The 142,430-nt window shown below is 39.0% G+C and overlaps 8 protein-coding genes and 1 long non-coding RNA gene across 10 annotated transcripts; 3 read left to right on the forward strand and 6 right to left on the reverse strand.

The window, feature by feature from the left end:
- Positions 1-842: 842 nt before the first annotated feature.
- On the reverse strand, positions 843-21,849 carry pam (peptidylglycine alpha-amidating monooxygenase). Of its 2 annotated transcripts, none has more exons than XM_028025493.1 (25): positions 21,696-21,849; positions 18,733-18,858; positions 18,402-18,519; positions 18,195-18,252; positions 17,404-17,491; positions 16,919-17,010; positions 16,565-16,648; positions 15,559-15,607; positions 15,069-15,136; positions 13,523-13,603; positions 13,368-13,444; positions 12,402-12,505; positions 11,760-11,953; positions 9,121-9,171; positions 8,424-8,553; positions 7,744-7,860; positions 7,548-7,620; positions 6,475-6,685; positions 5,952-6,155; positions 5,664-5,779; positions 4,298-4,394; positions 4,046-4,096; positions 3,725-3,967; positions 2,468-2,527; positions 843-2,350 (listed from the first exon to the last, which is right to left on the reverse strand). In XM_028025493.1, exons 2-25 carry the CDS (start codon positions 18,819-18,821, stop codon positions 2,160-2,162), a joined length of 2,646 nt encoding a protein of 881 aa, XP_027881294.1. In that variant the 5' UTR covers positions 18,822-18,858; positions 21,696-21,849; the 3' UTR covers positions 843-2,159. The 2 variants fall into 2 exon arrangements, with proteins under 2 accessions (XP_027881294.1, XP_027881295.1); XM_028025494.1 differs by lacking the exon at positions 21,696-21,849 and adding an exon at positions 20,819-20,842.
- Positions 21,850-23,124: 1,275 nt separating this feature from the next.
- On the forward strand, positions 23,125-26,674 carry pomk (protein O-mannose kinase). The gene is made up of 3 exons (XM_028026603.1): positions 23,125-23,241; positions 24,458-24,733; positions 25,097-26,674. Exons 2-3 carry the CDS (start codon positions 24,464-24,466, stop codon positions 25,865-25,867), a joined length of 1,041 nt encoding a protein of 346 aa, XP_027882404.1. The 5' UTR covers positions 23,125-23,241; positions 24,458-24,463; the 3' UTR covers positions 25,868-26,674.
- Positions 26,675-27,481: 807 nt separating this feature from the next.
- On the reverse strand, positions 27,482-35,965 carry LOC114149033 (thyrotropin receptor-like). Its single transcript, XM_028024580.1, has 11 exons — positions 35,802-35,965; positions 35,654-35,725; positions 34,558-34,632; positions 34,199-34,273; positions 33,676-33,750; positions 33,497-33,574; positions 32,696-32,764; positions 32,357-32,434; positions 31,133-31,321; positions 28,953-30,003; positions 27,482-28,278 (listed from the first exon to the last, which is right to left on the reverse strand). Exons 1-11 carry the CDS (start codon positions 35,963-35,965, stop codon positions 28,054-28,056), a joined length of 2,151 nt encoding a protein of 716 aa, XP_027880381.1. The 3' UTR covers positions 27,482-28,053.
- Positions 35,966-36,504: 539 nt separating this feature from the next.
- pdzph1 (PDZ and pleckstrin homology domains 1) lies at positions 36,505-46,417 on the reverse strand. The gene is made up of 13 exons (XM_028024579.1): positions 46,255-46,417; positions 45,696-45,782; positions 42,095-44,008; positions 41,850-42,005; positions 40,372-40,533; positions 40,135-40,236; positions 39,698-39,808; positions 39,057-39,235; positions 38,807-38,964; positions 38,602-38,644; positions 38,293-38,479; positions 37,239-37,374; positions 36,505-36,802 (listed from the first exon to the last, which is right to left on the reverse strand). The coding sequence occupies exons 2-13, from the start codon at positions 45,754-45,756 to the stop codon at positions 36,703-36,705; spliced, it is 3,309 nt and encodes a 1,102-aa protein (XP_027880380.1). The 5' UTR covers positions 45,757-45,782; positions 46,255-46,417; the 3' UTR covers positions 36,505-36,702.
- Positions 46,418-47,515: 1,098 nt separating this feature from the next.
- On the forward strand, positions 47,516-55,535 carry reep5 (receptor accessory protein 5). Its single transcript, XM_028025985.1, has 5 exons — positions 47,516-47,706; positions 47,916-48,009; positions 54,057-54,195; positions 54,289-54,457; positions 55,269-55,535. The coding sequence occupies exons 1-5, from the start codon at positions 47,589-47,591 to the stop codon at positions 55,316-55,318; spliced, it is 570 nt and encodes a 189-aa protein (XP_027881786.1). The 5' UTR covers positions 47,516-47,588; the 3' UTR covers positions 55,319-55,535.
- LOC114149885 (uncharacterized) lies at positions 48,958-69,718 on the reverse strand. The gene is made up of 3 exons (XR_003596628.1): positions 69,603-69,718; positions 63,188-63,190; positions 48,958-48,970 (listed from the first exon to the last, which is right to left on the reverse strand). It is a non-coding gene; the product is annotated as an uncharacterized LOC114149885 (long non-coding RNA).
- On the reverse strand, positions 59,057-61,301 carry lage3 (L antigen family member 3). Its single transcript, XM_028025986.1, has 3 exons — positions 61,162-61,301; positions 60,195-60,323; positions 59,057-60,110 (listed from the first exon to the last, which is right to left on the reverse strand). Exons 1-3 carry the CDS (start codon positions 61,200-61,202, stop codon positions 59,996-59,998), a joined length of 285 nt encoding a protein of 94 aa, XP_027881787.1. The 5' UTR covers positions 61,203-61,301; the 3' UTR covers positions 59,057-59,995.
- On the forward strand, positions 62,865-67,121 carry stc1l (stanniocalcin 1, like). Its single transcript, XM_028025984.1, has 5 exons — positions 62,865-63,093; positions 63,921-64,063; positions 64,135-64,242; positions 65,430-65,533; positions 66,460-67,121. The coding sequence occupies exons 1-5, from the start codon at positions 62,976-62,978 to the stop codon at positions 66,755-66,757; spliced, it is 771 nt and encodes a 256-aa protein (XP_027881785.1). The 5' UTR covers positions 62,865-62,975; the 3' UTR covers positions 66,758-67,121.
- Positions 69,719-72,970: 3,252 nt separating the features above from the next.
- Positions 72,971-95,494, reverse strand: LOC114149547 (fibroblast growth factor receptor 1-A-like). The gene is made up of 17 exons (XM_028025527.1): positions 95,254-95,494; positions 87,095-87,224; positions 82,155-82,253; positions 81,877-82,049; positions 81,328-81,445; positions 80,811-81,001; positions 79,244-79,388; positions 78,975-79,165; positions 78,736-78,881; positions 77,936-78,057; positions 77,118-77,228; positions 76,828-77,018; positions 76,249-76,371; positions 76,105-76,175; positions 74,824-74,961; positions 74,628-74,733; positions 72,971-73,656 (listed from the first exon to the last, which is right to left on the reverse strand). Exons 2-17 carry the CDS (start codon positions 87,201-87,203, stop codon positions 73,597-73,599), a joined length of 2,094 nt encoding a protein of 697 aa, XP_027881328.1. The 5' UTR covers positions 87,204-87,224; positions 95,254-95,494; the 3' UTR covers positions 72,971-73,596.
- Between the last annotated feature and the right edge of the window lie 46,936 nt (positions 95,495-142,430).

Consider the following 142,430-nt stretch of genomic DNA (forward strand, 5'->3'; position numbering starts at 1 on the left):
GCAAACAGCTGCATCACCATGCAACCTCAATAGCAAGTTTAAAAGAAGCCTGTCCTTATTATGTATTTTTTATTTATTCATTTGGTCAAATTTGCTCTGTATGATTTCACTCCATCTCTAATACTTTGAACCCCAGCAGGTATTTTCTGTATTTGTGACAGTTGTTTATTTATCCTGTCCCCCAAAACCTACAGACTTCATTTCCTTTCACACTGCTCACCCGTTCAGGTTGATCCTGTTTGGTTGGAATACGCCGACTCTCTATGATGGCATATTGGTGCCATTGTATGTAGAAAAAAGAAATACATCTCTGCCAAAAAGCTCAGGAATTTTGAAATTTATTTTCAGAACATTTCTAGAAAACATTAACGTTTTTTGGCAGAAGTTTCTTTTTTCCCCCGTCCACAATGGCCCTAATACGCCGTTGTACCATTATGTTCGAAAGAAACAAAAACTGACCTAAAATCTCTTTCAGCAGTTATTCCAGTTTTACATTAATACCATGATACACTGCTGTTTTTGTGTTTCTGCTGCGAATAGTTTCAGAGTACAGTAATTCTGTGACATTACACAAAAACAATGAAAAATGGTGCATATGTGAAAGGAAAGCCAAGTTTTCTCCTCTTGCTGCACTTGAATCCTTATTGCTGCCAGTGTTTACATCAATGCTGATGCATGTATACATGTAAATAAGTTCATGTGAAAAATAAAATATGGAGTTTTTTTTGTTTCGTCAGTCTTTGTCACTCCTTTCAGCTATGAGTGCTTGAATATTAGAGGTTATTTCAGGAAATGTAATGAATATGTCAAAGGTCAATTAGACAAAGTAATCCACAACATAGTGATGCTTTGCAGACACTTTATTACACAAATACAATAGTTACTGAAAATAGTACTCTTGTACTTAAACCGGTGTCACAGCTAATACAAGGTAGGCCACATGTGACAGCGTAGCTAAATATCTATGGCATGCGGTTAGGAAAGCAAACTATGAGCAGCGGCAGAAAACATGGAATACAATTTTAGAAATGACCGAAAAACTGATCTACTAACGTAAAACCTGACATTACAGAAGGTGACTTAACAGATCATTAATTTTTTTTACATTTTTTTAAAGATGCGATTTACTAAATTATTCACTTGAATTCTGCTGTAATAAAATATCTGAACAGCGCTTAAATGAAAAATAAATTCTCTTTCCATGCGGAACTGAATGCAGTTCCGGATAAATGTGCTGCTATTTAGTGAACTCTGGAAGTGATTAGAGGAAATTGTCTTGTTTAAATTAGCTGGACAAAGAAAAAAAAAAAACGCAGTGGGTTCAGATTAGCCTTTGACAACAAGCAGAAAGCTGCAGCAGCATGAAGCCTGCTCCCCACATGTTAAATAGTTAGCCATGCCACACTACAAGATCTGGGCTTTATGCCTGGAAGAAAACAAACCAGCAGAAGGCACAGAATTACAAGTGAAATGATAGTCGACCAAATACAATGATGATGCTGAAATGTCATAAAGAACATCAAATGACATCTATAATCCCGACTGCAGCAACAAATGTCAGGATTCCCCTCTGAAATCCTCATTCATCTCATCCCTAAACTGACACTGAAACACTGTAGGTTTAATCTGAGAAAACATTCAGATTGAACATCAGCATTAATAATCTGTGACAGGAGCTGCAGGAGACAAACATGGCTGACAACAGCCCCACCTAGTGGTACTGTAGGCACTACAGTCACAGGGCTGCAGGATTTTATGAAAACAATTAAAAAGTGAGAGCTAAGAAATGAAAAGAAAATAATGCAATTAAAAAAAAGATAAATAATAAAAACCACATGAACATTGTTTTCTACATAATAATGGATTTGCAGATTTTCTTAGACTTTTTAAGGCTAAACCTGATATTAGTGGTTGTTTTTGGGGACTGTGCTGATAGTTTTACCATAAAGGCAATTTGTTTTATATAAAGAAAAAATATAAATATAATCATTTTGTCTCCAAGATTTTGTCAAGATGACAATAAAATGAATTTTATATACAAGAACACATTTAAATATATACATTAAATAGCAATATTGGCAGCTGACAACGGTTACAAAAACAGTGAATTAGCACATGTGAGAAATCTAAGCTGTGTTTGGAGGGGCGGGGGGGGCTGCCTAAGAGGAGGACTGAGGAGGAGGAGGGCGAGGAGGAGGAGCAGAGTACTCCTCTGTGTCCGAGTCGCTGCTGTCCTCCACGTTCCTCTCCTGGTCGCTGCCCTCAGTGCTCAGCTGGTCGAAGCCCTGGCGACTGTAACCTTTATGAGACGCAAAGAATTTCCCCAGGTTCAGAGTTCCCACTGCTTTACCTGACGGGGAGGAACAAGGGGAGTTACCTCCTGCTGGAGTTCAGGATCAATCTATAGGACATGTAACACAGCCACAGTCCAGAAATGCTTTTTTTTGTGTGTGTGTGTGTGTCTTACCTCGAATTTTACCCAAGACTCCTCCCACAGAGCGAGGCTCCATTTTAATCTCATTTCTCTCTGAAAACAGTCAGTAAACAGAAAATGAGTGCAGGCCGCACAGCAGAACTAACTTAGTTATGGTTAGCATAACTTAGAACACCTCGTCTGTCTGGATGTGCAGGCATAGAGGTTTAATGTCCATCAGGAGCTGACCAGAACTGGACAATTTTCCAGCTGTATTGATGTTTTATTAGTGCCCATGAATTAATGGACACTAATAATATCCATTAATTAATTTTTTAATGATCAAAAATACTCAAGAATGTTAATATAAAACTCGGCAACACTTCAATACAAGTAAAACTGTAATCACAATAATCACATCCCATGACTACGTTCACACTGTAGGTTTACATGTTCAATTCAGATTTTTTGATAAAATATGATTTATTTTTTTGAATTGTTCATGTGACTGAAATCAGACTGTGTGCAGTCTGATGGGACGTGTAGTCAGTGTGGTGGGCCTGTGATGTGATGCACTGACAGACTGTTTCATAAGTTCACAATTTCCACAATGATAATCAGCCAAAATTTACTTTTAGGAGTATTTTTACTATCTTGTACTTTTTCTTTTACTTGAGTAAGTTTATTATGAAATATTTCTACTCTTACTTGTAAAAAATGTTTACCCACTGAATGAAGAACAACCATGTTTTAAGCAAAAATTATTAGTTTTTGTTAAAGTTTCAAAAGTTTTAGGTTGAAAAATTGATTTGGAAAAACAAAAAAAAACGTTGCCTGATTTTTTCATTTTCCGTTACTTAAATGAATTATTGCCATTTCGGTAATTAAAATACCAAAATTTTCATTTAACTTTAAATTTTGGTCCATTTGTTGATGTAACTGTTAAATACTAAATGATTGATCATTTGATCAGTCACTCAGGACTTGAGTAGACTTTTTACAAAATACTTTTTTACTCTTACTTGAGTCATTTCTTCTTTTATGTTTACTTGAGTAAAAATATATTGAAGTAGTGCTATTCTTACTTGAGTATAACTTTTGGGTACTCAGCCCCGTTCTGATGGTAAAGCACTCTGGCAGTCTGGTTGGCTGCTTTTTAAAGGTTTACATAAACCAATAAATGATTGACAAAGTGAAGGAAGTGTTTTCAGTCGTAGCCGCACAAACACAAATGTGCAGATATTTGTTAGGTCTTAGAGAGAGTCGGTGCATGAAGTGAGATTAGTCGTCCTGTTTTCTCATCATACATACTGTTTTTCATCCAGCACATGAAGACTCCCAGGAAGACGATGACCAGCAGAAGGACGAGGAGCAGCGAGACAACAACAGCAGGGAGGACACTGCTCTCTTTCTTTGACTTCGGTGCGCTTTTCCTGGGTTCCACTTCTACCAGCGGATGGCTCTTCTCTGCCACGGTTTGCTTCTCCTTGACAGGCGCAGTCTTTGAAATGTTGGGATGTGGCTTCAGCTTGGCTTGGACGAACGCCTCCACTTCTAAACAGAGAGCAGGACGGATGAAGCTGGGATCTGATGGAGCAGTCAGGCATTACAAATGGAACTTAGTCTGCTTACCTTCAAGTTCCTGGACCTCGATTCCAGCTTTCTTCACAGAACGGTGCAACTCTGAAAAGTGGAGGCAGGAAAGTTTCTAATTAAAAACTAATGTATGCAGCTTGTAACCAACAAATCTGTGACTGGATTACTCAGAACAGCCCCACAGACACAATCAAATATTTTGGATAAGCTGAATTTGAACCCAGGTGAACAAGATAAAACACATTTATTGGACCATTTAGCATAGTGTCATAATGAGAATGAACTTACTTTCTGCAGTAAACTTAAAGACTGAATTGCTTCCTGCGTCTCCGACAAAAACACTTCCATCCTTAGTTACGACAATGTCATGAGGCATTTTAAACTCCTGTAGAAAGGAAAACACAAAAGTAACCATGTTATTAACATACTGTACCTTTCAAAAGTATTCACACCTTTTTCACATTTGTCACTTTATTTTCACAAACTTCAATGAATTTTAGTGGGATTTTACGTGATAGGTAACCATACAGTAATGCATGATTGTGAAGGTGAAGGAAAATTATAGATTGTTCTGACTTTTATTTAGAACTAAAAAACTGAGAGATGAACTTATTTTCTAATAATATTTCAACCCAGCCACCAAACGATGAATGTTACAGCGTTTGAACTCCCAAACATCAGTGGAGAAATTGAATTAAAGGTGACCGTATTATGCTTTCTTGAACAGGTCAGGATAGATCTGTGGGTGATACAAAACATGTTCATAACATTTTTTGCACAAAATCATTCTTACACAATGAGATTCCAGTCTGCTCTGCTATGTTTCAGAATGAGTTGTTTTAGGGCCTCTGTTACTTTAAAATCCAAATAAGCTGCTTCTGGCCACGCCCCCCACCTCAACATTTACACCTTAAAATGACATATGCGCAAGTATACAACTATACATCTTTGAAAAGCAGAAGTGGAGCCTCCTACACAACCAACAAACATGCAGCAAGTGGTTTTTGGATGGGAGGTCAAAAACACTTGTCTTTTCCAGCAGCCATTGTACGGCGCATACAGTGGTAAAACCAACTAACCGAAAGTGGTGGAGCTTGACAGGGGTTGCTAGGTAACAGGCCGGGCGCCGTTACCTGCTAGGTGAGGGACAGTACCTGCTGATATGCAATGTTAGATTCAGAAGGTTTTTGAAATGACTCATTTTTCAGACACAGAAAAACATCAACTTGCTGCCAAAAACTGGCTGGGTGTTTTTTTTAAACACTTTGGCTGTTTTTAGAAGCAGTTGAGACCCAAATGAAAGTACAAAACATACAAAATGTGAATTTTGTATGACACATTCCCTTTAAAGAAAGCACCAACTTCCACATCAGCATTTCCTCAAATAGGAAAAGAAAGAAAAACACTCAGAGCTTTTTTTCCTGAGCTTTAAAAAGATAAAATATTTGTAAGTGTTTGTGTTCTGAGATTCAAGATAAATTTCTAAGCGAGTTTCTAGTGTCAATAAGAAATACAACTCATAGAGGAATCCAGAAATGGATTTTAAAAAAGTCACAAATATCTAATAATGAAGTTCCGGCTACCACTTTTGTTTCTTCTCTAGCAAGCATCGGTTTTTAGGGAAAGATCCGTCAGTGAATGCCAGCGTGTTTACCTTCTGGGTGGGGCTGAAGGAATCCAGAATTTGTTTGGTTGAATAATCTAGAACAAACCCTCTGAGTGGAGCTGAGTGGTAGGGCGAGTCTCCGTTCACTGCAAAGATCAGGCCGTCTTCAGGGCGGAGAAGACAGGAAGGAGATTCATTAAAAACAACTAAAATGACACATATTCACAATTTAAAAAAACCTCAACAAAAGATGTTGAAACTAAATCATCTGATGTCTGAAATGAAGAAGGATATGAACAAAACCTAACTTTGGACCAACAGTGCCAGTGTACTCACTTCCAGCAGGGCTGTAGGTGATGGCAAACACTTCTCCTCCAAACTCTTCGTTCTTTATCTCTTTGACAAACTCGCCGGTCTCAGCGATGAAGCACTGGATTCGTCCATTTTCCCTGTCAGCCACACACACTTCCTTCCTTTCAGGAAGGAGAACCAAGCTGTGGGGGATCCGGAACGGCGTGCGCCTCCTTCTGTCTGACGAGCCTTTACCCAGAACGTAGAGATGAGAAGGTGAATTTCTGATCCATCAGTGTTAGTGATGTGTAACCACAGTGAATTATACTGTCATTGTTGCTCTGACTGCACTGAAACTGGGTTCCTGAAGAATAAGTTTGGCTACATTGATTAAATTTGCACTCTGATATTTGCAACTAAAGTGTAAACTGAGGAATACCTTGACGTTTCATGAATTTCCTGAACCAAAAACAATTGGTTTCATTATAATTCTTAGGAATAAAACTAAAACCTCTAGGTTTTAGGGCATTAACACTCCAAGTATCTATGTGTACTTTGCGCTGGCTACCTGCTCCCCACTGAGTTAAGTATGTGCCATCGGCAGCAAACTTCAGGATCCTGGCGTTGCAGTAGCCGTCAGACACAAAGACGTTCCTGGTTTCAGGGTCGACGGCCACGTCCGTCGGCTGGCAGAAGTGCTCGGTGTCGCTACCCGGAGTGAAAGCCTCTCCTAGGACCAGCAGGGTTCTGTCCCTGCCGTCACCGCTCACTTTTAACACCTGAGGAACAGCAACGCACAAAACAGCTGAAGGAGACTTCACTGCCACTGTCAGGGTGGGAATTTATCCTATTGTTTATCAGTTACAGTGATAAATCTCTTATCATGCTAAGAATTTTGACTGATCGCTGCCACAGTAAATTGCCTGGCCTCATACTGTGGGGAACTTACAAAAGCACGCTGAGATGGGCAAAAAGTTGGTCGCATTTTATGGATTTTTTTCTTTTTTTTTGCAGCTTTTCTGTCTGTAGAGTGAAGCTATGACTGAACATCACTTCAATCACAGCCCAAAAACTGAAATACCGCTCTTAACACATTTTTAATGAAGAACAACTGATCACTCCAGACATTAAATGGTGCATTTTTATCACTAAACAGAACTAAGTTACGCTTTCAGTGTTGGCATACATAATCATGTCAAATTTATTCTTCTGATGGCAAAACTATTTTCACACAAAAACAGTACATTTTTTGTTTAGTATTGCCCATTACTATTGCATGCTTTTTTTTTCTAATTCAGGATTATGCCCTACTATGTATCGGTCCAACACATAACAGCCAAATATTGAAGTTTGTTTTTGACAAAATGTGAAAAATGTTGAAGAGGTCTGAACACTTCATTTGTGCCGAACTCTTCAAAAACACAGTTTATCTTTAAAAAATAAAAGATAGCAAAATATCATTTCATTTTGAGAAACAAAAGCAATTTTGAAGGTGTAACTTTTATTTCACACACACACGGACAAGAACATGTCAGTTTTTATCACCACTTGTTTCTAGGTTAGCTTGATGCTACTAGAAACTGTGGGTTTGTGTAAAGGCTACGTCGCTCCAGTGTGGTTAGCGCTCGCGCTCCAGCTCACCTGATGCAAAGCCACATCAGTCACCCAGTAGTTATTTTCCTGGTCTGTCGTTATTCCATGAGGCAAATAAAACCTGCAAGAACAGAAAACGATCTGAAGTTAATAAAAACAGACCCAATTCTGCAGGGCTTCAAATCGTATCCCAGCATTATAACCCTTACATTTATAACCAGGAAACATTTTCTCACACACTCACATGTTCCGGCCTGAAGCTTTCAGGATTCTGCCGTTAGCCGGGTCCACAACCAGGATAGTAGACTGCTGAATGGGCCCCAGGGACCGCTGCTGGTACCGAGCCTGGCTGTTGAAAGAACTAAGCAAACACACAAGAGAGAACATTTACTGTGAGTAACCTTGGAAACTGCAGCTCCGATGAGGAGCTGTGCCTTGAAGGCGGAGCTAGGTCCATCCAGGTGTTTATGGACAGCTAAATGGTTGCCATGGAGATTAAAGGTTTTCTCAAACATGCATGAAAGAATCAAGGCAACACTACAGGTATGTCTTTGATGAGGAATTAACATTATAACATGATGTAAAGACCTAAAACATCTATTTGACATAATACTGCCCCTTTAAGCTGAGCAGAAAGGGCTGGGCGCCTCACATGTTGATGTTAGGATTTCTTAGCTGCAGATGAATACTTTGCTACAAATGATCAAATCTACGCCAAAGTAAAGTTGTTGTTGTATTTGGAGCTCAAATGAAGCAAATGTGCTTCATTTGTAAGAATGTGCAAAAACTGGAGATGAAAAAGCTGCATGTGAGTTCTCCAAATAATTTCTTAGTAGTAGCAGTTTTGATGAAAACAACAGACATTAAAGTGCTTATGCAACATTTGTTAACTACATAACTATGTGAAAAGTGAAAGCAACCCACTCTGCCCCCCAGTGGTGGTCGCCTCTGTGAAAAATGACCAGGTTGGAATCAGAGTCCAGGGCGAGTCCTGACACCTGGCCCAGCTGAAGAGAACTCTGCGGCCATGCTGACACCTGCTCCAAATGAGAATCTGCAACCACACCATGAATACACACACACACACACCCACACACACACACATTTCCATATGAGTTGAAGAATTCTCCACGGTTCTTCCTTATAAATGTTTATTTTCACAAAGCCAATTGGGAAACAATAACCACTTTTTACTAGAACCCAGTCAACCTTTCCAGCTGGCTTGGCACACAGTCACTAGAGTACAGTCAGTCTTTTATTTCACTGTTTAGTGAATCATATCAGATGGGTATATGAACTCATTATTCAGTGCAGTCTGGTTTATTGCCAATTTGTATCTTGCATCAGCAAAAAAATAGAAGAAATCAAAAATCAAAAAATATGCAAATAGAATATTGTTAAATACAACAATGATGATATCAGTAGCAGTTAGCCCACAATTTCACTTTGCTGTTTATATTGTTGAAATTAAGACTATTGTTCAATATTAGATTATATACAGTTACATACTGCTACTTCCACTAATATGTTTTTTTTTTTTACATTTCAGCATCTGCTTTATTACCTATAAGCTGGTCATGTCATGTTCACATAGTTCACATTTGATTCACTTTGAACTCACCCTGATCCAGAACCAGCTCTGCTTTGTTAGCATTCATCGGCTGTTTGTCATCTTGATTGAGAAATACAGAAAAAAAAAAAATCAGATGCAACTTTGGGATGAAAAACAACTAAATGAACCGATAAAGACAATTCTATTCAAAAATACTTTATGTTACACATCTTTGAGACTTATAACAAGACGCCTTTATTAAAACCTTTGTACTTTTTTGGAGTTATTTATATATACAGTATATACTGTATTGTATGTTTTGGACTCAGACTTGACACTTAAGGACAGTTATAAAGTCAATTTACTTTACAGAATTTTATGCACAAAGTTATTTTTGTTTAAATATAACCTATTTGAATTTCACACAGTATGGAATTGGTTTAATGAATGTTCTGTTTACAATGTCTTTTCCTTTTGTTCCATAATTTAAACAGAATCTCTAGATAGTTTGGATAGAAAAATTGGTTTTTGAATTAAAAATCATTACTGAATCTAATCGCTAAACGGTGAAAGTTTTGCATCTCTACTTTGAAGAACCTTGTTACTGAAATGTACGACACAAATAAACTGGACTTCACTTTTCTAAGTCACATAGAGATGAACAGGATGTTGTCCTCACACAGTTGTCACTTGCTGCCCTGTAAGTTACTTCACTTCAGTTACCATGGAGACTGCTGTATCATCAGCGAACAGAAATGGTAAATGGCCTGTACTTGCTTACAGGCCTTAGAGGACCTCTAAGCGCTTCACTCTACATTCAGTCTAGAGAAGCAGAGCTTTGCAGCTGCAGGTTCTTTCTGTCCAAACAAGGTTTCAGGCTCCATCAGAGAAAGCTGTGGAAGACTGTGTTTAGTTTTCTAAAGTATTGATCAACTCAAGAGGGAGAGCTGCTCAATTACTAAGAAAAAAAAAAAGTCCCACATACATTACATAATTTTAATGGATAACGATTAACTGGAAAGCCTATTATCTGGTTTTTAGTTCATGCTGGCTTCACAACAACGCCTGATGGACTCACTTTCATTAAATCACTTTCACACAACATAAAGCATAATGACAGTCTGCAATGAGCCTAGATTTTAGTGAAAGATTAAGTTCTACATCTCTCCTCTCATCTGTCCTCATTCAAGCCATTTTGCCGTCACTCATTTGACACAGAGTAAATCATTTACTTACTGACAGTAAATAAATGAGGAGGATTTTTTACAGAACAATGAGGGAGTAGAAGGAATCATTTAAAAAACGGTCAACTGATTTAGTAATTGATTAATTGTTAACTGTAGTATAAAGACAAAAAAAAAGGTAATTTACTAAAATAATAACATTCAGAGCAGTAATTAAGTCAAAACTGTATGAACGACAAAAACAGTCTGTACCTAAGATAAATGAAGCCTTTGTCTGTAAATATGTTCTACCTAGATCTCCCATTACGCCCCTTCTGCAATCCAAATAATAACTGGTTAATCAAAAAGATAATAAACAGGAAGGACTGAATTTTTTACGTTATTTTATCTGCAGATGCATTATTTTCTACAAATGATCAAGCTTTCACTGAAGGAATGCTGTTTTTCACTTTAGGCAGCCAAAATGTTTGTTTTTGAATTATGTGCCTAATTGCATTTTTAATGCATTAATAATAATGTATAAAAATAGGCTTGAGTGGTTAAATGAAAAAACTCTAGAATTTGCTAAAATTTCTTTCCCCCAATTAATTGATTAATCGTCAGGATAATCGATTACTAAAATAATCAAAAACTGCAGTGCTTATAAAAGAGACTTGATAAAGAAAACATGTGGATAAGTTGACAAGCTAACTGCACAGATGCTGTAAAACTTCTGTGAGTAGTTTCTGTAGAACTGTTGCTTTACCACAAGCTAAAAGCCGTTATCACACGTGGAGAATGATGAAGCAGCAGCATGGATTGGACATGACACTGCAGTACTATCACCTTCAAAAGGCACTGAGCTGAACATGACTCGCTTATCTGGCTGAAGTAACACAAACCACAAGACCAAAACACACAGCTCTCCTCCCTGAAGCCTGAGCAGGACGGTGAAAGAAGCTAAGGCGCTTTAATTGCTTTGGCTGGCAGAGAGTCCAATGAGCACAGAAGATATTTATACAGGATATTTATTGGCAATGGTGCTCACTCAGTCAACAGTTTCTTAAAAAAAAACAACAAAAAAAACTGGCAGCTGATGGAGAGAGGGCCATGGCCCCCTGAATCATCTTCAGGTCACAGAAAGTCATATAAATTCATCTTTAATCACAACGTAAATGTAAAGCACAATAAATAAACAAATTATAAAATTCTAAATAATAATCAAAATTAAATAAATCACGCTTTACTGCCCTGGTCTGGCCATGCCTATAAAAGTTTTTCAATGGTGCCACTGTCACCATGTTTTAACATTTCAGATTAAAATCATTGTTTGAACTAAATGCTGGCAAAACACACTGTTCTTTATAGTGAAGCGTGTCTGCCGGGACATCATTTCTAAATCTGAATTTTATTTTATTTTTCTAGATTATAAAAAATTTCAAAAAACATGTAGAATGCCCCTTTTAACAAGTTTCGGATTTCTTTGACCAAATTCAAAGTTTATGCCAGATTTGAGACAGACGTAGATGAGGTAGATTTATGTACCTGTAGCGTTTCCCATTGGCATCATGGCGTGCATGTGACCTGGACTCACAGCGATGGGAACATTTGCCTCTGCTGGAATATGTCGAAAGAGTTCTTTAGAGCCCGTCTCCATGCAGCTCATGAAGGGAACGGCATGTTTGCTGTCCATGTAGTACATCATATAGAAGTTGCACATTTCATCATTTGAAGTACCACTGCAGAAAAAAAAGGATTACGATAATTAAAGCCACAAGCAGCACTGATTGGTGCTGCTACCTCAAAGCCACTTCAGTCTGCATCAACCAGCAGGTGCTGCAAACCTGATGGTTGGCATGGAAACTTTGACAATGCTTCACAAGGTTATTTGTGGGCACAATCACTAAACTACAAAGGTGGGAGGAGAAATAAGAAGTTCAAATGAAGTTTAATTGAAGAAATATGCATCATTCTATTTCCTAAACCTTTGGAAAAGTTCAATGAAAATTTGAAATATAGTACTTACAGTATATTAATATCATAGTCTTACATTCCACAAACAGATGAATTAGACCAAAATCTCCATCAAAATCATCCAAAGAGAATCGTATAAAGAATTCAAATGTGTGTTTGGATTACGTCTAATCGGTCACTCAGCAATATTTGGCAGTGATCTGTGAAACTCACCCGATGTACGTTTTGGAGATCCGGCCCTCCCCACTAAAAACACATCTGGCAGCCAAGGTGTCACCGTATCGCACAGTCACATCCTTGTTAGCAGGGTAGAAAGCCTGGAATGGAAACATTCATTAATGAGCAAAGAACAGTGTGTGAAAATAAGTTCATCTCTCAGTTTTTTTGTTCTCCTTCCTTCATGAAACTATGATCATAGTTCCATAATAAACACACAGCCATGAACTTTTCACATCATTTAAGATGACACACCAACATCACAGGCTGTGTGTGTTTTCAGGTTGCTTAGCTGGGACTGCAGAATCAAAGCCGAGGACCAGCTCTGTCTCTCAGTCCTCATACAAGCTGACTAAATACATTCAGGACTCTGAATACCAGCAACGTTGCTGTGCACCATCATCACCATGTGACTATCTGCCTCAGGTTGGATCAATGGATAATCAATGGATCAATGGATTCCTCAGATTGGACAGACACTGGACAACCTGAAGACAATACTGCTGTCTTTGTTTTCACCCCAAACTGATTAAGATTGTTTTTTACATTCTACTCTGAGTGGAAGACAGTAGCCATGGTTCCACTAATGTATTTTTATGCACATTTTGAAGTATCACACTAGATGAGACTGATGGAAACATCAAAATCTGAAATATCTTCCTCAATTTTGCAAAAAATGTTTTTATGGTCACTTGAGGTTTTTGGCTTTTCTTAATAAGAGTTAATGTGCATAATGGGAGATGGAAACACATATTACATATGAAATAAGAGTCTGATAAAAACACCTTGACATCTTTTTATGAATGCACCGTTCAAAGTGGGGATTTTTATACGGAAAGAAAATGTGAAAAATTGCAGTCAACTATCTTCCAAACAGACAGCAGTGACTTTTGAGAGAAAAATTAGATATCTCTCTCAGAAAAACAACAGTTGTATACAACTGACGTCTCAGTGGTTATCTACCTGTGGTAGCTGAGGGGACTGTCTCCCAATCAGACTCCATTTCCCATCACGAATCCTGTAACCGCTGACCACTTTGCCTGTGAAAGAAATGATCATGAAGGACTAAGGATGTAACTCCAGGAGACACAGAAGCAGGAAATGACCCGACTCCTCACCGAGGCTGTGTGTGTGGGTCCTGAAGGCAAACGGGTAGATCGGGTAGGAATCATAGTCACAAGCAACATCTGCATTTGTAACTGAAAGAACAAAAAACAACAACAATGAACTGCATTTTCTGTCAATGCATTTTTGCTTTATCTCCTACAGGTGTTAGAACATATGTGGCTCTCTCAATTTTTGTTTGTTATTGTTACAGATCCTATTCTGGATGATGTTATAAAAATTTAACTTGGGGCCAAAATCTGACTGCATAATTAAGTTACTGAAGTATAACTAGTAGCTACTTCGAATAGTAAGGCATAGTGCACAAGTTCCCTTTTTAAAAAATGACTTGCTCAAAGTAAAGTTCATAAAAAAAACCTCATTGTCATAGTTCCCCATGTGGAACGTCTTATCTCATCATCACACACTCACACAGCAACACACTTCATCTTCATGATCAACCTGCTCTCTGCTGCTTCCTTTTTCTGTTTGTCTGCACAAATGTGTCACATCTTACAGACAGCTTTATGCTGACATTTACATCTGTTAGTTGTCTGAAATCAGTAAAACCTTTTACTGTTTACTGTGGAGAAACGGAACCAGATTGTGTTCTGGTTACAGATTGTAGCGATTGGAGACAATTTACTCACTCAAAATATATATATATGTATATGACCAATCCCAGCATCCCTGCCAATAGCTCAGGAGGTTATTAGTTCTGTTTTAAATAACAATCCCTGCTTGTGAACGCTCTACAATCCTGATCTGCTTTAATCAGCTGTGAAAGCAGCTGTGAAAGCAGCTGATTAAAGCTGACAGGTGATTTCAGAATAAACTGCAGGAAAATTAGCGACATTCTATTATTCTGATGTTAATGTGACATTTTCAAATCGTTGAAGCATAATGTCTCCTCTTTCCTGTAGTGGATCTGAAGCCGGTTTACTGGGTTGCGGCTGGAGTTTGTCTCTTTGAATTCTCCTGCTCTTTCTAAACTTTGCTTTCAAGAAATCATCACAACATGGCTCCTCTATTAACCCTTTAACATCATTTTTACCAGCATTTAGAAGGAGCTCCTTTAATGAGCTCAGCTGATGCTCAGTTCCACCAGATGTTTGCTAATTTCTGCTGGCTAGCTCTTGAAAAACATTCTGTTTGTATTCTATTTCTTCAGTGCACCAGTCACAAAGAAGAGGGATTTCATCACTAAACTGCTCACAGCAACGACATTTCATCAGTCGAGAAAATAGTAATACTAACAATACAGTCAGTCTTGGAGAGTTTTTACCAGCATTACGGTACTTGAAATTTATCATGACTACAGTAAATCAAAATTCTTATCTTGACAAGAAATTCATCACAACAAATGACCACTGCTATACTGGAGCTACACAGATTAATAATATTGTCTGAGAATCTATAAGCAGGTAAACCATCATCTAATGTTACAGTGCTCCACATGATTACACTACTTGATAACGTTTATGAGTCAACAGCCAGTCAGAGAATAATACAGAGACTTTGAGGTTTATCAAGTTAAAGCTTCAGAAACAACAAATGTACCTTTTTTTCCTGGAAGGATGACCGTATCCACAGACATTAGCAGGTAGATGCCCGCAATGAAGGGCTGCCTTTAATGGAGAAACAAAGAACAGAGGAAGCTCTTACTTTCTCCATGTTAACTCAGTTATTGAATTGAACAAACAGGCAGTACCAGCCAACAGGCCAGACCTTCCTTGTTTCACACACAGCTTTAGTGGAAGGTGTTTTATGTTTGTTATCCGAGTTACTGCAGGCAGGTACAACCTCTTTAATATGGCAACTTAAGGAATGTTTTCATTTTATCTCTGCTTTCTTATCCCTTCAAAAATGGCCGTCAGTACCTTCACTATCTGCATGTGGCATACTTCCCCCAGCTAAACCAAAATGTTGCAGTATTTTTTCCATCTTTGTCTTTAAGAAAACAAAAATCCTACTTTATTATTTATCTGAATGTATTGAAGAGTCAGTAATCTGGACTGGATGCTACTGCAGTGCCAGTGAGTGGACTTACGGTTTTAAAGTCATTCTTAAAGTTAGTCCAGAGCAATCTCTGTGATGATCTGGAAAAGAGGAGAAAAAAAAACGATTACTAATAATGTTACTAATAATGTTACTAACATCATCCAGTCTCCAAGTCCTACTGATGTAGCCATGGTCTGCTCATGGCCCAGAAAACGTTCTTCTTTTCTGGCTCAGAATGGCACAATGTGGAAGTGACTGTAAATGCTGAATGTCTGATAGAGCTAAGCAACAATCCAACAACTCAATTAGTCTTCAGTGAGCTTATATGAGCTCTGGAGCAAATGATAAAGATATGGATCCAATTTAAAGCTGATAACATTCACTGGAGATTCAACAAAGCTATCAATTTCTAATTTAAGAGTAATGACCAAAAACCTACGACTTATCAGTTACTGAAAAGAGATTCAGTTGCATTAAGTTATTTAACAAATCTCTGTTAGCAAATTTTCTAAATAGCTTTTGCCATCTTTGACTTTTTGGTCACCTTACTTAAATGGTTGGTTAGCAACACCTGCTACTGCTGCAGAGCAGTGAAATGTGGATGCTTTTGCTGGGCTGGAATATTTTCATGCATGTCTGTCTGTAGATGTGTTCAAGGTTGTTCAGTCTGTTTCTCAACAGCTTATCAACCAGGCTTTTCAACATGTGTGGGAGTTTCTTTATCACGAGAAAAAGACTCAAAAGTATTTAGAAAGTAAAGTGTAAAAATATTTAGTCCTTTTTTGATTTGCGAAGAGATACAGGAAGAAAGCCCAACAAAGTATTCTGAATTGAACTGAAGGTGAATCGGGTGTGTAGTACTGATGGATGACTCCAACGGCCCGATTCATTTCACTTGATCGCAAAACGTGATCAAGTGAAATGATGTTCTGAAACCGTTTACAACTGTTTTCCCCGTTTTGTCCTTTGCAGTAACTAATAAATTGCAACAACTTGGATCTTTTCAGAAGTTTGGGGAGTTTGATTGAAAGGTTAAGAAACACGATGGCACTAACCTCTGAAGGCACTGACATCTCCATAATGTATCTGCAGCACAAAGTAGGACATTCCTGAATTTCTTCCGACTTTAAAGCCAACATCTGATGGAAGAAGAGGAATACAAATCAGTGAAAAACAGACAGCCGGAAAACACAAAAACGTCTCTCTTTTCTGTCTGAATGCAGGTGTAAAAGTAGCTAACCAACTATTTACTGAATAAAGAATGAATTCTGAATATTGTTATCGGCAGCTATTTATATTCTAAAACTGTTTTTGTTAACGTTTCTCCTACTAAAGTGGTTTAATACCTGTTAAAAAAAAATACATAACTTGAAACGATGCAAATTGTTTACCTTGAGGGTGTGACTTACCTTTAGGTAATTTTGTTGGAGGAGCGTTTCGAGCCCAGGCATACATAATGGAAGACTCGTCTTCACAAGTTCCCTGTACGCTGCCACAGTCCCTGAACAGAGAAGGGATAAAACCAATGCCATGAAAAGACATGCAACCTTTTTTATAGACTTAAACTAAATCCAACTAAACTTTTTCTTTTTGAGGTCATTTAGGATCAGCAAAATTATTTCTATTTGCTAAATGCCAGAATGATGGGAGGTTTACAAATATTTTCCTGGCATCTCTCCTGTTCCCAACCAGCTACTGTACATGCGCCACCAGGGGGTCAACTGCAATCTCTCATATCATGATGGGACGTTTTAACTGATCAGAAGGCGTAAAAATAATGAGAAAAAAATTATGACGATTATGGATCAAACGTTTGGTGAAACACAGCATTCACAACTGAGCTCCAGCTTGTGAAAATAATTCTCTTCATACTATTTTGACATGCGGTTCTTACCAGTAGCTGCTGGTGGAGACAGGAGTCTGGCAGCCAAAAAGCAGCATGTGGTGAACAGTGTCCATACTGGCATGAGGTAGGAAGTCCACTGAGGGGGGAAACACACTGTGCTTAATGGAAACATTTTCAACAAAATCAACAGAGTTTTACCAATTTTTCAACATTTCCATATGAATTTAACATTAATGTAAGTAACTTTTAGAATTTTGTTTACAATTATTACTCCTGTCACTATTCCTGACAGCATAAGATAGGACAGATAATCTTTAAAAAAAAGAATAAAAAAATATCGAGATCCCCTGCCTCTTCCCTGTTGCCCTACTGCCATCTGTTTCCAGTCAGAGACAACCAATCAGAGCCAGGAGGAGAATCGTAATGCTGTCAATCATGCTTGTACACGCGCTGCCTGCACCCTGTCCTGCACAGCACTCATGAGCTCCAGCTGTTCCAATGGTAGGCAAACAACCTAACATTACAGGAAAACTGCCATTGGTGGCTGATTGACAGCGCTAAGACCCTCCCCTGGCTCTGATTGGTTGTTCCTGACAGGAAGTGGTGTATTTCTGCAGATTGCTGTAAGACCATATTGAGGAGGCAAAGATTACCCGTCTCATTTTGTACTGTCAATTTGAACAAATATGATCAAATCATATTTTTAGAAATGTTGCATACTGAAGCTTTAATTCAAACAGACCATGTTGTTTTCTCATGGTGAATAAAAACATGGCCTTACCAAACATCTGTATATTTACAACAGCTATTTTATTCAGGAAAAGTGAAGACTTGCTCACCAATATATGAATCACGACTAGTTGGCACAGGAAAGGCCATGCACAGGTAAGTGTCCGACTGAAACAACAAGAGGATGAGACTCATCACTTTATTTCAACCAAACACAAATTTTCTGCGCAACATTCATATGAAGGTGAACCAAAAACTTATCATAATTTTCTTAAATTAGCAGTAGATTTAGGATAGTAAAAAATGAAAAGACTCACCTCAGTTGGCAAAACCCCAGGCATTCGAAGATCCACTGTGAAATTCTGAGAGTTAAAGAGCTGCGGCGGCCTGACTCTGGACACACAGTCACTGGGATTTAAGACATCTTCCCAAACCCTTAGGAATGACAACAACATACACTCCATTACTAACATATACACTCCTCCTTTATTTATTTAAAGTAGATCTGTTCTGTTTGTCATTGCTGGGAGTACATTCAGCAGGAAACACAGAATTCAAACCTCAGTCAATATAAACGGCATGTAGATATTTAAGCTAGAATCTTTTAGCGAATAAAAGGTTCTGAGTTGAATTTCAGGAGTTCCTTACCTCTTCGACCCATACAGGGAGGGCTGCAGTTCCACACTGTGACTGTGATGGAGGAACGCTACCACCAAACTGACCACCAGGAGTCCCATCACACCTACAGGTTTCACTCTGCCGTTCACTACCAGGCTGCAAATGGGAAAACAAGCCACTAGAACATAAAGATAACTAAAATACACAATGCTGAGTTCCTGAATCAGAATCAAAATTCTTTTATTTTCATTATACAACAAAGCAGATAGATGGACCCTGATCTTATACTAAAGTTATTTCTTTATGTAATTTTACGGGCCAGAACTTTTTGCCCAAGGGGGAATAATTGGCAAATTTTAACTACTGACAGGCCACAAAATTCATTAAATAAAATGCAAAAATGTGTTTATTGTTATTATTTTGTTTGCTTGTTTTACCTGCTCAACAATAAACAAAACTTCTTTGGAATCTGTATATCATTGGAAATCCAAAACACACTTGCTTCTGATTGCTGCCTTATTAAAAGAAAAAACAGATCATTCTCAAATTTTGGGGGTCATGAATCGTCTCCTATTTTGTTGGCCAAATTTTTGACCATTCTTGATTTGTGGTCAGGGGCCGAACAAAATCCTATCCAGAGCCAAAAATGGCCCACGGACCACACTTTAACCTTTACATTAAATTACTGTAATATTTGACTAAATCCAAGTAAAGCTCCTAAATAAATGACTGTCAAATTTATTGCAACAGCAGCACAGGTTATGGACACGTTCTGGATTCTCAAGTAGTTTAATAACTTGTAATAGATCATTTTCAAGCAGTTCAATAGAACCACTGATAATTGAGCCTTGTCCTCAGGCCACTGACACATTTCTAACCTAAAAAAGATAGAAATTGGTTGTGAGCTTTACTGACAACAATAAGCACTTTACCAAACGGATGTGTCTAATTATGTTCATGAACACATTTCAAATATTTTCTTTGTTACCCACAAATTGGAAAATTATTTTGATACTCCAGTATTTTGTCACCATAGTTACGCTTGCCGCTTGTCCTTAAAGATAGGTTGTAGCTACAGTACGTTCTGTGACACCAGTGAAAACACGCTACATTGTTTCTTCTGAAACACTGAATGTCTGTTCCTTGAAATGCTATAGTTACAAACATGGCCTCTGGCTAAACAACATTTCATCTAACCACCATTTATTGTAACCACTAAAAAGGCAAATAATAATCATTTCATCCCAATACCTGAAACATTTTTTGAACATCAAGTGTTTTTCTGCTGATGCTGGGTTCAAAACTTTTCACAGATTTTAATGAAAATTAAGGGACAAAAATTCAGCTTTGCAAAATTACTGCAACAAACTTCGTTTTCAACCTGCACACATGACCTTGGTGCCATTTGAAAGATTTTTATTGCTCTCTCTGGCATTATGGTGGACGATGCCATCATCGTCCCCTCTCTCACCTGGACACTGTGAGAATCTTGTTTTATCAGCTTCTCCAGTTACTTCAACACCATCTGACCCACAATTCTGAGAGACAAGCAGGAGAAGAAAGGAATGGACCACCAGCTCGCCTTGTGGACCCTGGACTACCTCACACACCGAGGTCAGGGCTGTGTTTCAGACAGTACTGGAGCACCACTGGGAACGGTTCTGGCAACACCACAAACTGCTTTCTACAAACGTTTTCTGATGACTCCACAAGCACAATCCTGCTATAGACTTGGTAGTTTTCTGAGGATACGCAATATTTCTACGAGTGTAATTATGAACACATACATGTCTGTGGGTGCATGTGTATATATGCGCGTATGTACAGTATATGTACGTATATATGCATGTGTGTGTGCCTGCAACTGCGGTTTTGTAAATGTAAATTTGTGTGAGTACATTTTTATACATGCATCCTTTATATACTTATATTGCCATTTTCATATTTATGTTTCTATTTCATCTTGTATGCTTCTACTCTGTACCGTTCGTTCATTTCTGTTACTCTTTTGTTCTGTCATGGCACCTTAAATTCTCCGCTTGTCGGACAAATAAAATAAATAAATTGCTTGTTTCAACATACAACTATTGAAAATGTGGGGAACATTCCTACTTACAGCTACTGCAAAGCTCAGTGATATTCTCCTCCGCGTTGGAGTGTGGAAGCAGCTGTTTGTATCATTGAACTTTAAATTTAGAGGATGCTTTTCAGTGTTAAAACGCATTGAAATGCTCTGCTTTCCTGATGACTCACCGCTGTTGACAGAGCATGGTGGATCCAACTCAGGAAAGAAGGCTGAAGGTCAGCGCTGTGCTAACATGACAACCCTCTGAGAGCAAAAAGGAAACTATGGAAACGAGACTCTTCCCACACACGGAGTACGTGATAAACCGTCAACCACATTAAATCTATACGCAGTGTTGACATGAACATTTATACAACTGTGTAGACTCGCAGGAACGAATGTAGAATCATTTTAAATTCCCACTGATGTGGTAAACAGGACTTCTTAGGCGACAGCTGGTTAAGGCCAAGCAGGGATAAGAAATGTGTTAAATATAGGAGGTTCTTACGATTAGCATGTAGGAACTTAACGTTCTCACTTGGTGGCGTTTTTTCATTTGGTGTGCTAAAATATGTTTGGTCCAAATCTTTTCGAACTAAAAGATAGCTAAAACATTGACGGCGAGCCTGAATCAGACCAAAACATGTCACCATTATGTTTCCCGACTACCGGCGTGTTACACCTGCTCAAAATGGCTAAAATAGAGCTCAGTGTAGCCAATGAGCGCTGGAACGATACACCTCCGCTGTAGAGATGCTCTAACATTGTTAGCTAATGTGGCTAATAGGGTTTAACAGTAATATCTATGAGCTCCATATGCTAAAGATGGTTGTCTGCATTGTAACCGACTTCTATTAAACCGCCACCAAACAAGAGAAAACCATTCGCAAAGATACGGCTAGTATTTTTCATCAAAGGAACACAATACCTGCTGGTGGCCGCAGCACGTCTTTCCAGATGACGATTGTTTTCCCGTTTTTTTTTTTTTAGTTTTTTTTTGTTTTTTTTAATTGATAAGAAGTCACGTCTGCACTTCCCCTTTCAGAGTAAAAGCACCAAATAGCTCATGATTGACCATAATAGTCCATGGGAGGCATAGACAGCATACGTAGACGCCGAAGTGACGTATGACCTTATTGGATCGTTACGTCAGCGCGTCAGACGTTTAGCCGTAAAATCAATCAATCAATCAATCAATCAATCAACAGGAAACTGATGTTCTGCTCATGAGACAAGTAATACTGTAATAGAAAAAAAACTATCATAATACCAATTATGAATGCTTGGTTTTTCTCCTGTGCTATTTAAATATATTTATGTTCTGCATTATAAGCCGATGTTTTCTTTTGACAGCACTGACATGAAAACCTGTAACTAAGATTTTTATGTTTTTCGTTTGTTTGTTTTTTACATTACAAACAACATTTAGTGACTGTTTCTTCCGTCCATCCTCAGTCAGATTGGATAGCCTACCTTTGCTGACCCATTCTAACATAGAATAGAATAGAATAGAATAGAATTTTAATAGAACTGTTTTAATCCCAGAGTGGACAAATTCAGTTGTTACAACAGAACATATTAGGGAGAAGCAGGACAGAAGCGTGAAAATTTGAATCTGATAATAACAACAATAATAATATAAATTATAAAGATAATAATTCAAAAGAATATGATTTGACCTAAACCAGTTCATTGTAGCTATGGTTGTATGTTGAGGATCATTGTCCTACTGTACTTCTCAAGTTCTTTTGCGACGTCCCACAGCATCATGCTGCTTCCATCATGTTTCACAGACAGAGACAGGGGTTTTTATTTGGGCTGCAACATTTTGCATGCAGCCTGAAAAAAAAAAAGAAGTTCCATTTTAGCTGAACAGGGCTTCTCTTTCCAGGTTTGCTGTTTCCCTCACATGAACTCCTGTGGTTTGCTTAAAAACATTGACTTTCTTCTTGCTACTTTTTTAGGAAGCCCAAATTTATTAGGAGCAAGACAAATAGTTGCTTTGCCACAAACCTCTTTAATAAGCTGCAGATCGCTGTTTAATCTTTCTGAAATAAAAACAAAATAATTGGAATTAGTTTTTTATTTGCCATCCTCCCTCATGCATTACTTTGTTTACATATAATTCCAAAAAATACATTGAAGCATGGAATTACATTTTAGTAGTAACTCATTTCAAATGTAACCTCAAGCTGTTTTGCAAGATAAGCAACTCTAGCTTATATCAACTGAGTTGAGAACAGTCCGAAGTACAAAATGTCAGTTTTCATGTCATGTCAAGAGAGACTGAACAATAACAGAAAATGCTGAAGCAAGAACAAAATACTTGATAATTAAAATAAAGAGAGATGAAATAAATTCATCCACCAGATGGCAGTAATACAGCTCTGCAGTCGCAAGCTGCGTCAATAAATCTCGAGGAAGAAGAAGCAGCTGAGGGGGAAAATGAAGACGCTGAACTGTCAGATTAGAAGGTTTGTACGTAAAAACTGATGTTCAGGATCAGCTGGTGAGATTCTGTGATTGAAGCTGGATTTGAAAGAGACTTGGTGGCTGCGCTGATGCCTGATAAACGGAGTGTAGAGAAATAACACACAATATTCTCGGTTTTTAGCACATTAAACATTTGTGCTTCGTTAGACAATCTTTGTCTGTTTATAATAGCATGCTGTGAAAATGAACGGTGTCACAGTGAGAGAGACTGACATGTTTTTAATCCTTTTTGCTCATTGTTAAACTGTAACAAACAGTCATGATCTCACAGGCAGGGTCATGTTTACTGGAGCGTCTTATGGGGATGAGAAGTTTGGTTCAGTCCATTGGTGTCAAACTCCAGTCCTCAAGGGCCAGTGTCCTGCAGTTTATAGATGTGCCACAGGTACAAAACACTGGAAAGAAATTAATGACCTCCTCCTTGTGTAGATCAGTTCTCCAGAGCCTTAATGACCTAATTATTCTGTTCAGGTGTGGAGCAGCAGAGTCACATCTAAAAGTTGCAGGGCACCGGCCCTTGAGGACTGGAGTTTGACACCCTAAACTAGGGTGTCCAAAGTGTGGCCCAGGGGCAACTTAGACTCAAGTAATATTCCAAATTTCTGAGAACCTCAAAACAATAATAATAATAATAATAATAATTTTAAAAAATCATTTTCAAAATGTTCTCATTTGCTGTAAGCCGTAATCATGTAGACAAACAGAAAAAAATGTGGATAGAAATGAGTGAATGTGAGTTCAATGGTTTTGAATAGATATATTGAACTGTTTCCTGTACTGAAGGTTTTTATATTTCTTAAATTTATATTATTGAATAGAAAAGCCTTTGGAAACGTCTCAATTTTATTTCATTGTAATTTAGAGCTTTTAGTGATTTGGACACATTTTTGGGTGGAATTATGAAAACAGAATTTTGAATCTTTTCTAAAAAGTTTATTCTAGATTTCTTCAAATCTGGACAGGATCAAAATTAGTACACAAAGATTTAAATACATACTCATCCAATAATATCTGGTTAAATGTCCTTTAGTAAGTTGCACTGCAAACACAAATGTATCTTTGGGTTCCTTCACCCAGGATATTATGATGCAGATGTTATATAGGGTGAGGATGATAATTATTTGATCACCTGCACATTTTATATTTTTTACCCACTTTGTATGTGCTATAATATTTTGCTTTCTTCTTCACCTGCAGAGTAGCATGGGTCACCACAGGAGCAGCATTAACTCCCTTGCGTTTCCTGTTGTGATTGGATGCCTTGCTGCTTTAATGCTCAGCAGTGCCTTGATATACCTGTACCTGGATGCCGTGTATCAGTCGGAGGAGCAGCTGGTGAAAACACACTCTGGCTGTCTCCCTCAACACTTTAAACTGCCGGTCATGAAGAACTGTAGCCCCTGGCTCCAGTGCTCACAGATTGAAGCAGAAGTACGCAAGATAAAGCTGATTGGCCTGGGAGCTGTGAAGAAGGTGTGTGTACCTTTAAATTAATAGATGGGTTAAAAGATATGAATGTGAGACCAAAACAAACTTAGGTAATTACTAAATACAAAAGCACATACAAAGTGCTATTATACAGCCTATGAAATAAGGTTATGAATTAGCAAATGAGTGATTTTTTTTGTTGTTGTTGCTTTTTTGTTTTTTTGTTGTCATTCTCATTGGTTGCTAATCATTCCCCCAGTTTTTCATTTCATAGCAGTGCAGTTTTGGTGTGTCATCTCATTAATGTTAAAGTGTTCAACTTTTCCTATTAAGCTCATGCATTAACACATTAACATTGGCAACCCTAATTTAAATATAACTGGAATGTTCTATGTTTCCTTTCCTCAGGTCTATCTGGCAGAATGGAGAGGTCATAAGGTGGCTCTGTCTGAGCTGGCTTCTCTGGAATACCGAGAAGATTTTCTCCATGGACTGTCGATGTTACTGGACCTTCAGGGCCCACAGGTGGTGCAGTTGGTGGGATTTTGCCTTGAAGACGACATTATAGTTACCCAGCACCATCCACTCGGCTCGCTGCTAAACCTAGAAGACGTTCTGGCACAGCAGAAGTACCAGCATCTAAACACTTGGCACCTCCGGCTGAGACTGGCCACAGACTACGTCTCCATTCTCCACTACCTCCACAACAGCCCTGCCGGGCGGCGGGTGATGTGTGACTCCAACAGCCTGGAGAAAACCCTTTCACAAATCCTGCTGACGAATGACTTCCACTTGGTGGTGAACGACCTAGACGCTCTGCCCGAAGTAGACGCATCTAAGGGTGCCTTGGTGAAATGCGGCAGCCGAGAGCTCACTGGAGACTTTGTGGCCCCAGAGCAGCTTTGGCCTTTCAGAGACAGTGGACAGCCATTTTCAGACGATCTCATGCCGCCGTACGATGAACAGACAGATATCTGGAAGATTCCAGATTTGACACAGTTCATAATGGGAAGGACTCCGGGTGGAGATTTAGTTCATTTTCACCTTTTTCAGATCCATAAGGAATGCAAAGATGTGGACCCTAAACTCCGGCCTTCTGCTCTTGATGTTTTGAAGGCATACAAATTGGTCTACAGTGCAATTGTACGAGAAACATCTGGACACAGAGATATGCTGTAGGGTTACTCTCTGAGCAACGTTTAGCTGAGTAGACAGAAAAGACAACATAAAATTTGATGGTTACAAAAACTTCAGAACTGTGGTTGAAAGGTGTCTGTTTAGACTAAAGGTGTTTTCACAACTTATAGATTCAGTTTGATTTGGAACCAAAATTACATTTGTCACAGTTGGTGCGGCTCGCATTCTTCCTTTGAAAAACCTGTTCACCTCCTTGCCTGTGTGGGCGCTGCACCAAGAACCACTGAAGAAGATATTGAGCGCAACTACCTTCTTCACAAAATGTAACCAAAAAGGGAGTGGCGTCAGATTTTAGCGGTTGTAGTATTTCTCTTTTGTTGTTCTCATTTTTGTTTACATTTCATGAAGAAGGAAGTTGCACTCATGTCTTTTCTGAGGTTTTCATGTTGTTGCTTCAGTGGTTCTTGGTGCAGCAGACAGGTGAGGGGGGAACAGGTTGCTGGATCATTTGACACAGTGCAGTGAGAAAGAGAACCACAGCAGCTGGAAATGAAACAAATGTTGCAATTTTTGTCCCCAACTGAAATGAGTTTATCGGACTATCGGGTGTGAAAACACTCTAAATTCGGATTGGGCCTGTGAGTTCAAAAAGTTCACTTTTCACTGTATTTTTCTAGCCTGAGTAAAAAGATCTGGTAAAAAGATGTTCATGAATGTTCAGTGTTTGGGGGAAGACGGTTCCAGACAGACCGTCATTATAAAAATACTCAAGTCAGAGGATGGAGGAAACTGATTTGCCATCACATGTAATGTTTGTATGTTTACTAAAATAAACTTTAGTAAAAATGATTTCATCTGGTCAGTCATTTTCAACACTCAGCAAGTCGCTTCCACTAAATGGGACCTTATCTGATGTAGACAGAAGTGAGTTTGCAGAAATAGACATTAGTATGTAATGGAGGAAGTTTCATAATTAGCCCAACTAGAGCTTCCAATAAAACTGCTTTAAGCTAATAGAAAGAGAAAACTCAAACTTTCTTCTTACTTTGAAAACAGAATATAAGCTGTGGGTCTCTACATGTTTAAGCCATTGCTTACTTTATTGCTATTGTCTGAGCCAAAGAACCAAGTGATTTGATCAGCCTCGTCAACTAAGAATTATCATCCTGACTGTATTATTTCAGAACTAAAATTCAGTAATAGTTGTTGATTACTACTTCATTCACTACTTAGTATGCTTCAGAAAAATCTGAATTAACACCAACTGTGTGTTGTCAAATCGAAGATAAAATTAAAAGTATTTTGAGAGCAAAACTGTTGTGGTGAGACTATTGTCTCACTGATAGTTATAATTTCATTTCAAGGTCATTAAAACTGCAGTATGTAACAGTTTTTTCAGAATATTTTTCACTGCCAGGAGTCAGGAGAAAAATAAAAGAAGATACCGTACTTTGGTCCTTATATAACAAACTAAATTGGAAGCCAAAGATTGGAAACTGCTGTCCTGCTTTCTGTGAGCACAAAGGCACTAAACAAAGGTACTGAAGTGTTTTTCTTCAGGTCTAAGCTGCTCGGTGCTGTGTGCTTGTGTTCGGAAGGGGACTGAAAAAGCCCAGATGATGACCTCATTAAGAAATGGTTTTGGATTTTAACTGTAGCAAAAAAAGAAACAAACATATGATCTTGCCTTTAATTATAGCCAGATAACATCAAACACCTGCATATGGATAGTCTGAAGCATCAGCTTAGATTTTACTTGAAGATAACCAAAACGCATACTTTTCTATCTTATTTTCCCTCAAGATGAAATTACATTTGTACTGACTTCTGGAAAAGTACAGCTTGCATAAATACACAAGAAAAAATGAATTAAGAAATAGTGGAGTTATTTCTTTCTCTTACCCATTATCTTAAAGTTCCAAGAATTTAAAAGCCTCTGCAATGGTTTATTAAGAATGATGTATTCACTACTCTGTAAATCATTTAAAGCTGTTGAACTTACATTGGGCAACACTAAAATAGATCAGTTAAAACATGTAAGCATGTTTTAAAATCAAATTTAAGGTTTTCATTTTGCAGCATTGTTATTCTATTCATTTCAAATTGAAGTACATAGCCTCAAGGAGGACAGCATTTTTATTTATTTTTTGCTGTAATTCATAATAACAGACACAAAGAAGGAGATTACCGCATTGTATTTAAATATGTTTCAGAAGTAAACACCTGGTTCATGTTTTGGGATGTTGCTGACTGGCAGTGCGGCCAGGCAAAGTCTCTCTGTAAACTTGTGGAGTGATGCTGAGGAACTGGCTTCTAGAGTGGTACGCCTGCTTTTGGCACAGCCCCATCCGACTGAACAGCATCAGGATGTCTCTGTGAAACGCCTTGGTCAAGATGGCGTAAAAAAACGGGTGTGCACAAGAGTTCAGCGGGTAGAAGACCACAAGCAGCACCTGCGGAGAAAATACAAGTTTGTTATTATTTTAATAAAAAATAAAAACTCTGAATTTAAACTATAGTGGACCCCTAGTATTTATGTGGACTAGGAAACACAAGTGTGCACAAATAGCTGTAGTCCATGAACACTTCTGACTGGAGATCTCCTCTAAAAACGTTCAAATATTGCATATATGAAGTGTGAGTATTTACCTCCTTGGATGTTTTGTCCTTTTTATTGCTTTTACAAATCAATAATGAGTAATAGTGATGTTCTAGCACCAAATATACCTCAACATACATTAACACACACGATAGCACAAAAGCTGGTGTTATGGTGGTTGACACTAGCTTGGTGCAAGCTAGTGTCAACCATTAGCTAATGCTAGCAGAACTCCCAAGCTGCTCTTGAGGGTTCAGCCAATCAGTGCTAACGAAAATAAATGGAGGTTTTGGATTGGGTCCTTTGCAAACGTCAGACAATAGCAGCATTGCTTCTAGGTATTACAGCTTCCCAAGCTGCATTTTCTTTAGAATATTGCAGATATGCTCTATGGAAAAATAATCAGCAGATAGCCAGATTTTCCCTGAATAGCTTGGAGTCACATTCCAGAGAGAAATCAAATAAGTTGACCCACGAATACCAAACAGCCAATAGACAGGGGTCCACTGTCCAGAGAAAAATGCAAACCTTAGAATCTGTGATGGTCATCAGTGGCTGGTGGAACACTGCCGCCAAGCCATAGAAACAAATAGGAGCCAGACACAGGAAGTTGGTAAAGATAAGAACAGCCATCCGCTTGGCCATGCTGGTGTCACATCGGCTGGAATCATGCTGGGGATTGTGCACCATGCAGTAGATGTGCAGGTAACACAGACATACTACTATAAAAGCCATTATGTTTAGAATTAGAACAGAAACTATATAAAACTGGGCAACGACTGTCTCGGTGTCCATGGGCAGACAAATGCTCACTCTCTGGTACGTGTTCACACCAAGCACTGGTAAAAAGGCCACTGTCCCACAAAGTAGCCATCCAATGAGCATCAGCATGGCCGCATGCCGTAGCCTCATCTGTCTGTCCGGCCTCATGGCGTTGAAGATCGCTTGCCAGCGCTGGAAGCTGATTGCAGTCAACGTGTACACAGATAATTCACTGGCAAACAGCGATAAAATCCCTGCCAGCTGACAACCACTTCCTGTTTGCCAGGAAATAGCATAATGGTAGTAGTTAGAATGCGTGTAGTAATCGACTGACGCTATCAGCAGCAAGTACATCCCCATACAGCCGTCGGCAAAAGCCAGGTGACCCAAAAGGAAACGGGTGACAGACAGCTTCTGTTGAGATGTCAACAGGATGAAGAGCACCAGCGAGTTAGCTGAGATGGCTATCAAGCTAACGACCCAGACCAACACCCGCAGGAAGCCCTGGCTCATCACATCCTCACAGGGGTTCAGCGCATCAGGCAGAGGCGTGCATAACGGTACGGTATCTTGGTGAAGATCATCACACAGAGCAAAGTCCAACTCTTCCCCTCGCTCCTCTGAGGATAAATCCACAACAAACAAGCCCTCATCCTTAGCCTGTTCGTCCAGACACCCAATGCCAGGGTTGTTTAGATGGTAAGTTTGGTTCTGGGAGTTGTTTTTCAGATGGTGGGGCAGATCATTTCCCAGAACTGTAAAGGATTCCTGCAACTGTGCGACAGCAGCCCTGGTTAGGTTGCAGAAATGTTCCTCTCTGTTTGGAGAGACAAAACACAAGAATGTTTTAATTGTTGCAAACCAGCCTCAGGTGTCACGATATGGTTCGCGTTCAGTCACATCTTATGAAAATGTCTGTCTGTCGACATTCCTGGATACTTCAGGTCAGTCACTAGCTACGTTTGCATTAACCGTAAAATTACGCAAATTGAAATTACGAAAATAAATTAACTTAACAGAAACAAAGTGATTTTGAAAAAATATGTTTTTAATGAAACATTTTTGCGCTAGGATGCGGTGGCTTTTCTGTCCTAACGAATCACATGAGTCACGTGATAAACAACCGGATGTTACTAATGGTGAAAATGACAAAGAAGACGACAGGAAGTAGTTGGAGGATGATGATTTGTTTTAGGTTTTTTTTTTTTTTTTCGGACAATGTGCAGCTGGCTCCACCAGAGCTCTCACAGCATCACAGTTCATAAAAAGTTGAGTCATTCCAACGATCTGAATCCATAGCTCTTCTGCAAAATGGCTGACTACAATTTCTCCAAAATGCTGCATTCAAAGCCGCTCCCAAGTAAGCAGGGCTAGTCAAGACGCCAACTTCTCCTCTGATTGGCTGGTAGATTAGCACTAGCACTATGGCTGAATTATGAATAATCCCAGCAACTGTTTACATCTTGTCATTGCCATGATTTTTAATGACTTATCATGTGAACAAGATTATTGACATGTGATTTTAATCTCCACTCTTATTTAATAGAAACACTGCAAAGGTTTTTTTTTGACATTTTATCAGAATATAGACACAGATTTGTAATGGAAATGAAGCAATTGTTCCTATAAACTTTTATATTCATTAAAACATGTTACAATCCGAAACTTAGCTAATAGGTCCTCAAAATCAAAAATCATGGTTGGTTGGCCAATTTAATCAACCCTAACGTCTCTTCAACCAATTTTAAACATCACTGTACCTTTTGCTTTTTAAGCAGAAGGTAAAGTCATAAACAAGTCTTGTATCATTATTTATCTATAACAAATAATATTCTAACGTTGCAACTCGTGTCTTCACATGAACTTGTTGCATTGTGAGAACTGGAGTTGATTGGAATGTGAGGAACGTGGGAACCGTTTCCAGCACTTGTTGTTTTCTTACTCACCTTCTCCATCTCTTGAGCATTTTAAGGCCGCAGCAATGGCTTGCGAAGGTCATGTGAGCACTCTGCAAATGAAGAAAAGCACCAAAAGGAGGCAGAGCTTTGAGTGCCCATGTTTTACGAACTTGAAGGATCTCAATGCTGCTCATGCCCATTGAAGGCAGAGAGTGTACTTTGGTTTCTGAAAGGTCTCTGGAACGATAGAAGCAGAGATAAGAGTAAGGAATTCACTCACATTGGCATTTTATATTTAACTTAGACTTAAAACCATGCAATGATTTGATGTCAGAAATTTTATGTGAAAAAGCATTTTCCCCCTTTATCAAACACGTGCTAACATCAAAGATCAATGGAGTAAAATCAAAATGTAATTTTTGAATGATGATCTAACTTATTAATTGAAAATAGGCTATCGGAACCACAAGCACCCTTAATCAATCATGAATTAAAAATAGTTTTATAGTTAATTTGGTTGAACTTTTGTGATTATCCGCATTTTAATGTTTGGTTTCTTTAGCCGCACTCAGGCTTGATTACTGCCTGATTACAAAAACATTGAAACAGAAGTAAAATATTTAAAAAAGGAAATCATCAAGTCCTGATTTAAAGAATGACAATTGCTACAAGGTTGATAACATCTATCAATCTGGAAAAGTCATTTCTAAGACTTTGTGAGTCCAGCCAAGCACAACGAGTGTCATTATCCACAAACAGAGAAAACATGGAACAGTGGTGAACTTTCACTGAGGTCATTTAAAGAGCCCAGAGCGACATCTGAAGCGCTGCAGGCTGTACCTGCTTTAATAAAGCTCAGTGTTTATAATTCAACACAAAAAAGAGAGACTGATGAAAAATCGTATCCATGGGAAAGTTCCAGGATAAAAAATCCTGGTGAACAAAAAAAAGAAAACAAAGATCGACTTCACACCTTACTGACTCAAAAAATGAGGCAGTGAGGTGCCTTACAGTCTGGAGTCAAACTCCATTGAGATTCTGTGACATGACTGTAAACAGGCCAATGATTCTAGAAGAGACAACCAACCAGATGCAGTTTCAAATGAAATCATTTGAAATCTAAATCTGCTTGGAGAATTAATAATTTTGCCCTACACTGTTGTTTAAAAACTTTTGGTACAATTAAATAAAGGGTAAACACACATACTGTAAGTTCTATAAGTACGTTGTGACAACATGAATCAACACACATTGAGTTATTAATAAACTTACAAGTGAGTGGGGCCATGAATCACCCCATAAAATGCATATTCTGCGATATGTTCCAAATCCATATTCCTGTGAAGGTATCTGGAATTACAAAGAGAGAGTTTTTAAAAAGTGATCAATCAATTTTTTGTTTTTTCTTTTTGAAAGAGTTATGCCAACATTTCAGACAACGTGGTTTTAGCAGAAAAAACAGGGAGCTAATTTTTAAACATGTAACATGGGTTCCCAAAAGAAAAACTAAAATGGTGTGCTAATATAACAGTAATGACTTCCATATAGTGTTATTCCTTTGAGTTCTCAATATTTTAATATTTGTTTTATTATTAATTCAAAAGGCCTCACACTTCTTCCAGCTGGCTGCCATTGAACGCGTAGTCCTGGATCTCCGTCAAACCGTTTCCATTAAGCATGCTGCGAGACAAAGAATGCTGTAGATATGGTGTGACACCAAAACATCTCATAACTCTACTTCGATCCAGATAAATGCTCAAAGTCTCAATTACAGGGCCAACTAGCATGATGTAAACTTCACAGACAGCGACTTCCAAGCTGTCCTACTTATGTAAATATGTGCTAAAAAACAGCGCCAGCCGGCAGCAAGCTGCAGCTAACTGGTTAGCATAGCAATCGATGACAGTGCATAAATGGTTTTCCTGTAACAGTCAGTTGTTTCTCCACCATTAGCTCATTGAGCAACAAGTACATGAGGTTGATTGACAGAGCTAAGCCCCTCCTCCTGGCTCTTATTGGCTGTTTTTGGTCAGCAGTGGTGTGTTTCTTCAGACGGCAATAGCAGTTCAGGGAGGATGTGGAGGAGATTAGATTTTTTGACAGATTATTTGTCTCGGATTGCGCTGTCACAACAGGGTGACAGTTTGGAGAAATATGGAGAAAATATACATTTTTAGGAAGATGACATACTGTAGCTTTAATCTGATTCATGTTTTTCACTTACTGAATGGAATCACTGATATAAATAAATTTTTTCTAAAATACCCAAATTAATTGAATGTGACTGTGATGTTTGATGCTTAAAAGGGTTTGCTGTGCTCAAAGTGCCTAATTAGTTCAGGAAAATGACTGGAAATGACTAATTTGCTATTTCTTAATTGCCTTAGCTGACTTCAACTAACTCCAACTTACACTGTCAAAGTGTTCTCAGATACTCCAGTGAAGGAGTTGGCAGGGATCACTCGTAGGAAGACATTTTCCACTATTTCCCTGAATAAACAGACAAAATGACTAAAATTATTCACACCAGGTAAAACACGTTGAGGTTTCTCTTGACTAGCAAAGTTTGCTTACACCTCTAGAATACATACAAAATGAAATCCTCCTGTCTTGACTGAATGTATTGTAAAACAGGAAATGATGTCAGACCCGTGTTGGTGATCCCACTGCAATGAGACACATCCAAGTCAGTAACTGCTGAATGGGAAAGTAATAAAACGTTTACAGTGGATCCTCACCTGTTATAGGTTAATATTTGAAGATTTTTCTGTAGAACATTAACTCTAAATTATTTTTGCCTATTTGTGAGTTTTTTCAGAGGACATATCTAAAATATCTGATAGAAAATGCATCTTGGGAATCTGATTCTAAATCTACTTGACACTCTATTGGCTGGTGTTTACAAAGCAGCCAATCCAGGAGCACCATTAATTTTCCTTGCGACTGATGAGTCTATTAGAGAAGGTGTCAAGTGTTCAAGGATTCTAGTTATTTGCAGGAGGTTGTTGTCCCTAATCTCTTGAATTCCAGGGGAACACTGTAATCATAGGATTTTCATTTACTCTCTTAAAAAACAAATACTCTTAAACGCTAAACATATAAACAAAGACTTACAGATATTTTAAGTTTGGAAGTTCCTTGAATGCCTCTGGATCAATGTATGACAGTGTTTTGATGCTGTGCAGCTCTCTGTGGGACACACAAACACAACCATCATGTGTACACACATCACATGCACACAAGCAGATCTGACACACACTAAGAACAAATGCTGTTTTTGGTCTTTCATGCATTTTTGTCTTGAAAATAATTTTCTAATGTAGCTTATTTAACTGAATCCTTATGTGATACATTGGGGTCCAATGAGAAGTTATTGGTATTCAAATCAATTAACAAATGTTAATTTGTCAAATTAACATTTGTGACAACAAAGGAAGACAACTCAAGCTGTTTAAAGTCGACAGCTCACCTACATGTGCATGATGCTGGACAGATTGTAAAAAGAATGTCTCTCAAGAGATCTTAAGGCATTGTCATCAGAGATGTATCTGTAAAAAAAAAAAAATACAAAAAACAGAACCTTTATTATTCACATAGTATTTTAACTGATTTGAAAAACAAAGCATTTATTTTTGCTTCTTGAGATAATAACTTGAGTGAACCAGAACGGTGTCTTGAGTAAATCCTGGTACAAGACATTATTCATCCAAACGCTCATGCAATGTTACTCTTGTTATTAACAGAAGTGAACTTTTGCTTCAGTAGCTCTTCAAGGTAGATTCATTTTATCCACTCAGTTTTGCTCATATATGGTAAGGTAAGCTTTACTTATATGGCTCCTTCCACAGGATAAAACCACCAAGTGATTAAGAAACACAATCATCACAGAAAAATAAAACACCATATACAGTATATAATACCACCCATTTAATCCTGCTTTAAGATTTTCCAGGGAGGTCCCCTGCTGGCCCCCACTTTCAAAAACCCTGTGTTCAACTGTTCTCTTTCTTTAACGCTTTTGTCTTTACTTTTGTCTCTCCATCTTTGTTTTGGCCAGACTGTCTTCACGCTGACTCACCACTGCAGCACACACAAGTCACCTGATCTTGAAGGCATCAGGCATCCAGAAAACTTATTCTGTCAAACCTTTTTGTTTATGTTTCACAGCAACGTAGGCCCTCAGGGCTCCCAACATGCACTGAAGCAATATATGCAATGAACAGACAAAACGTGCATCCAGTTTAACATTTCTAACTGGCAGAAAAAGATTGTTTAGTTTAAAGAGCATGTATCAAACTCACATATCACTGTTTCACAGACATAAACACAGAATTTTTTACAAGACAAATTTTGTGAGATAAAACACATAACAAACAGTTGTTTTAGTTTAAATGGTTTAGCTAATAAATTGGATCATTTTCAGTTTCCTCAATGACATTAAAAGTTGCCTTGAGTTTCACTATAATTATAATAAACTAGCTTAGAGGAACTAGCTTACAAATAATAATTCGTAAGCTAGTTTTACACATTTCAGAGAAACATTAACGTTGACGAAAATAAAAATCTTACATGTGAGAAATGTTGGGCAAACTAGCAAAAGTATTTTGAGGAATGAAAGCAAGCTTTGTCCTCACGAGCCACCTAAAACACAAGTAAGAAACGCTTTAGTCATCACCACTTGCTGACTGACATTTGAGTCAAAAACCTAATTACTTACACCTCCTGAAAGGACAAATGGAAAACAGGCACAAGTTCAACTCCAGTGCACGACACACGTTTGGTTTTCCAATCGCACTGGCAGCGGGGAGGACAGCCGTCCACAGGGAGAGACAGTCCAACGAGGAGGAGGAGGACAGAAGGAGGCTTCAGGTCGGGCTTCATTGTGAATGTGGCGATGCAGCCAGAAGGCTTCAAACCACTGAACTCAAGAGTCTTTACTAAACACTTCTAGTCAAGACCTTCAAAATAACATTTTCAACTCAGACCCTTCAAAATAAAAACCATCATGTAATTTTAGTTCAACATATTTGTCTCTAGAAACGTTTTACAAATACCGGTAGCACGTTATTTGAAGGGGTGTGCATAAGACTGACAATGACACTGTCATAAAGATGACACAACGCCGGTTATGAACATGAAGGAATCTTCATGAATGTTTATGACTGTTGTCAGTAAATGTCATTCTGCACATAAAGACACGTTTAGTGCAAAGTTGATTCTTTTATTGGACTTTTAATGCAAGTTTTAGTGCATTAACATTCAGCTTTGCAATCAAAATGCCATTATTTACAGAATGACAGTTCATGATAACAGTCATAACTACTTCATGTTTATGACAGTGTCATGTCAGTCTCATGCACACCCATCAAAGAAAGTTTTAGCCAAACACTCCATGAGAAATTAAAGGAAAACAAAAGACGGAGTTGATCAGCTTTTATTTACATTTCTTAAATCTCATTTGACAGCCTGTTGGATTGAGGACAATTTTTAATGGCCTGAACATTTATGAGCAATATTATTTTCATAACAGCAGCACAGTGGGAGCGGTGAAGCCGTCATCATATCGGAAGCTCGTCTCGGCCCTCAGGCTGCTAACATTTACAGAGTCCAGCTGCTCCTCACATTCTGGTTTCTTCTGGTGGGAGGCTCATGTAGTCCTGAAGGACCTGCTGAAATGGCCGCCACTTCTTTATGGAGGCTTTGATGGCTAAAATCCATCTGGTAGAGCACAAACAAAACCGTCATAAAATCACTGAGGTTGCATGTCAGACATTGAAGCTGATCAGCAGGGGTGCAACTGCATTCTTTCTGAGGTGTATGTGAACATGTCATCAGGGCCCCCCGCCCCCTGACATAAACTTGTACAACTCATTTTTAATTAAAGTATCAATAATAATAAATGTACATATATGTGAATAAATTGTTGCCCTCAGGGCAATTAAAAGAGAATGAAACAAAAACAGGGCAGTATTTCATAATTTAATATAATTCATACCTAATTTAATCATTTAATTTAATATTCAGTCTGTTCTACAGAAGAGATCTGGTCCAAACAGCAGCTCTACTGGTTTATCACAGACTGAGTTATTCTGACTGTCAGACATGCGTCCTGCTGTTGAAGCCTGTACAGAGCATCAAAGAGCCAAATCCTCACCGTTTATTTTCAGCTGAATTGTCGGCACAGAAGTAGAACGTCTTGAACTCATCAGACAGAGGTTTCAGTTCAATTGTGGACTTTTTGGATCCATTGGCCTGCTCCCGCACCACGTAGCCCTGAAGGTAAATCCCACCTGAAAGCAGAGACAACATGGTGTTCTGATAAATATATTAGTAAATCATTTCAGAAATGAAAAATGTAATCTCTCTGAGGAAACAAGGACTAACAACCGACTGCTTATATCTTTATCAGATGTTTGGATTTTCGTAGCTAGTCAGATGGCTCAGTCAGTCACACACTGACCAGTTCCTCCAGGTAGTTGTGATGTTGTGATTGCACCTAATAACACAGATTGACTGACCATTCACAAAATTTGCATGGACAGGCAACTTTCAGCAGTCACCTTCCACATCTGGTCACCTGGGTCAGATTATCTCATATCTCTGAAATAACCTTATCTGTGATACGTTTTCCTTCTTTTCTGACCAATCACTGCAACTCAGATGAATTTTGACCAATCCTTTTAACCCCCTTCTAATTGAACTTCCTGTTTTACAAACCTGCATGATGGAATCGTGAGTAACAGTGAAAAGTACCTTTTTTTTTGGCAAAAGCCATTCTGAGATGTTCTGTAGGATTTGCTTCTACTATGTCTACAGTTCATATTAACTTGAATGACCAATATGAAATTCTTATTTTGCACTTTGACCCCTCCTGATTTGATTTGTATTAGAGCTTACAAAAAATTGCAACTTTGACTGAAACCTTTTTGAAAAAGGCGATCAGTCAAAATAACTAATTTTGAGCTGCAATAATCACAAAAAGAAAAGAAAAAACAACACAACATCCTGGAGAGACTGACTGATGCTAATTCATGACGGCCCCAGTCTCTGAAACTTGGTGTAATGCACATTAATACATTCATTCTGCTTAAAGATATAGGAAGCAAATTATAATGTATAATAAAACAATTAAATATATGACAGCATTTAACACCAACACTACATCTGCTGACAAGGCTTCAACAGCTTCACCTGGCACAGATTCCTACCATGTGAGTGGGTGGAGCGGATGCCGCTGTACAAGTAGAGACAGGCGTCTTTCAGAATGCAGTAGTGCTGGACCCACGTGTCTTTACTCCTGTCCAGTTTGTTGAGCAGTCCCAGACAGTCCGGGTTTTTCACAGCCAGCGGCGGCACGTTGGAGTTGTGTCTTGTGACGTCAACCCACACATGGTTCTGAAACAGAAAGAGTTTATGTAAAACATGATATTGTGATAAGTATAAAGGTCAGAGAAATTTGTGATTCAAAAGCTTTAATAATAAAAACAAGGTGGTTTTTTTGACAGACTTTGGTGTACCTGTGTAATGGGATGAACAGCTCTTTCCATAGCTTCACACCATCTAGTCACAAAGGAATCAAGATCAAAACATTATTCAGTAACATATTGATGAAATATGAATGAAACTGAAACATGTTATCAGACTTTAAATTCATGCTGCTTTAAATTAGAGTCTGAAGAACAAACTTTATAAACCTATTTGATTTATTTGGTCCTACGTTACCTTTTCATTTCCTGATTGGAAGTGGCGCAGAGAGAGTACACCCGACTGCCAAACTGAGGGCGACACTTGAAAACAAACGGCTTTCCCAGGGAATCATCCGGCCCCACCTCAGCGCCTTCCAGCTTCACTGAGGATAACGGCTGCCGCTTGCCTTCATCCTGGATTACAAATGGAGTCATGTTCATCAGAGGCATTTTATTTTTCTATAGACGTTAATCTTCAGAGTGAGCATTCCTCTGCCTATACTCACTCGTTTGTTTTTGAAGTAGTACAGACAGCAGTCATGTGTGAGAACAAACCACCTCTTCCTCCAGCCTTTGATTAGACCAGACTGGGTTCGCTTATGGAGGTAACCACGGCATGGTGGTCTGGGTGTGTTAGGACCCCGAGCAATGTCTGATCCAATGGTCAATGTTAGAATATCTGGACCTACAATAAATATTACAACTTTGATCAGTGTCAAGTTTCAGCTTAACAGCTGTGACAAAATAATAGCTTAACTAAGGTCATGCTTTGCTGTGCAGACGCTTTGTCTGCACTGATGAAGATTCACTCCCCTTAATACATAGATAGATATTTAGATCAATATTTATTTTTCGGTCATTTTTGACCTGTTTATACACAAGAAAAAAAAAGAAAAAAGCACATACTGCTGAATAAAAATAAAACATCAGAAAAAGAAAGACAGAAACAGTTAAACAATATTTAATTTCCTGTCAATGGCAAGAACACCAAGTGTAGTCTGAAAAAAGTGTAAGTAGAAGCACAAGCTTATTACACCTTCACTTTGTTACACATAAAGCATCATCAAACTCAAAGGAGCAGAATCTTTTCAGAATGTCTCAAATGATTAACGTTGTTTCTGGTATTTAACCTGACAGAACTTCTTACCTTGTCTGGCTAAATTAGCTGCCTCCGAATGAGGAATGCTGGTAACGTCAATTCCATTAACAGCAAGGACGTAGTCGCCCACTATTAGCCCGGCTTCCTCTGCTGCTCCATCTGAAAGCAAACAGATCACATGTATGATCCTACAAAGAAAAAAATAAACAGAGCCACACAATATCCTGTGGACAAGAAAATTATATTCTGTCAATTGGTAAGTTTTAGTTTAGAAAATGAATGAGCCATTGTAATAACATTGACTTGGTTTAATTATCTCAAAACACAAAACTACATGTTTGTTCACTTTTCTGCAGAAGAAATACACTCAACATTAGCTTACCCAAAATCTGGAAAAGATTCAGTTTACATTTGACTAATCACTTCTCTATGAGTTGTTCTGCTAACTCAAAAAAATTAATCACTTAGAATTACTCATCACTTACTTGTGTCAACTTCAGTTACAACAATGGGTTTGGAAAACTGTATTCGAAAGCCCCAGGGATATTCTCCTGCCCCTTTGCTGATTCGAACAGTCCTCTCTCGAACTGGGGAGAGAATTTAGACAAAACATTCAAACCCGTCCTGCATTCATGATACTCAACGCATTTTGTTTCAACAAAGACCATTGTAAAAACTCCAGAATAAATAAGTTTTCTTATAGAGTTTCAACATCAGCTTACTTGAGACAGCACGCGTTTTGACTGTGAGAGTGGGACCGATGGCGCCTGAGTTTATGTCGTCTCCTTGGTAAATCCACGCTGAAGAGTGGAATGTCTCTGCGTAAAACCCCCTGTCTTCATTGTCTTGAACTGTCACATTTGTAGAAAGCGTATCCTCTGATACTAGAAAAAGACGTATGAAATGTCAGCACTAAATGCGGTAAAGAACTAAAACAGACAATGTGGGCCTGTTGAGTTGTAGTAACAGTGGATTGGCCACCTTACCACTAAGCACAATACAGAGAGACAACCTCTCAGGTTCAGTCAAGATGTGTGTGTTGTTAATTTCATTAAAATAATATCCTGTTGCGGTGCTATAATGGAGCCCATATTTTGGTACCAGAACTAGGTGGATGCAGCACGATGGGCTTGAGCTCAGTTCAAATGTGAATAATTGTTCCAGTGAGTCTCTTTTAACCTTGTGATGAAGTAGCAATCTGTCAAAGCCCAGTTCAGTACGATTTGTTTCAGTTGCACTTAATCTAAATTCTGTGATAGTGATCAGTCCAGTCCACTGTCCTCCACTGGTCTAAGAACAGGCTGCAGGTGTAACTGTTCTGAGACCAAGACCAAGACATCCTTCTCCCCACAATCCCAACATGATCCCAGGTCAGATGGAAAATATGGTTACCTTCAGCACTTTCTGCCCAAAGGTCACCTTCCTTGGGAACATGTACATAAAAACCTCAAGAATGAGGACCGTAGGAAGATCCTGATTAGATGTAAGAACCAGATAAATGGTCAACTTTCAAAGTGGAGGAGAAGCTGCTTTACTCCAGGCTCTTTCTGGATGATGGAGGCCATCTCCCAGTTTCCAACCGCCTACATCCTGGATCTTGTACTTTTCATCATGATCCATTTCTTTTTACCACGGGTGACAATAAAAAATCAATTGTTTGAAGACGTTAAATACTACCGAAGTATGTGTGTTTTTACTAAGGTTGAAAGAGCATGAACAAAATTCCTTCTGGCCAAGACCGAAGAAGCTAGTGAAGTTATTTCAAACAACCTGCAGAAGTTTCGGGAAGACCCTGTAAGTCCCTTCTATTGCAGCATTTGTGTAGTCAGACCACAAGAAAAACATTTTGCTTGGAAGATATGTGAAGAACATGTTGCATGAAATCCCAAACCAGCTCGCACTTATAGAAGAGAGAACAAATGTCTCCATTCTTGTGAAGTAAGTACAGACTTTTGACTTTTTAGCTCAACTCTTTCTTGACCATGACAGACCAAATGACTGCAGACGGGGTCTCAAACTATCTGTCCATCTCCTGTCTCATACTACTGTCACTTGGGAACAAAATTCTTGAATTCCTCCATGTGATTCAAAGACAAAGGCCCACTATGAAAGGAACATGTTACCATTTTCTATTAGAAATGTGCGACTCTTCACATCAGTCTTTGAGACTGAGTTTAATCCAATTATAACTTTTAGTTACCTGATTCCTCTGTGATGTCGCTGGTAATTGAACTTCCACCAGCAGAGCTCCACTGCTTGCTCTCCTTGAAGAGTTTTCTCTTCCTGGCCCAGTGGTCTGTGCCGTCTCTGTCTTTGTGAGATCCAGGGTTCAGATGCTTTCTAGCCTCGGAGTTAGCTGGAAATAGTCATAACGGGTCACGCCAGATCAGTTTTATTCTGGACAGTTTTAGTCGACTGATAAAAAGAGATGAAACTGCAACTTACATCTGTACACAGCGGGTTTCTCTGCCTTGCCGACTTTAACAGGCAGCTCCTTTGTATGGAGCACTACGTCTGTAGATGGTTTTACAACACATAATAAACCGTCTGCTGCTTTGTTGGTGTCTTCTGAATGCCTTTTTTTAGCCACCTCCATATCATTCAGCTCATCAGTAACAAGAAGAAGTGGAAGGCTACTAACTGACTTTTCAGTCGGGTTGGACTCGATTTCCATGGCAACATTGTGTTTTTTTAGGGAATCCATGTCAGTCTCCTCAGATGTTGACCTGGACAGGTTGTTGTGCTGAACAGCATCAACATGTGCCGTCATGACTGAACATTCTGGTAAAGTGGAATCAGAATTGCTTTGCGTGGAACTTCTGTCATCTTTGTCCTTGGCAAATACCGTGGGAATCGTCTGTAGGATTTGCTCCTCTGAACCACTGCAGGATGGAGGGATGACTTGTATAGCAAGGCCTCCTTGAATAATCTCTTCCACATAAAGTTTTGGGCTCATTTCTCTGTCAGACTCCATGCCTGTAAGTTCTCCGGTAGTTTCTGAACTGTCTGAGCAAGTTTTAGAACTTTCTCTGCTTTGTGAAGAAGCAAGTTTTTTTCTCACATATGTAGAAAATATGTCATCCAACTGTTTGTTTTTTTCCAGCCTCTCAGTTTGGAAAGGAAGAGAGCACATGACGAACGAAGAGACTGATTCTTGGTATGGGAGCAGAACATCCTCATGAATCAGTTCTTGATCAAGCGACGTCCCAGGGAACGTCTGCCATCTTTTCCTCATTAACAGACACTCCTTGCGCTCCACGGTGGCGATGCTGTTGTTTCTGATCCAGGACTTTCTCTTCTGGCAGTAGATGAAATCTTTGACAAAGCTGGACCTGTTGGTAGACACAGAGGGCCGAATGGACATCGGCTCGTAGTTATCTGATTCTGACAGCTGATCAAAGGAACGGGTCATATCTTCTCTTTCCTTCTCCAGTGAAGAAAATGGGGATGCTAATTCTGCTGATGCTCCTATACTAAAGGAAGCTAGGTCATTTGTCAGGTCTTCTAAAGTGCTGCTGCATTTAATGTCGTCAAAGACTCGTGGTGTTGAGATGTGGAAGAAACGATCCCTGTTCAAGGCTTCTGGCTTCTTCCCCTGAATATTATCATCTAGCAGTGATGGTGGACCCAATAAATGTTTAGCCAGGTTTTGTTGGATGTAATCACTGCAACAACGACAGTAACTCGGATCTCCACGTACGTTTGATGAGCAGACTGATCTTGACTCACTTTGTTCCTTTGTTTGTTCATTTATGCTGCCAAACGTAAACCTATAATTTATATCCTGGTTGTGACTGGTCACGTGTTTTGGAAGCTGCTCCAAAGGCTGATGGTCAGGGATTTGCATCCTCTCATATTCCTGGTTAATAATGACCTCAGAAGCCTTGTTTTCATTCATAAAAACACAAGTGGTCTTAATGCCATAAGGATTCCCCTGTCGAATTTCTTGGATTTCCACTTTCACGTGTGACCCAGTGCAGCTGACATTAAAGATGTTTGTTACGGGTGTAGATGAGTTGGTTGGATCGTCATTTAAAGACTCATGTGACTGTTGGATTTTCACAGTTTGGGACTTTTCCATGTCATTTTTGGACACTGATGTTACTATCTTCACTCCTTGCTCTTCAAGCTCCGTTGTTTTTGTGTACACACTCCTTTGTTCCTGAAATGCTGCCATGTTAAAGTCTTGTTTACATCTTTTTTGGCTGGGTGGAGTGTGATCATGTTGGTGATCTTCAAATCCGATCAGAACATTTTCTTTTTGAAGAGAGTTTTCTTCATGCTTTCCAGCTAGGTCCTTCTTATCGCTGACAGTTGTACTGCGGCTCTGGTTTTGAAAGAGAAAGGCGGAGGAACTTTCTGAAATAAAAGAAAAGATATGTTTGCTAATTTTATAAATTCTTCTGCTTTCTCCCAGTGCTGGCTAGAAACAACCAATCAGAGCCAGGAGGCGGATCTTAAGGCTGTGAATCACAACATGAAGCACTGCTCTTACCACCTTCATCTCCCCCACTTGCTGTCTAGTACGCTGCAGCTAGCAGATCCTGTAGTGAATTATAAGGCTAAATGGAGGTGGATAAACGGTTTTCCTGTACCAGCAAGTCCTTTTTCTGCTATTAGCATATTTAGTAGCGAGTATATGAGCGTAATTAATAGTGCTAAGCCCCTCCTCCTGGCTCCAATTGGTTATTTTTAGTTGGGAGCGGTGCATTTCTTCAGGCAGCAATAGCAGGAGGAAGTGGAGGAGGAGGAGGTCCATCTGCTCACAGATCTGTCTCATAACATACTGTCACGACACAGTGACTGTTTATATGTAAAAAAAAAACAACATACTCTTTATAAGAGTTACATACTGCAGCTTTAAACACTCAGACTAGATAGCATGAACAGCTTCTCCAGAAGAATGGGACTGACTACCTGCAGGAAATACAGATAATCTGTAGGAAAATTGATTTCAGTTCAAAAATTCTAAATTACTTTATTAATCCCAAAGGGAAATTAGTAACTGATATTAATTTTAAAAAAAAGCTCAAATAATTATTGCAGATGATGATGTGGGCATAAAGGATCTCATGTAGCGGTCTGTATTACAACGAATTTGAACACTGTCTTCTGACTGAAGACAGTGGTTTTCTATGGCAGTATCATGAAGACGACGCTCAGGGCTGTTCATAATTTTCTTGATTTTATTTAACATTCTTCTTGGAATCATCATCTCCAGAGGTTCCAGTTGATGTGTGAAGGGATCGCCCAAAGTAAGCTACTGAAAACCTTTTATAGAGCTCTCACTGATACAATATTGGCTGAATAACCACTGTGTTGGTCAATGATGAAAAATTGTAAGATAATACATTGATAATACAATGTATCTTCAAATACATTGATTAGAACCACAAGTTTGGGGTTGTAACATAAAGACATGCTAGAAAAGTTTAAGGGGTGTGAATACTTTTCCACTGTAGGTTCATGACTTTTAAGTGTAAATGTACTTATTGTCGTATTCTAAAACTCATGAAACTTAAAAAATGTAAAGAGAAAACAGATTTGTGATCACATTGAATCATTTCTACTAGAGAGTTGTTGGCTATGTATCAACATTATGAGGTTAATAGATTAAAACTTCCATTTATGTCAATTTTATGGGTTTTATAACTGGGAATTTGGGAGTTAAAAATGTCCAAATTTGATCAATGTCTCAATATGTTACTATGAAGTTGAACTGAGAATTTCTTTGTTTAGAATTTGTTCAGTTGACATTCATTTAACACAGAAGAACTTTTGTATTTCTACAATGTCAGAAAATCTGTGTCTATAACATCTGGTTCATGATCTTCACATATTTGGAACTACAGGCAATTTACAGCAAAACTCTGAACCTGCTGCTCAACAGGATGTATTGAGAGCCAATAAGAGCTCATGTTACTCCTTTCCAAGATGGAGGAAGTCCAAGTATGAGACTTTTCTGCTCAATTCAAAGCTTGCAGGTGCACAGAAAACGTGAGCGAGTTAAGCACATGATTAATCTGATGGAGCTGCTCCCACTCACGTTTGCTGCTGCTGGAGCTCTTCCTCCTCCTGCTGCTCCGTCTCCTCCCCCTTTTGCTCATTCTTAAATCCAACAGCAACACGTCAGCTGGAAGATGAATCACAGACAGCATCAAGCTTTTGCATTTTCCCTAGGCTGCAAGTATCTAAAATCCAAACACAGGTATTTTGTTGTGATTTGGCACAAAAATAAAACAATAGAAATACAGTTTAGGCATGTTACAAAGGTTCTTGGATGCGCTACAAGTTCTACTATCCTTGTATTCCTCACACAGTATAAAGACATATCCAGAAATGTCTTTCGATTAAAGGTTGAGTCATTACAATTCAATAATAGTTATATCTGAAGGACCTTGAATGTGTATGGAGATAAATAATGTTCTGTCAAATGATTATAACACTACCAGTAAAATGCCAAAAATGTATAGGCAAATGCAAATTTTCCTCAACAGAAGTTAAATCAAAGTGAGTCTAATGCTGGGGAACCAATAGCAGATAGGACACAGTGTTTCTAATGACGGCACTTTTAAATGTACGACATAAAGAAAAGACAGACTTACATGTTGCTGTGAAGTCCTGCGGGAGTGAATTAAATGAGAAGGTAAGAGACGGTTCCAGACAGCGCGGCAGCAGTCTCTCTGTCTGCAGCTCTCAGACTGCTCCACTTCTTATTGTTGCTATTCTCAACATAAAGCAGCTTACTACGTTTAATCTCATCAGTCGTGTGCGTGATGCTGCTGTGGACCTTGTTTATTCAGCCATTTCCACTGGCTACCGGCCACTGAGGACGTGCACTTAATGCTCTCTCTCCTCCTCTCATGTGTATTTACTTTAACCCCTGTTCATGATGGGAGAATGGAGGTAGAGTTTTTGTTAGTTGTTGGGTTTTATGTTTCAGGACAAATCAACAACGGTCTGGTCACCATCTGTCAGATTATATAAATTTAAACTTGAATGTACAAAACCAAAGAACATTTTTAATACTGTTAGTGTTTTTTGTAAAATAGCAATAAAGCAAAAACGGGAACATTATCTCCAAATTATGTGTTCCAATCTCCTCTAAAACCCATTTGATTAACAACATCCAATTGATTCGTGTTTCCAGATGTTTCTGAACAACTCACTGAAGGTCCTACCTCACATTCAGTTGGGTTAGGGTCTGTACTTTGACTGGGCACCTTAACTTTGTTCTTCATCAGTCATTCCGTTACAGTACATATAGCTTGTGTGTTTGGGAACATCGTCCAGTTGCCTGACCCATATTGGCCCAGCTTCAGCTGTCGGACAGATGGCCTCATGTCACACTAGAATATTCTGGTCCTCAGTGCATGTCCTCTATATATATATATATACTGTATATATATATATATATATATATATATATATATATATATATATATATATATATATATATATATATATATATATATTCAATTTGACTTATAATCATAAAGTAATTTATTTTCTGTATGTCCATTGTCTTGCCATTTCCATTTAGAGCCACATAAATCAGCCACAAACCCAAACCAAATACAATAGAAGACCGTTTGGCCCTTCCCATTAGCAACACTTGACCTTAAATAACCCCGTCCCCCTTCAGACAGACTCAGAACACAAAATGAAATACGCCCCCTTGTGGCGATAAACAAAAAAAGATAAACGGCTTCTACAAACACAAGAGGTGCTTGTGAGCTGGCTGAACTAAGTGAAAAGTGAAAACTTTGTAAGGGAAAACTTTTATTTTGAAGGGCCAGGCCGGAGGCAGGTGTGTGATGAAACGCACAGGCCCGTCCCCGTCGCTGCGGCTCGCGCTGTGTTGGGTTACAGGGGTGTGGCGCCACCATCAGCCATCATTTCCTAATTCACCCGCAACACTGAAGGAGGAAGCGCAGCCATGGCGCAGGGTCTCAAGGAGAGATTTGACAAGTTCCTTCATGAGAAGAACCTCATGACAGATGCTCTAGCGAAAGTCGAAGCCAGAACTGGAGTAAACCGGACGTATATCGCTGCCGGTGAGTAATTTTAGGAGGTGCAAGCGTGGAGGAAAAAGACAGAACGGAAACGGGACGTCATCGTGGTTTTGTTACATATTTCATTGTCTTCTCGTGTATTTAGTACAATAGAGTCGTTACAGTCGCGATACCTCTGTCCAATAATGTTAATTTTGCGAGGAAGAGTGTTTGTGGTGTGATGTCTTCTTTCTCCTCTTCCTCCCCGATAGGAGTCGCAGCGGTGGTCGCAGTTTACCTCGTCATTGGTTACGGAGCCTCCCTGCTGTGTAACCTCATCGGCTTTCTGTATCCAGCCTATATATCGTAAGAATTTGATTATCTAACTACCGTTCTGGCCAGCAGCCCCTCCCAGTATAAACACACCCTGTAAACCCTGAATAAATAGTGCCACCATACGTCATCATATTTCCAGCGCGTTTCTAGACTTTTGGCTCCTCTCCTAGCCCGTTATTCTGAGCGTGACTCCACAAAAACAAAACGACGTACAGTATGTACGACGGCTTATTCTGGCCATAGTGGATAGAAAATGACGCAGCAGATTTCCGCCAAAAAATCTGGGAAATTATCTACATGACCGTAGATGGATATCTAGAGCATTTCTGATATTAATCTTGTTTTTGTTGTTGTTTTTCAAGCATATTTTTGACCTTTCAAGCTCAGAAACGTCCTTTTTTCTAGAAACTGTCAGAGATTATTCTAAAAAGTTGTGTTTATTGGTGGAAATTTACTCTTTTTTTACTACTTAAAATCAGGCCGATTTATTGGCCTGATTTTATCACAAATATAACAATATATCACACTACGTCACAATAGTGTGATACACAATAGGCTGTTATAAGAGGAGCAGAGATGGAGGGAAATTTGTGCAAAAAGTTAAATTTCTTAGCATCTCCAATGCTTACCTGACAAAATGTTCAAACTTCAATGTATGTATGCAAGTTTTCTTAAAGCCGCCATACTTTTCAGGAAAAAATGGGGTGTGCAATCTCATGTTGCAAAGTCTCCTAAACATGAAAAGTAGTGATTTCCAAACTTTGAATTTTTCACAGTATTTTATTTTTTTCTATACAACTATAAGCACAAAATATGCAAACACAGAGGTCAAAGTTCTATAGAAAAGAGAGCTGTGAAACAGATGTACATGTGAAACATACAATATATGATATTGTAATATATATTCTAAATGTTGATGGTTTACCTGTAGATTTTTTTTCTGTATTTTCAGCAATGAAAACAGGATATGGGTCGCTCGTTCTGCAGAAACCTGTGTTTTATCTAGCTGAGTTTACTAAACGGGTTCAACAGAGTCGGCCTTTTGTGTAAAAGTCACCAAATGTTTGTGGTCCCCTATAGTATGAGGCTGAATTAAAGGGGCAGTATTATGTAAAATTGACTTTTTTAGATATACATCGTGTGATGATGTTTTTCTCTCATCAAAACCATACCTGGTGTGTTGCCTTGATTCTTTCATGCATGTTTGAGAAATCCTTTAATCTCCATGACAACTGCATCAGTCTCCAACCTTGAGCAGAAAAATCAAGTTTGTGTCATTTTTGTGTTGCGGTCAAAGCTCACACATAATTCCTTTTAGTTTCGCAAATGGTCCCCGGGTCACACTTTGGAGACCCCTGTTTTAAAATATTCCAAACAAAGTGTCTTTTATTTTGAAACAGTGTAAGAACAACAACAAACAAAAGTCTGGAAAAAAAAGCATTGTACCTAAGTATAGTCTTGAAAACACATAAGGAACAAAATATCTAAACAAGTTTCCTTTTGGTTGATATTGCAAAAATTAACTTAAAACTTTTGTTTTGAAAGGCTGTGTAGCTTTTGTGGCTTTAAACAGATTTTTATTCGCTGGACTGAAGGAATATACAAGATTGTGAAGGTCAAATCTTTTTGTATAGAACATTTCAAAGTGCTGTGCATCATAACAAAATCATACAGACATCAATTATGAAACAAGCAATTACATTTTGTCAAATGCCATCATCAAAGTCATCAAGCAAATACATGTCAAATATCTTGATCAGTGTTTCACTTACTACTGATCAAAGGCAACTCTAAACAGGTGGGATTTTAGCCCTGATTTACATGAACAGTGTTTCAGCTGAGAGGTCTGGAAGGTTGATACAACAACCGCAGATCTTTAAACCATTCAGTGATTTATAAACTTAACAGTATTTTAAAGTCTATTCTCTCAGTGGAAGGACTGTAACTGGCTGATGTTCTCTATTTTCCTTGCTTTAGTCAGAACTCCAGCAGCAGCGTTTTGGATCAGGTGCAGCTGGAGGATTGATTTGTTAGAAGACACTGTTGCAGTAATCAATGTGACTAAAGATAAACACATGGATGAGTTTCTCTAGATCTTGCTGAGAGTCCTTCATCCTGGAAATGATGATGATGATAGAAGGCTTCAGGTGATAGAAGGCCGCCTTTGTAACGTATCTTTATGCGACTCTGAAGGTTAAGGTCACTGACCCCTGTACTAGATTGACCTCAACTCTGTTATGAACAGAACAACTATCAAAAGGCTGCAGTTGAGGTGTACCTGACTGAGAGGTGTTATTATTATTAATATTAAAAGTTGTTCCCAATTATTATCTGAGCTCTTTTTATATATAATAATTGCTTCATCTAGTCAAAAAGATTCTAATAAATTCTTCTTATATATTTATGCTCATGAAATCTATTAAATGTAGTCTCAGTTCTGTGATGTGGCAATATTACAAAGATTTATCTTCAGCTTAAGCCAAACACATTTCCAGTGATCTTTGCCTGAAATATCAGGTGAATATGGATGTGTCAGGACTTGTTTCTGAGACATTCAGGTTCAATGTGGCAATGTCGTTTTTTGAGGAAGGGCACGGGTCCTACCGGTCATACGAGTTCCTCAGTCCATGGTAAACTAGAACCAAATCACGCCTGGCATCCTCATCCTATTTTTGTCACTTCAGTTCTGTTCAGGTTTTAGTCATATCCCATGGGGTAATTGGTTTGCATCAAGCATAAGAAATACAAAAGATAGAAAAAAAACATCCACTAAAGACACCGCATTCATTCTGTTAGTACCTCACAACTACACATATTAGGAGAATTACCTCATGCCATTGTGCATAAAAGTACATTGAGCTCTCAAGATAACATGAATATAAAAAATGTATTTCAGAAACCTAATAAGTGGTCTGGGTATTGCAGTCTAAACCAGGGAGAATAAGCTCATAATGGCTCCAGGAATGAAAGAAACCCCACTGAGCCAGGTTCTGATCCTAGGCGTCCTAAAGCGGCGGCCAGATGGAACAAGGTCAAACTCTCTGTAGAGTGTATGTTCAGGATGTTTGAGAATCAGTTTGGTCCAGGTCTGACATGCTTGGAGTTTATATGTTAGAGTTGGACTTGCTTCACTCCAACTACATTGTTTGCCAGATTAGTGAGCCTCATCAACCTCTTTTTGCTTTACGAGGTAAGAAAAGGAAACAACACCACACAATTCCCTGGGAAAATAAAAAGGCCTTATTGATGCTGTCAACTTTCTGTTATGCAAACATGTAAACTGAGAGCAGGCAAGGAGAGCATTCATTCAGTATAGTGACACACTGCCTGGCCAAAAAAAAAGTCGCCACCAAAAAATGGTCACACTCTCTAATATTTTGTTGGACCGCCTTTAGCTTTGATTACAGCCCGCATTCGCTGTGGCATTGTTTCAATAAGCTTCTGCAGTGTCACAAGATTTATTTCCATCCAGTGTTGCATTAATCTTTCACCAAGATCTTGTATTGATGATGGGAGAGTCTGACCACTGCGCAAAGCCTTCTCCAGCACATCCCAAAGATTCTCAATGGGGTTAAGGTCTGGACTCTGTGGTGGCCAGTCCATGTGTGAAAAAGATGTCTCATGCTCCCTGAACCACTCTTTCACAATGTGAGCCCCATGAATCCTGGCATTGTCATCTTGGAATATGCCCGTTCCATTTGGGAAGACAAAATCCATTGATGGAATAACCTGGTCATTCAGTATATTCAGGTAGTCAGCTGACCTCATTCTTTGGGCACACAATGTTGCTGAACCCAGACCTGACCAACTGCAGCAACCCCAGATCATAGAACTGCCCCCACAGGCTTGTACAGTAGGCACTAGGCATGATGGGTGCATCACTTCACCTGCCTCTCTTCTTACCCTGATGCGCCCATCACTCTGGAACAGGGTAAATCTGGACTCATCAGACCACATGACCCTCTTCCATTCCTCCAGAGTCCAATCTTTATGCTCCCTAGCAAACTGAAGCCTTTTTTTCTGGTTAGCCTTACTGATTAGAGGTTTTCTTACGGCTACACAGCTGTTCAATCCCAACCCCTTGAGTTCCCTTCGCATTGTGCGTGTGGAAATGCTTTTGCGTTCACAATTAAACATACTCCTGAGTTCTGCTGTTGTTTTTCTTCGATTTGATTTGACCAAACGTTTAAGTAATCGCCGATCACGATCATTCAGGATTTTTTTCTGACCACATTTCTTCCTGGAAGACGATGGTTCCCCACCATCCTTCCAGTTTTTAATGATGCGTTGGACAGTTCTTAACCCAATTCTAGTAGTTTCTGCAATCTCCTTAGATGTTTTCTCTGCTTGATGCATGCCAATGATTTGACCCTTCTTAAACAGACCAACGTCTTTTCCACGACCACAGGATGTGTCTTTTGCCATGGTTGTTTAAGAAATGAGGAGTTGCTCATTGCATCAGCTGGGGTTAAATAACTTGTTGCCAGCTGAAAGATAATCGCCTATGCAGTACTTATCCAATAGGAGGCTTGTACCTATTTGCTTAGTTAAATCCAGGTGGCGACTTTTTTTTTGGCCAGGCAGTGTACTAACGTAGCCATGGAGGAGATGCAAAGATCCACAGCTATTTGTTAATTTGGTTGTTATGGAAGAGTGTCTAGATTAAATCCATAAGTATTGCTCTTTGAGGTTTACAACGAGCCATGCAGGAGACACTGCAAGCAGGAGGAAGGAGTCCAATGTGTGGCCCAGTTAAAGTGCAGACCAGAGTCCACATGACAGTTTAAGATGAAATTTGGAAAATGATCATCACAGATGTTCTCTATCCAATTTGATGCAGCTTGAGCCATTTCGCAAAGAAGAATTGGGGTAAAAAAAAAAATCCTGAATGTCCAAAACTGATAAAGAAATGCTCTGAAAGACGTGTAGCTGTAATTCCCACAAGAATTTTCCCCATTAAGAGTTGACTCAACTGATGTTTTGTATAAATTTATGCCATATTTTCCAAATTTGTATTTATTAAAAGAAAAATACTAATCACTTTCTAACTGCTTTTATGTACAATTATGCACCATTTTCTCTTGGTCTATCACATAAAATCCTAAGAAAATATATTAAAGATTGAGGTTACATATTGAAAAATGTATAAAAGTTCAGTAGATCTGAATTATTTCTCAAGCCACTGCACCTATTGCATTTATATTCATATTTGTATATGCACATATAGCAATTGCAGACACTGTGCTAAACAAGAGAGACAGGTTTCTTGTAAGTGATTCATAACATGATGCTCCTGGGTAAAGAATCGGTAAGAAAACAGAGTAATATGTTTTGATATGTAATGGAGGTTAACTGACCACAAATGTCACTGTGGTGGAGAGAAACAACTAGAAGAATGTAGTCACAAGTTGTTGGTCAGGCAACAGGCTGTAGCTAATGAACATTTCAAAAGGAGCTCTGACAAATATAATACCAGGAATACTTGATTATTCAACATAATTATGCACATAAGCTTTTTGACAAATGACTATCAGTTAGTAGAATATACACCAAAGGCTCTTTCAGATCATAGTTCTGCAGTAAACATAAAACCATGAACCTCTCTTCAGATGATGCGAGCCGGTCCATCAGACCACTGAGCCTGTGTTCTTTCAGAGGGCGATGTCGAGATTATGGAGCCAAAAAGGCGTGGCTTTACCAGAGCTGGGGTGGGAAATGTTGGGTACTAAATTTCACCAAGGGTTTTTAAAGGATTTTGTAAAAAAAATAATTTATTCTGTTCTACCTTGTTTCATTGTTTCTTTTAAAATGTTGCGGATGAAAAGAATCAAAGTAATAATAATCAAAATGCACCTTGAAAACAAATGTGGCTGTCTTCTTTGGACACCGCTGGTCTTTATTATTCCTGCATAGTTGAAACTGTTTTAATAATGCAGACTTTCAAATCCATTCAGTGCTTGAAATTTTAATTTTATGCATATCTGTTTATTGATCTAAAATCCAATATAAATAAGGAGAATCAAACAGATGAGAGAACATTTTGATCTCAGGAATTGCTTGTTGACGTCTCTTGGCAGGATCAAGGCGATTGAAAGTGCGACGAAAGACGATGACACAAAGTGGCTGACCTACTGGGTGGTCTACGGATTATTCAGTGTGGCAGAGTTCTTTGCTGATATCTTCCTCTCCTGGTTCCCTTTCTACTATATTGGAAAGGTCATTGAATGCCTCCCATTCTTTTGTCTATTTAGTTACCATCAATACGTCCCATCTACTGGTTGATAAGGCAACCTCTGTCTCTGTTTGCAGTGTGTCTTCTTGGTGTGGTGCATGGCTCCCACTCCTTCTAACGGCTCAATCCTGATCTACCAACGGGTCATTCGACCGTTCTTCCTCAAGAATGAGGGCAAGATTGACGACGCAGTGAAAAACATCAAGGACAAGGCGTCAGAGGCAGCTGACAAATTCAAAGACGAGGGTAAGTACGGAATACTGTTGCTGCTTATTAAACCCTAGATAACTCAATTGGCTTTTTACTCGTTTCTTCTGGGGTTTTTTTATCATTCCTCAAGTATTAGTTTTTTTGCATCATATTTTCTTAATTGCAGTATAAAAACACCATCTTCTCTATCACATAATCAAACAGTTAAATCCTGTACTATAGCTGTCTGGCCATAGTAAGATCTGATAAACACAGGGTTTCATGTACCTGGATGCTAATGTCACTGAGTGTTTGGTTGCTTGATGGTCATGAGAACCAGCAGTACTTTCACTTCATTTTCTAAAATATTGATACAGTTCTCTGTTGGTGTCTTAATACCCATTGGACTGTTCTACATTTTGTGACGTTACAACCACACACTGAAATGTATTTGACTGGGATTCTATAGCTGCGTTTCCATTACAAATGTATGGAAATCTTTGTCAATCTGCTAATGTGAAAACAAAACCTAATTTTTCAATTTGAGTGTTTCAATTAAACAAGAAATAACATTAAAATCACACGTGAACAAGTGTATTCACGTGATACGTCATTAAAAAACTGCAACAGATGTAAACAGTTACATGAAATGTATTCAGAATTTAGCCATGTGTTAGCATTTTTACAGATTGTCTCGTTCTGTCACAGCATGGTGACGGTTTTAACACATTATGTAAAAAACCATAATAATAAAACCTACTTCAAGTTGTTACTCTATTATTGTATTGAGCTAAAAATCATTATCAATATGAACTCCCTTGATAAGAACTGTGTTGTTTAAATCATTATATTTCCAATTCCTCCACAGCTAAGAAAGCCACAGCGAACATGATCTTCGAGGAGAAGAAAAACTTCTAAGACTGATGCCTTCGCACACCGCCGGCTCCGGACCCGACTGTGGTACAGAAGCTAAATGTTTTTAGGTCATCACAAGTGTTGGCTTGAGCTACATGCTGGATGTGTCTCATTTAAATCAGTCTTGCATTTATTAAAGTTGTTTCACATATCTATTAGCCTGTATATGTATTCATCGGCGTGTGCTTCATGACCCAAATAAAAGAGACACATTGAAGTTGTTTTCTCATTCTTCAGCTTTTTGGCTGATTTGTTGTGTAAAGCAGCAACAGATGAACAATAAGCAGGCAGGTGTTTGTCTGCAGTGGTTACTGGGCGAGATTCAGGTACACACTGGACAGACCACCAGTCTGTCACAGAGCAACACACACCTAATGAGCAATTTTAGAAAGGTCAAGCTTTTGGTTATGGGAGGAAGTAAAAATACCCAGAGAGAACACATGCATGTACTAGGAGAACACACAGGCTGCAGGGGAACAGTGCTAACATCTGCTCCACTCTGAATCCCCATCACTGTCTGCTTGGTACATTATAGGATCTTAAAGGGCATACTACAGCAAGCTTTAGGCAGGCTGACGTTGCTGAAAAGTGATGTTGCCAAATTAAATACAACTAAAATTCTGGCAAATTTACAAACAACAAAACTACAACAAAATGTTGTAGTTTTGTTGCTGGTGATCAGCATTTACTCTTCTCACAAAAATGAGGACGTTTACTGATGAGTCGTGCAGCGTTTAGCAGTAGTGAATGGAAGTAGCTGAAAGTTTCACTTTCCACCCTATAACCACCACAGGACTGGAGCTGTCCAAGCGCTGAGGTTGAGATGTTTTAAAGAGACGGTGTTATGCAGAATCAGCTCTTTTGTAGCTTTACATCATGTTATAATGCCATTCCTTCTTTACAAACACACCTGGAGTGTTGTCTTGATTCTTTCATGAAAGTTTGAAAAAAAAAAATCTCCATGGCAACCATTCAACTGTGTAAAACACGTAGGTGGATGTAGCTCCTCCTCAGAGCTGTAGTTTTCAAGTTTCCAAGCTTCCTCTTCACAGAGCAGTGCTCACACACTCAGCTCCTTCAGACTAGCCAGCAGCAATTAGCATCTGATAGAACTGTGCATCATCTGAAGTTAACATGGTTACTTGATTGTTCTATAAAACGGCCATATGTGCAGTAGAAACACATAATGCTGCCCCTTTAACGTGATAAAATGTTGCTCATATTTTATTGCAAAGTGGTGACAGTGTAACTCCTCTACACCTACAGACTGTGATGAAATGAGACTTAATGTTTGTACATAAGCCTTGTAATGGTGTTTTCTATCTGGGTTCAGGCAAATGTACGATGAACATTATTAATGTAAACAGTACTCACCCTCCTTTGTTGTTTGATCCTACTGTTGCTTTTATAATTGATCAACAAGATTGGGCTTTTTTTGATAACAAACCAAAGTTCACAAAAAAAACCTCTTAATGTTAAAATAAAAATTGATTTCTATAAAACAATAACAAAGAATAATGAAACACAGAATAAGTGCTTGCGTAAATAACACCCCCTTGTGACCGACCTCATTCAACAGAGGTCTGGCCAGTTAGTGCTAGTTGAAGTTGGACTGTTGCTTTTACCAACATGAGATCTCAAGGGTTTTACTTCAGGATAGCATTTCGATATTGTTAGCAGTTAAGAATGTAGCCATTCTAGTATAAACGTGATTTGGTCTCCTGTAGGAAGAAACCTCCTCTTCACTACTTTTATCCCGGTTGTGTGCCGTCTCACTGAGCTAATGGACTCTCACTGCTGTGAACAAAACCATGTGATCGCTCTCCCTCATGGAGGAGCAGCATTTGTTTTTCCCCCTGAGGGAAGTGATCCTGTCTCATGACCCAGAATGATGGGATAAGAAAAGCAAGCAGCATTAAGCCACCATATCAAAGGCAGACTGGTGGAGCAGCATGCAGGCATGGAGCTGGATAAAACCTCTGTTTACTGTTAGTTTCTGTTTGGAATGTTTACTTCAACTGCATGTTTCTCAGAAGAAAATGACAAAATGTAAGGAATAAATCAAATTATTCCAAACAACACACCTCAAAACCTTACTAACTCTTAGCTAAACATCCAACTAAAAGGTAATTTTCATTATAATAGTCATTATTATTGTTGTTATTATTATTATTTACAATAAAAGCCAACACAAAAACAATAGAAAAAAACAGACAGACAATTATTAATAGCAATGTACAATACAAAATTTTTATTACATGAGTCAAAATCTTTAACTTAAAAGAATTTGGGAGTCAAAATGAAATATCTTTTTAAGAAACTGGAAGATAAAAAAACAAACAACTGTATTTTAGTTTTGAGAAACCAAAAAGTAATAGGTCTATTCCCCAACAACAGACAAGGTTTATTATTTTTATTAAACAAATACAGTAGTTATACTTTTTTTTATTACTGAAAGTGAATGCTGCAAATCCAAAGCTGAAAAGTGGTTTTGCACATTTGCAAACTGTTACTTAAACAACATAATTTGCACCCAGTTCACAAATTCTGCAAAAAGACTAACAAAAAACTCCAAAACAAAATAAAACAAACAACAACAAAAAAGAACAAAAGTGGTTTTAAAAGACAAAAACTATATGTCATACCCAAAGATAATCATAAGAACATGTAAAGTTTTCGGTGCTAATTTTGCACTAATTAAATGTTTTAGGCTCCAGTTGCATCACCTTGGTGTGCTGGCTGGCCCTGGGACGTTCCAAACAGGTGATTTTGAGTCTGGATTTAAAGAAGGAGAGGGAGTCAATGTTACAGAAAATACAATTGGAGATCGGACCAGCTGAAAGTTCTGCTTCCTGTAGTGCTGAGGTGTGAGGAAGATACAGTGACATGGGTGGAGGAGGAAGACCTGAGGGAGTGGGTGGAGGTGGTGATGTAGAGTTTGATACTGTAGATTTTGTGCCTACGAGGAGAATTTCAGTTTATCATCTTTAATCTTTAATTTTTACTTAAGACAGTAAGTAAAATCTGTCTTACTGTTTTAAGACAGATTTAAAACAGGTGAGTCTCAACTGACTCAGTCTCAACTGAGGTGAGACTCAGTTGGGGGTCCCACCAACCGAGATGGTGAGAGATGGGGGTGGGAGAGTATAGCTAGGTTTGCTAGAGAGGCAGAGCTGGGTTTCTTCTGCAAGACAGTGGAAGAGGATGTTAAAGTTAAGGAAAATATTGTCGAGGGAGATGTAAGTGATGAAGAGGAGGAGCCCCAGGACACAGCCCTGGGGAACACCAGAGGTGATGGGAAAGTTGAGATCTGAACGACTTGAATGAGAGATAAAACTGGAACCAGGTTAGTTGGTGCTAATGGAGATTAATAGAGGATAATCTGTTGAGGAAGATGGAGTGAGTAATATGTCCAAAGGCTGAACTTAGAGCGAGGAAGATGAGAATAGAGTAAACCGGAATCAGCTGCAGGGGATCACTGTGATTTTCAGTTGAAGTTATTATGACGAGGACGGAAACCGGACTGGAACCTTTCATACAGACTATTGTATTGTTGCCGCAACGTTTTGTACACAGCGCCATCTGCTGGCCTTCCACCATACCACAAGACAAGACAAAAAGATACTTTTCATCCTCTCTCTCAGATAAGAGAGAGAAAATATTTTTATAGTTTATGCTTTTTACAGTAAAAATTTAAAGAGTCCACAAGAATAAAAAGAAACCAACAGACGGATAAAAATTGGTGTTGAATCAGTTTTTTAATTGACTTCAAGCCACTTGGATCAAACATTATTGCTTTATACTTTTCATCTGTAACATACACCATGACTCAGCGCAGAATTTATTATTTATGATCTGAAGAAGAAAAAGTCCAGTATTAAAACTCACCTCTGAGACAAATCTCCAGGTTTTACTGGACCAGCAGATTTGGGTGTGAGATTTCCCAGCTGATTAATCTGAGGTCTGCTGACCTTCCTTCATTATTCCTAGAATAAACGTGATCTGTTCTAGCTTCCAATGACTAAATGATAGGTTGGTTCAGATGTAACGTTTGAACATTACATTGGTTCTAAAACGGGTACAGAGGGTGAAATAAGAAATAAAACCCTGATAGAATTTTCTCCATCTTGAATATAATTGCTGCATGCTTTTCATGTGATGCTTTGTTCCTCTCTGTGTAACCAGGAGTTATTGAGAAATGTAACTGAATCAAAGTCAGAGTATTAGTTTAATATTAGAGTTATTACACCTCTATTGCAGTTTTATCTGCAGTGAAGTCATTTTTTTTATCAGAGGAGTGTACTCTTTTGGACGAAGCCCTATCTCCCCTCAGAGAGCTGCCATTACAACAACATTCTACGAGTCATTTATAGATTTTATTTAGAATCCACAAAATACAAAATGATTTTTTTTTTTTTAGAAAGTTGACAACATACAGCAACACAGGAAGTCTGACCTTTACAAGAAAATAATTCAAGTGAAAAACAAATATTCTCCTCAGGATCCTGCAGTGCTTTCTTGTTAAAAGACACATGAAAATAAATACTCCCCGAAAGACTGGTGAATGGTCGATCTGGAAGTCAGATCATACAGTTTGTTCTCCTCATATGTAAAAATCCCAACAGCGCCATCTTGTGCTTGTGTTCTATCTATTCGTCCCAGAGCCATGTGTGCTGTGTATCAAAGGTCGACAGGAGGGCCGAACAGTTCCATGGTCTCCACGACGAGCGACAGGTGGTCCAGGAAGGAGTTGACGGACACTCTGAGGATCCGCGCTTCGTCTGCGCTCCACCTCCTGAAACACAGACACAGACGGTCAGAGAGGAGGCGGCAGGCCGACCGGCGGCTGAACACAGACACAAACGCTCCGATCGCTCACACAGACAGCGTGCTGCCAGACACGCTCAGCCGCTTGCTGATGCCACCTCTCCTCGGCTCCCGGTCCGGGGACAGGGACCTCAGGGCCACGGTGGCCTCACGAGACGATGGGAAGGGGATGTCCAGGATGCTGCAGGGCGGTCAAGGAAGACTGGCCGAGTTGTCTATGTTGCTACTTGGTAAAGTTTAGAGCAAGTACTACAGCATGTTTTTGCTCCCAATCCTTGCTTCTACCTTCCACTCAACTTTCCATGAACACGCTTGAATACCACACTCTGTAAGCAACCACCTTCTTTAGCAAGTACCATTTGCCGGTTTTTGGGTCATGTGATTAAGATGTGTCCAATATTTTACTTTTTAGAAATATTTTTTAAGAGAATATTTTTGTTATTCATTTCATATGAAATGAATAACATTTATTATTGTTGTTATTATTGAATAACAACAATAATGTTGTTATTCATTTCATATGAATAACAACATTTTCACATGAATAACAAAATTTATTTTTGTTATTCATTTCACTTTCTGAAATGAATAACAAAAATATTATTTTTTTAGATGTACCTCATCCCAGGTGTGTGTGCCTCGTGCCAACTAAAATGTTGTGAACTAACCAATCAGAAGCCTACAAAGCAAAGACCGTGTCATGTCGGATTCCCCAGACAGTAATCACTGTATATACAGTATATCATATACTTTCTACTCTATTATTGGGATATTTCGAAAATATAAATAACTTCGACAGTCCTAACCGACCGAAACCAGGCACAGTTTAATGTCAGGCAGTGAGAAAAAGCTCCTCCACTCCTAAAAATCTCCAAAGAACCACAAACACCAGAACAGAACTCTTCATTAATAGAACCAGAACCGAACCGAGCTGAAAGCAAGCAGACCTGAAATCTAAATCCTGACATTTCAGTTGAAGCGCACCGCCACTATAGTCCGCATGTGAAATAAAAGGATACAACTCCAGCTTGCCGGTTTCTTGGTTTGTTTCTGTCGCCATTGCTGTTGTTTTGAAGGGACTGAACTGGACGAAGAACAAGAAGAAGAAGAAGAAGCGTTTTCCACGTGAATGGCGGTGTGCTCCTGCCCCCTGTGGCGAGGCGCAGTAGCACAACAGTAAATGCGGGCAGAAAACCAACTTACAGCCGAAATATTTAAGCAGAAAACGCATAAATTTATCCTTTGTGGGATAAAATGTCAGATTTTTAAAAAAAGCAGTTGTATGTGCGTTTTTTCGACATTATAGAATATAGACAAAGATTTGCGGACATTTGTGATGGAGATGCAGCTATTGTTATGCAAGCTGATCACTGACAACTTTACACAAAGTGTCACATTTCAGTACTTCCTATGAAAAGATTAAAAAAACGTATTTACAAAAATGTGAGAAATGCACGTCACGCTTGTGAGATACTCTATGTAGTTAATCATAATTCATCATTCAACAAGGAAGGATTAGTTTTTAAATTGGGATAGCTTTTATCCCTTAATAACTAAATGTATACTTTGAAAACTTGATTTTGTATTTACTCAGATTATCTGTGATGATAAATCAAAGGTAACAAAACAGTGAAAACAACAGAACTTTTCCCAGCACTGAAAATTGGATCTATCTTGATTAAAAACAGAGCCAGTCTGCGGAAACGTAGCAGGCTCTGAACACTCGGGTGTTTTTCCGTGGACCTGGCTGAGGAGATGGGAGCAGAGGGGGTGGATGTGGGTGATGCTTATCAGCGCCCTGTGACCTCCGGGCTTCCTAAGGCTCACAACTTCCTGTGGTCAAAGCAGGCTCCATGTGGAAAAGTCAGCTCCTCCGCCAAGTCTCACACTTCACTGATATCTGACCCTCAGATAAGACACACACTATTTTCCACATCTCACACACAAAAACAACAGTCCATCGGTTCCTGAAGCAGGTTATAGAGGAAGTCAGGGGGTCAAATAGGACCTGAGGGGTCCTGATCCTCACTTCCAAAAAAACAAAACTTTAATAGTCTGAAAAACAGCAATTAAATAGAAATCATTTTACAGTCAGGATTCATAAAGGTGAAAAACGTTCATAAAGATAAAGAACAGCCCTTCTACCATCATTAGATCTCCTTTACTTAACTATTCATCTGATGATGTTTTTAAATATTAAATGATTGACGTTATGATTAGTTCTTCAGTAGCCTTTTTTCTTTTTTTTTTACCAAAGCCTTGTTTCAGGTAAGAATATGTCGAAGTAGTGCAATTCTTATTGGGTACAATTTCTGGCTCTTCCATTCACCTCCTGCTTCCATCCCTCATGAGCGTCACGTCTTCTTGTGACGCACCTCACAGGAAACGCGGGGAACGTGACAGGAATCAGATCCACCAACTGAAGTGAAAAAAAACTGTTTTATGTAAATTAAGCTCCATGGCTCAAGTGAGATTTATCCGTTTTAATGACTTCCCTATCGTGATTTATTTATTTATTTTTTTAATGTAGAGAACATGTTTAAGTATTTTATGAAGCGCAAAGACCGAAGAAAGTTTACCGTAACTCGTGCTGTGTGGTGGAAATATCCAATTAACTGCGGGGGTTAATTCCACACATGAATAAACCACGAGCTGAACGCTGCGTGGAAACGGCGCGCTGTGATTGGTTTCCTCAGAACGGGCTCTGTATAAATACCCGCTGTGGTGTTAGAGGAGTCACGAAGACCGAGCATCTGGAACCAGCTGTGAACCACACACCGCCTCCTCATCCTCATCTTCATCTTCAATTTCATCAGCAGCGTAGAAGAAGAAGATGCTGCGCCGCTCCGCTCCGCTCCTCCTCCTCTGCTCCCTCTGCCTCGCCTCCGGCTTCCAGATGCCGCCGGAGGAGGCCGCTCCCCGCCGGGCACGCTTCTCCTCCAGCAGCCCGAGTGAGTGTCTGCTCTACCCGCTGCCTCTGGCTGTTCTTCCCGTTCTCCTATTGTTCACTCATTGTTTTGACATTTGTTTTAAAATTTATATCACAGCCTGGAGAAGTCCACCTTTTACTTGTAAATAATTTTAAGAGCATTATTTTCTAATTAGGAGGACGTCGTCAGGTATGGGTCTAATAAGATTAAGCTCTGCAGTCAAATAAGATATATCATAAAATATCTTATCTTATGTTATTCTAAGAAATCTACTACATTATCTCTGTAATGCAGTGGAAATAATTTCAAGGTCTTATAAGATATAATATAAATAAAGACAATAGTTGTAACAACCATGATGAGCACCTTCAGAGTTACTTGCATCTTTTGTTTATCCATTACTTATTTTTTAAGCGCTTCAGTGGTACTGAAAAGAGATCACTTTGAGTGTTCTGCTCAGTGTTAACTTCCACACTGAAATACATTGGATGATTATTTTTCAGTGCATCTTTATATAATTAAACAGAAAAACACTGTTTTACATTGTTTAATTTTAAGCTCATATGAAAAAAATTGGCGTTTTGAAAATGTAACCCAAAGAAAAATATTGAATTTCAGTCATAACGTAATGTTTTATAAGAAATGTAGCAGCAGTTAGCAGATGAAAAATGAAGCCTGAAGTTCATCTTTGTCTGGAAATGTTTTTCATTATGTCCACCTTTACTTGATTAGTCTGCTTATTTAGAATATCCACAGTCGCCGTGGAACCACATAGCATTTAAAGTGGAGTGTGTTTGTCATGTGAAACGTTTTCCTGTTAAACGTCTCCTCTGAACGTGTCGCTGCAGCCGATGTGGCCAGATGTTTGAATGGCGCCATGGCTGTGGGCTGTGGATTCTTCTCCTGCCTTGAAAACTCCACCTGCGACACGGACGGGATGCACGAGATCTGCGAGCTGTTCCTTCACGCTGCGGCCACCTTCAACACAGAAGTGAGTCCCTCCACCCGTTCTGCCAGTTCACCCGGCCGGGTCTCAGTCTGACTCCTGTTGCTGTTCTTCAGGGTAAAACTTTCGTGAAGAAGAGTCTGCAGTGCATTTCCCAGGGCATCTCTAGCAAAGTCTTCCAGGCCATCCGCCGCTGTAACGTCTTCCAGACGATGATCGCTGAGGTTCGTAGGCCCAGAAATGTTCATGTAGATGTGAGATTGTCCTCTGAATCATGACTCTGGTTTTTATCATCATAGGTAAATCACTGGCAGTCATACAAAATCTTACCTTTCTTTTCATTATGTTCCTCTATTTTTATTTACTTTGCTGCTTTGCTTGTAAGTTACAGGCTGCTGGCTTTGCCACATTCGCAAGATATGTTGCCTCTTTGCTCAGCATGTTAGATATAAACTGTCACTTTTAATTTGGATGCTGCATCTTAACCTGGTTAATAGTGGATATATCATGTCTTTAAATCCCTCCGTTTCACACGTAAATCATTCATTTATGGTCTACATAAAATAAAACTGCACTGGTGCAGTTTTTAAATGTGATTGAGACATTTAACGCACCGACTCCCCTCCAGGTCACAGATCGTTCCACTCCACCACATTCGGCCATTTTTGTAGTTTGATAGCAGCGATATGATTATCTACCAGCAGAGAAACTTTTTATTCCAAAGTTTATCAAACATGTCAACAACAGAAGACTAGTCCATCCAACATTACATGTTGGAGCCAAAGTCTGACCCAGAGCTGGAGGATGAAGACAGCCAACCTGCAGAACCACGTATTCAGATGAAAGCATCACAGTGGAGTTATTACTATATTGACATCCATATCAACTACCTGCAGTATGGAGTGTAGTTTAACTACAGTGTCCATGCATGTCAGATAATAATAATAATAATAATAATAATAATAATAATAATAATAATAATAATAATAATAAAATTTTTATGCTATGAAGTAAACAAAGCCTCGACATAATTAAGGAGCTACTGTAGCTATGGGAACGTCAAGAAAGTCACTGAATCCATTTAGGTCATTTTTGTTCCCCAAGACAAAAATGGCAAAAACTAAACCAAATAATTATAATCAGAACATACAGTTATAGTACAGTTATAACGTTAAGGAGGCAGCTAAAAGCTAGCACACCGCGCTAACAGAAGCAGAAGGCTCAATGCTGCTATCATTTTGTGCTAGTTAAAGTTTGAGGGATATTGTGGTCAATTATACAAACTCATGAATGGCATTGAAAGTCCTGAAACTATGTTGTGTTGCGACTTCAGTCATGGAATCAGGCCCATTTTTATACTTCTGTACTACAGTGGGGGTTTTTTAATCACTCTGTTCCCACCTCGTCAAAGGTTCAAGAGGAATGTTACACCAGTCTGGACATCTGCACTGTGGCTCGGACAAACCCCGATGCCATCGGAGAGGTGGTGCAGGTTCCCACTCACTTCCCCAACAGGTGAGCTCAGACATCCGTCAGTAAGACATAATGAAGCCACAACTGTAACAATACTGAGCAAAACTTAGTTATCTGATATCTTACCCCAGACTCATGTAAGTCAAACAGATTCCACATGTCAATTTTTTTTATCTTCTTTTGTTGCATGACTGTCAGTTTTATTTACATTACGTAGCATTAAGAGTTACAGGAGTTTACATAAGCAGAGAGTTCTCTGACTATTCCAATGTGTGCCTGGCAACAGAAAAAGACCAACTACAAAACTAAATCACACTAACACACATCTGAGGAGCGCCATTTTGGTTGTAGCCAGTTGGGGTCACTGTTTGCACAGTTTGTCTGAGCATCATACAATATCCATATGAACAACAGACTGCAAACAACAGAACAACTCAGAGAAATATGGCAGGGGGGAATTAAACTGTGAAAAATGTAATACAATGAACATGTTTTCTACTTGACATATTTACAAAATACTTTCTGCTGTGCTTTATGCTTAAGTTTCTGCTAGTTAAGCTCACTAGCAAAAACATTTAAATGTTGTCTTTAAAGCAACATTTAAAGTTGCTTTAAACTTTAAATGTTGCTTTAAAGACAACATTTAAAGGTGCAGTGTAAGGCTTTTATAAAGAAATATATTACTGTAATTATTACTGTATTTGTTGAAACAAGTATGGTGTGAGACAGACACAATATTGACACAATATTCATATTTTCAGTTTATTCAAAAACTTTTGAAAACCAGGCATCGTGTTAGTTCCACTTCACAATTTTGCTCTACTTTATGTCGGTGTGACTAATAAAACGCCTGATACAGTGAAGTTCACATTTGCAACCTGACAAACTGTGGAAGAGTTGAATGGGCATGAAGACTTTTTGCAAACCACCTCGTGACCCTGAGTCTGCATTGTCTGCTGAAACCACAGGTACTACAGCACGCTGCTGCAGACGCTGCAGGCCTGCGACGAGCAGACGGTGTCAGCGGTGAGGACCGGGGTCATGACCCGCCTGGGGCCCGACATGGAGAGCTTCCTGCAGCTCGTCCAGAACAAGCCCTGCACCCCCAGCTCCGACTCCACAGCATTCAGCAACCCGGCCAGCTGGAAGAACATGCCCGTGTTCAACATCCAGCCCGGCTTCAGGGGTCGCGACCCCACCCACCTGTTTGCCAAGAGATCAGCGGACACCCAGGGGAATGAGGGAGGGGCCCAAGCTGACGAGTAGATGGCAAAGATCAGAACAAAAAAGATTGTTGTGTTGTAATTTGGGGGATTTTTTTGATTCTCTTAGGTCATCCACCAGGTAACTGATGTGATCTTGTTACATCATAATACTCTTATTACAATTGATATTTATTGTCCTAAATTAATTTATTAGGCTGCCATGGTGGTATGTTTAAATTAGCCAGAGGATAAGAAGCAGGGTGAGGCGTTCATGCTGGTCATGGAGCTTTTCACTGCCTCGTTTTACTGCTCTACAAATCACTTTACAAGCTGTTTGTTATGTTGAAAAAATGTTTAAATGTCCATCAAAATGTGGGATTCAAGTTGGTTTGTTGGAAAATTAGAAATAAATGCGCTGATATAAATTTGACTGGATTATTTCCACTGAATGTTTTTCATAACATTCACACTGGCAAAAAAAAAGAACCGTATGTTTATAAGAAGTTTATTATTTTTTCTATGTCAGCCATGTTTGGGCTAAAACAGGTTGATAAGAGCACAACGTCCACACATTTACCTGCATTTTCTAATTATACAGAATTCACACTTAAAAACATGTAGCAACTTAGTTTTACCAGAAAATGTGCAGAAATATTTCTGAATCCAGGCAGATTTATGCTCTAACAACATTCTCAGCTATTGTATAAACGCTTTTCTTTTACTATCAAAGAAGCTAAGCTAATATCATGTACTTGCGGACATCTGCCACCAGATGACGTACAAACTGTTTCGCTGTCAGTCATTGCGCGTCCTATTCATTGTTTTCTTCTTTAAAATGAGGTATTAACAGACGTGCTGAGTTGGCAGATCTCAGGATTCTCTGTGATGAAAAAAATCACAGGTTTTAAGGCCCAGGCTGTTGGTAAATATAAATGATCTCTATAACATCTAGAGCACACGTGTCAAACTCAAGGCCCGTGGGCCAAATCCGGCCCGCCGTAGCTTTTTATGTGGCCCTCTAGATTCTAGACTAAACACTGCGTGTGCTTAAATATTATGTTTTCAATCAAATCAATGTAGTTTTTATCTATTTACTGCCAAATTATATCAATTAGTCCCTCCAGTGTTTTGAGAATTATCATGGAAATTCACACAAAATCAACAAATCCCCACTTTTTTGTGCTAATACATAATTTGCAGATTATGTATGCCTCAGTCTTAACTGATGTCAGATTATAGACCATAATCGACACAGCAAGTAATAAAAAGTCGCTTTTATCATTATAAATAAGCGCAAATATTGCAAATATTTCCAAATTAGTACCACAAACACTTTGATCTTTATTACAAAAATCACAAAAAGAATCACGGAATCCTGGAGGGACTGGAAAGATGTTCAATAATATTATTTAATGTTAAGAATAAATTGATATTTTAACAGTTTGTGTATGGGTTTTATCAATACATTCTGGCACAACAGGCCCTTTTAGAGCATTCATGATCTTGATTTGGCCCAAAACGAAAATGAGTTTGACACCGCTGATCTAGAGCAATATTAGCCTCTTGTATTAATAAAGCAAAAGTTAAACAACAGTTTCTATTTTTAGGAAGGACTGATGTACAAACACATATCATTATACCTCTTCTGATTTTACGCTTCTAACATTGTTCAAGTCAACTTCCTCTGTAGAAAATTCTAAAAATATATAATCAGAAATCACTATATATATAAATATACAAACAAATTATATGAAAGACATTTATAGGACAAAGATTAAGCCAAAGTGAAAAAAATTGATTCACTTTGGAATCACTTCGTGTAGAAATGACTCAGCAACTTTTTGCTGTCTGATTTGTTTTTCATTTCTCTGTTAAAATATGTGGAGGTTCTTATTTAAGGACGCCTGTACGTCACAGACTCTGTCAGCCTTTTATTTAAACATTGTAACTGCTTTAAAAGTGTCTCTGCAGCCTGCTGGGAACACCAGAACATGCAAAAGAAATGAAAATATTGTGTAAAAGTGCAATATTTTTAGCCAGTCATTTCAGAAATTGAAAATGTCATTTGATAGAGATTCATTAAAGAGTAAAATATGCCTTTTTTTTTTTTCATTTTAGCGATTATGACTTACAGGTAAAGAAAACCCAAAATTCAGTGTCTCAGAAAGTAAGAATATCACATCAAACACAGAAAAATATATGTAGATGAACATTTATAACATTTCTCACAAGTGAATTTAACCGAATCCATAAAGAAATGCAGCTGCCCTGACAGTGACGTGTGTGAAGAAGAAATATGTGACACCTCTGTCCAGGCAGGTTTGGCGCTCAACTGAAGGTGCAAACTGGCCCCACGCCGGCGCTCACTCAGCCATCGGTTGCCATAGGCAACAACTGACCCATGATGGCTTCTCACCACCATGTTATGGCCCATTACCCCCCGCTCTTCCCTGGGGGGGCGTCCATCTTTCCTTCCATCCCTTGGGCCAGGGCTTGCTGACAGGAAGGTGGGCAGCCGCGTTTCCAGGAATCCCATCAGTGTAACAGCAGGCTGCTCTGTGTGTTCACTGAAGCGATGGGAGCCACCGCATCACTAATGAAGCAGAGTTCAGGCTGCGGGGACGCTGAGCTGTTCCAGTTAAAGTGTAACTCAGCTCAAAAGCTAAAGCTTCCTGATTTCACTGGAATCAAAGCCTGGAGGAGACATCTCCCATTTTACTCTGACTTCCTCAGGGCAGCAGGCCCTTTAAACCTGCAGTATGTAACTTTCATAAAAATATGTTGTTTTTTCCCACATACTGTCACCACGTCCTCACCGTTTAATAAGAGATGAATAATCCGTGAAAAGATCATTGTCCTCCACCTCCTCCCTGAGCTGCTACTGTCATCTGAAGACCAAAAGCCACCAATCAGAGCCAGGATGAGGGTCTTAGTGTTGTCGATCAATCTCATGTACTTGCTACTAAATGTGCTAATGGTGGAGAAACAACTTACTGTTACAGAAAAACCGTCGGTCTCCAAGCTAACTAGCCTGACCTCTGGGAGAAGGCAGAGGAGCTTTATTGTTAGCTTTAGTCCTTGTCTTTATTCAGGGACCACTTGCTCTCTGCCATACATGGAAACTTCATTGCTGTGAAACGTATTTGCCCACTACTGATTTTTTTTTTGTTTGTTTTGGGGGGTTTTGTCACTGACTGTATTTCCATTCACCATAAAATTGCACAAAGTCTGGACCTGCAGTCGGCTGACAATCTATGGCAAGTGCCAATGAAAAACCAAACAACAAAACCTACTCAACTTGCAACGTGATGAAATGTGAAAAAGTTCAAAATTTTTGCAGGGGACAAAACTATGAAACACTGTGATATTTAACAAAAATGAAATATTTGTCTTGCAGAGGTAAAACTAACTAGAAATTCCCATGAATAAATAAGATCTTCCCAGTTAATGCTAAGACACCTTGCTGTTGCTGTACTAGTGTTAAAACACATGGACATTGCACAAACTTCAGTCGTTAATTTTGGTATTTTTACTATTTTACTCTGAATTCCTACATGTCTCAGTTTTATAGTTTGCTGAGGTTCCTGCCACAGCACTTCCTCTGGTAGTAACTCAGCCTTTCATGGCAGTCTGAGAGCTCTGAGGGATGAAATTGATGCCAGGACTGCAGCAAACAGGAAGAAGAGCTCAGCATGAGGCTGCAGCTTAACACACACAGCAGTGGACTGTCAGGCCGGGGGGCTGCAGAGGAAATAAAATGTCACAGACTGGAGCACATGATGGACGATCTCCCACGTTCCTCTTTATGGTAGAAAAGAAAGTGTGGAGCTACAAAAAGGCTACTTAACAATCATCGGGGAGAAGAAGCAGAGCAGTAGAGCAGTTAGATAAAAAAACGGACTGTGTGACAATGGAACTCTGCTTCTTGCAATTTGCCTTCTTGGAGCCAACACACACATTGAGAGAGTTTCTGCTGAGGGTAAAAAGCCCTCAAAGTTTATTCCTGAGAATCACACCCACACTACAAATAGCAGCTTGTACAACAACCATCAGTGTTTCCATCACAAACGTGCCGTCTATATTCTCACAAAAAAAAAAAACACACACACACACACCCACACATAAGCTTGTTTACACAAGTAACCAAAAATCATGGCAGCGACGGATGTAAACAGTTACTTGAAATATCTTCATAATTCAGCCATGGTGTCAGCAACAAGCCCCGGCTCCTTGGGAGCTGCACTTTTTGGAAATTGTAGTCTGCGATTTTACAGAGGAATTATGGATTCAACAAGTTAGAGTGACACATAACTTTTTATGAACTGTGAGTTGCTGTGAGAGCTCTGGTGGAACCAGCTGCACGTTATCTGAATAATTAAGTAATTAAATAAATAAACAAACTATCACTTTCCTGCCATTCCTCATTGTAGTTTTCTCCAGTAGTAACATCCGGCTGTTGATCATGTGACTCCTGTAATGCAAATAAAAATGTTCCCATTGCAGTCTTGCTAAGTACATCTACTTTAATACGGCTAAAAAAAAACCCATCTCCTCCTACCACAAATCTATTATAGATGTGAGTTCTTTTTAAATTGGCGTGTTTTCATTAAGCAAACTGATTTTCGTAATGCCAATTGGAGCAATTCTATGTTTGTTTTCTGCTTGCAGGAGACACCATAATCATGGTCCAAGACTTGAGGACAAAACTTGGCTAAACCGTATTGATAAAAGGAAATTTAAGCCGAAACGTACAAAAATATTCAGATGATATTCAGTCCTTATGAAAGACGGACAAGAGGCAGAGATCTGGTGGAGCGCTTCGAGTCGTGGTGCGAGATCAATCATCTCACCCTCAATGTGAAGAAAACAGGAGATGATTGTAAACTTCAAGAGAAATATAAGGAATATAAATGCTGCGGTGTTCATCTGGACAACAGACTGGACTGGACAACTGTGAAGCATCAACAAGAAGGAACAGAGCAGGCTGTACTGGGGAAACTTTAGGTGCTTCAGTGTTTGCAGCAGTTGGTGTAACAGCATCAAGCCAGGGACGTTAGGTGTATCAACACCAGCTCTGCTTAGTCTACTTTAACCCAACTCCAGTCCGTTTGGCTGGATTCTAGTCACCATCCTGAACTCTTGTGTGGTTCGAATGCGTATGTGAACACCGTGTGATCGGTAGAGGTGGGCAAATTGATACAAAACATCGACAATACCAATACCAAGTCGGTATCGGTATCAGATCGATCCTCGCGTGGTGAGATTAATACTTTAGTTCCGGGTTTCTAATTTGTAATTTACTTTATTTTTAGTACTTTTTATCAACTCGACCTAAAAATAAAAATAAAAAAGTTTTGTTTTGATTTATTCTGTCTCACATCATACTTGTTTCTCTAACAAGAGAAATGGCTCATGATCTTTTATCAAAGACAAAAGAGAAATCCTACAACCACTAAAATCTGACATCACTCCATTGTTGTTTACATTTTGCAAAGGAAGTTGGGGGTCAGAGGCTTCAGAGGTTTTTGTGTTGTTTCCTTCAGTGGTTTTGGTGCAGCGCCACCACAGACTGAGAGAGGAGTAACAGGTTTTCAAAGGTTTTGGTTTGTTTGATACAGGAAAGAGAACCAGAGCAGCTGGAAATGGAACAGATGTTGCACATTTAGTCTCCAGTTGAGCACAGTCTACATAAACCAGGTCAATAGACAAAAATTAAATGAAATTAAAGAAAAAAATGTTTTGGTATTTGAGAGGAAATGACTCCAATGACTCATATTTAGCTTTAGGTTAAAACAAATGTTAGAATAATTATGTTTTGTTATCATTCTTACATAAGTAGTTACAGTTTGTTTTTCATTTAAAGGTTTAGTATTCACACCCCAGAGAGGAGGAATTTGTTAAACCGTGTGAAAGACAAAACTTGCTTTTTCCCTAAACCTTGAAGCTGCAGCTGCTTCTTATCTTAGGATACTCCTTAAACTGCTTGTGTTTAGAATGTAGTTCTTCCTTGTTTCAGAATAGCCATTCTTTGATTTATCACTCTCCCACATTTCACTCTTTACTCCCTTCTTTCTCCTCTTAATAAAAAGACAGGCTCTGCTGCAGGGAGGCAGAATGCATGGTAAACACCTTGGAGAAGTGGTTTCTATGTTTTCTCCTTCTGTAGAAGCTTGGTTGAAAACTCATATATGTTGTCTGTGGTTCTTTCTTTGTATTTAGGTAAACAAAATACCTAACAACAAACAAAAATGAAAACAAGACATGCTTTTCAACATTGGTTTGACATCTTTTTAATATTGTTTTTAATACTGTCCTTTAGTTATTTTACATCCAACTTAAAGCTCATTGTTTAACAGTAGCAGCCCATGGAGAATAAGTGCAATATGCATTATTTTGTTTTTTACAGAAAAACAAACAGAATAAATCAAAAAAGTATGTTTCTGAGAGTATTTTATGTGTGATGAGTTATTCTGCTGAGGAGCAGGAATCCAACTGTACAAATAAAGAATAATAACTACACAGATTTATCAAAACATGTTGCTGTCCACTTTTCTATCCATTCCACTTCATGTCACTGTAACACAACCAGACAGATACTCAACATGAAACAGACTAATGTGTACAATATTCACACGAAGTACATTATTATAGACACACGGGACAAATGTCCTCCTTCAGTGTCTGAGGTACGTCTTCTCCTTCTGTCCAAGCCGGACGCTGCGTTTCCTGTCTGAGGGAGTCCAGTTCAGTCCAGCTGGTCTTTACATCACACAGCAGTGAAACGGTTCGTCTGAGTTCCGTCGGTCACTCTGCCCGGCGGCCTCATCTGAGGCTGGACCGGGCTGCACAGGAAACAGGAAGTAAACGTTCCCAGGACGACGCCGTCGAGGTACGGTGAGCCTAGGCAGAGCCACAGACCGATGTGTACTGGACCAGAGGGACGGCCAGGTCCAGGTACTCCTGCAAGGTTACGGAGAAAGAGTTAGAGCTGGCCTTCAACTTTAATAAGGTGACACATTAAAGCGCATTAGCATCATGCAAGTGGCTGGTTTACAAACGGAAAATGAGCTGCATTACATTCTGCCTTGACTGTCAGATAAACTGACCAATCAGAACAGGCTGCTTTGAAATGGATGAAGTAAAGATGAAGAAACTGAAGGTAAACATTTTAAGTTACTGTCACCACTTTGTACATTAATACCTACAGAAAAACACTTCGCCTCCACCAGGAGGAGAATGGAGAACTGTAATTTATCGACAAAAATCCATCAGTTCACAAAGCTAATAAACAGATTCATAAACACAAAAACACAGTACATAAAAGAAATATAATTTCAGTATGTTTTAGTTAGTTTTATAAATGCACAATATAGTTCCGGTTATTTATAGTTTTCCCCCATTAATTACTGTTTTTATTTATTTTACTTATTGAAAATATTTTTAAAATTTTAGTTTTTGTTATTTTGTTAGCTATGACCAACTTTTCTAATACTAAAAAAACATTTACAGATCTCTGATCTTTGACAAATTATTAGAACATTCCTGTCTTTGGGGCCATTGGTCGACCTGGTGACTGGTATCAAACAGTTCCTGTTGTGTTTGCGAAGAGAAACGACGAGTCACATCCAATCATGATTATCAACCACAAAGTTAAAAGTTCTTTTCCCTTATCAGGTTAAAATATTCTCTAAAACCTTTAGTGCACGTCACAAAACAATTTAGGTGAATTTATGTTCTATTTGAGGCTGCATATGTAATTTTGACTGAGTGTGGATTCAATAAAGAAAAGTTTACACCCAAGTGTTACATTTAGAAATCATTGAAACTAAATGCTGTGTAATGATCCCCATCCTGGAAAAAAGAGCCATTCAAATAAATCCGACTGCAGCTGAATATAAACAACAATTCCTCCAAAGTTGTAAGTTTGTTACCTGGTTGGCCATATTGGAAAGCGTTCGATCCAAGTCTTCTACAAGCTGCTGGAAGGTGGGCCTCCGTGCTGGAACAGCATGCCAGCATTCCCTCATCATCAGATACCTGAAATATTAAAAATCATAAAGACAGCTGTTTTAGGACATCTGCAGATGGAGTTAAGGAGGAGGGAAGTCAATGTGTGTATGCACTCACAGCTCCTGAGTGCATGCGGAGGGTTTTTCCATGCGGTGTCCCTCCTTCAGCAGCTTAAAGAGCTCCTCCACCGGCACGCCGGGGTAGGGGGAGCCTCCCAGGGTAAAAATCTCCCACAGCAGGACGCCAAAGGACCACCTGCAGCGGCAGCACATAGGATCAACGAGTAGAATGTGGAGATTGAACTGCAAACAGAAGTCCAGGTTTAGAAAAGTGTAACCCTGGAGAGAAACTATCTGATGGAAAAATAATGCTGGGCAAACATAGAATAAAATTGCATAATGACTGAATGAAATTTTAGGCATTTATCTTATTCCTTTTTCTTAGTTTCTTTTAAGTACCGTAGTTACTGTGGACAAGTTTTCTTACCACATTATGTCTTGCAGGACGTGTTTAGTGTGAAACAGACTATGGACCAATTCAGTCCTTTCACTCCCGTTCTTCATCGACTCAACAAGAGAATCTGAACGTTGCCTTAAGAGTGGTGGTGGTTTTTATGTCCTCCTCTTGTAATTTAACCAGTGGTGGGAGTCCATTTATTTTTGAAATTGATTTAGTTAATTACAGGGGAAAATTAATTACCGGTAATCGATAAAATAAGCTAAATTTTAAATTCAAAAATCCTTTATTGTGCTAAATTATTGAATAAATAAACAATAACAACAAAGATATTTATTGTTGTTATTCATTCAGTTTTCTAGAGTTTCAGGAAGTTCTGATCATTCATGAAGCCTCTTTGGGAAAGTGGACTGTGGATGCTGACATTAGCATTAGCTGCTACACGTTTAGCATTGAGATGCTGTTTTAGGCTTGAATAGTTTTGCTGATAAGCTAGCTTTTTAGAGCAAAACTTGAACACAACTATAGGCTTTTCCAGTTTCCAATCAGACAAATATTAACCCCCAGTGGCCCAAGAGTCGTGGCTTTGCTTGTCCATCCCTGCTGTTTGCGGATGTCGCTTGTGCAGCAGAATCATGTCGTACCAGAAACACGTATACAAAGCTCTGGATTTTTGGGGGTAATAAAAAACAAAAACAAGCAGTTATTTGTGTTAACTTTTTAATGAGTGACTATCCAAGTAATGAATTAACTTAAGTTCCAACCCCAACTTTCACACAACTGTACCTTTAGAAGTCCAAGCAGTAACCAGCCTTGCAGAGACTTGCATCAGTCTCCTGCTCAATTTTTGAGCTTTAAGAAGCTTGAAAGCACCGATACCTATGACTAACTTCAAAGATGGTATAAAACAAACAAACAAAAAACTAGGAGTAGATAACTCACACATCACTTTGGTGTGTGTATATCCGATCGAACAACGCTTCAGGAGCCATCCATTTCACGGGTAACCGGCCCTGCAGGCACATTAGCATCCGGTCATACTGTTAATAAATCTACAACAAGCTTCCTTAAAACAGTCAGGCTTACATTAGTGGTCTTCTTGTAGTAGTCAATGTGATGGATGTCTCGAGCCAGGCCGAAGTCGGCAATCTTCATCACGTTGTCCTCAGTGACCAGCACATTCCTGGCAGCTAAGTCTCTGTGAATACACTGAAACAAAACAGAACCAGTGAATGAATGCTGAAATCGCAAGTTTTATTTTATTATTTTAAGAAATCATTAAGACAAAGAGGGAAAGAGAAAGTGTGATCCTTCAGAACCCGACTTTATAAGCTAAGCTCACAGGTTTGTTAGCCAACAAAGCTAACAGAGGCACAAAAACCGACAGGAAGTCGGTTCTGTCTGTCTGCTGCATTTTATCCCTTACTTTGTCTGACCAAGTTGGATGTTTTATGTAATGCAATTGTAAAAACTTGTAGGACTCTATCAGTTTTTACTCAACAAAACCAAGTGACGAAACATAACAGCCTACAGATTACAGCAAAAAACCGAACTAGACAAATTCTAAGGTTATTTTATTTGTTTGTTTGTGTTGTGTGATTTTCCAGTAGAGCTTTTTAGTGGTTAGACATGTACAATATCTGACACTGGGGGGTTTTTTCTGACCTTTTTTGAGGCAAGGTAAGACATTCCTCGAGCCACTTGGTAAGCAGCAGACACCAGCTCCCTGATCTCCAGACTGCCCAGACTAGCCTGCCGCAGGCCGCTCCAGTACTCCAGCCCGGCGGGCCGGCGAGCGCGCAGATACTCCCTCAGATTCCCCTGAGACGCGTACTCCACCACCACATACAGAGGGCCTGGTCCAGGGAACGGTGGCACATCCGGGGGAGAACACACTGGTGAATGAGCAGAACTCTCCCCACGCAACCCAGCCGTTTAAAAACTTCAGCACTCACCGCCCTGAGTGCAGGCGCCCAGGAGGTTAATGATGTTTTTGTGTTTCCCTATCATCTTCATCATCTCCATTTCAGAGATCAGGTCAGACAAGTCCTTCTCTGTGGCGTCCGCTGAGCACAACAACGTGTCAATGATTAGAACATCTGCTGCCGCCGGGGGCAAAACAGATCAGCTGTGGTGAAGCACAGCTAAAAGTTACTGCAGGATGTAACTTTTATTGGAAAAAGTTTTTTTTACATATTTGTTAAAATTATAATTATGTTTTAACACTATAATATAAAACAGACAATCTATGGAGAAAAAAAGAATTGAGCTCCTCTGCCTTTTCCCAGTGCTCCCAGTACTAACTGCACCACTCAGTGTAGTGGTGCAGTAACAACCAATCAGAGCCAGGAGGAGGGTCTTGCCGCTGTCAATCACTCTCATGCTAACCCCCAGCCACTTTGCTCTCTGAGGCGTACTCCACCACCACATACAGCTACAGCTGCTTCACCACAGCGTACTCTGTCACAAATGCTAAGGTTAGTTAGCATGAACAACGATGAAGGAAGACAAACTGTTTTCCTTTAACAGTGAGCTCTGATTGGTTGTGTTTGGTCAGGAGTGTTGTATTTCTTCAGATGGCAATAGTAGCTCAGGGAGAAGGTAGAGGAGATCGATCTTTTCACAGATTACCTCTCTCATATTATACTGTCACAACACTGTGACAGTTTTAATAAATATAAAAAAGAACAACAACATACTTTTGTAAAAGTTACATACTGCAGCTTTAATGAACAAAAATATATAAAAAAGAATAGCTTCTGTCATCTCTCACCTTTGAGCATCTTTACAGCCACTTTGGTTAGACGTGTAGGTTTGTTCTTGTCGACCCCGATAGCCTCAGCCAGCACCACCTGACCAAAGCAGCCCTCTCCCAACGGCTTCCCCAGGGTAAGGCTGAAACAAATGCAGATTTGCCAATAGCTTAGCAGAAAGTCATGAAAGCAAGTCCAACCCTCTGTAGACAACGGGTTGGACACCAATAAGACCTGCAGTGTTTCAGTGCATTTAGACTTTTTGCCACAAAGGACCAATGATGAATCTTCTCTAAGGTTGAGGATGATTCTTAAGGGTTACGGTTTTAAGGTCTAGTTCTTAAGGACATTGACTTTATTAATTACATTGTGTTCCATTTCCATAAGTGGCTCTTCAGCCCATGTCAGTATAAGACTGGATAATGTCTAGATAATGTTTCACTTTCAACACTAAACAATCACATTTTCCAATCACAAAACCTCAATATATTTGTTTTTCTTGAACAGACCAACAGAAAGCAAAGAATAACTGTGAGTGGGAGGAGGATATAATAATTTTAAATTTGGTTTTGTAAAATGCCTCAGTTTCGGGTTGGAGCACCTGACCATCAAATTTTCCAAGTCTTTTCAAAGATCCTCAAATGGTGATCTGCAGATTTAGGTCTGGTTCAGACCTAAATCTGCAGATCACCAGCAGATTAACTCCTTCCACCTTTTTGTTTAGTCCCATACATGTGACGTGGTAAACTGCCGGTGCTTTTTGTAAAATGAAACTTTTGTGGGGTTGGACTGCTTTTGGAGACATTGGGTAAAGACATACCGTTCACGTGGCAGCTCCCATCCAGGATCGTATGGAAGTTCGTACTCCGACACTCCAGCAAGGATGGTGGTGGCAGCACTGGAGAGACGCGACTGATGCATCAAACACATTCCTGACTGCTGGGAGGTCGAGGATTCAACTGAAACCTGCAGAGATAGACGGGTCATGTGAGAGTCTTAGTATCAGATCAGGAAGACAATGAAGAGGTGATCTGAACGCTCACTGCCAGCCAGCCTCACCTGTCTCCTCAGAGGAATGCTCTTGGCTAACTTCTGCACTGCCAGCTGGCTGTTAAAGTCCCTTTTCTTCTGGGCGCAGCAGAGCCTACACATGACTGCGGAGACCGTCAGAATGATGATGACGAAAAACCCCAGGCAGTAGATGAAGATCTCCAAGTATGTCTGCGAGGGCACCGGTGAGGGCAGTAACTCTGAGGAGAGAGAAGTCATGGTGACCGGAGAGGAGAGAGTCTGAATTATGGTGTGCATGGGGTTCCATGTAAACATACCATCGACCACAGTGAGCCACGCCGAGTGGTAAGACACTCCGATGGAGTTCTCTGCCAGGCAGGTGTACTCTCCAGCATCATCCAGGGAGACATTCTTCAGAGTCAAAACCTCCATTTCTTTTTCTGTGGTGTTCAAACCTGCAGCCTGACGGCAACATAGATATTAAAACTTCAGATCAGAAACAAACACAGAATGTTGTATGTCTGAAACAGACATACAAACAGCAGTATTCACAGCAGGGGTCTCAAACTCCAGTCCTCGAGGGCCGCAGTCCTGCAGTTTTTAGATGTGCCACAGGTACAAAACACTGGAATGAAATGGCTTCATTACCTCCTCCTTGTGTAGATCAGTTTTCCAGAGTCTTGCTAATGACCTAATTATTCTTTTCAGGTGTGGTGCAGCAGAGGCACATCTAAAAGTTGCAGGACTGCAGCCCTCGAGGACTGGAGTTTGAGAGCCCTGATTCACAGGGTACGCAGGTGGATGTTAACTCTTTAAATTAAAACCTACAGATTACTCAGGAACACAGACACATTTCTCAGAGTTGGTATGGTTAGCTCTACTCTGCTAAAAGAATAGTACAAATCTCAATCTTCAACTTGACTGGTAAATAAATCATCTGTAATTGAAAAAGAGGCTGAAGTGTTTCTCCTCATTATCCCACCACTTCCTACAAACCCAATCTGACTGTCTGCTGACCAGAGAAAGAAAAATGAGACCAGTGCCATGCAGCAGAAACCAGCTCGGCCACCACTACAGTAAATCGTTACAGCCCACTGGCATACAAATCCTTTTCTGCACACTGACTGTAACAACAGTGTTATGCTCAGCTTCCACAGAGCGGTAAGTCATGGGCCGGTGCGGTTCGGAGTTCTATTTTATGGTCCGGAGTATTCAGGAGAGCGGCTCCAGCAGCAGTTGGACTCTCACTGGACAGACGGGGTCAAACCCAAATCCTTCAACTTGCCGTCTAATGCAACAACAAACGTGATGCATTTGTATGCCTCATGTCTGTCGAAAACAAAACCATTTTTCCGTTCCCCAGTCAATAGAATTTGTTGTGTGACATCAGTGGCTCCACCATAACCATACAATTATCTTATAGACCTGTAGCCAGTGCTGCCAAGTCTTCTTATCATCAGCGACTGTGGGCTTGTTTTTTTTTTCCTAAAGTCATTTGCAAATTTAATGAGGTTTCTGGGTTTGTTATTTTTTGAGGGCTGGAATGTTGCAGTCCCTTGAGTAAGCTGGGTGGGGCTGGGGGTGGCATGATGACCCCCACAAGATGCCACCCTAGACAGTTGCCCATGTCACTCGGTGTAGACTCAGTGGAAAACTGAAAGCTCCATCTAACGGCTTGGTTCTCTCTTCACCTCAAGAGACCAATACAGCTTCACCAAATCCACCAAACACTTTCATTGATACACTTAGGGTATCAATGTCTTTGCTAAGCTAAGACATTGATATCCAGCTTTTTCAGTCTGATAAAGCTCAGACTGAAATTTGCTTAATGTCAATTGATGGAAACTAAATTTACAAAAAACACCACCTGTGTGCTTTGCGTACCTTGAGAACCATGACGAATGGGTGTCCGTCTGCTCCCTGTTTGCTGCCATTGACGGTTATGTGTTTGAACCACTGGATGTGAGGCTGCGGGTCACTGAACACTTTGCACACAAACTCCACATTGGTTCCAACAACAGCTGTCTGATTGGCCGGCAGGCCCGCCTGCAGTATGGGCCTGTGAGGAGAACGCTCTGCAGCAGAGACATTTGGACAAACGTCAGAAGAAGGTCAAAAGCTGCACTTAGTAGCACACTTCAAAACGTCCAGTACACTAAAGCATAAAAACTCTATTGGATATAAAAGTAAATATGCTAGGATCAGGAATGTCCTGTGTTGTATTTGCCTAAATCTTTGGAAAGGAAGGCTATTTTCACGCCTAAGGTCTTGGAGGAAGAAAAGTGGAAGATCAGAAGAGATTGGATGAAGGACAAGAGGATATGCAGAAAATTGGTGTGACACAGGAGGGCACTCGGTACAGAAGGGTCATTCTGATGCCCAGAACATCAACATATCTCACCGATTACGTCCAGAAGGAAGGTGTGTTTCAGGCTGCCATGTACATTCTCCACCACACAGGTGTAGTTCCCTCTATCAGAAGGAACCACTGACTCCATTATGAGCATGTGTTCTCTGAACTGTTAAAGAGCATAAGATTTAATATATCTCTTTAAAACCAGATATGCTGTTCCTACTGTAGCTGCGTTTCCATTGACTGTATAATTGCTCAATTTGACAATTTGCAAATAAGTTCGCTTAGGTTTTTTTGAAACATGCCAATTTAAAAAAAAGAGAAAAGATAAGTTTTAGTGTTAGGATGAATTTGTTTTTTGCCCTTATCAAAATTTGCTTTCTTTGCTACATGGAAGCACTTTTTTCACATAACACGAGTCACATGATCAACAACCGGATGTCGGCACTGACTCAAAACACAAAGAAGAAGACAGGAAGTAGTTGGTGGGATGATGGCGCGGCATGTTTTTTAATGACTTACCACGTTAATAAACTTTTATTGACAAAGTTTTGCGCACGTTTGCAATGGAAACGCAGCTGCTGATGTCAGACAGACCTTGAACCCTCCGATTCGCTGGTCTTTCCTGAACTCCTTCCCGTTCTTGTACCAGCGCAGGCTGGGCGGTGGGTTCCCGGTTGCTTGACAGCGGAACTTGACAGTCCTGCTGGCAGGCACAGCATGGAGCTGCTTTTCCATCTTCTCTGGCATCACCCACTGCGGCGCCAGCGCTAATGAGTAAGACACCACAACATAAACACGATAAGATCAGCCATTCACAGCTCAACTGCTTTCAGGCAAAAGTTTGGGAGTCCTAACACCATTGAGGGAATTACGTTGGAGCTTTTCATTGCTGGTTGACATTTCGTTGGACAGTTTATTTTCCTCTGAGGATGACTCTTCATCTTCTTCGTCTTCAGAAGACTTTGCTGCATCTGTTTTAAAAGAGATTTAGAATAGATTTCTTTAATGAAGAAGTAGGAGAAACAGCCATAAAGGTGTTTTAAGAGAAATAAAAGCAGCTTGAGGATCCACCTCTGACCTCAGTGCAAAGAAACTGTCAGTGCTTCTGCTCAGGCTGCTGCAGCAGACATACGGGCGCTATCGCCAAGCACAGTTACACCCCAACCACTTCACAGAGATCCTCCCCATTAATCTGGACCATAACCAACAAGCTTAAAACACACACATCCTTTCAGCCGGGGGAGAGAGGCCATATTATATGTTTAAGATGGTGTCAGTACTCCTTTAAATCACCTTGATGATGTTGCATGTCAGAAGAAAAGGCAAAAACTGAAATTGCAAGAAGTGTGCAAGTTGATTGGTTACCAAGCAGAAAGAATGCAGACTGGAGAACATCCTTACCCAGTTGTGTTTTGATTCATTACAGCAATGTCTTCATCATGTGGACATGGATGATGAATTTCATTGTACATTTTTAATACAAATTAAGCATAATATTATGACGTGCATGGAGTCCCTTACACAACAGACTGTGTATCCTGGCACCTTTCAGTTACCTTTTCAGACATTTGGGTTGCAGTAATGTTGGGTTGAACGCCCCTGTTCTCCTCAAGACACCTCGGCTCCCATCCTACAGCTGGTTGTTCCTTCCTTGGGACATTTCTGAATAACTTCTGATAGATAATTGTAGCAGTAGTAACATTATAATGTATCGTCTGCAGTCATACTGGTCTGAGTAGAAACCGACTTTTCCAATTGAATTCTGACTTCAGAAGGCTTTGCCCTTAATTTTCTTCAAAGGGGGAAGTTTTATGTATTTTTCAGACACATAGTGCCATTTTATTGCACAATCAAGTAACTTTGTTTCCTTCAGTTGTTATGAAAATCTTATTTATATCAAATATGACTTAAAAGAAAATTGACTTTGCAATTTAACACCTTGAAATTATGTCTCTATTTTAAAACTCCTTCTTTTTCTGAAACTCCGCCTACAGGAACATGGCTCCTCTATTAACCCTTTAATGTTTTTACCAGCATCTGAGAAGTATCTCCTATAATGAGCTCAGCAAATGCTCAGTTCCACCAGGTGTTTGCTAATTGCTGCTGGCTAGTCTGAAGGAGCTCTGTGAGGCAGAAGTTTGGAAGCTGCAGCTCCTGAGGAGGAGCTTTGTCCTTGAAGGTGGGGCTAGGTCCGCACAGACATTTGGACAGCTGAATGGTTGCCATGGGACATTCAGGGATTTCATAAACATGCATGAAAGAATCAAAGCAACAGTCCAGGTATGTTTGTGATGAAGGGATACCATTATAACATGATGTAAAACTCCAAAAAGTAGATTTTCCATAATACTGCCCTTATAATAGAAACTCTCTTTCTGAGACCAATGTGGTCAATCTCACATTGGTCTCAGCTACAGTCAGCTGGAGCCCAGATGGTCACCAACACTGACCATAGTCACAAATATGCTGCTGAGGTTCTAACACTGACCACTTTCTAGGCATGACCAGAACTTCTGTTTCCCTCTGAATTCAGAGAAGTGGTGTGATTTCAGAAAGCACGCAGCAGAGCAGAGGGAGCTGGGAAATTGAAAGCAGGCCTTGTTTATAAAAGGGGGTTGGAGCAGAGAGACGAGATCTGATGGATTCTTGACTGAGATGAAAACAAGAGTTTACAATGGTGCTACAGACAGTCAGCTGGAGCCCAGATGGTTGGTGAAACACAACCAAATACACAGGCACGCTAGACATATACATGCATATTCATAAACAAAGGGAGAGAGGAAGGAGCATAAATGGTGCCTGAAAGTGCAGCTTTATGCTAAGCCGGTTGGCACAGTGAACCCAAAAGAGAGAGCGACAGGGTGCATGTGTTCCTGTGTTCCTGTGTCTGGGCGGAATCTACAGACCATAACCAGCACCCACAGAGCCAAACCATGGTTACGCCATAAAAAAAAAGAGAAGAAAAAAAAAAGAAAGAAAAATTCCTTTAACCATTTTCAGACGCCTCTGAGCCAAAATCAGCCAAACCTAGAAAAAGTCACCATCCTGTTAAAGAATTCACTCTTTTGGAAGGTTTTTTAGCCCTTTATATAGGCGCACAAACTGGAATACATACAACCACAGCTGAGATCAGACAGGAAAACAAATGAGAGCAGGAACGAGACGAGAGCCAAACGGTTCGTAAGGAAGCCGAGACCACTTTCAAAAAGAGCTGACTTCAGGACTTCAGTGAGCAGAGGAGCATGGGAAACCAGTTTCAGTGGTGTGAATCCAGAACATGAGGAGATGATTACATTCAATTTGAATTTTATTTTGTCAGACAGCAGAAAGACAATTCAGTTTTCGTCTCAGATTAGTTTAATTGTCCGTCTCTTCCTACATACAGGTTGAATGGTCAAAGAGGTTCAGCAAAGTAGCTAACTAGTTGGTCCCTGAAATGATTATATATACTGGTAAGTTTTTAAAATCTTTTATGTTGTGACACCACTCAGTTCCTTCAGGCAGTTGTGAGGTTCTGATGTCAACTATTAATGCAAATTAACTTATCAATTGCAAATGTTGCGCAAACTTGCAGCTTTCATCAGTCATGACAACTTTTCCGTAAATCTGACCAATCACCTTAACATTTTCAGTATTTCCTTATTTTCTGACCAATCACTGAAACTCAGCAGAATTTTGACCAATCCCCTTCGCCCCCTTCTAATTTAACTTCCTGTTTCACAACATCTCTTGAAAACCTGTGAGATGAAAGCATGAGTGGCGCTAAAGAGCAACATTAATCTTTATAACATTAATCTGAGATGTTCTGAAGGATTGACTTCTACTGTGTCTACAGTTCATGTTAACCTGGATGAGACAATATGGAATTATTCTTTTGAACTTTGACCTCTCCTCAGGACAGGATTTGATTTGTGTAAAGCTGCTATGTCAAGATGGACCCTGAAAATGTTCACTTTAATCACGAACCATGTTAAAATCCTGTGTCTTTTTTGGGAAGGTCATGTGCAGCGATTTCAAGTTTTTGAAAGACGGCGAAAATAAGACTTTAAAGAATTCACCACTTTGGCAAATCAGTAGTTTTAAGGCAACAACAATCACAAAAAACCATCCCAACATCCTGGAGGAACTGAGTAAGCCTAACTGTTGCTCAGCTCAGAGCCTTTATGGAGAACAGCGAAGCCATGCAAAACAACTCAATTGGGACTGAATGGTTCATGGAAAAAAAACAAAAAAAACTCAATGGTTTACTGGTCAAGGTTTGGGACACAGTGAGCTCTGTAATGTGATGCATTTCTGCACCAGTTCCACAGTGAGAGCAGAGCAGCAGGCAGGCCGGTCATGGGAATGCTAAGTAGTAAACACAAAGTGGCCTCAGCAGCAGCCTGCTGTCTGCCAGCGTTTCAGATGCTCTAGTACCGACGTGTGCCTTCAAACAGATTTCCTCTCCTGTTGCTTTTCATGTTGCGCTGAAATGTCTCAGAACTTTAAACACGTCTTAGATCAGACAAAGAAAACCTGAGTGAAGGCAAAATTTGGTTTAAAAATGCTAAATTCTCTTATGAAGGACTGAAGCTATCCCAGCCAGCTTAGCCCTGTGCTTCTAGCTGAATGGTTTTAATTCAGTCACACTGTGCAGAGCAGCATGTCTGAGGCCATGACACAGCATCTATATCAGATTTAATTCCAGACTTCGACTAGGCCGGTCCGTAACCTCCATTTTAGTTTTTGATCCATTCACTGGTTGATTTGGGCTTCAGATGATTGTCACTAGTATCAGCTTGCTTAACTGCTGATGTCCTTTTTTTGAAATGCCGTGTTGGTGTCACACCGTCTATGCATATAACAGGATGCACACCTAAAAAGAGTTCCTCTCTTGTCTCGCCAGTCAACAGAATATTTTCCTAAAATACAATTTTTTGGAGAATATGAAATAAGCATTTTTGTTCTTTTGGGTCTGCAGAAATCTTCAGCCTTGGAACCCTTCTATGACTCATAAATATGAACCTTAGCAGAAGCAGTGAGGCCTGCAGAGCTTTAGATATTCTGGGCTTGTTTGTGTAGAATCATACCTTCAATATGAGACTCCTGTCTGTTTGGGTCCATTTCTGCCACAAACTGTCACACAGTTTGTGGCAGAACTAACAGTTTGTACAAAACTAACTTTTCTGTGTGAAATAAAAGAAATCTGTTTTGGTAAAGCTGCAATACGTAACATTTCTAAAAGTATTTATTTTTTACATATTTGTTCAAACTGTCCCTGTGTGTCCTGGCAGCATGGTATGAGACAGATAATCGGTGAAAAGAATTGAGCTCCTGTGCCTCCTCCCTGTGGCCCTCCGGCTCAGAAACAACCAGAAACAATCATAAGGTCACAGCATAGTGACAGTTGGAACAAATATGTCAAACAAATACATATGTATTTCTGTAAAAGTGACCTACTGCAGCTGTAACAATAGCAAGAAAGAGCTGAATGAGACTGTGACCATGTGCAAACACATGTGGTGCACATGTGGTTTATGCTAGCAGCAATGCATCCAGCATGTTGTCTCATCCATCAAAACATCCCTGCAAAAGTGTTCAACAGCCTGTTAGAAAAATAAGCAGGACCTCCCAGTTACTGTTGTTTACAGAGCAGAACAAAAACCACGAGCCTGGAACTAAGAACCCGACAGAACTCTGGTTTTTATGGCCAACTTTGTTTTTCTCTGAGTTTTACCCTCAATCTTTAACTAAACTCCATCACGTCAAACAGACAGCTGAATTACTTTATCAGCTGTGGTTTCTGTGCGATAAAGCACACAAAGGCTCTGACCTGTGTCCTTGTCTTCTGTGGCTGGTCTGGACTGGACCTGAACCAGCAGCAGCACCAGGACGCACGGAAGCAGGAAGCAGCGCCGGGAACCCATCACATACGACTGCATCAACTTACTGGGACTTTTGTGCTGCAGAGAGAGGAAAGAGATGATGAAATTAGATCACAATGAGATTCAATGTTCCTACTTTCTGCAGATTTTTCCAGTCTTGAGGCACAATGGGGTTTTTCAAAAACTTTAGGAACTCCTTTCGTTTTATGGAACAATGAAAATCTCATTTAGGTTGTGCAACACACAGACTTCTTCTGATTCTTTCAAGAAATGCTCAGATGCTCAAATGTCTCTGAGTCAATTCCCAGTAAACCATTAAAACCACAGGGTCTGCATCCTGTAGCTCAGCTGGTGCTGGTCAAGTATAAACTAATAGTGCATCAGCTGTTCATTTAGAATTTAAGTGCAAATTCTTAATGTCATTATTTATCTGGAGTAACTGTGACCACAGTCAGTGGTTTTTGTCACTATGGAAAAAAAGTTAGTCATTCACCATCAATGCACCACAAATTTGGAACAAACTTCCAGAAAACTGTAAAACAGCTGAAACACCGACTTCCTTTAAATCTAGACTAAAAACCCACCTGTTTAGAATTGTATTTGAAATGTAATCAATTACAAATTTAATGATGGAACTTGACTTAATGTCATGGTCTGATTGTTGATTCTATATTGAAATTGCACAAAAATCCGTGAGGGATGACGGAGTCCCAGAGCGAAATTCCGTGAAAGAGGTGAACGGAGTCTCGTGCTAGAAGGCCATTAAAATGCTGCCTACATCGTTTTAAACTGTGTGATTGTGAGCGTGAGTGAGAATAAAAATAGCAACAGGTATTTTGTTCCATATAACACAGTAGGAGTGTAACAGGTAAACCTTTTATGGATGCAAACTCCACTAAAAACCCACCTGTTTAGGATTGTATTTGAAATGTAATCAATTACAAATTTATTGATGAAACTTGATTTAATGTCATGTTTTGATTGTTGATTCTATGTTGCTTTGTGTTTCTGTGTTTAAAACACACAGAAATACAAAAGAACGAATATACTGGCTGCATCAACACAGGGTAGGATAATATCTCGAATAGCATGAAATGCAATACAGTGAGATGATACAGTACTGAAAGCTCTTTCTACATAGATTTAATGGATCTATACGCACTGGATCATAACATACTTGATCGCATGTGCTTTCAGCACTGGGAACTCGTTAACATTGGATGATTTTAAATCTGGGAGAATATGGTTCACAAAGAATTCAGTCAGATTCACCAGTTCATTGGCTTGTGTTATACCATGCTTCTGTGTCTGGGCTTTGGATGCCAACGATGTGACTAGATAGGTGGCTGCATCTTTGTGTTTCCAGTTCTGTCCAGGGTTCTTGGCATATTCTGACAGCATCGAGTTCACATAGCCAGAGAAGATGTAAAGCACTTTGAAATGCCTTGCTGCTGAAATGTGCTGCTATACAAATAAAATGTGATTGATTGATAAAAGCTGCCCGGTCCCAGTGGGCTAATGGGACACAAACACATCAATAACATCCTTTATACATAAAGGGTCCTCTCTGGAAGAGCTTCTGAAACATACTGAGCTAATTGAAACACACAATCCTCAGTTTGTCTTCATCACCAGACTAAAAGAAATCTGAATAAACATCAAGAACTTTACCAAGCAATTATTTAACAAAATATATCCGTTATAGAAGTCCCAACAGAAAATGTGTTTTGTGAATCTGTGATCCGACATTTTATTAAACCTGTTCCATAATCTCACCATATCTCCAATATATCTGACCTCACACGGTTCCCATCCACATCTCCACATAAGGCCGGTTTAGGAATGTTTCTGGTCATACTTAGGAAATAGCTCAGCACTCTATACTGGACTTTCTCACTATAGAGTTGCTGACAACAAAAGTGGAGCATCTTACAGGATATAGTGAGACAAGACGTCATGTTGCCACGATGTTTTTTAAGGAATCGTTTTTCCTCAGGATGTCATTCTGGCATTAAAGTTGTCAAAATAAATGGTGAAAAATTCTAAAAAAAAAACTAAAAAAAACATCCAGACAGATGTGCTTTATTTTATTATTTTGACAGATGTCCTTTCAGCGTCATGAAACAAATCCCAGGGTTCACACAGATTTTGTTCAGAACTGAAGAAATCCCAGCAGGAAACAGACAGAGAGTGAAGAAAGCTCTGTTTACGCCGTGAACAGAGCTGGTAGAGGCTGCAGAAGGGGGACAGTGAATGACATTCATCATCTTATGAGGCTCATAAACAAAATGAGGACTGTTTGGCCGCCCTCGCCCGAGCGTCTCATTACAGCGTCTGCGCCCGGCGCGCTGCTGCGTGCATGCAGAGCACATGTATGTGGTTGAGGGTGGAGTGTGATGAGCAGAGCAGCGGAGGATGCCAGCTTCATGCAGACATAATTAATACGCTCAACACACACATACACACAGACAGACGCCTGTTTAATTACTGTTGAGTCTTTGTTGTGTCACACAGAAGATTCACAAGTGATCAGGCACCACAGCAGACGCCTTCATTCACATATTCAGTAAATGCAACTTGCTGCCACCAACTGAAAGCCGGAGCTGTTTGGATCAAACTCCATGGTAACTAGAACGCTACTGTTGTTGTTGCCTGTTTTACATCCCTTGTTAGTTAGTTAATGCCAGGAATAAACCCAATCATTTTTCACTTCAGTACAGAACTTGTGTTCACTGTTGCTTTCCACATGATTAAATGAAATCTTAAAAGACATTATACAACCACACTATAAAAAACTGGTAAACGTACTGTAGAAATGCAAAGGAATTTTATGATTTTTTTACAGTTTATTTTTTCTGTGATTTGTCCTTTACACTTTGCATCATGGGAACAAGAACCTTTAGACAACATTAGCAGCTATCGCTAACCAAAACCAGGAGCATCGACCATTTGGAGCTAGATTTAAGAGTTGGATTAACCTTTTGGGCACATTTTTGGTAATGTAAAATAAATGGCAAATTTGTTTCTGAGTAAAATATTTTGAAATATTAGTAGTTAGTTGACTTTGAGAGACTCACGTTAGCAAGTACAGTATAATATAGAAAACATATTTTCTAATTTTATTTTGACAGGACTTCATGGCTCTAGTTTTGGTCTTTACTTCATGGGTCACACGCTCTTTCCACAGGACCCGTTTTTTAGTTTTTAGTTTCAGTTTTACTCAAAAAAATGTTAGAGCTTAACATGTCATTTTAAAATGCTGTGTTTGCTCGTGGTTGTAAAAGTAAGATGCGGTGACCGCAGCATTTGTTTTTCAAACTCCAAACACCATCTGCCGTCGTCTCATGATGAGTTACACTTGCTAGCTAGATTTTATTTGACCACCTTAAGAAGAATATTTGCCACGTAACTCCCAATAATAAGAGGACTGTGTTGTGGCAAAACAAAAACTGTTCAACTGTGACCACAACATTTTGGAAGAGCTGCTGCAAAATAAGTAATTTTATGCCACAACAATCATAAAAAAAACAACATTGAAGCATCCTGGAGGCACTGATCATCTATACCAGCAGAAGAAGATTGAATAAAAGGTCTTGTTAAAAATGCCGGGTCTTGGTAATGTATTAAAATCTAGACGATAATACATCATTTTATTCTTTTTTTGCACCTTTAACATCACCAATAACCTGGACATCCCAGCTTAAAACAAGCTTCAGTGTTTTATAGAAATACTTTAAAAACCCAGTCCAAATAAAAGCCAGCAGATCTAGTGGATATATTCCAAGCTCCACCTTTGACCAAAAAGCCCCGTCCTCCGCTTTCTACAGCATCGGAGGGATTTCAATTTAAAGCAACATGCATATTACCAAGAACTGGATGTCCCTCCAAAACTGACAAAAAGGTACAGGAAGTGTGTAACACGCACACGCCCACACAGCCTACCCCACATCATGCCTGGGATGTGGAGTGAGTTGGCAAGATGGAGACGTTTCCTCAGGATGAAAACATCCAGACCCCATTAAGGTTGACATACTGTTATTTTGAAGTAAAAAGGGAAGTAGTTCCCGCATTATATTGATGTTGTATGTATGACAATCTTGGAGGAAAACGTGTTAGGAGCTGAAATATTCTGAAGACTGTTGATGGTTTCTACATGCTTTCCAGTTCAGATTTCTATATCTTTCAATGGGATTTTCTGCTGGTTTTATTGACATTCAAGTACATAACATTTGCCTTCTTTAGGTTTATTGTTGTTTGTAAGTCAACAACTGAAACACTGATAGAGCTGGCTTGTGGTTTTGGTATTGGACATCTGAACCAACGTGGATTCACTCAAAACTTGGACTGCATTCTGCTGGATTACATAGAGATTATTCAAATCCTAGTTTATACACAGAGATGCATTTATTTCATGAAATGCCTTCATTGCATAAAAATGAATTGGAAATAGGATTTTTAATGCTATTTTCAAACCAATGAAATTCGATTTCAATGCTTTTTTGTAATCTAAATCAAATCCAGTTCATGAACCTTTGGTCCAATTGTTAAAATCTAAAAAAAATTATATATTTGTGAGTAAAAAGAAACTCATTACAATGGATGTGATCTTTGAGTGTATTAATAACTGAAAAGGCCAAAGTGATCTATAAGCTGGACAGAAACTCAAGCTGTGATGAGGCAAACTACAGATAATCATAATATACTTTTAAATCAAAGTGCGTTGTGTTGACTGCAAATCTCCAGCAGAATGAAACCTTTTGCACTGTATAAACACGTCAATTTCCTGCGTGTCAGACCAAGCACAGTGACACAGCTGTCAGAGCTGCTGCCTTGGAGCCAGAAGGTCCTGGGTTGAAATGTGGGCCGGGCCGAGGCCTTTCTGGTGGACCTGATCCAACTCTCCAGACAAGCACATGAAAAGAGTCGGAGCGGAAAGAAGCAATTTGGACTGAAAAGAACTTCCCCGGCTGCACAGCGCAAAAAAAAAAAAAAAACCTGCATGGAAAACCTTCTGAGGATTCAGGAGAATTACACAGGCCTAAAAATCTGACGGAGGTAAACAGACGTCTGACCCCGTCAGTGTCTGTAGGTCCTTGTGTTTTCTCATCTGGGTCCTAAAAGTCTCCATCCTGGTGTAACTCAGTCTGAGCCGGAGCCCTCACCTACACACCAGATTCTGCAGCCGGCTGGCAGCTCCACATAGCTCTCATACTAACATACCAGCTGCTCATGGCTCTCATCCATCCAGGCTGGAAAATATACACACAAGTGCCAAACAGGAAGTGAGGCAGAAGGCTGTAAACCTTCCACAGACTTTGTTTAAACCATCACAGAGAAGAGAGCAAGTCAAGTTTAAAGGGGAAAATGGTCCAGGTTTGTTTTGCTTCAGACCCAAAATTCTTTTAGAGGAAAAGTGACTCACCTGTATCATGCAAACTCCACATATTACAGTTCAGCATGAAAAGTGATGATTTAACATCCTGAAATATGGTGGAAATATGGTTATATTTATCTATGTTTAGGAACACAGCCAGTGTTAATAATCAGCTGCAGTTCTGCAGCAGTAAAGCAGGGCTGTTCAAGCATGTCGCAAACATGGACCAAAAAATAAAATAAAAAAAAACATTTTTAAAAACTAAAATTTACACAAAGTTTTGAGATTTTTTTTTCTGCTCAACAATAAACTAGCATGTAGTATTTTGATTACACAAAGAAAGTAGATTTCTTTTTGTAGGAAAGTAATTTGTAAATCACTGTAGATCCAAAATTCAAAAGGTTTTTACATGTTTTCCTTAAAGAAGAAAAGGCAAAACCTTTATTCATTTATTTTAAGATTTAGTCCACTCTGCAACAAAAACAAGATTTAGGTCAGCTTTGTTTAGAAAGTTTTAATAATGTAATTAAAAGCAGATTTTGGAGCTCTAAAGTCTGCTTCAGTGTAGAAATCAATGAATAGATGTGATCCAATCTACAAAGAAATTAAAGGGAAAGCAGAACGTTTGGCTGTTAAAGGGGAAGTATTATGTAAAATCTGCTTTTTTGAGCTTTACACAATATTATAATGTTATTTCCTCATCTAAGATTTACCTGGACCGTTGCCTTGATACGTTCATGCATATTTAAGAAATCCTTTAATCTCCATGGCAACCATTCAGCTGTGCAAAACATCTGGGTTTACCTAACCCCGCCTTCAAGATGCAGCTCCTCCTTTATAAGTTTCTGAGCTTCTGCCTCACAGAGCAGCCCTCCCCCATTCAGCTCCTTCAGACTAGCCAGCAGCAATCAGCAAACACCCGGTGGAACTGAGCATCTGCTGAGCTCATCATAGGAGCAACGCTGCTAAAAATGTTATTAAAGGGTTAATAGAGGAGCCATGTTTTGACGACTTCCTGAAGGCGGAGTTTCAGAAAGAGCAGGAGATTTTAAAGAGACAGGGGCCCAATTTCAAAACATTAAATTATAAAGTCAATTTTTTAAAGTAATATTTGATTAAAAAATAGCACAATACCTTCAGCAGCAACTGAAGGTATTGTGCACAAGATGCCTGCAAGATACATAATACTGCTGCTTTAAAATACAAATAAAATAAAAATAAAATAAATCAAATAAAAAAGCTGACATTTTTGTAAGAAGATTTTAATTTTTGATCATTGTTTTGTTGTAATTAGAAAAAAAACTTTCCATGTGCATCAACCACCTGCTGGGATTAATTTAAGTCATTCAGGGGCCACACAAAATCAGTCATGGGACCACAAATGGCCCCTGGCCCGCACTTTGGACACCTCTGCTCTAGAGTCAAATATAGCATATCAAAATATTCATGTTAAATAATGAAGAACATGACAGTAGCATTGCCACAATGCTTCACACGTGTCTGTGTTTAGCTAAAGCATTCACCCTGTTTTCATTTTTTTTTTTTTTTTCCTAAAAACATCAGATCATTTTATGGAGACTTAACAGATTGACACAGAGTAGCAGAGCAGGGAAGTGGAAGGAGTTTAATAATAAACAAAAATAAAAACCTAAAGAGTGTGGAAGACATTTGCAGCCATTCCCCCTTTACTCTGATGCTAGAATAAAAATCCAGTGCAACTCATTACCGGGCCAAGACATGGCCGACCAAAAAGAGCATTTCTATACAGAAGCAGCCGTGGTAACCATGGTAACCATGGAGGAGCAGCAGAGATTCACAGCTGTTTCCAGCCAGCTCTCAGACACACATCTGAGCTTCAGCAGAATAAGAGCAACAAGGAAGATATGGTTGGAAAAACGAGCAAGAAGTTCTAAAGCTAAGGAAACGTAGAAGAAATATAATGGAGGCAGCATCATGCTGTGGGTAGGATCTTCTGACTGGAGGTGATGAGACGGATGATACCAGGAAAAAAAAACCTGCTGGAGGAAGCCAAAGAACAGAGACTGGGGCAGATCTGTCACTTCCAGCAGGACAACACAAGTACAGAGCCAGAGCTGCAGTGGAAGAGTTCAGATCAAAGCATAAACAACTGCTAAAATGGCATAATCAAAGTCCAGACCTAAACCCAACTGAGTCTGACAAAACAGCTCTCCATCCAATCTGATTGAGCTGCTCTGAAAAGAGGATCGGCCAACTGTCAGTTTGATGTGTGAAGCTGATGGAGTCATTTGATCTGCAGTGGAGCTGGTTTTTATTGTTATGATCCTGATTTATAAAAATATATTCACATACATGGAAAAGCAAAGCATGCACACTTTCCACTTCAGGACTCTGCAAAACTTTGTTGGTCTGTCAGATAAAATCCAAGAAAGCACACAAAGGGTTCTGTTATGACGAGAGATGATTATTTCAGATGTAATACAGCATATTATAATATGTAACATGTAATATAATATAGCTTCATTACCGCCTCTTCCATTTATACTGCGGGACGTTTACTGAAACCAATCTGTCGGTTTTGAGCTGATAAAGTTATTCCCTGAACATCTGGACACTTTTCTGCTCCAGTGGCTCAGATCCATCCGCTCCACCACGGCCCTCCTGCCCGCCTGCAGCCGGCAGTCAGAACCCACTGAGGTCCAAAGATCTCCGGACTGACAGAGGAAGTGATCCGGTCCGCCGAGACAGACCTACCTGTACGAGACGGTCCAGTTGGCAGGATCCGGAGCCCAACACCGAGTTCGTCCGTCCGTACAACCATGAAGTATCAACTTTCCAGAACTACTGCGGAAGTCTTGCGGCGGTCCGGACGGGCTTTGTGACCTCCAGCTGGCGGTAAATCCCGGCGGGGTGAGTCCGAGCCAGCCGCTCTTCTAACTCTGGAGAAAAACGTGGGAAAGGCGCCACTGGTAGACAGAGTTGTCTCAATAAATAATGGAAGCCAGAAGAAACGCCCACAGTGGGAGTTTCCTCTGGTCAGCGCCCCCGACCCACGCCTCCCAACACGCACACACACGCACACATCTCCATTATTTCTACCGGGGCCTCCCTCCCAGGAGCCCCTCGCTTCGGGTTTCCTGCTGTTGTGGGGACACAGTCTGTGTTTCCACAGAGACTTCAGAGGATTTAGCGACATGTGAGGACAGCGACCCGTCACACACAAACACACGCACGCCTACCTTAGTACTTTAAAGTGTACCCCCCCCCCCCCCCCCCCCCCCCACACACACACATACACACACACACACACAAAATGCTCAGGTACAGAACCGAGACTAAATTACTAAATTATTTCAACATTTGTTCCAATTTCAATGACTTGTTGAAGAACAAAAAGGGGGAAAAAAAACCCAGAAATAATAACCTAGTTGCACAAATGAAGAATTTAAAGCAACATTTCATTTCTATTATTATTATTATTATTATTATTATTATTAATAATAATAATAATAAATCTGCAGTGGCTTACATTGAATTTGATTATTTGTAAAAACAAATCAGCTGTGACATTATGTGATTAAATAAAAAAGACTTTTTGCTATGAAACCAGAGCTAAATCTACAGGGTCACCTGAAGAAAACTGTGCACCAGATCCTCACATTGTCAGATCTGGAGATTTTTTATTTTTTTTTTGCAAGGCAGAGTGAGCAAGACGTTGTGCTGCAGTGCTGAAATAAGCAGGTGGCAAAGACGGTTTAAAGCTGAAATCGAGTCAAATGTGTCAACAAAGTTTTAGTTTAACTAAGGACTAACTTTCTGATGGTTGTGTTGTCTTGCAATCCATCCCAGATTCCTCCTGTCAGATGTTAACGTGCCCTTGAGCAAATGACTTAAACCCAAGGTTATGATGGATCTGTGGATCTGTGTATTAATGTGTCCATGAACGGCTGAATATGGATGTAGTGTCACATGCTTTGACTGGGCTGGAACAGCTCCATTTAAATTTCTAACTTTAAAGTTATGCTTTTAATGATTTATTTAAACCAAAATAAATGAAAAAAAAACTATCCAAAAACTTTCTTATATAGAAATTTAAATGAACTATGTTTTAGCTTTTATGTGAAAAAAACTGTTTTAAGAAATGCTATAAACTATTGCATAAATAGTTTTTGTGAGTAATTGTTTTGGATTGGTAAAAAACAAAAACGCTCATTTAAATTATTTATTCTTCTCATTTGCTCAAAGTTGAAACAAAAAGTCAAAATGTAAAGTGATGCTGTTGTTTGGAGGAGACGAGGTCTTAACCCAGAGAGCAGGTCAAGCCTGGTGGAGGATGCATGATGCTGTGGGTCACCAGTGGTACATTTGAATTGCAGAATGGGAATAGAATAAAATAATTCACACTTCCGCAGCATTAGGTGTTTCCAAACACACATCCAATGTAACACACCCCAATCGAACATGGAGCCAAGTTAAAGCTCCTTACACAGTCTCTGATCATATCAGAACATATTACATAAAAACATTTTTGCTCAGTCTAACCAAACAGCATCCCTTTGTTTCCCCTTTTTCTTTTCTCAGGCAGCTTCCAATCAATTCCATGTGGAGCCGGTGTCCATGGCAACACAAGCCGCAATGTTATCTACAAAATGTTAAATAAAAGAAAGAACACATCTTTTGTCCTTTTGTCCATCACTACCCCAGCCTTTCCGATAGAGGATGCTAGTTAAAGTATTGAAGAAGTGAGTAAAATTTACTCACATGTGTCAAAACTCAATTCCTCTTTGTTAGACTTTTTAACTATTTTGCAGACGGGTAAAAATCATCTTTTGTGTTTGAAAGTTGTTGCCATCAGTTTCATTGAGAAATTGGATTTAATAAAAAAGTGTCTGATCTGTAGTGCTGAGTATTAGCTCCCTCAGAATAACAGAACAAACATGTGTGTTTGTATGCAGGCGTGTGCGTGTGTGTGTGTGTGTTTTGGTTTAGTTGAGAGAGACTGCCACACCTCTTATTCTTGAAAGCAGCAGGAAGGGAAAGGATTTCCTCATCTTTAGATTCCTGCTGTTTTTTTTCTGAGCATGATCTGAGAAGGTTTCCAGAGCGTATTGGATCGTTTCATGAAGTCAGTTTTCACTGTAATCATTTCGGTTGCAAAAAGATATTAGCCTCCACCGAATCCAGAGCACAACATTCAGCTCATTACATGCGTGACTGTGTTCACAGGCTAATTCCTGACTATGCCTAAACTTGCCTTGAACAGGAGCCCTGAACCCAGATGCCTCCTGTGGTTAACATTGTGTGGATCTAAGGGATTCCAGACAGATAAACTCATGTGTTTTCTGGATCTTCTTAGTTTCGGGACGTAATGATACACGAAACTCACAAAACCAGACGAGACTTGATATTGAGTTCACGAGAATGTGACGGAATATTAATATTAATTTAATCATTTGAGGATTAAAGATCAAAGATCAAACTTATCCTGCAAAAAGACCTCTACAGTACATTTTAATATATTTTCTATTAAAACTGAAACAAAAGTATTTTTCAAACTTAGGACAGTGCTTCTACTACAGAACATTTCCATTTCCCAGTTACTAGTGCTAGCATGTGCTGTGATTGTGATGAAGCTCCACTAAGTTTTTGAGTAACATTTTTTGTCACTCTGCTGCCATTTATCGTTCCCACTGGAAACTCAAAACACAAACAATTGATTTAAGAGTTGGGACATCTTCAGTTACAGCTTCATCAGGCATTGCATTCATACGCTCTTCCGCTCGATTCAAATCTTACCTACAGCTCAATCTGGGATTTCTCCCATTCACTTGGATTCCTCCAGTAGAATTTCTACTGAGCCAATCAGCAAACAGAAGAAGTTCTCCGTTTTTTTTTTTTAATCAAAACTCCTACTGGCACAATTATTTTAACATGAATGTAACTCAATTTTTTTACATTTTCCTTTTCTTATAAATTTCTAGGAAGTTTTCTGTTGTTGTAATCAATAACTTTTAGGTTCCTTGGTGTCAGACTTGTCCTCCCAAGAAACCTTAAAAATGTCATAGTTGCTTCTTGATGTACATGGCTGCGGTAGAACCAGCTCCCTCTTTATCATTACTCCACATTAATTATTCCTCAAAAACTGCAGATAAAGACTGAAGACTGAAGACAGACTGAAGATCAGAGGAATCCTGAGATGATCTGCACTGTGGAGCCGCTTAATGAATAACCCCAGCATGTGATCTGTGGATTTCGGACGTGCCTGACTCATTAATAACACACTGTGTGCGGTTTGCAGTATGTTGTTCACACACTGGAACTGAAGAGCTGCAGATTTTAGCATTAATAAGAAGCCTGTGATGATTTGACTGATATATTAACAAAAATGAACTTGTGTGTGATTTGCTAAGCTGATGATGGAGGTTGTTTAAATGATGAGGGAAGCTGGAATTCCCTCATCAGGCTGTAAAATGTGAAAATAATTGTTACTCTGGTTTATAAGAGCTGTAGAGAAAACCTTTATGGAATCATGAATCATTTCATATTCTGGCCAGAGTGAGACATGCACAGGAAGTTTCTGTTTGAGTTTTCTGTATCACTTTCCTGTGATCGCAATCAGCTGTTTAGACTGCAGTCTTTTAGCGCTCCATGCAGCTCACACACAGAACACACACAGAACACACACAGAACACACACAGAACACACACAGAGCACACACAGAGCACACACAGAGAACACACAGAGAACACACAGTCCTTTTTCATTATCAAGGGGCAAAAATCAAATCAGCTTCCATTTTGCAGAACCTGATCTGCATCAGCCTTCAACCAGTCAACAGTCTGTTTTTGCTTAGTTTGTTATGTTTAAATGTTTCAGCAAGTCAAACAAGTTTTAATATCAGCCAGAGATAAATACGAATAACAAAAAGCTGTTTTCAAAGGACAGTTAAATTTTTTAGCGCAAAAAGCTATACATGTTATGATGTGTGGTTTTAAAGTGGACCCAGATTCAAAATCTACACTTTTGCATTTGTGGATGTCTCCAGACTGATCTACTGGAGGCGTTGAGTAGATTAGTCAGAACTCCAGCAGCAGCGTTCTGGATCCGCTGCAGCTGGAGGACTGATTTGTTAGGCAGACCTGTAGAGACACTGTTGCAGAAATGAATGTGACTAAAGATAAACGCCAGGAAGATCCTGCTGAAACATTAGTCCTTTAATCCTGGAAATGTTCTTCAGGTGATACAAGGCCAACTTTGTAACTGTCTTTATGTGACTCTGAAGGTTCAGGTCAGAGTCCATCACTGCTCCCAGATTTCAACCTGATCTGTAATTTCCAGCTGAAATAACTGAACTCTGCAGAATCACAGTGATCTACAAATGGAGAAAATTAACAAATGAGGGGACACTGACAGCTCATAACCAACATAACCAGAACAACATCTAAAGAACTGAAGAGCTCAAGCTCATGATTCAACAATCACAAAGAGAGACTGGATAAAATTGCCTAAAAAGGCCACAAACCCTGCTGACCAGAAAGGACACAACATGACTTCTGTTTGTCAAAGAAACCAAGCAAAAAAACATATTAATCATCCCTCAGGCTGCTTTGCTTCTGATTAATCTGATCGGTTTCATGGATTAGGTAGATTATGCAGCAGGAGACTGACTCAAAATATATGGTCAATTTAAACTGAAATGATGGTTGTCGAGTGGCCTAGTTAAAGTTCAAACTTCAACTTCATTGGAAAAAAAATGTAATTTGCGTTTAAAAACCAAACCATGAAGTGGGATTAAAACAATTCCAGAAAGAAGAGAGATCCAAAATGGCTTCCACATTGATGTAAAAGACTCGTTGACCAGTTGAGTGAACACTTGTTGCCAAAGGGAGCAAAACTAGTTATTAGATTATTAGATGTATTCCCTCAGGTCATCTCATGTTAAAATTAGTTTTTATCTTCTGGGACATTTAGGCAGAACATTAAAGTCAAATCTGTGAGGGGAAAATGGTTCTTTGTGATGCTGCTCAGCTAGGTGAGTCTCCATCTGACTCATCACAGCTCTCTGTCCCTGCAGCATTAATAACACCAGCTCACACACACAGGCTGAACCCAACAGATGTACTCTGAATTCATCTGCAGAATGGAATAATGTGTGTTTGAGTGTGTCAGGCTGTGAACAATGCATGTGAGTGTTTCCCTCCGGCTGAGTGTTAGTGTGCAACAGAGTACAAAGACCATATTGTGAGAGACGTTCCACCAAACAAAGGAAAAGCAGCGTCTTCTGTCAGACATTCATGCGAGTGGGTGAGATGGGCGCAGACCCCGCATCTTTTTCAGCAATTGGATTGCCATCCACCGAAATTACAAAGTCAGTTACAGTAGAAATGAGATTTCACAAACGGAAGAGAAACAGCTCAAGGTAAAATGAAGACCTGGATTTCATACCACACGGCCGTTTTCCAGTTCGGACTCTGCCATTGTCAGCTGCGTTTCCATTACAAATGTGCATAAAACTTTGTCAATGTTAAGCTAATGTCAAAAAAACACAATTTCTCAAGTGCGGTGTTTCCATAAAATTGGAGGCACAATAAAAAAAATCACAGGTGAAAAGTTTGTTCACATGATAAGTCATTAAAAAACATGGAACGCCATCAACCTCCAACTGCTTCCTGTTGTCTTCTTCTTCATGGGTTTGTGGCATGAAGAAACCCACACAGTTGTTGATCATGTGACTCGTGATGTGAAATAAGTGTTTCAGTTGCAGTTTTGAAAAATAAGAACGTTTTATGCAGTAAAAAAAACCCACCTCAACCTAACCCAGAGGGTTTTACAAAATGACCTCGTTTCCATTAAGTGAATTTATTTTGGAAATGTCAAATTGCACGATTGCATGATGAATGCAAACGCAGCTACAGTCGTCGCTGCCCTGGACGTCCCAACAAAAGTAAATGTTATCATATCTTGTCATGTTGCCACCACAAATTTCCATTTATTTTAGCATAATTTCCATCACATTTTATGATGGAAAAACAAAAACAACCTTCAACACATCTAACTAAAGAAACTGTATATCTCTTTTTGACAAGAGGTATAAAGATCCATCCATCTGTTGCTTTCTCCCTTGCACTGAGATTGGGTCTCAGATTTAACAGATCCAAATAAATTAGATCTGTCCAGCCCTTCCTGGACATCCCCCACATATTCCCAGGTAAGGAGTGATGGATGCTCCTTCCCATGGGATGTTTCTGCTCGGAAACCTTGAAAGATTATCTGCTTCCTCCTCCTCCAACCTCCTATCTTCACCTTTCAGGTCGATTCCTTCTTCACAGCAACATTCTCATATCTGCAGATTAAGCCCTGATCCCTTTATGTACTCTTAAAGGGGCAGTATTATGTGAAATCCACTTTTTTGACATTTATGTCATGTTATAATGTTATACCCTCATCACAAGCATGCATGGAGTGTTGCTTTGATTCTTTCATGCATGTTTAAGAAATTCTTTAATCTCTCATGTCAACCGTCCGGGGTTTCCTAAAGGCTTGGCCTCATTGAGTGAAGCCTTTTCCTTGCAGCTCCTCCTCTGAGCTGCAGTCTCCAAACTGCCTCACAGAGCAGCACTTTCCCACAACTCCCCCCCTCAGCTCCTTCAGACTAGCTTACAGGGATTAGCAAGCAAGTGATAGAACTACAATTCTCATCACAGGAACTACGTCTTAGTGAAACACTGGTACAAACGATGTTAAAGGGTTAATAGAGAGATGTTGATGTGATAACTTCCTGAAGGCGGAGTCTCAGAAAGATCAGGAGCATCTTAAAGAGACAGAGGCCCATTTACAATGCATTAAATTACAAAGTCAAATTTCTTTTAAGTCATGTTTGATATTTTACAGCATTTTATGAGAACTGAAAGTAACTATGTTACTTGTTTGTTCTATAAAATGACACTACTACTACTACTACTTCCACTGCATTTATTACGGAAAGAAGCAAAACAAACAGAATACCTAATAGCTCTTATATATATCATTGTCTAATTTTTGAGATTATATGGTGTTACATCCACCAGGCTCGTTTGGTGGGGTAACATTAAAGGAGACCACACAAGGATTTTCTGATTGAATGAAAATTGAATTTATTAAATTATACTAAAGAAATAAAGCCTGAAAAGGGAATTACCTGAAATGAGAAACCAAAATAAATGAATGCAAAACCCATAACCAACAAGAAATAAGCAAATGCAAAACAAACCTAACAAAACTCAACCATATGATACAAACCAGACCAAATGGGGTTCTGAGGAGGGAGAGGGGAAAAGCCTCCTGTGTTGCAGCATGGCAGCTTTTAAAGCAGCAGAGCACCAATCAGGGAAAAACATAACACCTGCCGAAGGCCTGCCTCCAGAACCCTACAAGGAAAAAGGGCAGAGACACACTGCAGCCGTAACAATGGCAATTCAAGAGAATTCTTTGCTTAACTAACTAACATGGTGTGGGTATTTTCTTGGATACCATCACTGAACTGGTCAGTGGTCCATCCGTTACCCAGTCAGGACTTTTTTGATCCCTCTCACACCAGCCAGAGGATGGTTCTGAAAGCTGGTGAGAAAAACCCACATAAGCACCATTCCCAGTCCTGCTCATACTTCTGATCCTGTTCTACCAAACATTTCCACCACTTAATGGACCCACCCGGACCTGGGGGCAGAGCCAAAATCCCAGACTCTGGAGAACCAGAGCATTGCCCGGGAATGCCAAGAGATTTTTAAAAACAGATCTGGTCACAAAACTCTGCTCCAACGAACAGGCAAAGAGTTACTGACGACTAAATGTTTCATGTCCCCACTCAGCTTTAGCTGATGTTACTTTAAAAAGTCTGACTTTGGCTATCATCAACCTACTCTGATTGGTCGAAGGTTGGCCATTTCCATGGGAGCCAAGAAACAAGAAAACCTCAGAGAACCTGAAATATGTCCAAACACTGAACTAAACAATACAGACACTCCTCTGACAATTTCAAAGATATGTGTCAGTGCAAAAAGAAAAAAAACACATTTTTAAAGTTCAGTGTAATTTGCAGGAAGATTTATTGACAAACTGTTACAATGTTATAGATACCTTTGGGTAAATTAGTAAGTATCACTTGCCTTTACCAGTTTTTCAAAATTAATTTTACAGCTTCTCCTGACAGAATCTGTGGGACGAGGCATTCTGTTAAAACCAGCAGCTTGTTCTGCTCTTCACTTTGTCCAGAGAGTCTGGACGAATCAGCTGTTAAGAAACGATTGCTTCTTGGAGGCGTGGGCTCTGTTTAAGTTTTACATTTTACTCAGTTGCTAACGTTCAGACATGACAAATGTCACTCACCAGTTTGACATTACGACGCTTCCCGGAAGTTGCCTTTGCTGTAAACAACCATCTTCCACTGTGAAGAGAGAGGAGCTGATCTGAACGAGGCTGTTAATGTTAATTCATTTTCTTTTTTTTTTTTTTTAAAAAGTGTGGCCTGCATGGACTGAACTTTGTTCACTTCCTCTGCTGCCATCACTAAAACTCCAGGCAGACTATAATTCTAAAACAGAGCAGAAATTCAATGTAATCAGTCACAACATCTTCTGTTCATTGATTGGCCCAGTCGACATCCTACCAGAAAAATCCAAGTCAATGGGAGAAAGCCCAGGCTGAGCACTGAAGGGAGATGAGAACCAAGCAGAATGGTAATGACCTGGCGTGGCATGCTGCTGTTTAAACAGAACTTATTTAATTCACCAGCTACTCTATTCCAATCACTCTAAACCAAATATTTTTGACTCCTACTCTGGAGATAATCTGTCAACATCTTATCTAGGCTTCAAATCAAAAATGTTGGAATAGCAATGTTGCTGCAATGTTGGGGTTCAGCTTCCTGACCCAAAGCAGAATCACACTCTGGAGACGAGTCACAAAAGGTGATGAATTTATTACCATGTTCAACACAGGATGTGGAAAATGCAATAAGGAAACACTTTTCCTTTCAGTTTGTGGCTGTGATCACGTCTGGGGGAGAAGAAAGTTAGTTTCCCATTTTGTCAATGGAAGTTCACTGTCATGGTCTCAGTCATGAGCATGGTCAGTCCCTGCTGGGTCTGACCGTCTGTCTGGGTCCGACCAATACCAGTGATGTCATCAGCACACTTCAGGGAATTAACAGCCAAGACAAGAGGAGTGGGGAGGGAACACAACTCTGAGGGGCACCAGATGCTGCTGCTTCTTGTTTAAGAGAAGAAGCTCCCCACCCCCACCTGTTGCTGCCGGTCAGTCAGGACGCTGGGGTCCACTGCTGGGAGCTGAGGGCCACCGCTGGGGGCCACTGCTGGGAGATGGAGGTTTAGCTTCTGGTATTTGCTTAATTTATTTATTCTTTGTTCTGGCATGTTCCTTGTGTTTTCTCTCTCTTTCCCACTTCTACCCAAAATATCTGTATGATCCTAAATTAATTAAAACAAGCAATATTAGAGAAAATGAAAATAATAACAAATGATCAAAAGAAAAGTATCCTAACCCACATAAACAATTCCTTTTTTGCTGTGACACCACTTGGTTGTGTTCTGTGTTTTGTCTTTGTCCTAAATCTATCCATTTAATGTGTACCTCCATTTGTTTTGTTCACTTTCATTTATTTTTTGTTGTTCATTCAAACTAAATTCCAACTAAATGGTTATTTCTTCATTTTTAGTTCTATATCTCCGTTTGTTAGTCTGTCATGTTGTTGTGTCAAAGGTCGAGCTCAAGTAAACAAACAGCATCTAGAATGAAGTGGTGCAGGAGGAAGTATCTTAGGTCTTTGGTTTGAATGACTGTTACCTTTTATCCCTGCAGATGCACGTGTTTCTGTCTGTTTCATTTTTAATTCTTATCATGCAGTCCCTTTTTTATGAACAGAAGCAATGGCTCATTTAGCAACCTTCTCTCTTGTATTAAGCTAAGAGTGTGTGAAACTCAAAGCCACTCAAGTGCAGATCTCTCAATGTCTTTCAGCCAAAAAACACACAAACACATGGAGCCTCCTCCCTTCATAAAAGCAGAACTTTGAGACAGTCACACCGCAAAGTCAGGAATGTGGAGTTTACATGGGCAGCTTTATTTGGCCTGACGAAAATGTTCCCTCTTTGAGTTCAGAAAGCCACATCACCTTCTCTCTCTCTCTCTCAAGGAGAGAGAAAGAAAAAGACTTTAGCTACAAAAGCAGACACACGTGAAGTAGATGTCCAAAAAAAGCTCCATATGTTATTAACATTTAATACTGTTGGTTCTGTCTGTGGCGGGTCAGAGCTGAACACAGGATCTGTGACTAACAGAACAAACAGATTGACTTGAACAGAAATAGTGTATTTTAGCTAATGTGGCTCAATCAAAAGGTGGAGTCAAATCCAACAAGGACGAAAACAACAACTACAAACAACCAGTAGGTAAAAGCTAGAGATAAGTGGATGGAAGTGACTTTTTCTGTTGAAGTGAGTTGACATGTTGTGAATTATTGCAATACAAACAAAATGAATTGAACTGAATTCTATGTAAAAAGCGGAGCGTTTCAGTTTTATGAATTAAAGGAACTGGGAGTTACCCATGATTCCAGTTCAGAAGTACAGAAAAAAAAAAAACAGAGTGAGACGCTGATCTTGTCTGAGCAGCTTTGAGTTTATTGCTGGCTGATGTTTATGCAGGTGGGATTCCTGGAACATGAACAGTTGTGTGTCTTGACTTAAGAGGATAGATCTTCACAAAACAGATCACCAGACTAATGCAGTGGGATATCAAATATTCAAGCTTTCCAAGCCTTATTGATAAAGCACTTTAAAACCGCACATAGAACCAATGTGTTACTTTCCCTCTGGGATTAATAAAGTTCATTCATTCATTCATTTAAGGCATCATCTACACTTAAAAGATATGCTTTAATGTGTCTTTAAAGTAATTTAAGTCTTTTTAAAAAAAAATAATGTCCAAAAATAATGAGACACTCTTCATGCCACTGAAGTATTATGTTAGACTGTAAGGAGCAGGAAGGTGCAGTAATACTGAGTTATTTATCTAAGGCCTAATTGTCACCAAGATAGAGGAGAGAAAACGACTTTTGTTTTTTTTTTTATTGTTTGTTTTTGCTTTTTTTTAAACACAGATAGGAGAGATTTGTGTGGATAATTTAACTGTTAAGAACAAGAAAATCTGGATTGATATTCTAGTGAGAAATCAAAGTAATTCTATGTTTTCAAGAATTGTATTCTTTAAAATCCTCCTATGAGTATAAAAACTAGCGCTTCATTCCCTGGTAAAGGTTCATATCTCTGAGTGGGAGGTGGTTGTTCACCTGAGCTAAAAATACTAAAAACAGGCTGTGCGTTTGTAGCAAGGCCTCCTGAGCCGATGGAGCATAAAGCAGGCAGACGATCGACACAGTTTGAAATTGTGACATGGCACCAAATATAACCCAACAAAGAAACAGCCACACACACTTATAACCCAAATACAAAGAGACAAACCAGCACACAAAAATCACTTTAATGAATTCAATAAATCACCTCAAACTGACTAATAGGACAATAAAGAAGCAGATTTATTTTGACGGTCACTGTGTAAGAGAGCTGCTGCTCATGTTTCTGTGAGGCAGACGGACTTTGTTCCATGACTGTGACCCACTTCTGCATGTGATCTCACATTTGAATGGGCAGCCGTCATTACAGCACCAGTTAACTTTTAATCCTGTTCAGCAAAGTATAATTAAAGCATAAATCCATGCTGTGTCTGTGGACGAACCAGAGAACAACGATAAATGCAGAAGCTCGTCTAACTGCAGTCAAAACATCTGAGAATAACTCCTACATCTCCGGCTGCGTTTCCATTACTAATGTGCAAAAACCTTTGTCAATATTCCACTAATGTCAGAAAAATACAACCACACAATTGTGGTGTTTCCATTAAATAAGAAACACAATTAAAACATGAATATGTTTGTTCAAGTGATAAATCATTAAAAAAAAAAACCTTTAGCACCAAAATCCTGAAACTACTTCCTGTCATCTTCTTCGTTGTTTGAGCCACGGGGCAACATCACGAGTCATTTGATGCAAAAGAAGAGTTTTCATTGCAGCTTTACAAGATAAACCAATTTTGACATAAACAAAAAACAAAAAAACACACACACACACACCTCGTCCTAGTGCCATGGAGATTAAAGGGTTTCTCAAACATTTATTTTTATTTATATCTATGTATACACACACATCACGGACTGTTTTCTTCACACACATACAACCTGTAAATTTTATCTGCCATTATTTATCTTGTATTATATTATATACATATATAATCCATTCCCTAACATTCTTGTATATTCTGTATAATCTGTGCATATACGTAGCTCCCATATTTATATTTATACACAATATCTATATCTCTTTGCTATAACCCCTTATAGTCCATACATACATGGTCTTGTACATCTGTAAATAAATATTTATATCTCATAGAGCACTTCTGGATAGATGCAAACTACATCTCGTTGCTTGTACTTGGGACAGTGCAATGACAATAAAGTTGAATTCTATTCTATTCCATTATATTTATTTATTTCGAACTGAAAAAAGGAAAAGCAAGAAAGAAGAAAAAAAATGTTTTATTCAAAACAAATTAATATGCCCAAGTGACATGAAATTTTATATTATCTGTTCCAAAAGGAGCAGGTAGAAGATAGAAGATCTTATGATTTCCTGCCCCTTTCATACTCACCAACTTATAAACAATTAAATGTCCAAACACCAGATAAACATAAATTATTTCCATCTTACATGACATTTAAATCTCACATTCTCATCTTCAGATGTGCAATTATTTAAACACTTTTTATATCATCAATAGCATTTATGATCTTTGAAACACTCATCTTTTTCATATGATATATCATATGATATACAATATGATATCATATGACATTATTGGGAAATATGTTGTACATGTTATACAACATATTTCCCAATAAGTTCCTTTTTAAACAGTTTCTTAAACTGGTTTATATTTGTACTCTTTTTGAGCTCATTATTCGATCCATTCCATAAATCTACTCCACACACTGATAAACAAAACTCTTTTAGGTTGTTCTAATACATTGTTTTTTAAAATGTCCTTCTACTCTTAAATTATATCCCCCCCTTTTTTTTTGACACAAAACATTTTTTGTATATTGTGTGGAATTTGGTGGTTTCTGTGTCTGTATTTCAGTACCAAACAAGTTCAGCTCCTCAAAAAGCATGCGCCTACTGGAATAACAACCCCATTCATGCAGAGTCAGGCCCAGTTTGTATATGACCATTTTCAAATAAACAGAGCTGGACCTTTGATTTAAACAAGCCATGTATACAGTGGAGCATTTACGTCGCCCCTGACAGTCTGCCCACCAGCTTCCTATAGCGCTCAGCCTGCCAAGCCTGATCAGTGTTGGTGTTGGCAGGAAGCACTGCGCTCAGCTGACTGTTTGGCTCCCTGCTCCATGTGACACCAGCCAGCTGCTCAAATGTACTGCTAGCAAAGAACAGAATTCAGCAAAAAGGGTTTAGTTTGGATTTTTGTTTCCAGTTTCAAATTTTTAGGTTCCACAGTTACACTGCAAATACACAAAGTCTTACCAAGTGTTTTCGGTCGAGTTTCTTGTTCACTTTTTGTACACTTGAAATAAGAACAAACTAACTAACAAGTAACTTTTCAGCAACATATAGGAGCTTAATTCCTTAATATTGATGAAAAAGTACTTGTTCTACTATTTTGCTTGTAACATGGGGAAATGTCTTGTTATAAGTGAAATAATCATCAAGTAGAACTAGTCCTTTTTTATCAATAATGTTTTCATCAGAATTAAGCTCCTATGTCTGGCTGGAAAGTTACTTTAAGTCAGACTTGTCTTATTTCAAGTGTACTAAGAAACTAGATCACAAATCCTTGATAAGATTTTGGATTTTTTCAGTGTGCTATCTAGAGTCTGGGTTGAGTTTTTACGAGGCTATCTTCTTTTTTATCTTAGGTAAATGTTCATACTTGATGCATTATTGTTATTCTGTACTGAACTGTCACTTTCAGACAAACTGTAGCCTAATATTAGCCCACATAGCTGCACTGTGTGATGTGGTTCAATCAAAAATCATCTGAGAAAGTCAAGTGAATTTAAAAACATCAGATATCGTTAACCTGTATCGTGGAGTAACTTCAGTTCGGACGTTTTGGTTTTAAAATACTTTGTCTTGTTGCTGAAATCTTCTATACAAATAAATTGATTGATTAAATGATTTTCTGTCAAACAGTGAACATGACGAGTTTGACTGACAGAAAAGCAAAATGCAATAAAATTGCAAAACGGGCAACAGGAGAACAATTCAATGGAATAAAAACAGAAAAGAAAACATCATTTAATCTCGTAGTCATCATTATTATTTGGAGAGCAAGGTGGTCTGATATCTTTGCTTTTGAATCTGTAAAAATGAAACCCAGCGGGGTAATAACATTTTTTTCCAATCTTGACCTTGTTGCAGGCCTCTCTGGTGTTGCATCTTCACCACAAACCACCAATCAGGGCCCTCCACCTCCAGCCTGGTAAACACAGAGCCACAACAGGACGCTGTGGTTTCCTAGGAGAGAACAGAAACAGCGGAACCAGCGGTGCGTCCCTCCACCATGTTTCTGTTATGGTGTACTCGGACTAACTGTTGAATCCTGGTTCTGTTTACCAGTTCCTGAGTTTACTCTCCAATAATGAACCTGAATGCACCACAGTTGTAAACAGTGGCTTCGGCCAAATCACCTCTTACAAACATGGAGCTGCAGGTTTCGACACAAAACAGGAAGGTCCTTTTTTTTTTTTTTTTTTTTACTAATTTTACACAAATACCGCGGAAGGAACTGATTATAGCCTCTTTGTTGCCAATAACACACAAAACCAGTTAAACCAGTTAAATTAATATTGTTTTCAACCGACACAAGAGTTTTTCTAGTGGAAGTAATATTTTTAGCACCTTCTTTCTAACCCTTGTTTAAGAATTTGAATTTAATGTATAATCCATAAATTAGATACGTTAAGTTCGCAGTTGATTTCGTCAGGTGCAGGATGGTTTTGATTTAATTGTTCTAATTTCATTATCATTCTGTGTTTCCGCGTCTCTACCTTCGATCAGATCAGCTTTAGTTCTGTTCAGTCTTTCTTAGTGATTCTAATTTATTGTTTCTTTCTGTCTTGTGTCTCATTATTCTTTGTTAGTCTTAGATTCATTTTCTTCATTTTCTTGTTTTACTCTCTCTCCCTTCAGCCTGCAAACCGTTTGCTAATCAGCCCTGGTTTTTAGGTCCAGCATTTACCCTCAGTGTTTAAACACAGGTTCCTCTCTCAGTCCTTGCTGGTTCCTCCTGTTTCTTCCCCAGTTCACCCTCTTATTTTTATTTTCTTCCTCTGTTTTTGTTCTGCTCAGGCTCCTTGTGTTCTCTGTGATTTTTGTTCAACGTTTTTGTTGCGTTTTCTTGTTCAGTACTCATATTTGCAATGAAACACACTTCTTTTCATTAGATAACCGTGTTCGCTTTATTGCTAACGTTCGGTTATAAACTTCTTCACTTCCATTGGTTAGAACAGTGCTGCCTATACACAAGAACTCGCTCTCACTGCCCCCAGTGGACAACAGCAGTACAACATGCACATAAACAGAAAGTGACAGGATACAGAACTTGCCACTGTACTTTTCAAAGTAAATTAGAAAACATGAACACATAACACAAAATAACTCAAAGATAAGTTAAGATGAGAACATATTCTAACAATTTTTATTAAACTTTTATCATCTACTTGCTGCCTCTGTCTCTGCATTTGGGTCACCATTAAAAATCAACAAACCATGATTGATTTCAAGTCAGGTTTATTTCCATGTTATATTTTCAGCAACAAGCCAGTTCAAAGTGTTTTACACAAAGAAGACATATTACTGTAATCAATAATGAAACAGTAAACATTACATTTTGTCAAATGCCATCAAAATCATCAGGTGGGTATGCAGTGTATGCAACGCATAGGGGCGCTGCACTAGAGGGGGCGCAAAAACGATGTGGGGAATTTTGTTTTCTAGTCATCATTTTAAGCACTTAACAGTTGTTTGCGTATGAAATGATCAATAACAGAGGAACAGCATTGATTAGGTCCCCCTCTCCTACTAGCCGTTCTACCCTCCCATACAGGTAGCTTGGGCAGCGGCCTTTCTAGAATGCACTGAGGCGCGTTTTTTTTTCCTTTTAAATTTGAATTGTAACAATGCCTCGACAACAGGGAGCTAAAGATGAGGCGGCAGATAAAACCCCAGGGCACAAAACAGGAGAGGGGGAAGGATAAAGATGTTGGAGAGACGAAGAAAAGCTGTTCAAAGTGGTTGAAAGACAGAAGGTAAGTAACGTCAGTGTATCAACAAGAGAGTTGTAAATATTCAGGTTAGCTTAAGCTAGGCTAAAATGACAAGTGGTTGTTGTTGTCTCCGCCCGTATGAGCTCTTTGCACCTGGCGATCACGTCACAACCGCATGCGCAAATGCGGCTCTCTTTTTTCCGCTTTGAGTTACCATGACAGCTAGAAATGATAAAGTCTTATTTCAGACGCAAATAAAACAATACTATGAACATTGTTGTCTTCCTAATATAATGGGCTTTTAAGTTTTCATGGATTTCCAAACGATCCTGAATTAAGAAGACGATGGCTTGTAAATATTCGTGGCTACCAGTTAAAGCTAACACCGCACAGCAAAGTTTACAGCCTTCATTTCACTCCGGATCAACTTCTTCAGCCTAAAGCAGAAGGTAAAGGAGCCTCCTGTGTTATTTCCATGGAATCACTTCTATATTCAACCTGAAAGAGAGTTTATGGGAAGAGAGCAGACCAGAGCCAGACAGCCGAGCAACTGATCTGCCTGTACACACTGCTGTAAACACCGTGCTGCTTCACAAGAAACATGCAAAACTAATAAAGCGAAGTAACACGGAGACCTTAAGGAACACGGCCATATTTTTCTAAAAGCAACAACTTTGAACCTGAACAGTCAGCTGAACTAGAACTCCGACACCAGAGCTGCTCTACTGTTAAGCTATGGGCTTGTTGTGCTTCAGAAGCAAAAAGCCTGAACCGTAAAATCCCCGTTACTTGGTCTCTGACACTAATGACAATAAACGCAGTAATATACTTGAAAACAAGGTAAAAACATTGACTGTTAGAATGGATGAAAAATGTTTAGATACTTAAATAGCACATTTTTACAAGAAAAATGTCTAACATAAGCTAAAGCTAATGTTAGCCACAAAGTTTAAAGAAAGTAAATCTCACCTTTGTATCTGTGTATAACGAGGCGAACATCTTAAAACCTTTCTCCAGCTTACTTGTCGGCTTCGGATCGATGTACATCATTGTTTTAGACAAGCCCTGCAAACACCCAGTGGAAAGAGCCTTTTGCAATAGATCGGAAACGATTGAGCCGCTTTTCCCCGAACGCGGAAGCTGAGGTGCAAAGAGCCCATTAACTGCTCGGTCATGGCGGAGAGAGAGAGCGCGCAGCGGTTGGAGCGAAAGGGAGATAATTACGGAGTAATTCAAATTATGGTGTAGACAATCAGCTAATTGGCGCTTGGTTGATGAGGGAACAAGGTGAGTGTTTTGTTGTATAAATATATGTTTAGTTTTCCTGCGGAACTTGTAGTTCGCTGTTGAGTGTGACGGTTTTGTTTTGCCACTAGATGGTGCTAATATTCTTTGGTCAACCGTCAACAGTTGAAATACGTTGTATTTCATGACACAGGGATGTTAGCGTTTAATAAATACGTGTATTGTAACACATAATTATAGCATGAGAAATTACATAAGGTAAAAGATTCAATGTTAAGGTAAAAGGTAAGAACAACACTGTTTGAGTTACTAATGGTATTTTATTTGTATATTTTGTAGCTCTTACGGTGTGTTCACACACAAAGGCTGTAGAATAAAGGACAGTGAACCATCAGTTTGAGAGACCATCCTTTCAACTAGGACGCTACAATATGGTCAAATGTATAATCAGCATGTAGATAATGAAGACATGGCACTGAAAACCTAATAATCTGCCAAATATTGCTTTAAAAATGATGGTTAGATTTGTTTTTTTTAGTCGAACTCTGGTTGGTAGTTAATATTGCAAAAGATAAACTGGGTCTTCTATTATGTGTAACAAGCATGTTAATTAACACTTATCTTTTGCAATCACATGTATGTGTCATGTCTCTTATGTTTCTACAAACTCATGTTAAAATAAGTTCTTGTGATTCCTTTCACAAATGTTTCACATATTGTAAAATGTATCAATCAAACTCAACAGGCACGTGCAGGAAGAGGGGGGGATGGGGGGCATGGGGGCTTGAGCCCCTTTTTATCCTTGATGCCCCTAGTGCCCTTTTTGAGTTTTTGTTTTTCCAAGAATTTTTATTTTTTAAATCTGTATGTCAGAAGGCCTGTTTGTGCCCCTCAGCAATAACATTTAGCTAAATATAATAATTTAGTAAAAATAAACTAGTCTGGCTGCCCTCAGTCTAATAATGACTCTCAGAGCCTCCATGTTGTTCAGACTCCAGGTCCAAGGTGAGGAGGAGGAGGATCTGTGTCCTCTAACTATCAAATTATGGGTAAGAATATTTTTGTCATACACTGGTTTGTGAATAAAAACGTAGGTCTGATGTTGACTTTACAAAAACTGTTCCTATTTATATTTTCATAATCGTCCTTGCAATAGCGGGACGAAACTCGCCTCGCACCCAAACACAGAAATGCTTCGGCTGCAGAGAAACTTCTGACTTTAACTTCATCATTCTGCTAAAAGCCCGATTCGCAGCTTGAGTCGGTCCACCGACAGATAGAAAGAATATCTGTCTTTATATCAGAGATCCTGATATAAGACACGGTACCGACTGTCACCATGAGTCGCGACACAGCTCAAAGCCCCAGTACCACCTGGTACCGCCTGCTCTCTGTTCACTCTGCTTCTCCTTAACGTTTCTACCAGGTGGTTAAAGCCGCTGCTGACGGGATCTGGGCTGGAGGTTCGCAGCTGTAAAGAGAAGTTATTGCAGAACCTCAAGTCCTAAAGGAAGATTCGGCCCAAAGCATTTAGAGTTCACAAAATGCACATCAGAGAAAATATTGTAGCAATAATTAGAACCGCAGCAAAAAGCCAAACATGCCACAATGAAATTAATCACAATGTCCCCAAAGCATCGGCGGACTGACAGGGGCCACCGGGGGATTAAAGGTAGATTCCAGGTAGATTCCAGAGATGCGCATCACAGCGGCTGTTCATGCATTCTTTTGTCTGGTAACTCCAAGGCAGGTAAGTACAACATAGGAAAATACAAAGAATTAATCTTAAGCAAACAAAATTAACTTTAAGTCGATATAAATACATTTGTTAAGTAAATGTGAGCGCTAACAAATAGAACGAATGTATCCAAATCAACTAATAAATGTTTTATTGAAACTAAAGTGTTGTGTTTGTATGAAAAAAGAAATTGTGCATAAAAAAAGATTTACTGACATCGGAGTGTGACCATGGATTTGATCGTCAGGCCCCTAGAAATGGTTTAATTGTAACAGACCATAGATCTAAACCTATTGCATTCATTTATAGAGAATGACAATGTTATAAAATTTTATTTAATGCATTCAGCTGAGAAAAAATTTATACATTTAGGATTTAATTAGGAAGTTGACTTTGTAAAGGTTTAAAGAATCATCTTGATAGTTTGATGGTTGTGTTACCATGGCTACAATATGGCGTAATCTTTGTGTTTGAATTGGGTTTGTTCACAAATACATCACAGCAAATAACCAATAATCAGTGATTGTTTCTCAATCTCTGCATGAGAAACTTCCCAGCATCACATCTCTATCTACCCTGAGGCTCTACAAGAGCAGTGGTGTGATGAAAGCAGACAGAGAGAAGTAGGGGGAAAAATGACCTTTCAGGGAACCAGTTCCCTGGCTGGCCCCGTGATGTCCAATCCACTAGATCACTGAGCGACTTGCCATTTATGTTTTACAAAGGAATTTTAAAAATCAATCTCTGTGGATTGGAAATGTGATCAAACGTCAGTCTGGGCTAGTTTACAGACTTCGATCTTCTCTCAGCAAAATAGTGGGGTTCCCCTTAAAGCCCTTGGGTACAGGACTGTTCACTTTTTCTTCGAAAATATTGACTTTGTACTTTGATTCAAAGCTGTACGCTTTGAATACAGTGTGCAGCTGCTGCCGAGTTACTGTCCACACATGGATACAGGCCCATAAAGAAAAAGAAAGGAGGAGGAAATATTGGTGGGGACTGTCCCTGTCAGGCCAAAGTTGGTGGGGACATGTCCCCACCAGTCCTTCAGGAAGTTACGTTTATGCCGCTCAGTGATCTAGTGGATTTGACGTCACTGTGCGCGCCGTGGCAGTGCGCCACACGCGCTGCTGCTTTGCATTGAGTCAGGAATATCGGTGGTCGGAGAAATGACACAATCAAGCAAAGAATCTGAGAAGGGGACACAAAGTTTTGCTTAATATCAAAGTTTTATTTGATATAAATAAATATATATTATATATATATAAATAATGTATATATTATATTATTTATATAAATATTATATATACTGTATATAGATATCTATCTATCTATATAAAACTGCTCAAAAAAATAAAGGGAACACTTAAACAACACAATATAACTCCAAGTAAATCAAACTTCTGTGAAATCAAACTGTCCACTTAGGAAGCAACACTGATTGACAATCAATTTCACCTGCTGTTGTGCAAATGGAATAGACAACAGGTGGAAATTATTGGCAATTCGCAAGACACACTCAATAAAGGAGTGGTTCTGCAGTTGGGACCACAGACCACTTCTCAGTACCTATGCTGTCTGGCTGATGTTTTGGTCAGTTTTGAATGTTGGTGGTGCTTTCACACTCGTGGTAGCATGAGACGGACTCCACAAGCCACACAAGTGGCTCAGGTAGTGCAGCTCATCCAGGATGGCACATCAATGCGAGCTGTGGCAAGAAGGTTTGCTGTGTCTGTCAGCGTAGTGTCCAGAGGCTGGAGGCGCTACCAGGAGACAGGCCAGTACACCAGGAGACGTGGAGGAGGCCGTAGGAGGGCAACAACCCAGTAGCAGGACCGCTACCTCCGCCTTTGTGCAAGAAGGAACAGGAGGAGCACTGTCAGAGCCTTGCAAAATGACCTCCAGCAGGCCATAAATGTGCATGTGTCTGCACAAACGGTTAGAAACCGACTCCATGAGGATGGTATGAGGGCCCGACGTCCACAGATGGGGGTTGTGCTCACAGCCCAACACCGTGCAGGACGCTTGGCATTTGCCAGAGAACACCAGGATTGGCAAATTCGCCACTGGCGCCTTGTGTTCTTCACAGATGAAAGTAGGTTCACACTGAGCACATGTGACAGACGTGACAGAGTCTGGAGACGCCGTGGAGAGCGGTCTGCTGCCTGCAACATCCTTCAGCATGACCGGTTTGGCAGTGGGTCAGTAATGGTGTGGGGTGGCATTTCTTTGGAGGGCCACACAGCCCTCCATGTGCTCACCAGAGGTAGCCTGACTGCCATTAGGTACCGAGATGAGATCCTCAGACCCCTTGTGAGACCATATACTGGTGCGGTTGGGCCTGGGTTCCTCCTAATGCAGGACAATGCTAGACCTCATGTGGCTGGAGTGTGTCAGCAGTTCCTGCAAGATGAAGGCATTGAAGCTATGGACTGGCCAGCCCGTTCCCCAGACCTGAATCCGATTGAGCACATCTGGGACATCATGTCTCGCTCCATCCACCAACGTCACGTTGCACCACAGACTGTCCAGGAGTTGGCGGATGCTTTAGTGCAGGTCTGGGAGGAGATCCCTCAGGGGACCATCCGCCACCTCATCAGGAGCATGCCCAGGCGTTGTAGGGAGGTCATACAGGCACGTGGAGGCCACACACAATACTGAGCCTCATTTTGACTTGTTTTAAGGACATTACATTAAAGTTGGATCAGCGTGTAGTGTTATTTCACTTTAATTTTGTGTGTAGCTCCAAATCCAGGCCTCCATTGGTTAATAAATTTGATTTCCATTGATGATTTTTGTGTGATTTTGTTGTCAGCACATTCAACTTTGTACAGAACAAAGTATTCAATGAGAATATTTCTGTCATTCAGATCTAGGATGTGTTATTTGAGTGTTCCCTTTATTTTTTTGAGCAGTGTATATATGTATATATAGATAGATAGATACAGTGTATATATATATATATATAGATATACAGTACAGACCAAAAGTTTGGACACCTTTTAATTCAATGAGTTTCCTTTATTTTCATGACTATTGACATTGTAGATTCACACTGAAGGCATCAAAACTATGAACAACACATGTGGAAATATGCACTAAACAAAAAAGTGTAAAACAACTGAAAATACCCTTTATATTCTAGTTTCTTCACAGTAGCAACCTTTTGCTGTGATTACTGCTTTGCACACACTCTGCATTTTCTTGATGAGCTTCAAGAGGTCGTCACCTGAAATGGTTTTCACTTCATAGGTCAATCTGCCCTGTCAGGTTAATAAGTGGGATTTCTTGCCTTGTAAATAGTCATGAAAATAAAGAAAACCTATTGAATTAGAAGGTGTGTCCAAACTTTTGGTCTGTACTGTATACCTATATAGATATGTATATTATAATAAATATATAATTTTTTTTTCAGTTTTTTTTCAAAAACTGAAAAAAATATAACAAATGCAATATAACGATGCATTTGAACATAATCTTTGCTCTGCGCTCCCGGGGCTGTTTATTGGTTGCCATGGCAACGAGTCTGCGTATGAAGCTGACAGATTGACATAAAAAATAATACAACGACCTGTTTTTCTACATTTTTCCCCTGGACAAATTGCATCATTTGTTCATAGAACGTGGCAATATTCAGAGCAATCATCAAATAGGATGAAATATTTCATAAAGCATAAAGAGCCAAATTTTGTTAAATTTTAAACCACGGCTCTTACTAAGTAAAATTAAATTATGGGCCATTATAAAGAGAAATTGGCTTTTTTCTCTCTTGTTTCTAGAGCTGACAGAAACCAAACTAGAGATTTATTAGCAGAGATAAAATATATTTTACATATCCAAACATCAGCATCTCAGCTTTAAGCCACATTTTATAGAATCCAATAATAACTAAATAAAGAGTAAACTGCCCCAACTAGACCCAAAAAAGGTTTTGCGTCTTTATTATTTGCTATATTAAAGACACATCATATCTTCATTTATTGAATAAGACTGTCTGGCATTCTCATGCAAGTTTTGGCTTTATTCTTAGCCCTAGAAAAGAAAAGGTCGTCCAGTGACTGTGGGTGCATCAGCACTCTAACCCCCCTTCATTCCCACCAACTTGCAACACAAAGTTACACCCTTAGCCTAAAAACTTCTTTTCCTGAATAGTCAAAATAATCGGGGCACCAGGAGAAAAACTTTGCATCCAATCCAGTCATCAATCCATTCATCCAATTATCCAATTGATAGTTGTTACCATCCCTCATCCTGAGCAGTCAAGTAGAGAGGAACAACTCCCTTTTAACAGGAAGGCACTCCAGCTTAGAGAGACTGATCATATTCTATGGCCAGTTAAAAATTAAGACGACTAAGAAAACAGAAAATATAGAAACATTAGGACTGGAAGCCATTGTATGATGCCATGTAAGGAGTGTGTGCTAAAAAGAAAAGCATTAAGAATCTGAACTAGATAAGTACATATTCTTTGTATCTCTAACAGTCAGTGAGTGAGACACAGAGGTCAAATTAAGAGACCTATTAACCTAATCACTTTTTTTCCCAAAGGTAGGAAAAACCGGAGCACCCGGAGAAAACCTATGCATTTTGTACAGGCTAGTACAAGTTATTTATTAATGAGTTAATCTAAAGTTGATTAGATTAAATCAGAAAATTATGGTTATGGCCAAATTGCAAGAATAAATAAAAGTCTAGGCGGACATCATTAGTTAATGATTGGAACTGTCCATCCATTCATCTTCTTTTGCTTCTCCATCCGCTTCGGATCACAGGGGTAGCAGCCTATAAGTAAGGAGGCACTGATTCCTTCTCCTCAGCCTCTTGGTCCAGGAGTTCCCAGATCAGCTGCCTTTAACCTCTTAATGAGGGAACTTTACCGTTCTCATCGGGGCACTACGCCTTTTCTCTGCTCAGTTTCCTGGACAATACGCTTCCTGCGTGCCGGTGTAAATGATGACATTTCAGGCTTCCTTGTGCAAGGGGGCGTTGGCTTTCGCTGATTTAACTTTTCCTGTGTTATGAGCTTATCTTCTTTAAAATCTGGCACTAGCCTGCCTTCACCCAGAGGCAAAATTCTTTGATAACGAACAAACTTTTGGTCAATGGGTGGTAGAAATTTGGCTTGTTTATCGGTTTGCTTTTCAACTTTGCTTTCATTTTTAGGTGTTTCCACAGCAATATTATCTTCTACCTTAGCCTCTTTGCTCTTAATGGATTCCTTCAAATCCTCGTATTCAATCTGCAAATCCTCGTGTTCCTTCTTCTCCCTGTAGTACTTATTTTTCAGCTTATACACTTGTTCCGTGAGTTTTTTAATGCAATCTTGATCCCTATCCCTGTTTTCAGTTAGTGCCTGTATTTGACCATTTAAGGCTTGAATTTCTTCCTTCATCTTTCTCACATCAGATTCAAAACTTTTTTTCACATTCCTAGCTTCTTGCTGTTGTTGTAAAGCTTTGTGCTGCCGTAAGGCTAAGAGCTCGCAGTGGTTCTCAGCCTGTTCCTTCAGGAGTTCATTCATCTCACATTCTTTTTTCATCAGATGGTTCACTAATCTCATGCGTCTCAGTTTTTCCTCAACTAATACGGGTCCACATAACTTGAGCTGTGCTAAAAACTCTTGTTCAGTTTTTATTATGACTTCTTCTGATGGAGTTTTTGAAAATTTCTTCAGAAGGTTTTTATTTTCCTCTGCTGCCTTGTCCAACTGCTTTTCCAGATCGTCTATTTTGCCCAGAAGATGACTGGACCACTTTCTTTGCTGTTTAAGGTTCTTTTCCAAAATGCCGATATCGTTCATCTTTTGGAACAGCTCAAACTCAAGTCTCTTCACTTCAATTTGATGCTTGTCAATCGTCTTTTGGTCTGCTGTGCTTCGTGACTCCACTGCGTCTATTCCTTTTGAAATATTGTAAATCTCCTGTTTTGATTTCCTCTCGAGTTTTGTTAAAGAGGTTTGTAACTCTTTGACTTTGTTTTGGTACTTTTCATTCTCAGACCTCAACTGATTCCTGTGGGAACTCTGGTTCTCTATCTCTCGTTTTAACTCCGGGATTGTATGAGCGGCCAGGTTTTTGTTTTGTCGGAGAGACTCCTTTAGCTCTTGAGTGAGCGAATCATTATTCGTATTTAGACGCTCAATTTGTTCCTGAGCTATTCCCAACTGTTTTTCCAATTCATCCTCCCTTCTCAGCATTGCACCTATTTCTTTAATCCTCTGTAACCAATCCAGGACCACGATGACCAATTCATCTCTAGTCAATTGTCTAACTTCCTCTTCGTCTAACATATGAGTTTTAACTGGCGACATTTTGACTGTTCGACAGATGTATCAGAAAAGCTATGAAAAAATTCAATGTTAAATCCAACGTCTGAGCTGCTGCTTGACTTCTGCAAGTTTGATTCAGACCCTGGATATTCAAGGCATCTGTTCCTTATGATGTCATACGGGACAGATAACTTATGTCCCTTAAGACACCATAACACTTTAACATCATCAGATTACATTAGTGGAATAATGTCATGTATGCCAGGCAACAGCAAAGCCAGCTCACTTTCCACCTGGGAGGCCTACTGTGTGTAACAGGTGGCACCATTAGGTGGCGCGCCCTCCACAGCCTGAGCCTCCATAAAAGGGAAGCTGGGAGGGTGGTGGCTAAGTGTCAATTTCCTGTGTGTGTGACCAGGTGTGTGTTTGCTGGCTGTGGCAGGTTTGGAGGAAAATGGTTTTAAATTGATCCTCTTAAATAAGTTTGTCCTGATGTGGTGTTTTTATACAGGGCCGCATTATAAAAACGGTGGCAGCGTTACCGGGGCGTGTGGTTGTTCCACATACATTTGTCTCTTTTAATCAGATTGAATTGTATGCTTTTGTTTTTTTATATTGCTTTTATCTGGTAGGGCTGCACCAGATCTACTACACCAAGTTTGACTGGTTTATTTGATGCAGTGTTCTTAATGTGTTTTAGATTGACTTGATTAAAGTGATTTAATAATAAGCTTTAGTAATTTTTGTTTTCACAGTTTTATCACTGCTTCCTGCTGTCCTTTTCTTTGTTGTTATTCCGCCCAGTTTGGATTGTTTGTCTCTCCTTAGTGTTTGTGAGGGCGGGCTAACAACCTTCCATTTATTTTATTTGTTTTTGTCTTTGGGTCACTTCCTGAATACTCGCATATCATTTCGCTGTCAATCTTCCATATCTGAGACCCGATCCTGTTTGGTGTGATCTTGAGTTTGGATTGCATGTGATCATTTTGCAGTGAATCGAGTGCATCTTAAGTTTGCAGTGAACATTGTAGTGGTTTATGCGAGTTTGTCCGCCTGAAGTGTTTAAATTCGGGTTGAACATTATCGGAATGACAACAAATGGATAAAGTTAATGGGAACCCTTTTTATTTGTGTAATAATAAATATTGTTAATCAATTTCATTCTGGTTATTTATTGTCCTTCGGCTTGACAGAATCATAACACGAATAAAAGTAAAAACATACCTGAAATATGACTGCAATGTTCTCAGTAGTCATATCTTCGCCTCTTAGGCTTAATCTTTTATTCCCACGAAACACAGTGAAGTTATCCACAGTGTGTGTAGTGAATGCAGCGGCTTTTTCTTCTTTTCAAGTTTTATTGGCGGTTAGCAAAAAAAACGCGGGTTTTCCTCCCTCCCCTCCTGTTTTGTTTTTGCGGTCCTCTTGCGTAGTTTATGTAGGAAAGAACTTCCGGGTCAGACCGCTTGTCAAAATATGTTATCATGAAAATCGAAATTGAGCGTTTGTTATCCGTTTTTTTTCCATTTTCGTTTTGTGCACTAAATGGGAAATTGGATAACGAGCCGCAAATCCGATTTCCGATTTTATTTTGATAAACAAAATACGAGTCTATTTTCGTTTTTGAGGTTTGACCTTCATTGCAGATCACCCCTTCCTCTTCTTCATCCGCCATAACCCCACCCTGACCGTTCGCTTTGCTGGACGCTTCTGCTGCCCTGAGTGAAATTTGAGCCTTAATGATGAAAGGTTGGATTTATTGCAGCAAATCTTTATTTACAAATCATATAGAGGGCAGTAAAGGTCCATCAATGTGTGTAAATGACCTTACTAGTATTTTGTGTTTCCTCATGTAAATAAGGAGTATTGGTTGACATAAGTCTATGCTTTTATTGTGAAAGGGCTCGGAACGGAAAGGTGGCAAACTGTAGGACACGATTTATTCCGTATGGACCTTACCAGAGGGGCCGCTTTTCATTGGCTGATGCCCATTCTACGGGGTCACGTGGTGGCCGTCTCACAAACACAGCTTCCCATTAGCTAAGTACAGCATAGTGGCAGAACTGATACAACTTGTACACCTTGAAGCCTGTCTGCTACACAGTCTGACGTTAGCTAAACAGGTCAATATGCAATGTGTCTGTATCTGACATACACTAAAGATTTTATTTTAGCAGAAAAGGCTTTGGACTAAACTGTTACTGGTGTTAGCCACGTTAGCACCAAGTACAGCTAGTCAATCAACCGTCGCTGTGTTCAGGGAAGCGCTGATTAATAATCGAGAAATAAATATCAAGCCTGGAAACTTGATATCGTAACGGACTGAATGTTGTTTTTACCGTAATCTTTGCTCGTCTTGCGGGGCGCAGGCGGTTGCCACGGTAACATGTGTGCTTAAGCTACAAAGAGAGAGAGAGTAAAAAGGTAGAAGTGGTTTTGAGTTGATCACCTGTTCAGGTTATTTTACCTTTGTTTACCTTTGCTGTGGCTCATTACAGCCGCTGTAGTTTCTAAACGTTGGACTAATTACCTCGTTAGTTTGTGAGTTTACGTCATTCACAACAAACATCAAATAGAACAAATATATTTCATAAAATTTTAACAAACAAATGACACTACGCGGTTGCGGTGAGCTGCTATCAACCTGCGTCTTTTTAAAATGTCCACCCGGTAAAACACCGTCCTTGGAAGTAAAACCTCTGGCAAAAATACAGACGGTAGAGGGAAGATGCAGCCTAAACAATCACAGTGAAATTTAACGGGCATTAAAAATGGGTCGGCGATATTCAGTGGCCCACAGTGGGTTGTTTGATATCAGACAGAATGGGTCAGGAGAGGAACCGCAGACCCGTCAGAACCTAAAGAACCAGACATCAGTCTCTTCATCCCTCAGTCATTTCCTGAGACCGAAAAATAATATAAATGGCCATTTAAAGAACAAATCATACAAATAAATTAATAATAAATAAATATTGTGAAGAGAACATTAAAAACGTTTGTTAGGACTGTGTAGGAAAAATGTTGATATCTTTTATAAATGCAGTGTTTTGTGGTCAATATTATTTCATCATTTTATTAATGTGGGTTGCCAGTTTGGATCAGGCTTCCTATCAAGCTATAAGAATGATAGAAAACATGCTAACAAAATGCCTCAGAAATGCAGCTCCAAGACGGTTCTAGACACAGGATAACAGAAGTGGCTCTTTGGGTCACTTATATATTAAATTATGAAATACTGCCCTGTTTTTTGTTTCATTCTTTTTAATTTCCCTGTAAAATATCCCACTTTATTCACATATATGTACATTTATTATTATTGATACTTTAATTAAAAATGAGTTGTACAAGTTTATGTCATTGGGGGAGAGGCCTGATCTATAATCTCCAGCTGTAACAACTGAAGCTGTGTGCTGACTCTAGATCGTTCCTCTTTAGGTTCAATGATAAAAACTTCAGTTTTGTTTCTGCTCAACTGGAGAAAGTTATGTTACATACACACATTGATCTGTTCTGAGCATTTGTTCAGTGATCGGATGGGTTTAATGTCAATACTAAATAGGAAGGGTCCCAGGATTGAACCTTGGGATACTTCACACATGACTTCTGCCCGTTCCGATGAGAAGTTAGCTCTTGTGAAATCGAAGTTCCTGTTCTTTAGGTAAAATTTGAACCAGTTGTGATTCGTCCTGAATATTTATAGGTTTTAACCGATGCAAAGGTTGAATTATTTTAGAATTATTTTATCAGCTGCGATAAATTACAGTCCTTTTTAACTTGTTGAAATGTTTGATAAACCAGTAAATGACCCAGCCTCTACTGATGGACTCACAAGTTTTTGCAGAGCTGTGGTGAGTCAAAGCAAGTTGTTAAAGGAACATGTGAGGTCATCACTGCAGCAAACAGACTCTGCAGCCTTTAAGTCCACATTGTTTCTTCATCATGGCATTGTATTTAGAGGACAAAGGTTTGAAGCAAAGTCTCATTAGCGCTAATTATTAACCAGCAGGAAGCATCTCAGTGGTTTGTCACTTCCTCCTCTCAGAGAAACTAGTTCTGGTTCCAAAGCCCACCACCTCCATGGACCCCAGAGGACAACATCATCAGTCAAAGCCAGAACACATCACATTGCTGCCTCCTTGTGGTTCTTTGTCATTTCACATGAATCTTTAATTTGATAAATTTAATCATCTTAAACAAGACGCGATACATAGTATTCTATAACTAGTAGAAAGTTCTTGTTTGCCCTTTAAAGATGAGATTGATGGTGCAGTCTCCTTCTGACTTCCCTTCCTCCCAGTCTCATCTGCTCCAAAGTTTAAACTGTTAAGTTTGAACTTTCCTATAAATAAACTGTAACCTTTTCTATGAAGTGAAGGTTCTCTAGAGCTTTATAGAGAAGGTTCCAGATTATATCCCTTCTACAGAAGGCTAACAGTGGCACAAACCCACAAAATTAATAGGTTATCCGACGCATTATAATAATTTATCATTTGAAAAAAATAGGAAATTTACATCAACCATTTATTTCAATGTATTTTAAAGCTATAGTCCGATCACCCTTCTACTGTAGTGCTATAACAGCACCAAAGTTTTAACTGCCCTTTGCACTAAGTTGTTCATATTTCAGGCTACTTATATGTTGACATTTAAAGGGGCAGTACAGTATTATGTGTAATTGCAGCCACACAGTATCATTGTAAAATTGACTTTAACAGGACATCGGATCCTCAGTTAGCAGCCGGCAAAAACATCTGATTTGAGCAAACCAAGTTTAACCAACACTAACAAGGGACGGGTGAGCCAATCAGCAGCTTTCATACAGTACTGCACTGTCTGGCATAACGTTGTGAAAACAGGACTTTGGAAGATGAAATGATGAGAGACAGATTCACTATCATCGTGGAAGACAAACAAATGTTACAACAATTACAAATGGAACCCAAACGATGCAGACAGCGCTTACAGAAAACTCACCTGACAAAGTGAGATTGAAAAGAAGCAGCCAGATGCTAAACACTGACCATGAGGACAGACATGGAGGTGCGTGTCCTGGACATCTAACAACAACCACACAAACTAACCCCTACACAAACAAACTAGACAAAAAGACCATGAAGATGTGGAGGCATCAAAAGGGCTTTTTCTGCAACAATGCTCAGAGGAGGAGGCTGCATGGCATTACTGGAATAAAACGGGACATTTTGTCAGAAATAAAAAGCTGTATAAAGTGACTAACTACTGCAATAGACTCAGACAACAATGACGAAGACAGTTAATGTGTTAAACACATCAGAACATCTACAGGCAGCAACAATTAGGCAGATTGGATTCATGTTTCTTGATCATGTAATATAAGGTATTATGGGTAAAATAACTTATTTTAGTATATTTTTGAAATACAGTGAAACATCGTTTTTTGCAGGGGTTGCGTTCCAAAACCAACCCGTGATAGGCGAAATCCGTGAAGTAGTTACTGTTATTTTTTACAATTATGAAGCATAATTAAAAAACTACTTTGAAACCAAAGAACAAAACCTGTTTTCAGGCCCAAGCATTTTTTAAAACAAATATAACACTGTGTTACAAATAACTACAGTAAAATAATCATTTTAATCATTAGGCGATTTGAACAGTGTTTTTTGTCAAGTTGGTTGTTAGGCGATTTGAACGGTGTTTATTTTTGAGTTGGTTATTAGGCGTTTTGAACAGTGTTTTTCTTCGAGTTAGTTGTTAGGCGATTTGAACAGCGTTTTTCTTCGAGTTACTTGTTAGGCGTTTTGAACAGTGTTTTTCTTTGAGTTAGTTGTTAGGCGTTTTGAACAGTGTTTATTTTTGAGTTGGTTATTAGGCGTTTTGAACAGTGTTTTTCTACCAGTTAGTAGTTAGGCGTTTTGAACAGTGTTTTTCTTCGAGTTAGTTGTTAGGCTATTTGAACAGTGTTTTTCTTCGAGTTAGTTGTTAGGCGATTAGAACATTGTTTTTCTACCAGTTAGTTGTTAGGCGATTAGAACATTGTTTTTCTACCAGTTAGTTGTTAGGCGATTTGAACAGTGTTTTTCTTCGAGTTAGTTGTTAGGCGTTTTGAACAGTGTTTTTCTTCGAGTTAGTTGTTAGGCGTTTTGAACAGTGTTTTTCTTCGAGTTGGTTGTTAGGCGATTAGAACATTGTTTTTCTACCAGTTAGTTGTTAGGCGATTTGAACAGTGTTTTTCTTCGAGTTAGTTGTTAGGCGTTTTGAACAGTGTTTTTCTTCGAGTTAGTAGTTAGGCGTTTTGAACAGTGTTTTTCTTCGAGTTGGTTGTTAGGCGATTAGAACATTGTTTTTCTACCAGTTAGTTGTTAGGCGATTAGAACATTGTTTTTCTACCAGTTAGTTGTTAGGCGTTTTGAACAGTGTTTTTCTTCGAGTTAGTTGTTAGGCGTTTTGAACAGTGTTTTTGTTCGAGTTAGTTGTTAGGCGTTTTGAACAGTGTTTTCTTTTTCGAGTTAGTTGTTAGGTGTTTTGAACAGTGTTTTTCTTCGAGTTAGTTCTTAGGCGATTTGAACAGTGTTTTTCTTCGAGTTGGTTGTTAGGCGTTTTGAACAGTGTTTTTCTTCGAGTTGGTTGTTAGGCGTTTTGAACAGTGTTTTTCTACCAGTTAGTTGTTAGGCGATTTGAACAGTGTTTTTCTTCGAGTTAGTAGTTAGGCGATTAGAACATTGTTTTTCTACCAGTTAGTTGTTAGGCGTTTTGAACAGTGTTTTTCTTCGATTTAGTTGTTAGGCGATTTGAACAGTGTTTTTCTTCGAGTTAGTTGTTAGGCGTTTTGAACAGTGTTTTTCTTCGAGTTAGTTGTTAGGCGATTTGAACAGTGTTTTTCTTTGAGTTAGTTGTTAGGCGTTTTGAACAGTGTTTTTCTTCGAGTTGGTTGTTAGGCGATTAGAACATTGTTTTTCTACCAGTTAGTTGTTAGGCGTTTTGAACAGTGTTTATTTTTGAGTTGGTTATTAGGCGTTTTGAACAATGTTTTTCTTCGAGTTAGTTGTTAGGCGATTAGAACAGTGTTTTTCTACCAGTTAGTTGTTAGGCTATTTGAACAGTGTTTTTCTTCGAGTTAGTTGTTAGGCGTTTTGAACAGTGTTTTTCTTCGAGTTAGTTGTTAGGCGTTTTGAACAGTGCTTTTCTTCGAGTTAGTAGTTAGGCGTTTTGAACAGTGTTTTTCTTCGAGTTGGTTGTTAGGCGATTAGAACATTGTTTTTCTACCAGTTAGTTGTTAGGCGATTAGAACATTGTTTTTCTACCAGTTAGTTGTTAGGCGATTTGAACAGCGTTTTTCTTCGAGTTACTTGTTAGGCGTTTTGAACAGTGTTTATTTTTGAGTTGGTTATTAGGCGTTTTGAACAGTGTTTTTCTTCGAGTTAGTAGTTAGGCTATTTGAACAGTGTTTTTCTTCGAGTTAGTTGTTAGGCGATTAGAACATTGTTTTTCTACCAGTTAGTTGTTAGGCGACTAGAACATTGTTTTTCTACCAGTTAGTTGTTAGGCGATTTGAACAGTGTTTTTCTTCGAGTTAGTTGTTAGGCGTTTTGAACAGTGTTTTTCTTCGATTTAGTTGTTAGGCGATTTGAACAGTGTTTTTCTTCGAGTTAGTTGTTAGGCGTTTTGAACAGTGTTTTTCTTCGAGTTAGTTGTTAGGCGATTTGAACAGTGTTTTTCTTTGAGTTAGTTGTTAGGCGTTTTGAACAGTGTTTTTCTTCGAGTTAGTTGTAGGCGTTTTGAACAGTGTTTTTCTTCGAGTTAGTTGTTAGGCGATTTGAACAGTGTTTTTCTTCGAGTTAGTTGTTAGGCGTTTTGAACAGTGTTTTTCTTCGAGTTGGTTGTTAGGCGATTAGAACATTGTTTTTCTACCAGTTAGTTGTTAGGCGTTTTGAACAGTGTTTATTTTTGAGTTGGTTATTAGGCGTTTTGAACAATGTTTTTCTTCGAGTTAGTTGTTAGGCGATTAGAACAGTGTTTTTCTACCCGTTAGTTGTTAGGCTATTTGAACAGTGTTTTTCTTCGAGTTAGTTGTTAGGCGTTTTGAACAGTGTTTTTCTTCGAGTTAGTTGTTAGGCGTTTTGAACAGTGTTTTTCTTCGAGTTAGTAGTTAGGCGTTTTGAACAGTGTTTTTCTTCGAGTTGGTTGTTAGGCGATTAGAACAGTGTTTTTCTACCAGTTAGTTGTTAGGCGATTTGAACAGCGTTTTTCTTCGAGTTAGTTGTTAGGCGTTTTGAACAGTGTTTTTCTTCGAGTTAGTTGTTAGGCGTTTTGAACAGTGTTTTCTTTTTCGAGTTAGTTGTTAGGTGTTTTGAACAGTGTTTTTCTTTGAGTTAGTTCTTAGGCGATTTGAACAGTGTTTTTCTTCGAGTTGGTTTTTAGGCGTTTTGAACAGTGTTTTTCTTCGAGTTAGTTGTTAGGCGTTTTGAACAGTGTTTTTCTTCGAGTTAGTAGTTAGGCGTTTTGAACAGTGTTTTTCTTCGAGTTGGTTGTTAGGCGATTAGAACATTGTTTTTCTACCAGTTAGTTGTTAGGCGATTTGAACAGTGTTTTTCTTCGAGTTAGTAGTTAGGCGATTAGAACATTGTTTTTCTACCAGTTAGTTGTTAGGCGTTTTGAACAGTGTTTTTCTTCGAGTTGGTTGTTAGGCGATTTGAACAGTGTTTTTCTTCGAGTTGGTTGTTAGGCGATTAGAACATTGTTTTTCTACCAGTTAGTTGTTAGGCGATTTGAACAGTGTTTTTCTTCGAGTTAGTTGTTAGGCGTTTTGAACAGTGTTTATTTTTGAGTTGGTTATTAGGCGTTTTGAACAATGTTTTTCTTCGAGTTAGTTGTTAGGCGATTTGAACAGTGTTTTTCTTCGAGTTAGTTGTTAGGCGTTTTGAACAGTGTTTTTCTTCGAGTTAGTTGTTAGGCGATTTGAACAGTGTTTTTTTTTCGAGTTAGTTGTTAGGCGTTTTGAACAGTGTTTTTCTTCGAGTTGGTTGTTAGGCGATTTGAACAGTGTTTTTCTTCGAGTTAGTAGTTAGGCGATTAGAACATTGTTTTTCTACCAGTTAGTTGTTAGGCGTTTTGAACAGTGTTTTTCTTTGAGTTGGTTGTTAGGCGATTTCAACAGTGTTTTTCTTCGAGTTGGTTGTTAGGCGATTAGAACATTGTTTTTCTACCAGTTAGTTGTTAGGCGATTTGAACAGTGTTTTTCTTCGAGTTAGTTGTTAGGCGTTTTGAACAGTGTTTATTTTTGAGTTGGTTATTAGGCGTTTTGAACAATGATTTTCTTCGAGTTAGTTGTTAGGCGATTAGAACAATGTTTTTCTTCGAGTTAGTTGTTAGGCGTTTTGAACAGTGTTTTTCTTCGAGTTAGTAGTTAGGCGTTTTGAACAGTGTTTTTCTTCGAGTTGGTTGTTAGGCGATTAGAACATTGTTCTTCTACCAGTTAGTTGTTAGGCGATTTCAACAGTGTTTTTCTTCGAGTTAGTTGTTAGGCGTTTTGAACAGTGTTTTTCTTCGAGTTAGTTGTTAGGCGTTTTGAACAGTGTTTTCTTTTTCGAGTTAGTTGTTAGGTGTTTTGAACAGTGTTTTTCTTCGAGTTAGTAGTTAGGCGATTTGAACAGTGTTTTTCTTCGAGTTGGTTGTTAGGCGTTTTGAACAGTGTTTTTCTTCGAGTTAGTTGTTAGGCGTTTTGAACAGTGTTTTCTTTTTCGAGTTAGTTGTTAGGCGTTTTGAACTGTGTTTTTCTTCGAGTTAGTTGTTAGGCGTTTTGAACAGTGTTTTTCTTTGAGTTAGTTGTTAGGCGATTTGAACAGTGTTTTTCTTCGAGTTAGTTGTTAGGCGTTTTGAACAGTGTTTTTCTTCGAGTTAGTTGTTAGGCGTTTTGAACAGTGTTTTCTTTTTCGAGTTAGTTGTTAGGTGTTTTGAACAGTGTTTTTCTTCGAGTTAGTTCTTAGGCGATTTGAACAGTGTTTTTCTTCGAGTTGGTTGTTAGGCGTTTTGAACAGTGTTTTTCTTCGAGTTAGTTGTTAGGCGTTTTGAACAGTGTTTTTCTTTGAGTTAGTTGTTAGGCGATTTGAACAGTGTTTTTCTTCGAGTTAGTTGTTAGGCGTTTTGAACAGTGTTTTTCTTCGAGTTAGTAGTTAGGCGTTTTGAACAGTGTTTTTCTTCGAGTTGGTTGTTAGGCGATTAGAACATTGTTTTTCTACCAGTTAGTTGTTAGGCGATTTGAACAGTGTTTTTCTTCGAGTTAGTAGTTAGGCGATTAGAACATTGTTTTTCTACCAGTTAGTTGTTAGGCGTTTTGAACAGTGTTTTTCTTCGAGTTGGTTGTTAGGCGATTTGAACAGTGTTTTTCTTCGAGTTAGTTGTTAGGCGTTTTGAACAGTGTTTTTCTTTGAGTTAGTTGTTAGGCGATTTGAACAGTGTTTTTCTTCGAGTTAGTTGTTAGGCGTTTTGAACAGTGTTTTTCTTCGAGTTGGTTGGTAGGCGTTTTGAACAGTGTTTTTTTTTTTCGAGTTAGTTGTTAGGCGTTTTGAACAGTGTTTTTCTTCGAGTTGGTTGTTAGGCGATTAGAACATTGTTTTTCTACCAGTTAGTTGTTAGGCGATTTGAACAGTGTTTTTCTTCGAGTTAGTTGTTAGGCGTTTTGAACAGTGTTTATTTTTGAGTTGGTTATTAGGCGTTTTGAACAATGTTTTTCTTCGAGTTAGCTGTTAGGCGATTAGAACATTGTTTTTCTACCAGTTAGTTGTTAGGCTATTTGAACAGTGTTTTTCTTCGAGTTAGTTGTTAGGCGTTTTGAACAATGTTTTTCTTCGAGTTAGTTGTTAGGCGTTTTGAACAGTGTTTTTCTTCGAGTTAGTTGTTAGGCGTTTTGAACAGTGTTTTTCTTCGAGTTAGTAGTTAGGCGTTTTGAACAGTGTTTTTCTTCGAGTTGGTTGTTAGGCGATTAGAACATTGTTTTTCTACCAGTTAGTTGTTAGGCGATTAGAACATTGTTTTTCTACAAGTTAGTTGTTAGGCGATTTGAACAGTGTTTTTCTTCGAGTTAGTTGTTAGGTGTTTTGAACAGTGTTTTTCTTCGAGTTAGTTCTTAGGCGATTTGAACAGTGTTTTTCTTCGAGTTGGTTGTTAGGCGTTTTGAACAGTGTTTTTCTTCGAGTCAGTTGTTAGGCGATTAGAACATTGTTTTTCTACAAGTCAGTTGTTAGGCGTTTTGAACAGTGTTTTTCTTCGAGTTAGTAGTTAGGCGTTTTGAACAGTGTTTTTCTTCGAGTTGGTTGTTAGGCGATTAGAACAGTGTTTTTCTACCAGTTAGTTGTTAGGCGATTTGAACAGTGTTTTTCTTCGAGTTAGTTGTTAGGCGTTTTGAACAGTGTTTATTTTTGAGTTAGTTCTTAGGCGATTTGAACAGTGTTTTTCTTCGAGTTGGTTGTTAGGCGTTTTGAACAGTGTTTTTCTTTGAGTTAGTTGTTAGGCGATTTGAACAGTGTTTTTCTTCGAGTTAGTTGTTAGGCGTTTTGAACAGTGTTTTTCTTCGAGTTAGTAGTTAGGCGTTTTGAACAGTGTTTTTCTTCGAGTTGGTTGTTAGGCGATTAGAACATTGTTTTTCTACCAGTTAGTTGTTAGGCGATTTGAACAGTGTTTTTCTTCGAGTTGGTTGTTTGGCGATTTGAACAGTGTTTTTCTACCAGTTAGTTGTTAGGCGTTTTGAACAGTGTTTTTCTTCGAGTCAGTTGTTAGGCGATTAGAACATTGTTTTTCTACAAGTCAGTTGTTAGGCGTTTTGAACAGTGTTTTTCTTCGAGTTAGTAGTTAGGCGTTTTGAACAGTGTTTTTCTTCGAGTTGGTTGTTAGGCGATTAGAACAGTGTTTTTCTACCAGTTAGTTGTTAGGCGATTTGAACAGTGTTTTTCTTCGAGTTAGTTGTTAGGCGTTTTGAACAGTGTTTATTTTTGAGTTAGTTCTTAGGCGATTTGAACAGTGTTTTTCTTCGAGTTGGTTGTTAGGCGTTTTGAACAGTGTTTTTCTTTGAGTTAGTTGTTAGGCGATTTGAACAGTGTTTTTCTTCGAGTTAGTTGTTAGGCGTTTTGAACAGTGTTTTTCTTCGAGTTAGTAGTTAGGCGTTTTGAACAGTGTTTTTCTTCGAGTTGGTTGTTAGGCGATTAGAACATTGTTTTTTCTACCAGTTAGTTGTTAGGCGATTTGAACAGTGTTTTTCTTCGAGTTGGTTGTTTGGCGATTTGAACAGTGTTTTTCTACCAGTTAGTTGTTAGGCGATTTGAACAGTGTTTTTCTTCGAGTTAGTTATTAGGCGTTTTGAACAGTGTTTTTCTACGAGTTAGTTGTTAGGCGTTTTGAACAGTGTTTTTTTTTTCGAGTTAGTTGTTAGGCGTTTTGAACAGTGTTTTCTTTTTCGAGTTGGTTGTTAGGCGTTTTGAACAGTGTTTTTTTTTTCGAGTTAGTTGTTAGGTGTTTTGAACAGTGTTTTCTTTTTCGAGTTAGTTGTTAGGTGTTTTGAACAGTGTTTTTCTTCGAGTTAGTTCTTAGGCGATTTGAACAGTGTTTTTCTTCGAGTTGGTTGTTAGGCGTTTTGAACAGTGTTTTTCTTCGAGTTAGTTGTTAGGCGTTTTGAACAGTGTTTTTTTTTTCGAGTTAGTTGTTAGGCGTTTTGAACAGTGTTTTCTTTTTCGAGTTGGTTGTTAGGCGTTTTGAACAGTGTTTTTTTTTTCGAGTTAGTTGTTAGGTGTTTTGAACAGTGTTTTCTTTTTCGAGTTAGTTGTTAGGTGTTTTGAACAGTGTTTTTCTTCGAGTTAGTTCTTAGGCGATTTGAACAGTGTTTTTCTTCGAGTTGGTTGTTAGGCGTTTTGAACAGTGTTTTTCTTCGAGTTAGTTGTTAGGCGTTTTGAACAGTGTTTTTCTTTGAGTTAGTTGTTAGGCGATTTGAACAGTGTTTTTCTTCGAGTTAGTTGTTAGGCGTTTTGAACAGTGTTTTTCTTCGAGTTAGTAGTTAGGCGTTTTGAACAGTGTTTTTCTTCGAGTTGGTTGTTAGGCGATTAGAACATTGTTTTTCTACCAGTTAGTTGTTAGGCGATTTGAACAGTGTTTTTCTTCGAGTTGGTTGTTAGGCGATTTGAACAGTGTTTTTCTTCGAGTTAGTTATTAGGCGTTTTGAACAGTGTTTTTCTTCGAGTTAGTTGTTAGGCGTTTTGAACAGTGTTTTTTTTTTCGAGTTAGTTGTTAGGTGTTTTGAACAGTGTTTTTCTTCGAGTTAGTTCTTAGGCGATTTGAACAGTGTTTTTCTTCGAGTTGGTTGTTAGGCGTTTTGAACAGTGTTTTTCTTCGAGTTAGTTGTTAGGCGTTTTGAACAGTGTTTTTCTTTGAGTTAGTTGTTAGGCGATTTGAACAGTGTTTTTCTTCGAGTTAGTTGTTAGGCGTTTTGAACAGTGTTTTTCTTCGAGTTAGTAGTTAGGCGTTTTGAACAGTGTTTTTCTTCGAGTTGGTTGTTAGGCGATTAGAACATTGTTTTTCTACCAGTTAGTTGTTAGGCGATTTGAACAGTGTTTTTCTTCGAGTTAGTAGTTAGGCGATTAGAACATTGTTTTTCTACCAGTTAGTTGTTAGGCGTTTTGAACAGTGTTTTTCTTCGAGTTGGTTGTTAGGCGATTTGAACAGTGTTTTTCTTTGAGTTAGTTGTTAGGCGATTTGAACAGTGTTTTTCTTCGAGTTAGTTGTTAGGCGTTTTGAACAGTGTTTTTCTTCGAGTTGGTTGGTAGGCGTTTTGAACAGTGTTTTTCTTTGAGTTAGTTGTTAGGCGATTTGAACAGTGTTTTTCTTCGAGTTAGTTGTTAGGCGTTTTGAACAGTGTTTTTCTTCGAGTTAGTTGTTAGGCGTTTTGAACAGTGTTTTTCTTTGAGTTAGTTGTTAGGCGATTTGAACAGTGTTTTTCTTCGAGTTAGTTGTTAGGCGTTTTGAACAGTGTTTTTCTTCGAGTTGGTTGGTAGGCGTTTTGAACAGTGTTTTTCTTTTCGAGTTAGTTGTTAGGCGATTTGAACAGTGTTTTTCTTCGAGTTAGTTGTTAGGCGTTTTGAACAGTGTTTTTCTTCGAGTTAGTAGTTAGGCGTTTTGAACAGTGTTTTTCTTCGAGTTGGTTGTTAGGCGATTAGAACATTGTTTTTCTACCAGTTAGTTGTTAGGCGATTTGAACAGTGTTTTTCTTCGAGTTGGTTGTTAGGCGATTTGAACAGTGTTTTTCTTCGAGTTAGTTATTAGGCGTTTTGAACAGTGTTTTTCTTCGAGTTAGTTGTTAGGCGTTTTGAACAGTGTTTTTTTTTTCGAGTTAGTTGTTAGGTGTTTTGAACAGTGTTTTTCTTCGAGTTAGTTCTTAGGCGATTTGAACAGTGTTTTTCTTCGAGTTGGTTTGTTAGGCGTTTTGAACAGTGTTTTTCTTCGAGTTAGTTGTTAGGCGTTTTGAACAGTGTTTTTCTTTGAGTTAGTTGTTAGGCGATTTGAACAGTGTTTTTCTTCGAGTTAGTTGTTAGGCGTTTTGAACAGTGTTTTTCCTTCGAGTTAGTAGTTAGGCGTTTTGAACAGTGTTTTTTCTTCGAGTTGGTTGTTAGGCGATTAGAACATTGTTTTTCTACCAGTTAGTTGTTAGGCGATTTGAACAGTGTTTTTCTTCGAGTTAGTAGTTAGGCGATTAGAACATTGTTTTTCTACCAGTTAGTTGTTAGGCGTTTTGAACAGTGTTTTTCTTCGAGTTGGTTGTTAGGCGATTTGAACAGTGTTTTTCTTTGAGTTAGTTGTTAGGCGATTTGAACAGTGTTTTTTCTTCGAGTTAGTTGTTAGGCGTTTTGAACAGTGTTTTTTCTTCGAGTTGGTTGGTAGGCGTTTTGAACAGTGTTTTTCTTTGAGTTAGTTGTTAGGGGCGATTTGAACAGTGTTTTTCTTCGAGTTAGTTGTTAGGCGTTTTGAACAGTGTTTTTCTTCGAGTTAGTTGTTAGGCGTTTTGAACAGTGTTTTTCTTTGAGTTAGTTGTTAGGCGATTTGAACAGTGTTTTTCTTCGAGTTAGTTGTTAGGCGTTTTGAACAGTGTTTTTCTTCGAGTTGGTTGGTAGGCGTTTTGAACAGTGTTTTTCTTTTCGAGTTAGTTGTTAGGCGTTTTGAACAGTGTTTTTTTTTTCGAGTTAGTTGTTAGGCGTTTTGAACAGTGTTTTCTTTTTCGAGTTGGTTGTTAGGCGTTTTGAACAGTGTTTTTTTTTTTCGAGTTAGTTGTTAGGCGTTTTGAACAGTGTTTTTCTTCGAGTTGGTTGTTAGGTGTTTTGAACAGTGTTTTTTTTTCGAGTTAGTTGTTAGGCGATTTGAACAGTGTTTTTCTTCGAGTTAGTTGTTAGGTGTTTTGAACAGTGTTTTTCTTCGAGTTAGTTGTTAGGCGATTTGAACAGTGTTTTTCTTCGAGTTAGTTGTTAGGCGTTTTGAACAGTGTTTTTCTTCGAGTTGGTTGTTAGGCGATTAGAACATTTTTTTTCTACCAGTTAGTTGTTAGGCGATTTGAACAGTGTTTTTCTTCGAGTTAGTAGTTAGGCGATTAGAACATTGTTTTTCTACCAGTTAGTTGTTAGGCGATTTGAACAGTGTTTTTCTTCGAGTTAGTTGTTAGGCGTTTTGAACAGTGTTTTCTTTTTCGAGTTAGTTGTTAGGTGTTTTGAACAGTGTTTTTCTTCGAGTTAGTTGTTAGGCGTTTTGAACAGTGTTTTTCTTTGAGTTAGTTGTTAGGCGATTTGAACAGTGTTTTTCTTCGAGTTAGTTGTTAGGCGTTTTGAACAGTGTTTTTCTTCGAGTTAGTAGTTAGGCGTTTTGAACAGTGTTTTTCTTCGAGTTGGTTGTTTGGCGATTAGAACATTGTTTTTCTACCAGTTAGTTGTTAGGCGATTTGAACAGTGTTTTTCTTCGAGTTGGTTGTTAGGCGATTTGAACAGTGTTTTTCTTCGAGTTAGTTATTAGGCGTTTTGAACAGTGTTTTTCTTCGAGTTAGTTGTTAGGCGTTTTGAACAGTGTTTTTTTTTTCGAGTTAGTTGTTAGGCGTTTTGAACAGTGTTTTCTTTTTCGAGTTGGTTGTTAGGCGTTTTGAACAGTGTTTTTTTTTTCGAGTTAGTTGTTAGGTGTTTTGAACAGTGTTTTTCTTCGAGTTTGTTGTTAGGCGTTTTGAACAGTGTTTTTCTTCGAGTTAGTTGTTAGGCGTTTTGAACAGTGTTTTTCTTCGAGTTAGTTGTTAGGCGTTTTGAACAGTGTTTTTCTTCGAGTTAGTAGTTAGGCGTTTTGAACAGTGTTTTTCTTCGAGTTAGTTGTTAGGCGATTTGAACAGTGTTTTTCTTCGAGTTAGTAGTTAGGCGATTAGAACATTGTTTTTCTACCAGTTAGTAGTTAGGCGTTTTGAACAGTGTTTTTCTTCGAGTTAGTTGTTAGGCGATTTGAACAGTGTTTTTCTTCGAGTTAGTAGTTAGGCGATTAGAACATTGTTTTTCTACCAGTTAGTTGTTAGGCGTTTTGAACAGTGTTTTTCTTCGAGTTGGTTGGTAGGCGTTTTGAACAGTGTTTTTTTTTTCGAGTTAGTTGTTAGGCGTTTTGAACAGTGTTTTCTTTTTCGAGTTGGTTGTTAGGCGTTTTGAACAGTGTTTTTTTTTTCGAGTTAGTTCTTAGGCGTTTTGAACAGTGTTTTTCTTCGAGTTGGTTGTTAGGCGATTAGAACATTGTTTTTCTACCAGTTAGTTGTTAGGCGATTTGAACAGTGTTTTTCTTCGAGTTAGTTGTTAGGCGTTTTGAACAGTGTTTTTTTTTTCGAGTTAGTTGTTAGGCGTTTTGAACAGTGTTTTCTTTTTCGAGTTGGTTGTTAGGCGTTTTGAACAGTGTTTTTTTTTTCGAGTTAGTTGTTAGGCGTTTTGAACAGTGTTTTTCTTCGAGTTGGTTGTTAGGTGTTTTGAACAGTGTTTTTTTTTTCGAGTTAGTTGTTAGGCGATTTGAACAGTGTTTTTCTTCGAGTTAGTTGTTAGGTGTTTTGAACAGTGTTTTTTTTTCGAGTTAGTTGTTAGGCGGGTGATTCTCACGAACATGGTCCAACTTGTAGCAAAAATTAAAAAACATTATATACACACAAAAACATTCACTCTTTATAAAATAGATCCTAATTTTACTTTTCATTGTAAAATTATAATCTATATGCACATTTTCTAGGTAATTTTAAACATTTTATTCTAACTTTGAGCAAATAAATTCATTACCGTAACACAATTTCCATGAAGAAATTTCAAACCACAAAACCTTTTTTTTTTATTATTTTTTGGACACTAAGCACTTCAGTGTGCACAGAGATACAGATATAAACAAAAACAGGCATTTTTAACAAAATGTTTTATTTTAATGCAAAAAATCATTTCATCACCGTAACAGCGATGCAAATTTCAAAGTCAATTTTGATTGTGATTTTTTATCAAATCATTACATTGAAAAAACAATATAACCATATTATAAAGGGTCTGGCACATTTCATCAAGGGATTAAAATATAAAAGTAATTCATATAACTAATCTAAATAAATCCTCATAAAGTTAACATAGCGGTAATGAAAAAACATATGTCGGTAATCAAAAACAATGTTTCGGTAGTGAACCCTTCATAACTATATTAATATTTAACTACACAAACAATAAAATATCCTAGTAAAACATACATTTTCAAATCTTATTTAAGTTTATTAAGTTGACATACACAAACTGAACAGAAAAATAGTCCCATATTTGTGCAACAGTGCTTATAGTAACAGCTATCAGGACTCGGAAGTGAATCCAAAGTGTCTTGCTGATGAAGAGGTAGGCAGTGGTTCAGGAATAATTTCTTTGATGTCATCCAAATAATACCACACCTTCTCACCAGCAAATCTTATTGATGGGATGTAGAAGCGGTTGTCTCCCGCACAGCTCATTGTATCAACCTCATACTGACCACTGGCAATCTGGATTAATGAAGCAAAAAAATGTTATCAACTGTGTTTTTCAAAGACAATTTGATTATTACATGATCATTACCTCCACATTACATGTTGACAATCTGAATCCGATACTTGCACACCTGACTTCCAATTCTCCACTCAGTCTTAAACCTACCTGTGTTACTGTGCCAGGATAGAGGTCTCTGTCATAGTCCACAAGGACCCATGTTCCTACTTTAATGGTCTCTTCAGATTCCCTTTGAGTGAAAACAAACTCCTTTGGGGAGAAGCAGTCACAAGAGTGACTACAGAAGCATGAGACCTCTCGAAATCTAATATTTCCTGGTTCAGTAGCAACAACCTGTGGAGACATTATGTTTAGTTTTATCTGCAAAACCATAAAAAGGTCAGATCTATAAAAAAAACCATTTGTTTTGAAATGCAAACTTACAACAAAAAATATTGAAAAAATTGAAATCAAGCTTTAAAAAAAGCCAAGCAAGATAAAAATTAGTGTGAATTTGTTTAGTTGCACATGTGGGTGCTTACCTGGTGTATTTTCATAGTTCCTGGGACTGATTTCAGGAATGGAGGAACGAGTTCCCCACATGCAGCAATATTATCCTCTGTTATTTCAAAAAGCCTAACAGATGAGTGCTTTTCCAGATTCTCCAGTAGAGCAGAAGCATTTGGGATGTCTGTGCCGTAGGCCACCACACGATCTGCGAGGTTTTTAAGAGCACCTCCTACTCCATCAGGAGCTCCCTTCCCATGAGAGGCCTCAGTGAAGTTCCACGTCACAGTCTTAAACCCTTTCATAAAAGGCACTGTGGACGCAAGGTAGAATGCTACCTTATTCCGATATTGAGATGTTGGTCCATCAGACAGGAAGTGGATATTTTTTGCCAGGGGGTAGTTAGATGTTATGTATCCTAAAACTGGTTTCAAATGTGCCCATGTAGCAACAGCATTGTGCTGTAAACTGGCAGACACAGTAGCAAAGGACTCAGCTTGACCACGAGTGAAGTATAACACCCCTGTATGGAGTGTGACGTGCTGGTGGGATCCACCAAAGTGAGTGTCTTTTATTTCCTTGCTCCATTTGCAGGTGTAGTTTTCACTGTAATCAACATGGACTACAACATCATGCTGGGTCAAATTTTCTTTCAATTGCTTAAGATGAGTGAACTGGTGCCAAATGTTGTACAAATGAGTAGAGATCCGGGGCAGTTCCGACTTTGTTAGTTCTACAAGTTTTTCAACACTAGCTACTTTCTTCTCCTGGGTTGTGGTTTTGATGTCAGTCTCAGTGGTAGTGCCGTCCTGCAGTTTCTTTGTTACTGGTGTTGACCTTGTTGTCCACTCAGTCCAAGATATGATGTTGTTTTTTGTTGTTGGATCCACGTTGGCAGGGAAAGTAAGATCTTTGCAGGCTTCACATCTACCATACATGCAATCAATGTTTTCAGAATCACCGACAGATGAAGCCACTACATCAGTAACAGATAATGTATGTATCATTCCAAGATGGTGCATTTTTTTAACTTTACTTGAAAAATTCTCATGAATTTTGCAGGCACATGTTTCTCTGTCTGTGACCTTTGGTCTCACTATCCAGAAGGGCTTCAGCTTAAAAAACTGGGAGCGGGACACATTGAGGCCTGGGTTCTCTTTAAGAAATCTCTTGTGGAGATTTCCCATGGTGTCTGAGAGGAACCTCTTCCTGTAAATTTGTCCACCCTTCCTGACTTCCCCAAGTTTACCATTTATTAATGTGGACACATCATCTCTGTTTAGGAACAGTCTGACATTGTCACTCATCTTTCTTCTTTGGCTTCTCTCACACTGCTTCTTGCGGTGTTTTTCTTCGAGTTAGTTGTTAGGCGTTTTGAACAGTGTTTTGTTTTCGAGTTGGTCGCTAGGTGTTTTGAACAGTGTTTTTCTTCGAGTTAGTTGTTAGGCGTTTTGAACAGGGTTTTTCTTCGAGTTAGTTGTTAGGCGATTTGAACAGGGTTTTTCTTCGAGTTAGTTGTTAGGCGTTTTGTACAGTGTTTTGTTTTCGAGTTGGTTGTTAGGCGTTTTGAACAGTGTTTTGTTTTTGAGTCGGTTGTTAGGCGATTTGAACAGTGTTTTTCTTCGAGTTGGTTGTTAGGCGATTTGAACAGTGTTTTGTTTTCGAGTTGGTCGCTAGGCGTTTTGAACAGTGTTTTTCTTCGAGTTAGTTGTTAGGCGATTTGAACAGTGTTTTTCTTCGAGTTAGTTGTTAGGCGTTTTGAACAGTGTTTTGTTTTCGAGTTGGTCGCTAGGCGTTTTGAACAGTGTTTTTCTTCGAGTTAGTTGTTAGGCGTTTTGAACAGTGTTTTTCTTCGAGTTAGTTGTTAGGCGATTTGAACAGTGTTTTTCTTCTAGTTAGTTGTTAGGTGTTTTGAACAGTGTTTTTCTTTGAGTTAGTTGTTAGGCGATTTGAACAGTGTTTTTCTTCGAGTTAGTTGTTAGGCGTTTTGAACAGTGTTTTGTTTTCGAGTTGGTCGCTAGGCGTTTTGAACAGTGTTTTTCTTCGAGTTAGTTGTTAGGCGATTTGAACAGTGTTTTTCTTCTAGTTAGTTGTTAGGCGATTTGAACAGTGTTTTTCTCCGAGTTAGTTGTTAGGCGTTTTGAACAGTGTTTTTCTTCGAGTTAGTTGTTAGGCGATTTGAACAGTGTTTTTCTTCGAGTTAGTTGTTAGGCGTATTGAACAGTGTTTTTTTTCGAGTTAGTTGTTAGGCGTTTTGAACAGTGTTTTTCTTCGAGTTTGTTGTTAGGCGTTTTGAACAGTGTTTTTCTTCGAGTTAGTTGTTAGGCGATTTGAACAGTGTTTTTCTTCGAGTTAGTTGTTAGGCGTATTGAACAGTGTTTTTCTTCGAGTTTGTTGTTAGGCGTTTTGAACAGTGTTTTTCTTCGAGTTAGTTGTTAGGCGATTTGAACAGTGTTTTTCTTCGAGTTAGTTGTTAGGCGATTTGAACAGTGTTTTTCTTCGAGTTAGTAGTTAGGCGTATTGAACAGTGTTTTTCTTCGAGTTAGTTGTTAGGCGATTTGAACAGTGTTTTTCTTCGAGTTAGTTGTTAGGCGATTTGAACAGTGTTTTTTTTTCGAGTTGGTTATTAGGTGTTTTGAACAGTGTTTTTCTTCGAGTTAGTTGTTAGGCGATTTGAACAGTGTTTTTTTTTCGAGTTGGTTATTAGGTGTTTTGAACAGTGTTTTTCTTCTATTTAGTTGTTAGGCGTTTTGAACAGTGTTTTTCTTCGAGTTG

The sequence above is a fragment of the Xiphophorus couchianus genome, chromosome 8 (genome assembly GCF_001444195.1).
Source record: "Xiphophorus couchianus chromosome 8, X_couchianus-1.0, whole genome shotgun sequence".
NCBI lineage: Eukaryota > Metazoa > Chordata > Actinopteri > Cyprinodontiformes > Poeciliidae > Xiphophorus > Xiphophorus couchianus.

Bases quoted from the DNA above. Each gene is read 5' to 3' on its own strand.
- stc1l (XM_028025984.1), top strand. From the start codon at position 62,976: ATGCTGCGCCGCTCCGCTCCGCTCCTCCTCCTCTGCTCCCTCTGCCTC. The intron at 63,094-63,920 runs GTGAGTGTCTGC...GTGTCGCTGCAG, and splicing joins CTTCTCCTCCAGCAGCCCGA to CCGATGTGGCCAGATGTTTG. The intron at 64,243-65,429 runs GTTCGTAGGCCC...ACCTCGTCAAAG, and splicing joins TCCAGACGATGATCGCTGAG to GTTCAAGAGGAATGTTACAC.
- pomk (XM_028026603.1), top strand. From the start codon at position 24,464: ATGGGTCACCACAGGAGCAGCATTAACTCCCTTGCGTTTCCTGTTGTG. The intron at 24,734-25,096 runs GTGTGTGTACCT...TCCTTTCCTCAG, and splicing joins GCCTGGGAGCTGTGAAGAAG to GTCTATCTGGCAGAATGGAG.
- pam (XM_028025493.1), bottom strand. From the start codon at position 18,821: ATGGGACTCCTGGTGGTCAGTTTGGTGGTAGCGTTCCTCCATCACAGT. The intron at 11,954-12,401 runs GTGAGTTTCACA...TTTTTTCTGCAG, and splicing joins ATCTCCAAAACGTACATCGG to TGGTACTTCAAATGATGAAA. The intron at 2,528-3,724 runs GTATGTATGATG...GACTGTTTTCAG, and splicing joins CATGTGCTGGATGAAAAACA to AGAGAAATGAGATTAAAATG.
- LOC114149547 (XM_028025527.1), bottom strand. From the start codon at position 87,203: ATGCAGTCGTATGTGATGGGTTCCCGGCGCTGCTTCCTGCTTCCGTGC. The intron at 81,002-81,327 runs GTGAGATATGTT...TCTCTGCTGCAG, and splicing joins CTTCCTTCTGGACGTAATCG to AGCGTTCTCCTCACAGGCCC. The intron at 74,962-76,104 runs GTGAGTTATCTA...CTGCCGCTGCAG, and splicing joins TACACACACCAAAGTGATGT to GTGGTCCTTTGGCGTCCTGC.
- LOC114149033 (XM_028024580.1), bottom strand. From the start codon at position 35,965: ATGAAGCCCGACCTGAAGCCTCCTTCTGTCCTCCTCCTCCTCGTTGGA. The intron at 33,575-33,675 runs GTATGTATTCTA...CTGTTTATTCAG, and splicing joins AGACAGGAGGATTTCATTTT to GGAAATAGTGGAAAATGTCT. The intron at 32,435-32,695 runs GTGAGGCCTTTT...TTGTAATTCCAG, and splicing joins GGCAGCCAGCTGGAAGAAGT to ATACCTTCACAGGAATATGG.
- pdzph1 (XM_028024579.1), bottom strand. From the start codon at position 45,756: ATGAGCAAAAGGGGGAGGAGACGGAGCAGCAGGAGGAGGAAGAGCTCC. The intron at 40,237-40,371 runs GTAAGCTGATGT...TTCTCTCCCCAG, and splicing joins CAAAACGCGTGCTGTCTCAA to TTCGAGAGAGGACTGTTCGA. The intron at 38,965-39,056 runs GTGAGTATAGGC...TTTGTAATCCAG, and splicing joins ACTACTTCAAAAACAAACGA to GATGAAGGCAAGCGGCAGCC.
- reep5 (XM_028025985.1), top strand. From the start codon at position 47,589: ATGGCGCAGGGTCTCAAGGAGAGATTTGACAAGTTCCTTCATGAGAAG. The intron at 54,196-54,288 runs GTCATTGAATGC...CTCTGTTTGCAG, and splicing joins CTTTCTACTATATTGGAAAG to TGTGTCTTCTTGGTGTGGTG. The intron at 54,458-55,268 runs GTAAGTACGGAA...ATTCCTCCACAG, and splicing joins TGACAAATTCAAAGACGAGG to CTAAGAAAGCCACAGCGAAC.
- lage3 (XM_028025986.1), bottom strand. From the start codon at position 61,202: ATGGCGACAGAAACAAACCAAGAAACCGGCAAGCTGGAGTT. The intron at 60,324-61,161 runs GTATCCTTTTAT...ACCGCCCTGCAG, and splicing joins GAAACCGGCAAGCTGGAGTT to CATCCTGGACATCCCCTTCC. The intron at 60,111-60,194 runs GTGAGCGATCGG...TCTGTGTTTCAG, and splicing joins TCTGGCAGCACGCTGTCTGT to GAGGTGGAGCGCAGACGAAG.